This window comes from Pocillopora damicornis, chromosome 3, assembly GCF_964200805.1.
Source record: "Pocillopora damicornis chromosome 3, jaPocDami1.2, whole genome shotgun sequence".
NCBI classification, from domain to species: Eukaryota; Metazoa; Cnidaria; class Anthozoa; order Scleractinia; family Pocilloporidae; genus Pocillopora; species Pocillopora damicornis.
The window spans coordinates 16,451,906-16,583,041 of NC_142672.1; the positions used below are offsets into that span (position 1 = coordinate 16,451,906).

General features: G+C 38.2%; 14 protein-coding genes and 2 pseudogenes across 17 annotated transcripts in view; 7 read left to right on the forward strand and 9 right to left on the reverse strand.

Annotated features, from left to right (window-relative positions):
• Positions 1 to 1,341: 1,341 nt before the first annotated feature.
• Positions 1,342 to 4,616, forward strand: LOC113664704 (riboflavin transporter 2). Of its 2 annotated transcripts, none has more exons than XM_089198801.1 (3): positions 1,342 to 1,601; positions 1,701 to 2,949; positions 3,831 to 4,616. In XM_089198801.1, exons 1-3 carry the CDS (start codon positions 1,534 to 1,536, stop codon positions 4,014 to 4,016), a joined length of 1,503 nt encoding a protein of 500 aa, XP_089054927.1. In that variant the 5' UTR covers positions 1,342 to 1,533; the 3' UTR covers positions 4,017 to 4,616. The 2 variants fall into 2 exon arrangements, with proteins under 2 accessions (XP_089054927.1, XP_027036133.2); XM_027180332.2 differs by having other exon boundaries at positions 1,353 to 1,478.
• LOC113664698 (solute carrier family 52, riboflavin transporter, member 3-B) lies at positions 3,809 to 9,675 on the reverse strand. Its single transcript, XM_027180323.2, has 2 exons — positions 8,254 to 9,675; positions 3,809 to 7,277 (listed from the first exon to the last, which is right to left on the reverse strand). The coding sequence occupies exons 1-2, from the start codon at positions 9,445 to 9,447 to the stop codon at positions 7,092 to 7,094; spliced, it is 1,380 nt and encodes a 459-aa protein (XP_027036124.2). The 5' UTR covers positions 9,448 to 9,675; the 3' UTR covers positions 3,809 to 7,091.
• Positions 9,676 to 10,638: 963 nt separating this feature from the next.
• On the reverse strand, positions 10,639 to 12,891 carry LOC113664696 (uncharacterized; annotated as a pseudogene).
• A 428-nt stretch (positions 12,892 to 13,319) lies between these two features.
• LOC113664701 (derlin-1) lies at positions 13,320 to 18,078 on the forward strand. Its single transcript, XM_027180328.2, has 8 exons — positions 13,320 to 13,648; positions 14,538 to 14,649; positions 15,620 to 15,684; positions 15,947 to 15,973; positions 16,536 to 16,631; positions 16,994 to 17,046; positions 17,125 to 17,235; positions 17,714 to 18,078. Exons 1-8 carry the CDS (start codon positions 13,490 to 13,492, stop codon positions 17,856 to 17,858), a joined length of 768 nt encoding a protein of 255 aa, XP_027036129.2. The 5' UTR covers positions 13,320 to 13,489; the 3' UTR covers positions 17,859 to 18,078.
• Positions 18,079 to 18,227: 149 nt separating this feature from the next.
• On the forward strand, positions 18,228 to 21,703 carry LOC113664702 (uncharacterized). The gene is made up of 4 exons (XM_027180329.2): positions 18,228 to 19,024; positions 19,663 to 19,872; positions 20,540 to 20,710; positions 21,162 to 21,703. Exons 1-4 carry the CDS (start codon positions 18,968 to 18,970, stop codon positions 21,237 to 21,239), a joined length of 516 nt encoding a protein of 171 aa, XP_027036130.1. The 5' UTR covers positions 18,228 to 18,967; the 3' UTR covers positions 21,240 to 21,703.
• A 1,432-nt stretch (positions 21,704 to 23,135) lies between these two features.
• Positions 23,136 to 29,982, forward strand: LOC113664705 (NLR family CARD domain-containing protein 4). The gene is made up of 4 exons (XM_027180333.2): positions 23,136 to 23,666; positions 24,873 to 27,647; positions 28,334 to 28,475; positions 29,351 to 29,982. The coding sequence occupies exons 1-4, from the start codon at positions 23,417 to 23,419 to the stop codon at positions 29,436 to 29,438; spliced, it is 3,255 nt and encodes a 1,084-aa protein (XP_027036134.2). The 5' UTR covers positions 23,136 to 23,416; the 3' UTR covers positions 29,439 to 29,982.
• Positions 29,983 to 31,848: 1,866 nt separating this feature from the next.
• On the reverse strand, positions 31,849 to 39,063 carry LOC113664707 (uncharacterized). The gene is made up of 7 exons (XM_027180336.2): positions 38,880 to 39,063; positions 37,054 to 37,449; positions 36,451 to 36,578; positions 35,472 to 35,616; positions 35,054 to 35,164; positions 34,374 to 34,494; positions 31,849 to 33,968 (listed from the first exon to the last, which is right to left on the reverse strand). Exons 1-7 carry the CDS (start codon positions 38,950 to 38,952, stop codon positions 33,728 to 33,730), a joined length of 1,215 nt encoding a protein of 404 aa, XP_027036137.2. The 5' UTR covers positions 38,953 to 39,063; the 3' UTR covers positions 31,849 to 33,727.
• A 2,461-nt stretch (positions 39,064 to 41,524) lies between these two features.
• Positions 41,525 to 56,458, reverse strand: LOC113664706 (bifunctional polynucleotide phosphatase/kinase). The gene is made up of 18 exons (XM_089198804.1): positions 56,190 to 56,458; positions 53,041 to 53,087; positions 51,889 to 52,296; positions 51,151 to 51,230; positions 50,639 to 50,696; positions 50,453 to 50,473; positions 49,828 to 49,914; positions 48,418 to 48,489; positions 47,533 to 47,581; positions 47,176 to 47,243; positions 46,419 to 46,511; positions 45,977 to 46,045; positions 45,553 to 45,580; positions 44,895 to 44,956; positions 44,416 to 44,525; positions 43,486 to 43,573; positions 43,209 to 43,276; positions 41,525 to 41,939 (listed from the first exon to the last, which is right to left on the reverse strand). Exons 1-18 carry the CDS (start codon positions 56,314 to 56,316, stop codon positions 41,822 to 41,824), a joined length of 1,653 nt encoding a protein of 550 aa, XP_089054930.1. The 5' UTR covers positions 56,317 to 56,458; the 3' UTR covers positions 41,525 to 41,821.
• A 5,373-nt stretch (positions 56,459 to 61,831) lies between these two features.
• On the reverse strand, positions 61,832 to 63,881 carry LOC149048527 (uncharacterized). The gene is made up of 2 exons (XM_089199483.1): positions 63,780 to 63,881; positions 61,832 to 62,350 (listed from the first exon to the last, which is right to left on the reverse strand). Exons 1-2 carry the CDS (start codon positions 63,879 to 63,881, stop codon positions 61,865 to 61,867), a joined length of 588 nt encoding a protein of 195 aa, XP_089055609.1. The 3' UTR covers positions 61,832 to 61,864.
• A 700-nt stretch (positions 63,882 to 64,581) lies between these two features.
• LOC113664703 (protein O-glucosyltransferase 2) lies at positions 64,582 to 70,797 on the reverse strand. Its single transcript, XM_027180330.2, has 10 exons — positions 70,482 to 70,797; positions 69,646 to 69,848; positions 69,033 to 69,238; positions 68,538 to 68,615; positions 68,022 to 68,188; positions 67,104 to 67,341; positions 66,549 to 66,758; positions 65,818 to 65,907; positions 65,334 to 65,441; positions 64,582 to 65,164 (listed from the first exon to the last, which is right to left on the reverse strand). Exons 1-10 carry the CDS (start codon positions 70,646 to 70,648, stop codon positions 65,147 to 65,149), a joined length of 1,485 nt encoding a protein of 494 aa, XP_027036131.2. The 5' UTR covers positions 70,649 to 70,797; the 3' UTR covers positions 64,582 to 65,146.
• An 18-nt stretch (positions 70,798 to 70,815) lies between these two features.
• Positions 70,816 to 85,615, forward strand: LOC113664700 (U3 small nucleolar RNA-associated protein 4 homolog). The gene is made up of 23 exons (XM_027180326.2): positions 70,816 to 71,049; positions 72,669 to 72,723; positions 73,183 to 73,302; positions 73,681 to 73,749; positions 74,031 to 74,115; positions 74,845 to 74,937; positions 75,064 to 75,139; positions 75,682 to 75,757; positions 76,061 to 76,108; positions 76,338 to 76,406; positions 76,790 to 76,895; positions 77,055 to 77,134; positions 77,261 to 77,348; positions 77,659 to 77,726; positions 77,912 to 78,007; positions 81,167 to 81,202; positions 81,387 to 81,485; positions 81,844 to 81,907; positions 82,370 to 82,473; positions 83,311 to 83,406; positions 83,970 to 84,155; positions 84,252 to 84,383; positions 85,000 to 85,615. Exons 1-23 carry the CDS (start codon positions 70,931 to 70,933, stop codon positions 85,114 to 85,116), a joined length of 2,082 nt encoding a protein of 693 aa, XP_027036127.2. The 5' UTR covers positions 70,816 to 70,930; the 3' UTR covers positions 85,117 to 85,615.
• Positions 85,616 to 86,385: 770 nt separating this feature from the next.
• Positions 86,386 to 90,012, forward strand: LOC113664695 (uncharacterized). Of its 2 annotated transcripts, none has more exons than XM_027180321.2 (2): positions 86,386 to 86,549; positions 87,439 to 90,012. In XM_027180321.2, exon 2 carries the CDS (start codon positions 87,473 to 87,475, stop codon positions 88,766 to 88,768), a length of 1,296 nt encoding a protein of 431 aa, XP_027036122.2. In that variant the 5' UTR covers positions 86,386 to 86,549; positions 87,439 to 87,472; the 3' UTR covers positions 88,769 to 90,012. The 2 variants fall into 2 exon arrangements, with proteins under 2 accessions (XP_027036122.2, XP_027036123.2); XM_027180322.2 differs by having other exon boundaries at positions 86,446 to 86,616; positions 87,439 to 89,080.
• A 577-nt stretch (positions 90,013 to 90,589) lies between these two features.
• Positions 90,590 to 106,729, reverse strand: LOC113664694 (E3 ubiquitin-protein ligase Su(dx)). The gene is made up of 27 exons (XM_027180320.2): positions 106,601 to 106,729; positions 106,054 to 106,152; positions 104,640 to 104,692; positions 104,118 to 104,143; positions 103,638 to 103,676; positions 103,122 to 103,230; positions 102,762 to 102,886; positions 101,686 to 101,905; positions 101,181 to 101,401; positions 100,610 to 100,676; positions 99,862 to 99,957; positions 99,215 to 99,392; positions 98,910 to 98,961; positions 98,737 to 98,821; positions 98,423 to 98,554; positions 97,844 to 97,922; positions 97,625 to 97,696; positions 97,070 to 97,158; positions 96,496 to 96,593; positions 95,803 to 95,864; positions 95,299 to 95,432; positions 94,632 to 94,772; positions 94,161 to 94,281; positions 93,897 to 94,001; positions 93,383 to 93,479; positions 92,828 to 92,900; positions 90,590 to 92,486 (listed from the first exon to the last, which is right to left on the reverse strand). Exons 3-27 carry the CDS (start codon positions 104,672 to 104,674, stop codon positions 92,387 to 92,389), a joined length of 2,556 nt encoding a protein of 851 aa, XP_027036121.2. The 5' UTR covers positions 104,675 to 104,692; positions 106,054 to 106,152; positions 106,601 to 106,729; the 3' UTR covers positions 90,590 to 92,386.
• Positions 106,730 to 115,274: 8,545 nt separating this feature from the next.
• Positions 115,275 to 121,489, reverse strand: LOC149048528 (uncharacterized). Of its 2 annotated transcripts, none has more exons than XR_016184659.1 (2): positions 119,055 to 121,489; positions 115,275 to 117,125 (listed from the first exon to the last, which is right to left on the reverse strand). XR_016184659.1 is itself a non-coding variant. In XM_089199161.1 (2 exons), the coding sequence occupies exons 1-2, from the start codon at positions 119,113 to 119,115 to the stop codon at positions 116,098 to 116,100; spliced, it is 426 nt and encodes a 141-aa protein (XP_089055287.1). In that variant the 5' UTR covers positions 119,116 to 121,489; the 3' UTR covers positions 115,275 to 116,097. The 2 variants fall into 2 exon arrangements, 1 of the variants encoding a protein (XP_089055287.1); XM_089199161.1 differs by having other exon boundaries at positions 115,275 to 116,462.
• Positions 121,490 to 126,807: 5,318 nt separating this feature from the next.
• On the reverse strand, positions 126,808 to 128,825 carry LOC149048529 (uncharacterized; annotated as a pseudogene).
• Positions 128,826 to 129,936: 1,111 nt separating this feature from the next.
• Positions 129,937 to 131,136, forward strand: part of LOC149048530 (uncharacterized) — a gene marked incomplete at its 5' end in the record, with an annotated part of 1,644 nt that continues 444 nt past the window's right edge. The window contains 1 exon segment of the mRNA XM_089199484.1: positions 129,937 to 131,136. This exon segment is cut by the window's right edge and continues 444 nt beyond it. Coding sequence (XP_089055610.1) covers positions 129,937 to 131,136 — 1,200 coding nt within the window.

A 131,136-nucleotide genomic window follows, 5' to 3' on the forward strand; every position in this document is an offset into this window, starting at 1 on the left:
AGACACTGAAGTATAAGTGTACATGTCTCATGTGTCATGCTATCTCATGACCTATGACGTAATAAATTGAAGGGAATTTCAAATTCACCGCGAGTAATGCTGTTTTTCAAGCCCGAGTCTTGCTTCCAAAATTTTCTTTTAAGCATCGGCGGATGTTAAATGGAAATTTCAAAACCTTGCTTGATAAATGTTTTTGACTGAATAATACCCAGTAATATACAACAAACTATCGCCTTATTTATTTCTGCTCCCGCTTCCCGCCTCCTGTTCTCCAGCTTCCCTCCCTCTCCCGCCCCTGTTCTCCCGGGCTCCCGCCCCCCTGTCCCCCTCCATTATTAACTGTTGAGGGATCTGAAATAACACCCTAACAATTACGAAGACCTCTAGACCTCTGTCTTCAGACAGGTCATCTCCAGCTGCCAGTTCGTATGCATTGGCGATACGCATGTTTTGAATTAAAAACATACTTCAGTACGCACTGAAACGCAAAGTAGTATCTATTTCTACGAGAACGTTAAGGATGATGTTTTCACTCAGTTCTGTCGGGGAGTCCATTAGATTTTATTAGGATATCTTTTAATGACTTTCGTTTGTGATGTGATAATAAGGGTTAGTTTTAAGGTATTATTTCCCTGTCTGAATGTTCTTGAGGTTTGGCAAAGCTGGATGAGATTGTGTTACAGAAGTTAATATTTTCATGTGTATTTTCTTGTTTTAAAGTATACTGTCTCTCCCCCAGAATGTTACTCCAGAGATACGTTTCTCAAAACCTTATTCTAGGTATCCTTTATTCTTTAAGCATATTTTAAACTCTGTACGTTTTTTTATTAACGTGGAGCGTGACGAATTTGGTCTTAAGAGGCGTAACGGCTTCTCCTTTCGCGAATCCCGTATTTACGCCTTTAAAGTGTATTACATGAGATATAGTTCGTGCATTAGAAGGTGGCTGTCTCTTTGTAATGCGTTTGCATGTCAAGGGTCGAATACCCGTTAAATAACTCGCGAATTTAAATTATTCACACGGCCATCGGCTAAGAGTGTAACTACTGCTAAATGAAGATTCTTAAGCAAGGCTGCAATTTCGATTATTTCTGAATCTCTCCAGTTGCCTCCTAACAACGAATTCGCCAAGGAGAAATAACAGGAGTCGTACAGGCCCGCAAACACTTTTTAACTCTCGAAGGAGCAGCAACAGACAGTGAATCTCCATTACATTCCATGTTTATTAATTCTGAACTTACTTCTCTTCACGACCATGATGCAACGCTACCGGTGGCGCTACGAACGGTATGTTTTTCGTGTTCACTATATGAAGAATCTTACTCTTCCAGCTAAGTCCGCAAAGAGATGCTGTAAACGCGCCTGCAGTTCAGAGTGTCCCATCCGAGAACAGATAGAGAGCAAACCATTATATCTAGAAAAAGACTATAAGTCTATTTTGGGACTTTCCCATCAGTTTTCCTATTTTAGTCGAAAAAGTAAGTCCGTTGAAGTTGAAGCGATGAATAGTAATCTACTACTTTTCTCTCTGGAATGCAACCTCTCTCCCTCCCCGACAGGGATCGCTTTCCTAACTTTCGCTGGCATTTGACATTAACCATGTGCGTTTCAGTCATATGTGAGTCACAGTGTCAACTGAAGTGATTGAATTTTTCATTTAAAAATCAATATTTGTATTGGTCGTGACACTTCTTTTACAGAAAATCAACACAGAAGGCACAGGGAATAGACAATCACATTTGTAACACCAAAATGGCCTTGGAAAACGTAATGAAGCGGATCAAGAGAGCTTTCACTAGCGTCTCTGTGATCACATACGTACTAGTGGTAATTTTTGGTACAGGCTCGTGGATAGCGGTGAACGGACTTTGGGTCGAGTTACCCATCATTGTCCAAGAAATTCCTGAAAGCTGGTCTCTCCCATCCTACCTGACTGTTATAATCCAAATGGCAAACATAGCTCCGTTAGCTTTTACCCTTGGAAACAAGTTCTTCCCTCGTGTGGTCCACGAGATTCCCGTCATTTATGTCAGCTTGGGAATTGGCGCGGCGTCCTGTGTTTTGTTGGCATTTTTTTGGAAGGAAACGTCCTACATCGCCGGAGCTGAACGAAGCACTACACTCTTAGCATTGTGTTTCTTTCTTTCCATGGTTGATTGTACCTCGTCTGTTACGTTCCTACCATACATGGCAATCTTTCGAGAGGTTTACATGAGCCCATATTTCGGAGGTGAAGGACTGAGTGGTCTTTTGCCGAGCCTAGTGGCATTAGGACAGGGCGTGGGAGGAGGCACCCATACCTCTTGTCCCACTGAGAGCCCTACACAGGCTCCTCTGAATGCCACTAATGGAACTTCAGCCAACAATACCGACCCTGGTGGCAGGGGACCTGGTCCAAACTTCCCTGCAGAGGGGTTTTTCTGGTTCCTGGCTGGGATGATGTTAGCTTCTGGGTTGGCCTTTCTAGGGTTGAATTACCTTCCTTTAGCAAAACGGCAGCAAGTGAAGAAGAACTATGATGAAAATGGCCAAGAGGCTCAGAGTAATGACCAAACCATCGAACTTGTTGCAGACGATGAGCAAAAGGACAGCAGGCAAAATTCCCATGACAATAAAGATCATACAGTGGAAAGTTTGTCAACAAGTGGCACTGTGTTCCTTTTTGTGATTTTAGCATTAGTCAGTGGCCTGAGTAATGGTGTGATACCTGCCATCCAGTCATATGCCTGTATTCCTTACAGCTACTACATCTATCATTTGACCCTCACCCTGTCCAACATTGCCAATCCAGTCACCTGTTTTGTGTTTCCATTTATCCGCACTACCTCAACAGTGATCATAGCAGTGCTGAGTTGTATCTATTTTGGAATGTGTACGTACATTCTCATCGTGGCATCACAGAGTCCAAATGTGCTACTACGATGTGGAGATTCTGGGGCAGCCTTGATAGTGAGTACATAATATATTGTTTCAGTGTTAAGTTAGATTTATTCACTACAATCAAACCTGCATTAAGCAGCACCATACTAAGTGGTCACCATATATTATGCAGTCAGTTTTCAAAGTTGCAAAATTTTTTCCCCATAAACACTGTAACTTTTACTTTTATTAAGCAGTCACCTCTATGGAATGGTCATGGTCACCCTTTCTGAGCCCCAACAGCCTGTTTGTATTTTCCTCTGTTTTCAACAGTCACTTAAAACTGAATCTCTCAAATAAAACTTAGAATAATCTCTGAAGTAAAATTTGAGCCATGTCTATCTCCCAGAGTAATGTATATTTGTTCATTAAGTGGTCAATTATGGCATAAAACTGTGGTTTAATTATTTTAATTATTTTTTTCTATGGTAGCAATCTTAGTGTGAAATTTGTGTTTCTGGGGCACATGTGGCATTTTAAAATCCATTCTGTTTTCAAATTATTTTTGATCGAATATTTGAGAAAAAGGACAGTGAATAAAAGATCCAAACCAACTTTTTGGCTTTGAAATTATGTTCCTGAACTGGCAAATATTCAGGCACAAAATGTCTGTATGTGTCTTGGTTGCCTAGTGACCTCTGAGTGCCTGGCTTTAATGTCTTTTCTTTTTATTAGTAATACCAATATCTCCTACTTAAATACTTTACACAATGGCAATTGGAGTTAAAATCTTATACACTATGATAAACTGTGCACCACACATTTAAATTTGATAGTGTAAAAGACTGAGCCTCAATTGTTTCTTACTATAGGGGAAATAGTATTTAATTAACACATTTAAAGGTTATTATGTCAAGGCTTACACTGATTTATTCATTTTATTTACACATTTTGTTCTTTTTCTTTGGAAGGTTTTCATCAGCGTTAGTGCTGTTGCTGTGGTAACATATGTCAAGGTTGCTATTGGAGGAATCATGCGTGAGAAAGGTCGTAAGCACCTCTTGTGGTATGGTGTTAGTGTTCAAGCTGGGTCTTGTGCTGGTGCTCTGGCAATCTTCGCTCCCGTAAATGTTTTCCATTTCTTTAAGCAAGCATGAGATGTACTGAACGAAAATAGATGCATGTTTTCTCCAAGAAATTAATATATCGGACATTAAAAGTAAAAGATTTCTTTTCACCTAAAGCAATCTTATGACAATTCTTCAAATTGTTCCTTGTGTTTCTGTACACTTCATCGATTTTTAGAGTTTAACAGGTTTTGGATGCTTCTTTTTGTGTTGTTGTTGTTGTTTTCTTTTCAATGCATTACAGCTATTCGCAGGCCTCAATGCCATAAAAATTTTGGTTGTGATGGGATACACAGAAAAAATTTAAAGTTTTGTGGTCTAAATTGCTCAGTACTCAGGTAACAAGTTGTAACATATTAATTTTTGAGTGTTAAAATGTCCAAAGAGAAGATGCCATAAAATTTTGTGTAACTTTGCTTAAAATTTTATTTCCTTTATTTTGTTTCTTGCTTCTTTTTTAAACAACTGAATGTTAATTCCAGTGACCAGTTTATGATTTTAGGTAGCCTGATGGTGACTGGAGCTTTGAGCCACAATTAATGTAGAGAAAACTAAGATAAATTTAAGTTATTAGGTTAAAACAAGAATCCACCTAATTCTTGTCATTAATAAACCAATTTCAAAATTGTATTCCTGTTATGTAGATGTTAAATTCTAACCTAATTATATTTATAAGAAAGTTGTAAGTTTTAAGGAGCTCTTTCACTGCTTATGGGGAAAGATAAGTTGTTTGTCAGGTGAATTGTTGCATTCTTATTGTTGTGATCCTACTAAGGGTGAGAAAAATTGAAGAGCAATTTAAACATTCCCAGTTTGGATGGATGTAGTCATATTTATGGCTGTTGTCAACGAGAATTCATAATTGTTTTATCATCCCCAAACCACCTTCAGAGATTTACAGTTATTGTACTTGGTATTTTTTCGAAAACCACAATTTCAAAGTTTTGCAGTAAGTGTACAGCCTGGCATCCTGTGTCCCCCACCTTTCCTTGACTAAAACATTGCTATATCCATGATGTTTTCTTGGGGAAAGCCCCTTTACTTGCAATGTGCCTTTGTCCACCCAAGAGTATATGATTGCTAGAGAAGCATGTTAACCAAGCAATGGATTGGCATTGTGTCAAATGTGGGGGGGGGGGGGGGGGGCATATTACTTGTCCCCCTAAGCAACTGGATCCTGGACAAGCTCTGATAGAGTGGGGCAGTTTGCTGCTAATCTGACCTTACCTTACCTCTCTGTATACATGACAGGGAGTTTCTAGGATTCCTCCCTGTATATGAGTGAACTAACTGTTTCTGAGAGGGTTCACTGGGAAAAATATTAGGTAGGGTTGTGTCCAAAAAGCCTGAGAATCCTGTTTAGAGCAAAATCAATTCATTTTGCTAACTTGTTCAAAACAAACAATTGTTACAGATTCTGTCCTGTTAATTCCCCCAACACCCCCCCCCCCCCCCCCCAGGCATGTCCAGCATAGTCTAATAGAATATTTTGAATTGGAATTGAACAACCAATAATAAACATATAAGTCGTGCATTACCGACGTTCTTACCATAGTACATGACGCCTTTGGCCCCCAAGGACATCCTGCTCAAGAAAGTCACAATAGTAAATATGTCTTCCATGCTTAGGACTCGAGACCTTGCAGGCCCATACTACATTTGGCGGCATTTAGGGAGCACCTCACCTCCTGTATTTGTCATGCCTATCAATCACTAACGAAGAAATTATTGGCATGACAGAAGTTATTTTATCACCAGAATTTCTTGGAAACAATTCTGGTAACTTTGACTATGGTACTCTATATAGGGAAATGTCCCTTTACCCAAACCTTCAAAAAAAGTCTCGTATTAATCCGGTTTGTATGCTTCTCGGAGAATCAACTCTTATTCAAAAACACGATTTCCAGGGTCCTCCTAGCGTGGTAATATATAAGACTTGGATTCATTTTTTAGCTTTGAATTTTAATAGAAACAAGATCAGTTCTACAGCTAATGCAGGCACACTTATAATTGAAACAATGTATTCACAGCAAAGAATACTATTTCAGATAAAGGTATTATTAACTTCTCTGGGGACTTGAAAGAGAGAAGTCTGGATACCCATGCTCACGTCATCCAATACAGCACAAGTCAGAAAATATTTCCAAATCCAAGAGCACTTCACTTGTTCGTTGCTGGATTAAGATGGTGGCTTGGCAAGCCTTTGTATGTAGACATTATCGCTCAAAAGAATGTAGTCTCCCAGGTTACAAATGAATTGTATTGCACTGAGTCTTCCTAAAACCTTTTTTATCTACTTTGAATTTGTTGATTGGCCAACACGTGATAGTTAGATTCATTTCTTTCTGTAATATATGAGTGAATAATTGCTTATAAACACACATTATAATTTGCTTTGAAATCCAAGCTGTCTTACCAATTTTAGAGGATCTCAGAATACTCCGGCTGCACTTAAAGCAAAAAAGCTATCCTATTAAAGAGTCTACTTAAGCTGAGTAGTCCAATAATCTAAAAAGTCTAAAAAAAATTGAAAAGTCTGTAAGACTTTACAATAGCTTCCCTTGAAATAAAACTCGCCAGTTTAAGTTTTTTCTTCTTAGAAGCTTTCACGTAAGATTTTTAACCTATCTATAGAACTTCGATTCACTTAACCAACGGAGAGTCTGAACCGTAAATCCTTTGGTAAGGAGCAAAGAGCTTCAATGACTTTACGTCACAGCCTTAAGAGTCTTCACCGACTCGTTCTCACCAGTTGATAAAGAAACCTGATTTGAAACCCCAACTTGACTTCTACCAGCCTGAGAGGAAGTGACCATTCTTATTCCTTTAATGAAATTAAAAAAAAAAAAAGAAAAAGGAAAAAGAAAAAGAAAACTTCTCTCACGTTGCCTTTGCAGAGTTTCTAAACAACGAAACGAATTCTCTTCCTACATAGCGGCGAGAATCTAATTTGTGACCTTTCGATGCTGTATGCCATGCTGGTTAAAAAACATGCGGTAACATCTATGCATAAAATTGTCCTTTAAATCTTTGGAGACCTCAGTGAAGCACAAGACAAAGCTCTCTTCACGTTCCAAGCTATACAGTGTTTTTACGGGAATACTTTCACTCTTGTTTAAAGTAATGGTAGATGTTTACGGGAGCAAACATGGCTAATGCTCCCACACATGAACCAATCTGTTCACTTACGCCATACCACAACAAATGCCTGCGTCCTTTCTCTCGCATTATTCCTCCAATAGCAACTTTGATGTAAGTTACCACAGAAACTGCACTGACACTGATGAAGACCTTAAAAAAAAAGGAGATACATATTCATAGATACATATTTCCATGTTGAGTAAGTGACGAGACGCCATGTTGAAAACTATGACTGAAATAGTTAAACACGAGCAACGCTGATCATCGTCGGCCATACTTGTTTTTGTTCTTGCAGGGAAATAAATTAGTTCTCGGTCCTTTTCGGAATAAAAATATGCCAGGCATTGAATGCAAATTTAGTAGTCTTAGCGCGAAAACTAAATTAAAGCAAATCAAAATTCTGACATCATGTCATCGCTCTGCCTCGAAAAATCCCAAAGATTTACTTGCAGGTCTTCTTTCCTTTTTCTTTTTATCAAATAGAAGATCTGCGGTGCTCAAATTGTACAAGTCATGGTACGAACCACTCTTCTTTGCAGATCGAGCCGTAATCGCCGGCATATTGACTCAATTCTATTCTATTGTTCCGGAGTGTAATACGATATACCGCTGATAATTGTTAGCGGGCTCGAAATGTCCTTTATTTCTGGCGATGTTTCTCTCCCTGGGGCTCCTCGAGGAAAACTCACGCAACGATGATTGCAGAGGCAAATAACGATCGATAGCAAAGGCAAATAAAAGAAGCTGCCGCAAAACTGGTCTTGTTAAATGTCATTCACTGCTTTCAACATGTCAAATGTAGGCCATTTAGCGAAAGCTTAACATTAAGCTCGTTCGTCCTACGTTTCGCACAGCTTAGCGAAAGTTCGAAACTCTGAGAAAGAATCGCTAAGAATCCTAGGCCTCAGGGCAATTATGCATACGAAACACCTACATGGTCCAAAGACGTTATCCAGGAGCCTACAAGATTTCTCAAAAAATTTTCGGGATCTTCAGTCAGTTTTCGGTGTTAGGTAATCAGGCAGTACTTAACCAGCTTGGTGCGATGATTATTTCATTGCATTTGCTCATATAAAAGTTAACCGAAAAGGAATTGGTTAATTACTTCATCGGAGGATATACTTACAATCAAAACAGCGCCAGAATCGTTACAGCGCAACAGCACATTTGGACTTTGTGATGCAACGATGAGAATGTAGGTACACATTCCAAAGTAGACACAACTCAGCACTGCTATGATCAGTGTTGAAGTAGAGCGGATGAATGGAAACACAAAACAGGTGACTGGATTGGCAATGTTGGACAGGGTGAGAGTCAAATGATAGATGTAGTAGCTGTAAGGAATACAGGCATATGACTGAATAGCTGGTATCACACCATTACTCAGGCCACTGACAACAGCTAAGATAGCCATAAGGAATATGGAATCTTTCGTGGTCGTCTTGTCAGGATCAATGGAACCTTGATTAGATAGTGGATTTGAGCCTGGTGAGCTGCCCTGCTCATAAGAGACAAGCTCTAAGGTGGAACGCTGGCCTCCGTCGGGAGAAACTTCGTAAATCGTCTTCACTTGCTGTCGTTTCGCCACAGAGAGATAATTCAATCCCAAAAAGGCCAACCCAGATGCCAACATCATCCCAGCCAGGAACCAGAAAAATCCTTCAGCGGGAAATTTTGGGCCGGGTCCCCAGCTGCTAGAGTCAGTGATGTTGGAGGTTCCATTTGTGGTGTTCACGGGAGCCCGTGTGGGGCTCTCACTGGGGCAAGGGGTATGAGACCCCCCGCCCACACCCTGCCCCAATGCCACCAGACTGGGTATCAGACCACTTAAACCTTCCCCTAGGAAATATGGGCTCATGTAAACTTCTCGAAAGATTGCCATGTATGGTAGGAACGTCACAGACGATGTACAATCAACTACAGAAAGGAAGAAACAGAGGACTAACAACGCTGTGCTTCTTTCAGCTCCGGCGATGAAGGACGTTTCTTTCCAAAAAAATACCAACAGAACACAGGAAACCGTGCCAATAAACAGGCTGATGTATATGACGGGAATCTCGTGGACCATGCGAGGATAAAACTTGTTCCCAAGTGTAAAAGCTAACGGAGCTATGTTTGCCAGTTGGATTATCACTGTCAAGTAGGATGGAAGAGACCAGCTTTCAGGAATTTCTTGGACAATGATAGGTAATTCGACCCAGAGCCCGTTGATGGCAATCCATGAAGCTGTGCCAAAAATGACAACCAATACGTATGTTATAATGGAGATATCAAGGAATGCTTCCTTGATGTGATTCTTGAAGCTTTCCAAGACTGGCATTTTGACAGAATGTTATGCAATCGCTCTCAGATTCCTGTTACTTTGCAGTTTTAAAGTATTCTCAAATAGCACAAACTTATGAAAAGTTGAATAAATCTTGGGTCGGGTTAAGTTGTAGTCGTATATTTAACTGCTGTTAGTCTGTTTACCCTCTTGTAAAGCAGAATTGATTTGATGATGGCGTGAGGCGTCTGTATTATGTTCCCCGTTACGCACTGATTGAATGCAGTGAGTAGCGTGGCTTATTTATGTAATAACATTCTGTTTTGAAAGGGGGAGGGTGGGGGGCGGTGGACACCTATCAAACTTGGCGCTATCGTGGTCTGACAAAAAGCTACCCCTCTTGTGTTTTAAATTCACATCTATCCCTCCTCAATTATACTTCACTTAATATTAGCTCTCGATATTTATACCTGATTGAGATTAAATTCTTTTCCTCACCTTCCCCACCCTTTATAAGCGGACGTTTATTTGAATAAGAGGACTATGAACTCTTGCAAGAACTTAAACGTATGAGACTTTGGACCCTTTGATCTCGTTTCCCAGACACCAAATCAATCTAAAACGAGTGAAATCTGTCTCCAGCTAGCAGTTACTGATTAAGTATTTTAAAATCAACGATAACTTTTGATCTTGGCCAGAGCTTGACGAATTCAAGTGCTGTAATATTATCAAACTCGTAAATTATTGTTTGCCAAAGAATACTTTGAGAAGATTGTGTTGTGTTTTCAATCTACTTATTCATTTGTCTTCTATTGTTCATCAGAAATTCGTCAAAGAGGCACGGTGTTTACAGTAAAAGAGTAAACTCGACGGATAAAATTCGTGTTTAACACCGTTCTTACTAAAAATAGACAAGCTGTTACTATTTTAATTTTGAACACTTAAACAAAAATCAAACGGCGTGTTATCTTTAGCCAAGTTATTTTACTTGCAAATAGTCTGCGGTAAACAGCCAGTATTGTTTTGGTATGTTATGTAAACAAATGAGGCACTAGCCTTCAGCGATGTTTTCGAGTAACCACAGTATTCTAAACAAGCTAAAATCCTTCATCAAGGTCTAAACTCGCTCTGAAATACAGGTAAAACGAAAAAGTTTCCATTTTGTTGTGTTATAACTTAAAATTTCAGAAACATTGTGTATATTATGCGAATATAATAACGTTCATCAAAAGAGCTGCTATCAAAATGCTAGTACTTTACTCGTACTTAAATTCGCCGGTACTTGGTTTCACTTTCTTTGTGATTATAAAAAAATCCCGAAATTAAAGCTCCGCGAACATAATGAAAATCCTCGCTAAAATGGAGCAAAACAGAGTGTCACTGTGGGAATGGGGTAAGTGTTGTTCATAAATTGACCATACCACCCGCTGTAGAGAGAAAATTAACCATGGACCCAAGCTTCTTCGGCGGCCGTATCCAGTCTTGAAAGTGAAAACATAGGCAATTAATTGACTTATTGGGAGGCTGGGACAGGGTTTTCAGGCAATACAGTACGTGTATTTCTGCATCCAATGCTCCCGTTTACATCAGAATTCCAAAGAATTCTAATGCAAGCAGCTCGATTTCAGGGTCCCGGGGCAAACAAAAAAACTTGACCGGTCCCCCGTTTACGTTACGCGTTCAGAAGGCAATTTGTACTGAAGGCTAAGCAGCAAAAATACTTGACCATGGTGGTCCTCGCTTTTCAACGCTACTTTGCTTACGTGGCCGCCATGTGTGTGCTCCTGTACCTACAAAATACCCACAAGCCAAAACGTCTAATCAGATATATAAGGCACTGGGCAGATTTTTTTGTTTGCTTTGCAAAAAATTCTGTCAACGCGTATTGTAGACGTGTGCGACCGGCGTGTTTCACCTGCACAAAATTTTGTCCTACTCTACTTAAGTTCAAAGAAGCCGCAACAAAAAATCGGCGAGCCCTCGGAGCTCGCCAATTTTTTGTCAGGCGATGATATCGCACGTTTGTGTTTAATGTCACAAAATTCATTCACACCTTCCATACTCCATTAACGCGCGTACATGTATCATGTTCATTTCAAAAGCGCGCCAAACTGAAGAGTTCTTGCATCAAGATCATCTAGCGTGAACAGAGAAAATTTCGCTCGCTTTCCTTGCTAAAGTTTTGATTATACTGAAAGATTTTTTAATACAAAGGATCTAATACGTTTTTAATTAATATCACTTTTGACTGTAATTTTTGACAATCGAGGAGTATCGCAGTGATTTAACACAATGTTGCTAGACATTCTGAAAATAATCTTTGAGAACTGTGAACATGAACTTTTAGCTATAGCTATATAATTATTATTAAAAGTTTCAAGGCCGAGAGATTTTAAACAGATCTTCGTAATAATGTAATTAAAACGCATTCTTTTAGATACCATATGAAATGGAACTCAAGTAGGCCTCAAGGATTTCTCTGATGTTGTCCCCATCTAAAGGAAATTCATCGTTATCTCTTTGATCATGATCATTGTTTTCATCCTCTTCCTCCCACTCATCTCCAAATAATATACAACAGCTATGTACAACTGCACACACCAAAATGATGTTCGAAATTAGCTAAGCTCTGCACTCTTCCATACAAATAAGGATTCTCCATCTACTTTTCAAAATTCCGAATGCACACTCGACTTGCACTCGCTCTGGTGCTAGCTCCTGGTTAAACCGAATCTCATCCGGATCTCTGGTACCTTCAGGAAGGGGTTTCTGAAGCCACGGAGAAAGAGGATAGGCGCTATCGCCCACTAAATAAGGTTGTATTTCGCTTCCATCGACTCTAGTAGTTGGTCCTGCATCAAGAATGTCTCCATGCTCTGCTTTCTCGTAAATTATGCTATTTCTAAGAGCTCAAGCATCATACATGCTCCCGGAAACCCAGCTGCAACATCCATGAAAGCCCTTTTTCCGTTGACAACTGCACGACAACATCATGTTGGTAACGGCTAAAATAATCGACTGCACTATCCTTTGGTACTTTGATTTTGATGTGGGTGCCGTCAATTGCACCAGCTATATTCGGAAGGTTGGGAAGGGGCGTGAACGTTGCTATAGATGCTGCTGTTGTTTCTGCCACTGTGGTGGGAAACTTGATGTAGTCGTTCCTTAGTTCACACAGCCCATCCACGACGTCCATGAATGCTTCAATTTCTTTTGTTTTTCCAACATTCATAGCAACACCGGCGCTTTCAAATGATTCTCCGTGCGATAGGCGATAAATTCCAATTGAAAGAACTTTCTGGTTTGATACAGTTTCTTTTTTGTATCTTCCCTTTGAAGAAAAGGACGTAAGATTACTAAGAGGCGATCGAATGTATTTCGTTCATTTCAATTGACGATAAAAAAAATGCTCTCTGATATAATTCTGAAGTTGAAATTAATTTTGAACCAAGATTCAGCTGGTCGGGGAAGCACCCAGTATGGACGAAATCGACGGCGACGTCATAATGCATTTCTATGATTCATCTGTAGCATTAAAAACACCTTCATTGTAAGAAGGTGAATTTTCCAGTAGCAAAGCAACGTTAGAATTAGCAGTTGTCCTTGAGCGATATTCAATTGCAACGCAAGGAAAACTGCAAACCATCAGAACATGTTTCTTGGAAGAACCATCTCTGTGTATTTTTTTTAATTTCTTTCTGCGCAAGATGCCCGATGTTATGACCTCGGATCTTTAATTTAACGCGCGTCGCTGAAATGAATATTTAAAGAGAGCAAACAATTTGATTGACGTTTTCAGCATAAAGTGCACAAAATTGTTAAAGCAAAATTCTTTCCGAAATTCGGCCGAGCTTACCACTTTTTGTCGCCTAGCTAGTTCGACCGGCCCTTTAGTTCCTTCTCGACCGCGTAAGCCTTGTCACTAGATGTCCCACAATGCACTAAAACGCTCCCGGTGCTGTAACTCTTCGCCACGTCTGTTTTGTTTGAAATTTGCTATATCAGGACTTTTGCGATAATTTTTGGACGATTTTCAATCCGCTTTTAGTGATTAACTTGCCATAGGCTAAAATTCAAGGATATTTTATTACGTGAAAGAATGGCAGAGAATGAACTTGGAACGTGGTTTCGAGGTATACCTATTGTGACAAGATGGTGGTTCTCTCTGTCCATCGTATTTCCCCTTCTTGGAAGGTTAGGACTCATAAATGGCTTTCACATGATGCTGGACTATGCAAGCGTAGTACACCGTTTCCAGGTAAGCCAGTGTGTTATATGAAAGCAGTCATACGAACCTTAGACAATGGTATTGAAGAGAAATTAAAAAATATTAGTTGCGAAGATTTATTTAGCATACAGGTGTAGATACAGTACTCAGTTGTAATGACATTTAAAGGGGCGATATGAAAAATCGAAGAAAATCTAATTAACTGCTCCGTAAATTTCTCAATTGATTCGTATTGTATGAAGAATGAACCATTCGCACTCAACCTATTTTTTGATGGTTGTTGTCATAGTAATCAATTTTTGGCAACTTAGTTTTTTCTCTCTTTCTATATATGATCAATAGTTATTAGCCGGAAGTTGAAGACAAAAGCGTTTAGAATAAGACATAAATGGCGGATGGGCTTAATTTTTCTGCAAAGTGTAGCTTCACTTGGGTAGGAAGTCTACTTATCACTGTGACGATCAGTTGATTTTGATACAGCTACAAGATTCAGCATACTCCAGAGATAGTGTTGGGAAATTATGTTACTTTAATTTGTTAGTGCAATTTGCCTAGTTTTCCCATGGATATCTGTTGGAGGGAAACATTTTTTTTAATCCCTACCATGTGTTGCAGCTGGTGTGAGTTCATGTAATATTTAGTGGGTTTAAATGGTACAATTTGTCAAAGATTGAATAGAGTCTACTTGTTGACTGCCCTTGCAACATATGTCATATGAAGGGTGCACTAGCACTGTTGTAAGACCATCAGTAACACACCTGGCTGTGCTTCCTTTGCCTTTTTTTGTTGATTACATATTTTGACGTCATATGTGATTTATTACTGAACAGAGGGACAGCAACATGTAATCTACTTTTTGAATGGAGCATTTCAAAGGGAGACACTAATTCTTACAGATCCCTTCTAATTTTCATTCCAGATATGGAGATTGGTCACATCATTTGTATACTACCCTATTTCACCTCAGACTGGATTTCATTATTTGATTAATATATACTTCCTGTATTCATACTCTACAAGACTTGAAACAGGTGAATTATTTTTTTTCACTCTATCAAGTAAATAATGAAAAAGCTGGTTTATGCAGAATCTTGAATTCCTAAAAAATTTAATTGAACTTTGTTGACTCACATTCAGTTTTGGTTGAAATGTGAGAAATATAATTCATAAGTCTTAAGATTATGGAAAGTCTTAAACAAGTATGAAATAGCCAGGTAAAATCTGCTTAAGGTAGGGAAATTAACTTAAACTACTTGGCCAAAGAAATAACAGGGGTGACCAGAGAGTGTTTGATTTACAGTGGAGACTGTGGATAACTGCTAGTTTACTTAGGGTATTTGGTTTAACCTAGCATATCTAGTATGAAAATTTAAAATAATCTGCAATATTAGTTTAGATTATTGCTTAAAATATATATGTTCTAACCCATTTTTCTTTCTTATCACTTTTCCTTTATCAAATAATCATGATTTATTACATTGCTCAAGAATGAGAAAGTATGGGAATGTGAATAAATAACACTCTCAACTGAGCTCCCTTGTTCAGAACCCTTACACTTCCTCTGCCTTGTGTCAAACTGTCACTGATGTAGGAGAGTTTGCATTTGTTACAGAATATTCTGTAATAAATCTTAGTCCTGCATATAGATTTTCATTTTAGGAAATGCATACTGTGTATGATGCTAATGATATCTGAGCGACAATGATATTAAGCACATAAAAACTAGTCAAATTTTGTCTCCTTATGAATTTTAACTACCTAAACCTCCTTTTCTAAGAAGCCTATACATCAAAGCCCAGAAGCTTTTTAACCCCCTCATCCCTTCTTCAGACACATTTGAGCATTAACCATATTGTGGTGTATCTTGCATCAATGATAAACTTGTACAGAACTGTGTTTTAACTTCTCATGATCTTACTGCCTCACATTGAAGTTGTAGATCAGTGCTTGATGTGAATCTAATGTTATTACTTCTTAAGCATTTTTTCTTTTTCCTTGCAGGCCTGTTTGATGGTCGGCCAGCTGATTACTTGTTTATGATGCTCTTCAATGGGATCATTTTAATTGTATCTTTGTTAAGAAATGACATGGAAGAAAAACAACAAAGAAGAAAATACAAATTCCTAAGAATTTAATATAGAAAATTAAGTTGAAACAAAGGTTTATTTGTGATGTAATCAGTACTTTGACCTTAGCTAGAGTTCTTCCTATTCTCTCTTGCATGGTTGATATTTAGAAATTGGGTATAAAAAGCTATTTGTGTTAATATCGTAATGTTTGTTTACTGGGTTGAAGTGTTCCTTGACTTGTCTTCATAACTAACAAAAGATCATAGGATTTCTTATGCCTTTGAGGGTAAGTTATACACTTGTTTAACCTGAAAACAGTTTAAACTAAAAGATGTATCCATGGTTACAATCATTGAATACCCTGTAAGGAACATCAATATTAAGTCCTGTTCAAATGTTTGCAATATTTTTAAACTTTTCCTCAATCCTTATAAATCAAAAAAAAAATATTCATAGTGTGAAAAACCTCTATGAACAACACACAATACTCATTTATTATGATCATTTGTAGTGTTCTTCAGCGGTTTGTAACATTTAGATAAACAGGGTTTTCATTGAGAAATGTTTTGGTTGGAGGATAGTGGATAGGAGCAAATTTTTTGCACATCTAAAATAACCTGCTTATTGGGCAATTTTGTGACCACTCTTTTTCACAGCTCCACTACTTTATACTTCAAAGCACACACACAACCTACAGGTTACACCTTTTTTAAAAACACATGATTTCATTGAAATGTAGAAAGTGATTTGTGGGTAGAAGCACAAGTATTCTTCTTTTTCCAATGCCTGTATTTGTCATATTGTATTGTTTGTTGTCCCAAAGCATAATGTCTGTTTTTGCTTTTTAGCTTCTCATGGACCCACTTGTTTTAAGTGTCCTTTATGTATGGTGTCAAGTGAATAAAGATATGATTGTACAGTTCTGGTTTGGCATGCAGTTTAAGGTATAGATTTCTATTTTCTTTTGTAACAGAATCCTTCAGACTTATTACCCATCTTTAATTTTGACAAAGAATGAAAAAGATAATCATAATGGTGGTTTAAAGTTATGATCTCCAAGGCATTTATTTCTTTTTTTTTTCTCAAATTGTAAAAAAATAGACCTCAAATATACTAGTACATGAAAAACTTGCCATTTAGGTTTTCAAACAGCAACCCTGAAACTTCTCCAACATACCCTGATCGTGTATGTTTTTCCTTTTTCAACAAATTTCAAATGTTCAAAAAGATTTGGAAAGAGCCAGACACCCTCAGCATAAAGTTGACTTGTATGGGGCACTGTTGAATTTAATTTATTTTGTTTCAGGCAATGTACCTTCCATGGGTGTTAGCTGTGTTTAACATGGTCATTCAGGGAGGGTATGTATCAGAACTCACTCTGCCTTTGTGCAAACTTCATTTCAAATCCTAAACAAGTTTTATCTGTTTTGATTGCAGTGGTATTATGGAGCTAATTGGTATCTTTGTGGGACACCTTTACTTCTTCCTCATGTTCAAATACCCACAAGACTTTGGAGGACAGCGATTTCTCTCTACACCATCCATACTGTATGTAGTCTGGTTGATTTTACAATGTACATTTTCAATTGTACATTTTCCATTGTACATTTTCCATTGTACATTTTCCATTGTACATTTTCTATTGCTTTGTTGGCTTATTTTTTTACCTTGAATGATCACATGGAGGCTCTTTTACTTGATAGATACTTTTATACAAAATACTTCACTTTTTCATCAGATTCTGTAGTTTCCTAAGGTTTGATCTCATATCAGGGGTACTTATGATACTATCACGACTTTTTATTTAATTAACTTGGTTAGATTGAAATATATTGTAGCATAGATGATTTACTATCTCATTGCTCTCGATTCGTATGCTTTCCAGCGATAGTTCCTTTATATAAGTAAGTAATATTCTTGCCAGAGGAGTGAGGTTATTGATTAAACCAGTGCTATGATTCATAGATGTGATTGAATAGAATTTGTTTCAAATAATTTTGTTTGTCATTTCTGTTCCTTTTTATAGGTACAAGCTTCTTCCAAACCGCCAGGGAGGTGTAAGTGGATTTGGTGTTCCCCCTGCAAGCCGTAGGCCACGCAACCAAGACAACGGTGGAGGCGGTGGTGGTTGGGGAGGTTGGGGCCAAGGACATCGCCTTGGCAACGAATAAATCTTTAGGCTACTATGTAGATGGCTTTTGATGTTGCAACCTCATTAAGTACATTTTCGAAAGATCAACACCTGAAATTAATTTAAACGTTTGTTTGTGTAGAGCATATGCTTCAATATGTGAGAGCATACCCGAAACATCAAGGAACAGAGAGATTTGCTTCAAGATCCCAGACTTGCTGTGTATATTACACTACGTAAATAAAGTTTTTAGAAGTGTGCTTGCCGTTTTCCCTGATGTAGTTGCAGCTAAGATATGGTCAAGTTGTCGATATTATATCAAGCTAAGTGATGTGGGGGGAAGTCAATTATTCGAACATACTCCGCCCACCTTATATTAACATCAGTAAGTGTTAACTGTAGGAATAGCATTGACTATATTCGTTACTTTGAACTTTGAGTAAGAAAAAATGTGAGGGGTTATCAGTATTAATATCTAAGAACATTAAATGCGGGGGACACTTCATTTATTGGTTTTATGTGAATGAAAAGCTCGTTAGGTCCTATGACATTAGCAGAATTAATTTCATATGTGATCTGGTTCTCTGTGGGAATGATAGTAATAGCTGGAAAAATAGTCTGACGGTGGAGAGACGCATTGAATTAAGTCGTTATCTTAGTAAACGTGTCCAGTTTCAGAAAGATGTAAGTAGATATTTTTTAAAAAAATTAGCTAAATCAAGCTTGCTTTTTGTTCAATCATCTCGGGAAAAACGAGTTCACGTGTGAGAGGTATGCGAAACAAAATAACTTAACTTTAAGGTAAGATCACTCATTTACTCAGAGGCGAGAAGATCTTGGTGCTTACCAACACGTACCATTTGCTGTGGTTCCTCGTATTTCATAAGTAACAACTTGTTCCGTAGTACTCTTCTTTCACTCGTATTGCTCTCTCATAGCTAACTCTTACCTTTCATTTTTTTCTGAGATAGAATGTTTGATGATAAATAATATTAGTGCAACTGTTCTGTTTAGATTTGATTAGGACAGCATTTCTTCTACTAAAAAAGTATTAGATACTACGTCAATTTGATTTCAGGCAGATTTTTCCAGAGATCCTCATTCAAGAACTCCGTTGCGTCTAAGGTTAAAAAAATAATCCTAAGCGAAATGTCAGCTTCAGAATATTTGAGATCCCCTGCTGGAGTTTCTAAGATTGCAGAATTTGTAAGTCATTAAGAATAATTGTCTGGAGAATGACTCTCTTTCTCACATGATTTACATAAAATTATGTCATCGCTAAATGGAAACATATCTATATTTTACTCCTTGGGGTATAAATTGGAAAAGATGCGACGGAGGGGGGAATGGTGGGGGCAATTAAAAACCACATTTTGTGCGCGATGTTCCCTCGACGAGATCCAAGCCCTTTCGCTTCTCTACAGCATCTATAACAGAGAAAGCATACTTCTCATAAGTATTCCCTCGCTAATACCGCTTTAATATTCTACAGTAAAATACCAGTATCTCGAAATCATCTTATAATAATAATTAGACCCTGGAATTTTTACATCGGGGTCTGATGGAAAATACCTCCTTTAGGCTGTGTTGAGTTCTGAGTTTCGACCATTGACTTATTTCAATCATTTTTTCTCAGCTTTTAAAATCTCTTCCCTTTTGTGTAATTGCAGCCTGAAAGAAAATTTAAAATTAAGATGGTACTCCACTCCGGTCGTTGCGTTTTTTTGCCCCCTCAGAGAAGTCATATTTCTGTTTGAATTAAATTAATTTAGAGTATGAAACTATTTAGCTATCATAGTTGAAAGAATTTGACCAGCTTACTTGCACGCACGACTCTTTTACAGATCCTGCTGCTATCAGCGTTTGTAATAATATCTCTTTACAATAACTTCTTTAAATCAAGAGATGATATGGAGATTTCCCGGCCTGATCACATGGAGAGACTTTCGTTCTTCATGACCTCCACCATCATTCTTTGGTTGCTCGTCACACTGATTTTTGTATTTTCTTTGTTGTCGCTCAGCGACAGAATCGGGAGAAAATGGAATATTCTGGTGAGTAGATGCTAACCAATTCTTCTGTAGACTCGAATTTCTTTTAGGCTGCACTGACCCTTAACAGAATCTTTTTTTGTTGGGGTGTAGCTAAGGTGGGTCTAGAGGAGCGCTTGATCCCACCCCGCCCCCTTTGATGACAGGTTCTTTTGTTCTTGTTTTTTTGTTTTGTTTTATTTTGTTTTTTGTTTGTTTGTTTGTTTTTTAACTAAACAATACGCAAACCTACCAAAAATTCAGAAGGTAAGAATGCACAACACTGAATAGTCTATACGACGTTCAAGCAAAAGCCAGCGTGAATGTCGACACTGAGACAGCGAGGTAAGTACCCTTGGTGTGACTTGGAGAGCCTCAAAAAACCAGCTACAATCCTGTTTTCTCAGATTTGCCACAGTTTACAGGCACCTACTTCCAGGTTGATTTGCATGGCGCTCCGCTTTGTAACGTACGGTTCGCACATGCAACTTCTGTTTCTTCCACTGCCTGTTGATCATACAATAAATCGCATTATCACAAGTTGAATGGTTTTAGGCCATGTAAATTTCGTGTTTGTGATATTTCGTGTCATTGTCGTAATTATTTTTCGGCTAAATAATTCGACAATCGATAGCTAAACACGTACTTTTCTGACCTAACAGATACTTAAAATTGTTTTTCTTCTTTTCAGAATATGGGGATCAGTATTTTTAGCGCCGTTTTATTGCTCGTTTCAAGCTCTTTACTGTTGAATGAAGTTACTCACCTTTCTAATTACCCCACGCCGCTTGGGGAAATGAACCTTTGTCAAGCTCAGAGGCATATTGGGAGGCAAACATGTGGGCACCTACAGGTGTCAGCGGTTAGTCCCTTGAATAGGTTATTTTCTTTCTTCTTCCATTGTGGTCTTTGCGAAGTTAAATTTAACTGAGGTGATATCTCTCAAACAAACGGGTAAACCAAAGTAAATGAGAGGGAAAACAGAACTATTTCTGACATTATATCACCGTCAAGTATTTCAGTGATAGGCCAATGAACTTACTTTGCCTGAAAATACCAGGACGGCCCCTCAGCCCCTCCTTCTCACCCGCCTTCCTCACCCCGCCCCTCAGCCCCTCCTTCTCACTCACCACGCCGCTGATCATCAGATCACTTTCGCTGAAGTCTGGTATTAATACGTTAACCTTACCTCAGGTTAGCAGGACCATGATATATATCTGATCTCTCGCTAAAATATTCTCGAAATGTTACACGCAGCTGCTTATAAACAAGAAAACATAAAGACTAACAGGCTTTGTTTATTTTCGTTTTAGGTCTGTGGACTTTCAGCGATGCTTCTCTTTATTGGAGATTTTATTTTTTACTACTTTAAAATGAGTAATCAACAATGAGGAAAAAATGTCGCAGCATCGGAAAGTTACTCTCGAGGGGGGGTCGAGGAGGGGTTAAGGTGGGGGGGGGAAGGGGGAGTATGCATGCCATCATTGTTTCGTTTATCAAATAGGCATTGCCTCTTGTTGACAGATTTACTCAATCACAAGAATTGTGATTGACATTAATTCCATAGATTGATTTAAAAGCGTTAGATTATTATGTTTCAAGTCAGTTTTTCACCGGAATCGAGGTGAGAAAGAAGTTATTTTGTTATCAATTTTTCTGTTTCTAAATCCGCTTACCTAGAGAATCTGCTAACCTGTAAAGTGAGACTGTTGTAACGACTCGCCACCGAAGTAAGTTTACATTGAAGTTTCATAATTTAGCTACGAGATTAGGACTTGATTTGCGTTTGTTCTGATTGCGAATTATAAATTTGTTTCTTTTAGATCAAATAACTATTAAAGCTTGGCTTGATATTATACGGTTTGTGGTGGTCATTTGATCTAACCAGTTCCGAGTAAGGAAACAAATATTATATGGTTTGTGGTGGTCATTTGATCTAACCAGTTCCGAGTAAGAAACAATCATTAAGATTAGAAGTCAAGACATCTCATATTTAAGTCGGAATTCAGACTTTCAAAGTGACATGAAGTAGATCGAAATCACTAAGACTTCGTGATTCGTATTCAGTACAATGTAAGTCGTATTTCGCCTCGCATTTGCTAGTCAGTGTAACTTTTTTTGCTTCAGCCCTAAATCGACTGCGTTCAAAGTTTCTAAGGTCTCCTGACTTCCTGAATTGGTTGAGAATTTTTATTTCAATTTCAATTTAAAGATCCATAAAATTTTCCAAATGGGACGAGATTTCAAGTAAACAAACTTAAAACTCCATGGCCTGTCAGTTTAATATCACATCGTCAATATGTCTTTGCAGCGCTGAAAAACTTTGATCAAAATAAATATAAAAACATAAAGGGACAGTTATTTACACGAATTCTAACCCAAACCGTGGTTTAACGCAAGCAGTGGGCCTTACATATTCTCTATAAGGGTGTTGTTTTCATTAAATTAATGTCCAACCACTGCGAGCTTTCGGCACGGCTTGACATTGTTCACTAAAACAAGTGTTTAGATGAAAGATTCAGCTAAATTTAAGATAGTGTAGAACGCGGTTTTGTTAAACAACGGCTAAACTTTGTTTGAATAATCGACCCAGTGAGTGTTACATTCTGAAACATCGAAAAACGAGCTTTTCCCAAAAAATGGTTGAGCGCGCGATTATGGAATACACCTTGTTCCGTAGTTTGAAACGAGATGTAGATTTAAAAAATCCAACAGAACCAATGAAATGATGGTTTATTTAAATTACAACTACATTTCAAGCCTACTTATCATCGATCGGTTGTTATTTGTGCGATGTATTTGGCTCTTCGAAATCCGCCTTAGAAGGACATTTATCTTGAAGGTAAATTTTTGTGAGGGGACGGTTTCCCCTGCCCACTGAAAGTGTACATTACCAGAAGCCAATCCTGACATTACACGAGGGCCTGCAATCTGGAACTGTGAGCCATAAATGCAGGTTTAAAGGGGAAAGACACGCAGAGCTCGAGATTATGAGTGGAAATCTGTATCGTCTTGAAGCTCAGATTATTCATCGCGTCAGGAACATGGGATTACGCGCACTGAAAGTGTACATTACCAGAAGCCAATCCTGACATTACACGAGGGCCTGCAATCTGGGACTGTGAGCCATAAATGCAGGTTTAAAGGGGAAAGACACGCAGAGCTCGAGATTATGAGTGGAAATCTGTATCGTATTGAAGCTCAGATTATTCATCGCGTCAGGAACATGGGATTACGCAAGTCCTCCCTGACGGTGTCTACGTGCGAGAGACCGCAACTAGGCCAGCGGACTTCCTCTAGAGTGACCTCCAATGAAATGAAACAGGTTGGGAATTGTTGGGGCGGTTTCTTGGAGGCTTGACACTACTTTATTTCTGGAGTGATCCTTAAAAATACATCTCGAAACAGAGAGCTATGCATCTAGAAATCATTTTCAACAGGCAATTTTTCTGCAAAGTAAAGTGTCTTCGAAGATGATAGAAAGACGATGTAACTTTGGCTTGTATTAAAATTGTGAACTTCTACGAGTACAGTAAACGCTGGGATTTCTACTTCTGGCAGAATAGTGATGGATCAGTTTCGAGCCAGGCTTCTCTCTGTCTCAAATGGAATAACAAACGACGAACTGGGTCAGTTAAAGTTTGTTTGTAAACAGCATATTCCTGTCGGTGTTTTGGAGAAGATTGCCCGCCCGCTTGAATTGTTCGATGAGCTAGAAAACAGGAACCTATTGAGTGAAGGAAATACGGAGCTTTTGGCAGAACTGTTATCCGAGATAAATCGCTTTGATCTCAAAGATGAATTACTCGGTGTTAAAGGTTAGTAAGCTAGATTTCACCTTTCTAATTGTAGTCTTTTTGTTGAACAGTCATCAAATTTGTGGGAAGTACAGCTGCCATTTGTAATTACGTTGAAAATTACAAAGTAACGATTTACGGAAATTTCGTGTATTAGTACACTGCGCCTTCATGTAGTTGGATTCTCGCAGCCCAATTTGCTAACCACGTTTAGTATGATTATAATTCGCTATTAAGCCTCTTGATCCATACTTTAAGAGGGCAAAAATCACGATATTCTTTTCACTTTGCTGACCTGTTGTTAGATTGAATAAATGGAGAAACAGGTTGAGTATTCGGCCGAGAAGAAAAGTTGTACGGTATCTATCATGATTGGTTTTCCAGACTGAGACAAGAAAGAGGCTATGGTACAAATGCATGTTGTTTTTTTTCATTTTATGAGTACAATGGGTACTGAATAAAAAATGCATAAACTAAAATAAACTTATCGAAACATTCAAACATCTCTGATTTGTGCATACATAAGAAACTCAAATTGAGTAAAATGGGGTTTAAATTTTGACTTTTTTGTTTAATATGCAAAGCACAGTTATATATCATAAACACTAACTGACTAGCAAGGTTTCAAACGTTTTCGCTTCATTTATTGTCTATCAGCCCTGAATAACTCATCTAAATGGATAACTATGATGTCTCAGTTAATAATAGTAATAGGACCGAGTGGAGTCCAATTTGGTCTGTAATCATACAAGTGATTAACAAAATCAGACGAAGCAGGAGGCTGAATTATCAATCACGAGTATGATTAAAGACAGAATTGGATGACATAAAGTCCTTTAACCAATTAATCATGACTGTTACAATTTCCAACAACAACAAATACATTTAGAACAAATGCATATAGTAGAGACAATGTCTAAAAATTCCTCAACTTTGGAAATTCCACAACTTTTTTAGGATAAGTGGTTGTTGCTATGGTTATTGTGATCAATTCTGTGATTGGTGGATTTGACTGAAAGAACTAAGTATGATTGGCTGCTTCAACTGTCCAATTACAGTCAACTGTCTAATTACACAGTCTGATTACAACTCTACAAAATGATTAATGAAAAATAAAGCAGCTAGTCTGCACCATTCACCTTTGAGGAAATTGTAATGGTAATGATTATATTCAGATTTGTTCTTTTAATTAGTTATGTTTTGTAATTTTTTTATTTTTTTTTTTAGTGAAGAACAGATCAGGTGATGCAGTTTTACATCATATGCAAGAATCCCTATGGGATCATTATCAAAAAAACATCGGTTGGATTCAGCCAATCTCCTGGAATGACTCATTCCAGATTCACATAGACCACATTTACACCAATTTGGAAATCATATCATTGGTGTCACAGGGTAGAAGGTGTATTCAAAATCCCTTGGATTCTTACCCCATGATGTTTTGTGGTCGCCCTGGATGTTCTAAACCAAGACGAATACTGGTGGAAGGTGAAGCAGGTGTGGGAAAGAGCACATTTCTGTGTAAGATTGCTCATGATTGGTCTAGGTGTGATGGCAAGGTACTGCCGTTCACAGTTGTGATTCTCATCGAGCTGAAGCAAATAAAGGGAAGTTTCAAGGACGCTATCATCCAGCAGTTGTTTCCTTCTGATTTTCCCATTCCAGTGTCTCAATTGCTTAGTTACCTTGCTTCCCATCAGAGAGAAGTCCTTTTTCTTCTAGATGGTTTTGATGAAGCAAACTTGTCGTGCCTGACTCACCTCCAAGACATTCTGAGTGGAAGAATTTTTCGAAATTCCTGTGTTGTTCTCACATCAAGGCCAGGTAAAACCACACATATCCAACGAATGATGGACACACGACTGGTTATTACAGGATTCACCACTGAAAACATTAGAAGCTATGTGCTAAAATATTTTCAAGATGATGCTAGTACTGCTGAGCTGTTGTTGTCTGAACTGGAAACACACCCAGTCATTGAGGACATTGCAAAGGTTCCCTTGACAGCCATGCTGATATGTGCTCTGTGGGAGGATGCCCCAGACACTGCCTTTGAAGCTCTGTCTACACTTACAACTCTTTTTACAGAGCTAATTTTACTCATGGTAAAGCGATACTTTGCCAAGAATGCTGCAGGTGGTGAGGCTAAAGATGGGGTGTTCACTGACTTGGAAGATATCCCCAAGGATCTTTATAATGACCTGCTAGTTCTAGGGGAGATTTCTTTGAATGCTTTACTTGAAGACAATCTCCTGTTTGATGTGCAAGCATTGGAGAAGAAGTTATCTAACAAAACTGTCTTTGAACTTGGTTTGTTGTCACAGGAGACAAGCACTTCCAGACTGAAGCCAGTGCAGAAGTGCTGCTTTGTTCACAAGTCTTTCCAAGAGTATATGGCAGGATTGTGGCTAAGTCGTGAAATTAATTGCACTGCAAATGATCCATTAAGATTGAAGAAAGTCCTTTCTCTAACCTTGAAATGTGTTACAAAAGTCTCTGACTCTCTTCTACTAAATTTTGTTTCTGGGCTTGTTGGGGACAACTTTGAGATTGTGTTTGTACCCTTGCTTGAAAATCTCAAAGAAACCATCAACACTTCTGACTCTTGTGAAGCAAATGACTTCCTTGAAATGTTTGTTCTTGCTCTGTTTGAGTCCCACCAGGGCCACCTTGCCAGTAAATTGGGGGCAACTCTTCTTGATGGAATCTTGAAGTTATCTGGTCGTGATATCAGTCCTTATGGTGTGCGAGCTATGACATATTTCATGCAAAACAACCCTGACCTCAAGTCATTTGTTCTAGAACACAGTCAGCTAGAAAAGCAGACTGCTGCCTTTTTTGCAAATTCTCTTTCACAAATGCCTTCTCTGAGAGAATTGTGCTTCAATCAGAACATTGTAGGGGATGGTGTGGTAGAAGCCTTCAGCAGGAATTTGTCCCCCAACCTTCCTTTGGAGAGGTTTGTGTTCAGTGGAAATGCATCTAGGCGAGATATTGGCGATGACTTTGCATTAATTTTGAAGTCCTGTCCAAACCTGCGCCATCTTGATTTGAGCTACAGTGGACTTGGAGATGAAGACATGAAAGATGTCATTGATGCCCTGAAGTTTGTCCCTAATTTGAAATCTCTGGATCTGAGTGGCTGTAAGTTAACCCAGATCAGTGCGGCATACTTGTCAAAGAAGTTGTCTTGTACTGCCACCCTGACCAGTTTAAGCCTTGAAAACAACATCGACCTTGAAGCTGAGGGTGTAAAGGCACTGACAGGTGGACTGCTCAAGGTCCCTCATCTGGAAAATCTATCCCTTCATGATGTAAATCGGAAGACAGATGTTGCTAGTGAGACTTCTAGAATCATTTTTACAGTCCTTGGTGAAGCCTTTGCACACTGCCCAAAATTGACAAGGTTGGATCTTTCTGCAAACTTGCTACATCAAGGAAAGTTTGTTGGAGACTGTGTTAGAAAGACCCCAAGGCTTGTCCATTTAGACTTATCTGGCAATGCCTTTCAAGATGAAGGTGCTGAAAGTTTGGCAAGTGCCCTTCCCTGTGTACCTGGCCTCTCAGAACTGCTTCTAGACAAAAATCAGATCACATGCAAGGGACTTGTGACTCTTAGTGAGGGCTTCAATTGTACACCTTATCTATGCAAACTATCATTGAAGTCTAATTGCATTTCGGATGTTGGTGTTGCAGCATTAGCAACTGTTGCTCCCTACATTTGCCAAATGAAAGAACTGTGTCTGGGATACAACAACATCACTGAAGCAGGTTTAAATGCACTTTTTACCTCATTTAAATCTTTCTCGTCATTGAAGTGCCTTGATTTTAAGGGCAACCTGCTCAGTGAAGAAGGAATTTCTGAACTTGGCACAAAGTTATGTGAATTGCCAAAACTGAGGCATCTGTACCTTTGGAGTCCTGTGGCACAGCATCCTTCAGATCAACCTACAGAAACTGCCAGGTCTTTGGAGTTCAGTCCTGCGACCAAATTATTTCCAGGTAACAAATTTTCATGTAGCAACTTTACTCCTTAATTCCCATGAGTGATCAAGACAGAATTTCTCCTTTCAATTTCAGTACAATATCAAACAGACAAGTAATGAGAATAAAAAAAAAATTTAACGAGGGGATATGTTAAATAAAACAGGACTGGTGGTTGCTAAAATTTTTTGGGTTTGTTAGTGATTATTGCATGAATATTATCTACAGTTGAATCCAAGCTTATAAAATTCACTGATGCTAACATTGATCTAGTGATATTGATTTCTCATTTTAACTAAGGTCTACTGCACTGAGTATATCCCCTAGGCATCAAGATGAGTTCCCTGGTCCATTATTGTATAAATTTACTTGTCAGTGTGCTCAGATGATTCACATGTATCAAGATTGCATTTTTTAACTGATTGGTTGAGTGAATGTTCTTGTTCATTCTCAAAAACTTTTGGCTGAAAGAGGAAGTTACACAGTGGTCTTGTAAAGAGCTACCAAGTAACTCAGGCCTAGCAAAATAAATCGTAGCTTGTTGCACACTGTGATAGCCTACTGAGTTTGATACAGAGTGTTATAATTATTTCCATCATGTTTCACCAAACAAACTGACTTGTACCATCTGTTTTTTGCACAACTATTTATCAATACTTCATAGGGTTAATATAATTTATTTTGTTTCTTTTGTGGATTATCAGGTCTCAAATACCTGGAAAAATGGAGACAGTCAGTTACATTTGCTGATGACAAATACCTCAAATGTTATGTAGCCCTTAAGGAAGAAACATTTAAGCTGCTTATGACAAGTGCACATTCACATGCTTCACTGGAGGGAATTTAGTAAGTACAGTCAAACCTGCATTACTAGTGAGGGGTATTGTATTAAGCAGTCACTCTGTATTAAGTGGTAGGTCTTCAAAGTCCTAAAGTTGTTGTAATTTTTACCTCTATTATGCAGCCATGGTTACCCTTTACTGAGTCCCAAGGGCCTGTTTGCATTGTTTTCCACCTGTATTGAATAGTCACTTTTAGGGGAACCACTAAAATTGATCAAAGAAGAATCTTTCAAGTTAAATTTAATCCATATTTCTTTCCTGAAATCAATGTTTGAAGTACTTTTAAGCAAGGGTTTGTACATTAACCCTTTAATTCCCATGAGTGACCAAGAGATAATTTCTCCTTACATTATCAATGCAGTATCAAGCATACAAGTGATGAGAATAAAGAGGAAAACTCAATTAGGGAACTACATGTTGATCCAATACCAAATTCTCCAAATCAACATCATAAGTACATGTATTTTATGGCAGACAGTAAGGAGAATTGCTAATGAGATCTTGGGAGTCAAAGGGTTGAGTGGAGTTTTCTATCAGAGAACTGGAACCTGTATTGAGCAGTCATCCCACCATTCTCCATGGGTGACTGCTTGATACAGGTTTGACTGCACTTCCATTTTTGATATCCAAACAAAGATTCAGGTTTCAAATAAGATTTTAATTTTCATTTCTTTTCCATTCCACCTCTTTCTATTGCTAAATGTTTTCAGGGAAGTTTGATAAGTGTGTTAAGCTGCAAAAATGCAGAAAGCCTTTCACTGCAAGTATTTTTGAGGGGCAAGTTTGCAAGTGTATAGATTTTAATTGAGTGCAATATTGATTTATTTTTATTGTCAAAGAATATGGTCTAATTTATTTTCTTTCTGCACCCTATTTCAGTCTCAGTCAGACAGCCATTCCTAAGGGAACTGATCCACAGATTTATCCCCGTCTTCGTCTGGTTGGACAGTACAGGAAGGAGTTATGATTGACATGCATCTCTATAAACACTTATATTCACAAATGTAAATAATTTCTTGGAACAAATTGAATTATCTGTCAAAGAGGAAATTTTGCCATTTTGGTTCCCCCTTTAACGGTAAAGCCAGTTTCAACTGTATGGTCCTTCAACCTAAAGTCTCTTTTAGTAACAAAATAGTTCAAGATCTACTGATTAATGAAAGGTGTAACTTTCATAATTGCTCAGGAAAAAGAAAAAAGAAAAAATCTTGGTCTCTTTAACTTTCACTGATAGAATTTTGTGAGCAAATTTTTTTAGAAAAGTTTATTAGCATGATCAAAGAAAGGTACTTTAGATACAACGAGCTTTGAAGAGGCATCTTTGGATAACTCTACAACAGAATTCTACACTTCAAAACTAGGAATAATGTATATTAAAGAGTGTACATTGTGACGAAGGAAGATAATTTCATTCTTAAATTATTGTATGCACTTGGAATGAGCAAACGTGATTTTAGATGCACTGTGATTAAAGTGGAGCTCAGCCTCATGATCATATGTTTTCATTTAAACGGCCAGTCCATTCATTTCACTATTTGATAACCTCATTAATCTGTTTACTTTAATGTTAATTCTTAGACTAAGGTTTTTTGGGAAAAGGATCAATTTCTTATTCATGGTTAGTGTTAATTAACGACTGAGTCCAGGCTACCCAGTTCAGGATTCAATGAACTGATGGGGGTGACCTACCTAGGAGATTACACTTTCAAATGTTGACAAATTAGCGTTCCGGTGAAGAGCATTTAGAAATCCAGTGATACAAGAATGTATTATTTCAAGATTGTGGTGGACTCTGTCGGCCATTTCCGAGGTTTTCAAAGGCGCGAAACCCTGCAGATCCTCTGATAAGAAAGTGATTTTTTCATCCTCGTCACCGTTGAAATAATACGCATTTTCACCGAAAGGGTTCTGCACATTACTTTAGTTTGAAAGTGAGAGTTTGTGAGCTCAGAATTTGCACATGGATGGACCGAAAATAATTCAGGCAAAAAAGAGTCGTTTGGCAAAAGACGAATGGAAGTTTAGTTCAAAGCGGGCCCCCCAAAGGTGGGGTGGGTTTTTCGATGTGTGAAGCGTCGTCTGAGAAAGGTGTTGGGTGATGCAAGGCTACCTCGACGTTTTGTCTACCATGTTGATCGAAGTGGAAGAGACCTTGAACTCCCGTCCACTTACGAGTTCGACGAAGTAGGCAAAGAAGTTCTGACTCCATCGCACTTGATCTTCAGGAGAAGAATCAAGACAATTCTAGACGAAATTGTTGAAGGCGAAGAAGATGAGAGTAGATACACTCTAAGATTTACATATTTGAGCGTTAGATTAACACATTTTTGGAATCGGTGGAGCCGTGAGTACATGGCTAACTTACGCAAGTAAGGCAGGTAAAAATGCAAAGAGCGCAGAGAGTGGAGATGTAGTCACAGTTTTCGACGAGAATAAGAAGCGTTTAGAGTGGAGAACGGCAGTTATAGAGAGTCTCGTCAAAGGTAAAGATGACGTAGTTAAGGGTGCAAACATTCGAGTCATTGCTAAAGAGAAGTCCTTACGCATGTCCAAACTCCTTAAAAAACTCTACCCCGTTGAAGTGCGAAGCGAGACCCCATCCAAAGTATCACGGGAAAGTGCTCAAGAGGGTCGAGAAGGTCCTAGGAGTAGCCCTAGACCCGCTGCAGCAGCAGATGCGCGATGAAACACAAACTTAAAATACTTCACTCGTAGACGAGTCAAAGGGGGAAGAATGCCTTGAAGCGTTTCTACGCTCAAAACTGATTTCCTTTATTTATTATATTTTAATTGTGTATCTAGTAAGTTATAATTTCGTTACCGTTTAGTAAAATTTTTGTACCATTTAAGTAAATTATTAACGTCACCTTTAAAGTAGGAAGAGGTAAAGGAAGTAAGTTCTGCGAACAGTGATATATCTAATTAAGTATTTCCAGGGCGTTAAGCAACTTAAGCGCGTAGGAACACAACCCATGTTTAATAGGAAATTAGTGCCCACGAACCGTTGTAGAACGTGAGCAAGCCTTGAATCCCACACAGAATTAAGTAGCTGAGGATTTCCTTAGCTAACAGATGAAGCACTTTTTGCAACCTTGAGTTAAATTGGAATACAATAGGTGGATCGTACAACGGAACGTGTAATGCTGAATTAGCAACAATGAAGCCTGAATCAAGTGAAAATACACAGTCCAAGATTACTAAACTAACGTGTGCGAAATTCTCAGAACTCTGCGAAAGAATGATAAAAACGCTTTTTTTTTTTTTTAACTTGCTGATCAGAATACTTCTGGAACGGATTCCGGGAGATGAACATGTTTTATTTGAGTGGTTCCGCTTTTAAGACACTTTTAAATCAAAGGGATTAAGCAAAAGCAATATAACTTTGATTGTTTATTAAAAAGGTAAATATAATATGAAAAAAAAAACGTGGTAAGGAACCAATGAATGATTAAACCACCAAAACAGATATCATAAAATGAGAACCAAATTATACTGAGACCCAAATAATAACAGTCAAGTCATGAGGGACCCATTACACATACCAAGCATTCTTTATGAACATTTCGCAAGTGTGAGCACCAAACCAGCAAGTAAACTACCCACGAAAAGTAATCATATGGATTATCTCAATTATTAAAATCACCTGATTCTTTCTTTTTTTTAAACCGGCCCATTGCCCCAGATGACGTCCTGAGGCAATGGGACGTTTTATTACTACCAAACAACAAATCATATTGTTTGTACTCTTTTCCTGCCCAATGTCTTAATTGCTCATGCGACATTTTATCTCCTGTCCAGTCGAAAATTTTTGAAACTTCTCTTACGTTTGGTGTCCACCCTTCAAATTTAAGATCTCAAAAATTACACTTACCTTAAAAAGTGAGGAACAGACTGATGCTTCTAATTACCGACCGATTTCTCTCTTTTCAAATTGCAAGTCAATCTTTGAAAAGCTACTGTATTAAAGAATGAAGGAATTTATTGGCATAAACATGACAAAACATTCCTCATGATATGGCTTCCGTGAGACACACTCCTTAAATCATGTGATCCTTGATACTGTTAAAACTATGCAGAACAATACAGGTAAGCATTACATGTGGTATTACCATTGATTTAAAAAAGGCTTTTGGCACTGTCAATCACAAAATACTACTTGATATACAAAATTTTTTTATGGTTTATGGGGAATTATTACCGAGTAGTTCCAGTCGTATTATCTAAATGACATTTACTTATGTTCAAATAAAATTAAATTTTCCTTATTTGCGAATGACACTTATATTCTTTATGTTGACAAGGACCTCAAGTCTTCAGAACAGACGATCAATGCTGGACTGAACAATTTACATGACTGACTAACAACAACAGATAAATTGACTTTGAAAACAAAAACATGAAATGTTGTAATTTGTCGCCCTCAACCAAAGAAGAACTATTATCTTACCATAAGTAAGTATATTTGATGGTGAAAGAAATAAAAAAGTCAGTTTAGAACGTAAGAACTATATCAAATATTTAGAAACTCTAAACTCTTTTCTCTGACGAACTCTTCACGGTGGCCAGCGGTGGCCAACTTACATCATGAACTCATTTGTTAAACACATTATCTTATTACACTCCCACACCGACGCAGCACCACAGTTTCCCCAGAAATTTACCCCCCCTTTTTTAAGACTGTTTTCCTTTCTTAAAAAAATAATAATGAAAGAAACTTCCCTAAAAGAAGGTAATGATTGCTCGTAGCATGTTCTTTTTGTATTTAGGTCATCCTTGATCTGAAAAGGATAGTGGTAACAACTGATGACTACTTTTTACCGTCGTCGCCTACACCAAATTGCACTCGAAATCACCTTACTACTTGTTAATAATGTACATGAAAAGACATCGCAGAAGGTCAAGACAGATGAAATTTTGGAAGCGTGCGCGCGCTATTTGTAATTTGCACTCGTGTTTCAACTTTGCACTCGTGTTGCATGACAATGCACTCGTTTTCAGCTGATAAGAAGCACGTATTTTTTTCATGTACATTATTAAGAACAGTATGTAAAGCGTAAAGAGAAGAACTCTCACCAAAGAGGACATAACTTGAACTACTGTTATAGATAAGTCAAGACCATTGGAAGAGCTTTTAGCTGGGCTCATGCGGTACATGTAATGCATTCAGTAACATTCAGGAGTATATAATCTATTTTGTACATCACAGTACATTATTTACATTAAAGCTGGCGCTGATTGTAAATTTTGCGCCCCCTGCTATTTCTGGAGAAGAAACATTAACGCTAAAGTTCTTATAAGCGCCTTATATGGCAAAGAAGATATTGAACCTGCTGACACAGGAGTTCTCTTCTCATAGTAGTCATAGTCACAAGCGATAAGGACTCTCTCTGTCGCGTCCACTCCTCGCATTTTGCATATTCCAAGACCATGTCGACGAAGAGATGTAACGAATGTTCCATTATTTTCATATCCCAGTCCATATTCAAACGATTTACAGCTGATTGAACACAAGAAAGGTACATCTCGTGAGAAAGAAAATTACAGAGGAGTTTCTGATCTTCACGCAAGTAGTTGGAATGGTATAGTTTTTTGAAACGGAAACTTTTCTTTATTCCAGATACTTTCTGGACTCGATTAGTTAAAACTATTTAATCAAACTTCAGGTCGCCTTTGGGTTTGATGAGTTTCAACTCTCCTTCTTTAAAATTCATACACTAAAGCTATTTGGGATAAGTGAAACAACTTACGTACAATATGTTCGGTGGTACACAAACACATAGGTGTTTTTCATTGCCAGCGTTATACGTTCTCAAAAGCAAATGTTCTTAGGCTACCTTCAGAGGACTCCCTTTAATAGGTGTTTGTGTGGGTGTGTGTGGGTGTATTTGCACATTCCCCTTACCTTAAATTCTCTTTACACTTTCCGGAGCAAAACTCCAAGGAAACATTTGTTTGAAAAGGAAGCTTGTTTCCTCCTCCTGTGTCGATACAGAGGTTTTTCTGCGTAGCAAAACTTTCAGGAACTGCAAAAAAATATATACATATCATGAATAATACGTAAAATGTGAATAAATGCAAACCAAAAACTTTGAGCTCAAAAGTCAAGGATACAAGAGACCTGTCACTGAAATGGTCTTCAAAATACCGAACATTAATCACATTTGAAATAAGACAACAATTTTTGAGAACAGGAAACAAATAAAGACTGCAGTTTTAATAATAACACAGGTGTAGACCTAACAGACTTTTGGTAGAATTAAGTAAGCCTTTTTGTGTCCCCTTATTTTTTACCTGCCGGGGCTCCATCGCTTTGTCAATATTAACGAATTCTTGGTTAAGTTTAAGTCAAAGAGGCATTTTTTGTCTCTCACCTGCAGTAAAACGACGTCAGTTTGATGGGGTTTATAACACCTTTATAACACCTTTGATATGGGTAAGGGTGGAAAAATTACACTGAAAAGCAGATTTTAGTCAAGTTCTCTTTTGAACTGAGGTAGGTGCTGGGAGTTGAAGACTGAGTCACCTTTATGTCAAAAATCACCACTTGCAACTGATCATAAAATCTAAGTACTTTTCACTTACTTTCACAGTTTGCTCCTTCCCAGGCTCTTAAACAATTACACAAATAGGACATGCCATCCACGTGACATTTTCCATGATGCTGACAAGGATTAGACACACATTCGTCTTCATCTAAAGGAAAATAGGTGCAAGAAAAAAACAACACTATCCACTCCTCGTCCATAACAACGCCTTGATATTACATAAAGGTAAACTAGTCTTGCGTTGTTCGTAATCTATTAAAAAACTAATCACAGCAACAATTCAAAATTTTCTTAAGACGGCACGCCATCAGCTTAAGCGAATGAGCTTACACGAAAGTCGTGAACAGACGTTCCGTCAGACATTTTTGGGTTTCCTGTCCAAGCTTCACGGAAAGGGATTTCAGACTCAGATGAACTAATATATAAACAGGTGGAAGATTTCAGTATTTTCTTACATGTTTGAACAGTGATGATATTGGATTTTGCGCCTTCTTTCCTGGCCGTAGAGGCTGTCATCCAAACACTGTAAGTCGTTTTTGCATTCAAGCCCGTGATAATTGCTCTTGATACACGTCTGAATTCTTCGCCCATTTTCATACCCTATACCAAAATATGTAACATCCACCTCTTCATTTGAAACTGAATTAACTTAAACTTTAAAAACACATATGACCTGAATGGGAGACAACAAAAAATATTTGCTTTATTTAATGATTATATCGAACTCTGGAGAAATTTGCTAATTTCGTCATTTGTGCCATCTGCGCCACTGCATGCACGCCTGAGCATGTCTCTTACAGAAATAAATAAAAGGTAGTGCTCCAAAATTACAGTAGCTATCCTCATGCTACCATTTCAGATAATGTGAATCAAAAGTTGCACTCGGCTAGCAGCAGCTTGGTCTCCCTGTTAATTTTGGCTTGAGGCTGTTACTAAGCTATTCGGCTATACGATGTCCCCCCAACTTGCATTAAAAAAGTGACGTTGTCAAGTACTCAACTGGAAAGTTTCGTGAAAACACTAGCTTACAAGAAGCAACATTAGTTTCGGTGATTCGAGCGTGCACAGTAGGGGAGAAAATACTGTAAACGGACCTAGAGCAGAGCAAAAGAAGTCAGTTTTGAATGATTAACGCACGCTGGGACAAAACTGCAGGAAAATTTAATATCAACTGTCCCTGTACTGAATGTCTTCCTTTGCTCCCACCGGCTACATACAATTGTTAAGAACGAAAGGGAACCTGTATCTCAATATACGTTAGTCAAAGTGATGCCTGTAATGTGGAGACAGTAAAGGGAATCCTTTCAAGTGTTTATACGCCTTACACATGTAAGGGAAGTTTATGCTTTTCTCAAAATTTTTGATAAAATGCCTGCTTTTTGCGATCTTATTTTTCACTGAATAAGCTAGTGAAAAAAACAGAGTTCAACTTACGTAATCAGTTTTGTACAATATAGTGTACATTACAATGGTTCCTCTTGTTTGATTAGGGGGAGACCACGTGACTTCGACCGTTTTGGATGATAATGGCCTTGCGTGTACATCCCTCACTGCACCAGGTGCTTAGGGGAATAAAAGGTGTTTAGTCAGTCTGACAAGGAAGGTCAAGAAAAGGAAGAAGAATTAAGGTTTCCTATGTTGCGTTGGCCTACATCATCATCGTCGTCGTCCTCATATAGAGCGAATGTAAATGCATGTTAACTCGAAATTAAGAAGAAACAGTTCGTTTAACATTTCATTATTTCAATTGAGGGTTAGTTTTGTTGTGTTTGAGGGGTGCCAGTAAGCTCGGATTGCCAAACCTCTCTTCATCATATCAAAACAGATTATGATAACGATACCCTTAAAACTGCGTAGAACGGCTCGGAGGAATTTCAAATAGAATTTCTTATCTTAAAAACTGAAGTTAACAATAATGTGATGATTTATGGTGAAGATGAGGTAGCTATTTAACCTTTTTAAGTGATATTCGTACGACAGTTTGCAGGTAAAACTAGAGATGTCGTAAAGGTGACAGATCAAATTTAACCCAATTACCTCCAGCTGGAATTGTATAATTGATCCACTCATTATGACTCTGGCATGAGTCAGGGTATACATCAGTACAAGCTTCAACTTTTATGCTCACGGGCTCCTCGTATTCCAGTTTGCTCTCAAGCAAAGGTGCCCCATAATTTTTGTTAAATTTGTTACACGAGACATCCCTGTCACTGTTTGACACACAATAACTACATGTAGTGTTATCCGCTAAACAGTAGACTTGCATTGGACCGACCTCGTGTGGTGGACTGTTTGAGTTTCCCTGCATTGAATTAAATCCTTTGAAGAAGATTCTGTAATACTTAGCGCTTTCTTGATATTTCCATGATATTATGACAAAATCCGAACCCTGTACTGCTTCAACAATGATACCTGATGGTGACTGAGAGGTACCTAGGGAAACAATTTAGCTCAAAGTAAATAAGAAACGAAAGTGTTTGCAAATCATTCCTTTTCACTTATTTTCGTTATGATCCGCTCATTCTGTTGCCTGTCACGGAGCATTCAATGAAATGCCATCAATCCCGTAGAGAGGGGAATTACCTTGTTAATCAAAGCAGCTATCGTGACATATAAACCTGCACAAGCAACACTGAAATATATTCTATTGTTTAATTCGACACAGTTACACCTGTTGGTTTGCGGGTCCGAGCCAGCGATGATAATAGTCAGAAAGACCTGTTGCAAGATGTATTAAGTTCTTTCAATCACGCAAACCACGCACCAAGATGGATAAAAAGAATGTAAGAGACACATCAGTTAAATGTTGGGTTTTACACCAATCAAGGTATCCAACAAAATAAGACTAGATCAGGCGAGAAAATGATTTCAGATGTGTGAGAACACAGAATGGCAAAAGCAATTTGATGGAATTTTGCATCAATACTAAACAAGAGAAATCCTGATATTCTATCGGAGACTGCCCAAATAAATGTTTTCCATTACATTCTACCTCACGCTTCAAGCAACCTTTGCTTGAAATTTAAATTTCCCGGTTAAGTTCGAGTTCCCCTAAGGTCCCATATAAATAGACACAAACCAGATATGTTACAAGAGAAAGTTCTTTTAAAGTGTGACGTCTGAAAAAGGCGAGAAGAAATAGCTTTTAATCGCACCGATCGGCTAAATCACACGACGAGTTAAACAGTCAGTATAATACAATTATCAAAAGACCCAAATCTTAATAGGGAACAGTATTCTTCAGTTGGAGCGATTGAGGCAAATTGCGACACTTCAAACACTTCACAGATTTTCACTTCATCCTAGTTCATACCAAGAAAGTAATATCTCGAGGAACCTAATTTATTCTTAGCAAATAGTGCTATCGTTTATTTACTACTGTGGTCGTCCAAGTAAACACAATTCAGTTAGGCGCAAAGAGGATACCATTTAACCCAAATACAGAATTCATTTTTAATCTATGAAAAATAAACTCCTTGGGAAATTGCGTGCTCTACCATCTTCATATCAGTTTAAAAAAAAAAAAGGAAAATAGGGCAAGTTAAAACGTGTTCGCGACCAAAAAAAAAAGATCAAGTGATGATAAAACGTCGAACACATGTAAATAGCGTGGATTTTAACCTTCGTAAAAACAGATTTAATAATATAGTATAGTTATAATTATCATGGAAAAAACCAATTTTAAACCTTGTCCTTTTCTTATTCCCTCTCCTCTTGCAGCAAGGACTTTCCTAACTTCACGGTGGAAACAATTACGAAGGTTTATCCATGCGACCGTGAATAAGAAAAGACCTAATTGGAATGTTACGACTTAACAATGATATGCGGTGTGCTTCGTCATTCAAATTAATGAACATTCTTACCTGAGATCTTTGAGCTAATTACTATAACTCCAACCAAAAGTATAGCAGAATGGTAAAGATTCAATACTATCATGGTCAGTTTATGATCATTTGCGTACAAATTATGGTGAAAGTAGTAATATGCAAATTTTAGCTAACAATGAAGACTGTCAATATTTTCAAGAGTGTCTAATGTCTCACGTGGTTGTAAAAGGACCGCGAGACAACCAGTGGAGACGAATTAAGACACTGTATAAATTATTTGTTTTGGTGTTATGGTGACGCGTGGAGCTCGCTTTCATCTCAACAATTTAGCATTATCGATCCTGATCAAAAGAGAAAAAACGAGGAAATGTATCGTTATAACTTCTGACTAGTCGAAACAGCTCAACGATAACATTGCCCGTTGCGACCTATCAGGCGCCAAGACTCTTTCAGACCTTTCGCAGTCAGAGGTTGACACGGTGGATCGGAACCACTAAGTGTATCGTTGTTAATTTGCGAGATTTATGTAAGTTTGGGTTAATGTTCTAACAATAAATGTATATCTTCCAAGGCCACTCAGTTAGCATGCCCACCCATCCCCACCGATAGCAAATATATAAGCATGTACTTTAGAACTTTCTTAGTAGATAGGATTCAATTGTAGAGGTGAGTTAGTCAATGAGAACTCTTCTGTGAGAATGAAAGTGTGGTGTCTAAGATATTAACCAGAGTTACATAGAATGAAGTAAAACTAGATGTAAGCAGAATTAATCAGTTGTGTATAACAGAACCGAGAGATTACAGAAATACAGTTTAGGACAGTTTGAGAGTCCTTGGAGCCTTTCACTGAGCGTGGTGCGGTCCGCAGCTAGTTCCCCCGACTTTGTGACCCAAATGTACTTGGTGAAGTACGTCAAAACATATTTGTTGCTAATATGTTTACCATGAAAAGAAAAATGGGTGATTTCAGCTAAACTGATCGTACACATGGAAGAACGTGGCGAATTCAAAAATTGTGGATTTCTCGTTTGGTATGAGGAGTGCGATCAGGATTACGACTTCTGGAATTATTTGATTTTGAGTCTCACTACGAAGCAAATATCGACAGCACACTTCTCACATTAGTTTCCACAGTTTCCGATAAGATGTAAATGAATCGGAACTAAGAAAAGAAGAGCCCATAGCCTTGAGCACTAATTTCATTATTACCTGCGTAATGCCCGGTTCAAAAGTCGAACTTGACACGTTTACAGACAAATAAATAAAGAACGAATAAATAAAAACGAGAAATATATAAAAGACGATAAATACACAACGTTTCTCTCGTTTCGAATTTTGAAATGCTGAAATATCGAGCTTCAAAACAGCCTGTTACCAGTCTGATTTTTAACTGAAATTTCCCCGTACCAATGTACATTATTTGCCTGTAAATTGGTATAAACTACGAAAATTAGAGGTACTTGGGAACTACGAAATTAGGAATGTTCTGGCTAAGTGTTTGGAAATTGTTTAGGCCTGTTAAATTATCTTTAAATCCTTATGCGGGTCTTGTGAGCCTTGGTTTGTTCTGTGCTGCAAGACCACACATTTATTTTTACCTTTTGAGTGATCTGTCATTGACCTTACTTCGAGTCCTTCACAGGAAGTTTTGCTAAGCTTTTAGTTCTCGAGGATTAAGAGTTTTTTAAGTACTTTGTATATTTCGAATTCCTTATGTTATTGTGGGTTAAAAATATATTTACTCTGCCAACGTCATGTCCCGTGAGCACAGGCATGCCTACCGATGGGATATTTAGGAGGGTGCACTCAGGGCTGTCATATTCGACGCCAACTACAAACTGCAAGCGCAAAAGAAAAATCCCTTAGGAAATGTCACGTGAATCGGAAACGAAACGGTAGCCATAAGGCTAAAGTAGAGACACGGAGATTTAGTCCTTCCGATGAAGAGCCATTAAGAGTCTTTAGGCAGAGTTAATAAAAGTTGCTGATCGGACTCCTCGTGCCTCCCGTTTGCGCTAATTACTCAAGCTAATTAAACCCAACAATCCAACAAGATCGTCCTCACCTTATCAGCCAAAATTTGTATCGTAATTGCCTTTCCCATCTGACTTGCCAAAGATAGTTTCTACACGTTAAACCGTCCTGCACTACATGTGATTGATTTGATTTTCTTCCTAAATTTCCTAATGGAAGATTTCTCAAAGAAACTTAAAAACCAGAAAGTTCTTCTCCACTAGTATGGGCAATAGATACGATTGGATCCTTTACACGATCCACGAATATCAAATTTAAGCCTCTTTCAGCGGCTGATCTTCGCTATCTTAGACCTAACTGTTAAAATTGAATCGGACCGTGTTGTCGTTATTAACTGAATTAGCAAGAAGAGCAAGCACCCTTGTCCCTAACGCAAAGGGTGTTTACTAGGCTCGTTAGCACATCACGAAAGTTGACAGGTATACGAAAAGAAAAACGACAGCAACAGCCTGAAAACTGTTAGCCATAGATGAACTGGGGATGCGAACCCATCGTAGCTTCATTTCAGATCAGCTGGTCGGCTATGTTTGTGTCAATATTTTCTCTCTGTAATATTTTTCTTCGCAGACGCTAACGCATCTTTCATTATTTCGACAATTTAGAAACTTGTTACGAATCACTAGAACGATCATTAACGATTATAAGCTGTTTTGATAAAGTAACCTTTACTTCCCTTTTTCGCCTGGTGATTTTTACCAAAAGGAAAAACAGTGAAAATCCAGGGAAATCAGCCGAAAGTCGTTAGAAATACGCCATGAACTACCACCAAGAGATCAGTTTGTAATCTCTTGCAACCACTGAAAGGTCCACGTGTTGACAGAAAAGTCATAGGTAAAAGTGCGCTGCTGAGATGATTCGCTAGGTATGCGTACTCAACCCTACATGCTAGCCACGCACTCAGTTTTTGAATTATGTGACTCTCCCTGGTCACTTTGACTTGAAACTCAGTTATGAAACTGCATGTACAATTCTTTCACGCGATCGTCTTTAAACCTTGGTACAAAGTTTACTTTAACAATCTCTTCAAAGCCTTCTTCGCAACGTGGTTCTTCGTACGAAGACCTGTAAATAGAAGGACGCAAATTTCATCGTGAAACATAGGTGTAGGAAGATATAGGAACAGACTTTTAGTCCTAGCACGTTTAAAACTCTTATCAAACGAACGATGCTATTCATTAGTAATGAGGGAGATGCAAGAAAAATCTACGCCACAGGAGGAAGTGAGCCCCACAAGTTCAAATTTAGTAGTCCGCGAAAGTCACGTACAAATTATCAAGGTCAAAAATTTAAAGAAAATGTTCCGAAACGAAAACAGGTTCGATTTCGAGGAAGAAAATAAATACCCCAAGTACGAAGATTGGAGAGCGAAGACCCCACAACGGGGTTCCTCAATGTTGGCCTTTGTAAAATTTTGCACGCGTTTGAAAGTTATGATCGGTTTTGACGCGATTTTGCTTTAAAAAAAAGAACATCAAACATGCGGAAGTTGTAATAACCTCTCATGAAGTATATTGCACACCAGTGTTATTTGACCTCAAAATAGAAACATTTCAGATGCTAATCACTTTCCACAGGTAATCAGCGGTATGGGTAATCAACGCAGGTAAACGAACTTCCGTTAACAGTATTGTAGATTCACTTTCCTTTGAATTCACTAAAAAATTCGCCTTCTAGAAAGTGATGGGTTGCATCGCAACAAGAGAAAATAATGGTTATTATTACTCTTTCGGACAGTGAAAGCTTGTGGCGGTTTTCGTTTACATGTATTACCATTTTCGAGCCATGGTGAGCCGCCAATTACGTCTTTCACTGTCGAAAAATTTATTGGAAATGTAAAGCCGCCCCCTGCCAATCAGCAGACATTCATCGCGGAAGAATAAAACTCATGCAACATTTTCCACATCTGTGTTTCACAAGCAGGAAAACACAGCGCTGTCAAAACATGTTTCAATAATTGACTCGCTCGACAGTTTTTGGAGCATCCATTTTGCTGTTGTTGAACCGTGGTTTTCGTGTTTTGGGGTCTTCGCGTTCGTGTTCTAGTGTTTTCGTGTTCGTGTTTTGGGGTCTTCGTGTTCGTGTTTTGAGATCTTCGTGTTCGTGTTCTGGGGATTTCGTGTTCGTGTTTTGGGTCTTCGTTTCCTTTTTTAAGGACTTCAGTGTTTTATTTTTGTTTTCAGGGGTCCGAGATGTTGAATTGAAGTCGTATTGAAGAGAAAGATGATAGACACAAGTTGGTATGATACTATGTACACTTTCTAGTTTCAAAATGAGTCTGTTCACCCCTCTAATGAAGCGTCAAAGGTGTTTTCAACAGTTTAAAGGACTCACTTGTATTTCACAAAAGCCAAGTGTCCAACGTGCTTGTATGTGCTGTCTTTGTTCGTCATTTCACGGATCTAAAACAAATTTAAAAAAAAGTAAAAATACATTATGTAGGTTTCCATGCCAAGCAATTTAGTTTATTAGAGGTACTAATATTGAGCGAAGGAATAAACACATCTTTTGTACAACCGTTGTTTGTTTTGTACTTTACATCGTAAGGAGAGAAAAATGCGTGTAAAGTTGGTTGGCCTCCGTCAGAAGATTAATGGCAGACTCTACTTGCCATATTGTTATGTTGAGCGTGTTCAAAGGTCACGTCAAATAAGAAACACCGAGCACTTATCCTGGCTTGTTTTGCACAGTCAAGGTATCTGAAATTAATGAAAAGCAACACAAGATATGATCGGACTCTTGATAACCCATCGGCAGACTTGAGGAAAGACATGATAAATAGCTATGGGTCTCGTACAACTTCATCATTTATTATGCAAATGTGTATTAGGTACAAACAATACGGGAGCAGAACATAAATATTCAAAGCATTTCATGGTTATTTTTAATAGCCAACGGATTAGCTTCCTTCAAGTTTACGAGTTATTTCATTGCAAAAAAGGTTAAATGCCGCACTTTGTCGAAATAATTTTAATAGTTTGCTTTGAAAAGAGATTTCCTTAAACGCTACACTGTTAATTTTATGTCACTTTCTTTCAATTTGTTGACATGTAAAATGAAACGTTTTAAAAACTTTTTAACATAGATTTTTGTAGAAGTAACCAAATCTCAAAGGCTGCTTAAAGTCGAACAGTTACCCACTAGAGTGCAATTACTGAACTCGTATTCAATAGGACACTTATCACAACAACGCCATTTGGTGACGAAACAAAATTTTGTCATCGCATTTAAACCAAGGTACACTGTTCATGCCAACACTATCCATCACGTGCACAAGTGAAGAAATACACATTTTAAGGGCTTAAAAAAAAGCAAGTCTTGTTACCTCAAAGTAATTATAATAAAAGTAATAATCATAATAACAATTTTATCGGTTCCGTCTACTGACGATCTTTCACAAACCATTACAACGAGATGTAAGTAGTTCTGCATATAGTAAAGTTTTCTTCATAAAAATTATAATTTTAGAAAATATTTTAAGAGGCAAAGTTGTAGACTGCAGGGCACACACGTCGGAGTGATTAAAAGCGGTGACCAGTACCTCTTTCTTGCTTCCCTTGTTGGACTTGTGTTGTCCACTACTACTCTTTTACCCGATAACAATGCATCCTTGCAAGCAGAAACACACTTCTGCCATGTACCAAGGATATCCTATAGAACAAAGATAATCACGTTACCTACTATCATATTGTGATGTATTACCTTGGCTAAAGTAAACTAACAAGGTCTTGAATTACATATACCAGTAAGAGGCTAGGAGTTGCTCTTTCCATCTCTTCGTGGAAAGGATGCTGGTGGATCTGATCCATTGCTTTCTATCACCTCAAAGGAAAGGCGAGAATTTTGCCCTTTCACTTTTCTTTCCATACCTGTTAATCATCAAATGTCTGGCACACATTCAAGGAATGACGAAAGAGCTTTCAATGACAATCTCTTAGCATGCCAAAGAAACCGCGAAATAGCAGCGCTTTATATCGAACCATTTTAGTGAAAGACATGAAGCTAGCGCTAATGTCTTACCCTGTTTATTTGGACGTAACCCAGCGGTAGAAGATAATCTTGAACAAAGGTGGTTTTCCCAGCTGAATGAAGAATAGAACAGAAAACGTTGTTTTGTATTTGTTACTAGTTTCTAAACAGAAAATTAGGGTAGAGATTGATTTAACGCTCACATTTCACCTAGTTATGACGAATTTAACGAACCACAGAGCATTCTCGTGGTGAAACTGGGAAATCAGAATTCGTAATAAATTATGAACCTGTTCGCAAAACAAACATCAAGTCCGACTTGGTTATGACTACTCCGTGGGAAAAAGCAATTGCAAGCTATTGTCAATGGTATCAAATGAGTAACAGAAACAAGATCATATTTTGCCCAACAAAAATTATTAGAAACATAGTAACAGTCACATACTATCTACACTGAAGAGGCACCTCTTTTCAAAAGAGACTTTTCCTAATGCCAAGAGTGTACATTGAACGGAAAGTTCCATTGTGTTACATTTAAAACAGAAAGGAATGCAGATGAGCAAAATTAAATGGAGAGAAGTGTGTACTTTTAGTCGCTTGTCTTGGAAATAGTTACGAGCAACTCTACAAGTAAAGAAGTCCGTTAGGCTCTACAAATGGTTATGTTTAAAGACAAGTCTGACCTTCCTGTTCACCTCAATTTACTTACATGCGGGATATCCGACCATAACAATTAGCTGTAACAAGACAAATGCAAGTCAGTTATTTCTGATGGGTTCTTTGATAAAGTCTTAAAAATACTGTCTTTTGCGTGGTTTCAATTTGCAGTTGATCAATTATGGGGATTAACTCGAATATGTAAAATATTAGCCAATTGTGACACATTTGCCACACAAAAGGAGAAAATTGTAAGGAGGAAAAGTTGCTACTATAAGCTATGTATCTGTTGAATATAACGTTGCCAAAGGATGTTAAGTAACTCTTATAAAGCTACGTTGACGTAAATCAGAATAGTTATTTATCAGAAGGGTGGGCTAAAAATGATTTAACAAGTCATAATGAGGCTACATATTTATAAGAGTGAACAATACTGCCCACCTCTAGAAGAGTCAATTTTCTACATTTTTCAGTACCTCTTGACCTTCTGACTTCAACTTTGCATTTGATGGATTTAATAAAGATCCATTAGCATCTAGATTTTTCTGAAGATAACATACAATATGATGTGTGTTATGGAGGTAGGGTCATACCATCACAGGTGTTTAATTCTAAACTCATTCCCAAGCAAAGTTTGCAAATGAAAAACTATTAAATACAATCAAATGGGAAGCTGGGTCTGAAATTCAGTGTTTTTTTTTATGGGAGGGTACAATGTCTGTGTCCTTAACAAATTAGGTTTGGTATGGTCCGACCTACCAAAACTTAAAATCTTGTTGCCAACACTCAATTTCCAGTTGTATTGGAAACCAGTTGGTTGCAATTTCAGACCCTGCAGTTTATGCATGTGCCCTCATCTCCTCTATATATTACATTCTTTAAAATACCTTTGAACATAAAGCCCTCTAGAATACATACCGGTAGAAATTTTGGCCATTCAAATGGTGATGGCTTATACTTTAGGAAGAATTCTTCTGGAGTGTGGAACTCTGTTCCAATGTTTTCTGCAAACTTAATTTTTAAAAATTTTATTAAAAAGTCAATGAAAAATGTTGCAGAAGTCATTTGTAGGAAAACAGCTATTATCTGTCACCTGAGTAGACATGCACTCTCTTCAGGTATTAAGAAAATTATTGTAAAACAAGTGTAGGCAATCAATATCACCATTATTAAGGATCAAATGATGAAATTTAATCATTTGTCTCTTTCCTTGATTGTTTATTTCCTCCTCTAAGTTTTGCTTAATGCCACATTCTCTCTATTGAGCCCTTTCCTAAAATTGATTAAAATTTATTGGTGCCCCCAAACCAAAAACCTCCCAACCTAAGGACAGACACCCAAATACCACAAAGTTATTAAGGATGATGAAGTTTGAAATAGATTGCCAGGAGAATTGCACATAAGAAATACAGAGCTTTGGCACATGTAATCAGAAGGTCTGGGTTCACTTCCTCATAGTGGACTTAGATTTTTTTTGTCCCACCCCTATGACAAAATGAATAACCTCTTTCTTTAATATCACCTGTAGCTAACTAAAAATATAATAATGTTTCACAAACTAAATTTTTGCTGTTTATTTCATCCAGTGTTAAAGAAGTCCCCTTGTGTACATCTGTGACAAAATAAATACAGTTTTACAGAGCTAACTGATATAAAAAAAAATAAAGCCAGTCACCAATCTATCATTGCAAGAGAAATCCTTCTTCTTTCCTGGCTCCCAGCCAGCTGGTCGCCCAGCTGCATCTAAGATACAAGAAATGTGATTTCAAGTTGGTCTCCCTAGCTTTGGTTGTATAACTTAAAGGTTTTTCCTTTTACTGGTATAATCAAATAAGGGACTCTAGGATGAAAAGAAAGAGGGATATGTTCTGATGGGTCATTGGGTACTGAAGTCAGTCTGTCATGTCATATTGCAACTAATTTCTTCAGATAAGTATCTTGTGCATGGTATACTATATTACTTGATGTTAAAGGAAAACACATTGAATTCATAAATGTCCAAATCTGTTTATGACATCAGTAGATCTCTTACCACCAACAAAGAAACTGTCCTTTTCATCTACAGTAACATCATCATTGGCCTAGTACAAAGATAAATGTCTGTTTTTCTTAGTTAAGTACCCTTAATGATTCATGGAGAGACAAGCGAACCAAACATTGAAATTGAAAAAGCCTCAAGTACCTCCCCACATAAGAGAATACACCTAGTAAGAGATAAACTACCACTGGATGTGATAATATGGTGAGTGAGTAGGTGAAAACATTGTAGTGAGGTTTTTATTGGGAGGAAAAATAGTAAATTAATAATATCCAATAGATATTTCTATTGATGTAATTCTTAGGGTGTTCCTTTGTTACACATTTTTGGTATACAACATGAAACTAATAAACAAAGGAATAACTCAAGCTTGTTTGGGGATTTCTTGTGTAATACATAGGCCATTTTGCAAGATCATAATAACTAGTGTGCAAAGCTGGCGTTTATGTTAAAAAGTGCTTGGGCCAGTTGCGAAGCTGCAAGGGAAATGAAAAACAAAGACTCTTGCTCCAGGAGAGAAAAAGCTCACAAGGTGATTGCATGATAGAAAGAAGGGTCAATTACATCAAATGAAATTTGTAATGATGTTGGGGACTGGGAGGCAAACCTAATAAGGGAGGCTCGTGACTCTCACTTCCAGTTTCCCATTTCTTCACCAGTGGAATGGTTGGGAAGACAATGTAGATTTGATAACTAAAAGAAACACTTACACCAAAAATGGTCATGCTTAAGGAAATGTAGTGAATTTTGTGATTACTTACTACAATAATTAAACAAAATTTAGTAAATTTGGATGAATTGCATGCATGGGCCTTGCTTAATGCATGCAAATATCAATATTTTTGGGAAAATATTGACAATGTTTACCACAAGTAATACCTGTGTGATTAAGTGCTTCCACATTCCAGTGAGCGGCTTGCGGTAGACACTATTTCCTGTTGCAATTAAAACCTACATGTATAAAGATCAAAAATCAAATGCAAGTGAAGTTGAGTTCCAGGTGCTCTTTCAGGGAAGTACATGTCCTGTCTCAAGAAAAGGAAGACTATATGACAAGTGCCATCTAATTTCCATACATGTCCAATACACCCAAAGTGCTATGATTCATCTACAGTCGTTGACAAATCGATACAGTGAAAGTTGAATTGTACATTAACATACCGAAAGTGGAGGGTGGCAAGCAATGTGTGAAAATGAGTAGCATGGTATACCAGAAGTCGAATAGTGCATAAACATACTGGAAGTCGGGGGTCTAAGCAATGTGTGAAAATGGGTAGCATGAAAAGAGAATATGACTACATGAACCTTCCATGTTCTTAAAGGGTGAAATGGCTGGAAGTTCATTATCAGAATATTATAAATATAAAAATGAACCTTCTTCCCTCCTAGAGCATTAAACAGGGGCATAATAAATGTTGATGAATCCACACAATTTGTATGGGTCAACACAACTCATCATTAGTTAAGTCGATCCATCTAACCATGAGTCGATTTGCACATGAAGACAATTCATACCTAAGTGTTAAATTGGGGTATTCAGTGTTGACGAATCAACATGATTTACATGGGTCGACTTGACTTGTCATTAGTAAAGTTGATGCATCTAATCGGATGTCAATCCACAAAAGAAGACAATACATACTTTAGCGTTAAATTGGGGTATTCAATGTTGACGAATCACAAGGACCGACTCAACTCATCATTAGTAAAGTTGATCCATCACCAGAAGTTGATTCACAGAAGTAAGCATTAAATTGGGGTATTCAATGTTTATGAATTGACACAACTCACATAGGTAGACTCAACTTGTCATTAGCAAAGTTGATCCATGTCACCGGAAGTCAATTTATTACAAATCAACTTCCAGTATGTCAGGTCAACATCAATTGTGATGAGTCATTCAATCCGAGTCAAATCAAGTTGATTCGTCAACATCTCCAACCCCCTCCCTAGTTACTCGCAGAATATTTTCTAATTAAGTGCCTTACAAATCGACTTCTGGTATGACAGGTCAACATCAACTGTGACAAGTCATTCAATTTTTGTCAAATCAAGTCAATTTTGACAATATCTCCTTTCATGGCCACTTGTGATATATTTTGAAGTGTCTTGCAAATCGACCTCCTTAAGCAGTATTGTTTAAGCTTGAATAAACTAGAAGCCAGTCCCCACTCTCTTTAAATGCTCACACTGTAGTCTAGATTTATATTAATAACCAGTTATCAATACCCACCATAAAATATAAGTAGTAATCAGAAAGATCAAGGGCATGAGTATAATTTATCTCACCTGCACAGGTACTTTGAGGTAATTAATGATCTGCTCAATCTTAGACTTAAAGTCTGCTACCTTTAACTGCTTTTTGGAAATGCCAAGCTGGTAGAAAAACAGAGGACTTAGTGTTGTAAAACCCCAGAATGAAACAACCCATATGAGAGAATCTAAAAAAGAGAGAGAATTATCAAAACAAGCTATTTGACCAGCAGTACAATCTGTTTGCTGCTGATCATTAAATGTGACTTTCTAACTGCCATGATCAACAATGGAACAAACATAATCCACCTCTCTTAACTCAGGAAAATCTTTGGCATTTAAAATGACATAAATCATGAAGTTATTGATTCATTACAACAAACTGATATAAACCTTTTCTTAAAAACTGATTACTTTCAACAAAAACTATTCCATAGGTCAATCAATTAACTAGCTTTTCACGTAAATTAACAATGAAAAAGATCCTTTGTCAGAGTAAACCATAATTCTGCTCTTACTGTTGTTACATGGAATGGAAGAGACAATGTCATGAAAAGCATTGGTAAACTTATGCACAAGACATATGACATAATAGCTTACATCTCCACTGATTAGACAATTTTGAACACTGAGGGGAAAAAATACAAGTTTTCAACTATACCTGGTTTGTAAAAATGACAACCTGTTAAGGAAATGGAATAAATTGGAGAAATTAAATTACAAACAAATAACAAAAATAAATTTTGCAAAGGTTCCAGCATGATACATGAAAAACATACTGTCAAATGGCCAAACCTGTTTAAGTTGTTAACCAATTTAGTTGAAAGGAAAAAATGATAATACAAGCCTTGTATCCATTATGCCAAAGATCTTTCAGTTTTGGAACAACTTCTGGACATAGTATTCTAGACAGAACAGAGTAAATAAATAACTAAAGAAGGGTTTCTAAACAATAAAACAGCTTTTATTAACCAGTTATTAAGGCTTAACCAAAAATCATCTTGTGACCTTAATGTGTGATTGGGGGGGTTATTTATTTTTAGATGCTAGTTGCTCTTAAGAGTCAAATGGATAATAAATTGACTTGTGTCTGACCAACAATAAGTAGAAAATTCCCTACTTGACTGCAAGCTTTTTTTGATAGTATTTAGATGGCTAAGCTGAAAGGCAGATTTTGAAGTCATTTTGACCATGTGCAGATTCAATATATTTCTGGTAAATGTAATTATGTTGAATATTTGAAATGTGGGAAATAGTTTACACAAAGATACAGTTAATGCAATACATTTAGGCACTTATTATGAATATAGAAAGACACTAATGTGGGCTAGGTTCTAATTTATCTCCAATTGAACTCACTGCCAATCTGTTATTGAGGTAGGAAACACCTTCCCAGACTGAGTGGTGATAAGTGTTCCATCCAAGTCAAAACCAGCAATCTGCAAAAGAAGCTGTCTTTATTAAGTATCAGGAAATTCATTTTTTGTAGACATTAAAAATATGCTTGAAAGATTTGATGAGCCAAGGCAGACTGAAGGAGGGGAGGGGTGAATATCTGTGATTTTTTGGCACAGGCATCATCACTCTTAAAGACCAAGCATTAAAACCCTTTTTTTGCAATTACCACCCTTTCCCTTCCCTAGCCAACCAAGAGTGTAAGGGAAATGCTCAGCATCCTGCTCTACCCTAGAGGAAAATAACAATTCACAAAGGAACAGAACTACAATTATAAGGTTGCAAATAGTTTTCAGCTTAATCAATTTGCAGCTGCTTTTTTTTTTTTAAACCTCACTGGGAGCTTTGTTGAAGGTTAAAAACAGCCTAACAGACAAGAACTTATTATTTTAAAACACATTAAACTATTAGCCTGCTAATACCTTGTAGCTTAAAAAGTATTTTAGTCTAGTCATAAAGACTGGAACAGACTGGCAAGTGCATAATCTGGCCAAACTTTTAAAAATTAAATTTAAAGGTGCTAACTGCAGCCAAGGAATACTCAGTGTTTGTCTAAGCACACTGAAGTTGCAGGTAACATCATCACAACAAATCATTGCAAAACATAAGCAATGAAGGTTCCTAATTTAACAATTATAATACCTTAGAACTTGCTTCCATCCCTCTACAGGTAAAAACAATTAGCTCCCCTCCAATATCCTTCCATGACTCCCTCAAATTACAAGAATCTAGATCCCCTTTTGAAAGATCAACTTTTTTGTTGTTTTGTGGTCGTATCTTTTCCACCATCTCTTGGCCAAATTCACGACGTATGTCCTCTAGGTCTTCAGATGTGAGATTATCATCTGAATCACTTAAAGTATCAAAACAAGCTTTCTTGGCTTTAGGTTCATCATCATTTTTATCTCTTTCAGATGGTTGAAGTTGACTGAAATAGATGAAGTGAGAGTACTTGTCTCCAAGAAGACAGAAAGTTCCTCCAGGACCAAGAGATGTTGAGTCTCCTTTGTTAAGACTCACTCCTCCAACAGAACTTGAATTGTTACCCAGCTGATTTGCAAAAAGTTTTATTAATCTTGAAATTAAAACTTCATAGATTAATGAATACATAAATGCATTCAATGATAAACAGAAAAAACAATAGGAAGACACAAAATAAATAAACTAAGATATTACACCAAACATGACCAACCAAATATATTCTACTTCAACTCAGATGTCACTTCAAAGACTTCCAAATCCTGATAAAAAGCTTTCAATAAATATATATAGTACTTGATGCATTTTAATCTCTGTTGTCTTACACACCAGCAATTAAATTTTGTGACATACAACATGTTATTGGTGAAAAGGACATCTGAGAACCTTAACAGACCACCAATTGAGGTGAACAGAAGAAAGAATTTTTCAGGTAACAAACTGCAGGCATGGTAATTAAATGCATTAAAAAAATTTTGAAAAAAATTTCAACAACAAATCTACAGCAGATATGTGTGTCACTATAATAAACCAAATTAACCCTTAAACTTCCAAGATCTGCTTGTTAATTCTCCCCTCCAGCTTTAACACAATTCTTTGTAAAGAAGTTAGGAGAATTTGGTATTAGATCAAGATAACAACTTCTAGCTGGTGAGTTTGGGTATTCTTGTTTGCTGTTTGCTGGATAATGTATGGATATTATAGGTAGAAGTTTGATCACTTCTAGGAGTTAAGGGTTAACACAGGAAAACCTGAATAGGACTTCACTTCTCAATTAAACCCAAATGTCAGTATAAAAAAATTGAATCTAATTACCTGAGTAACAAGCACTTCCTTTTTTACATAATTTGCTGTGAGCTGAACTGCAAATTCAAACAAACTTGATCACTCAATTTTGGCACCATAGAGGTACCATGCATATGGCATTGCAAAGGCCATAATAATGTCCCATTCTAGATAGCATTTTAAAAATCCCTAGTGGTTCATAAGAAATTGGGGAATTAATAATCAGGTTATCAAAGAGACCTCACAAACAAAACTTCCACACATTTTCAATCCTGAGGGACTGGTCTTTGAAACCATGTTGGGATTTTTCGACATTCCTACGGTTAGTTTGCAATTTTCCTGTCAAATTTGTTTTCAAAAATTTTAGCCATTTGTGGTACATCAGAAGCCATCCTGAGAGCTCAATTACGAAAAATGGAAATGATTTCTTTGGTTGGTATTGTGGGAGTCTTCAAGCCAAATTGCAAAGAAATCTGTTAAGTTTTTGTACTTCGTTAATTCACTATAAGAAGGCACACTCAAGTAAAATTGAAGTACTGTAGGTCTCCCTCATAAAGGTTTGAAAATATTCTGAGCCTTTGGGCAATCACATGTCAAATTATGTCAATACTCTGGTAACTTAGTATTATCAACAGAGTTGACAACATAAATAGGCCAACATACAGAGTTTAAAAGCTGACATTTTGAGTGTTAGCCCTTCTTTCTGACAAGGGCCAAATGCTCAAAATGTCAGCTTTGAAAATTGGTGGCCAATTTACATTATCAACTCAGTTGATAATACTAAAGTACCCTGTTATACTCTCCCACCAACACAGCACCACAGTTTCTTTACAAACTTACCCCCCTTTATGTCAATAGTCTGATTACTTGTCCACAAGTTGTGTCTATCAAGTCATTTTAGAATCAGCTCATGCTCTCAGCTATGCATATATCAAGGTATGGATGTACATGAAAAGTTTGGTTTAAAAATTAACAGGGGCAGGGGGCATCCAGTCATGTTTGTAACAATAGACATTTGTACTCAGTCAGTTCATACCCAAAATTGAACGATTTGCTGGTTGATTCATATCCATCTCATTCAGTGACAATCGAAACCCAGAGGATTGCTCAGAAAACCTCAAATCAATCCACATCAAATCAAATCCTTCACTTTAAAACAATAAATATCAAAGCTGTAAAGCTTGTGGGACTTTTTATCTGGGTGTTGTGTAGATAAAATCTTTGAATCTAAAATTCCTAAAACTATCTAACAATCTCAGTTTCAGCCGAAGGCTCCCATAACAGATGAAGCTGACTAATTCACAATGTTTGCTTGTCAAGCAGTTCTAGAGTAGTGCACCTTTGGGTGCTAGGGAGTCTTTCATGCAGCACAGTCAAAGCACATGATGGATAATGAATGAATCTTGCACTAGTGACATATGTCACACAGTCTGTCTGGATATGATGTGATCAGTTATAGTCTGTAGTCTTTTGGTAGGTTTTATGGATACCTATAAAAACTGCAGATTGCAGTAAAAATACAGGTTCCACCATTTTCCTTGTTTTAGTACTTGATGAGCTCCAAATTACAGGGAAGCTTAAAAATAAGTCTAGCAGCTTTGCAGTGGATCCCTGATAGAGGCTGAAGTATTTCACTGCTACAGAAGCATCCCCACAAGACGAGACCATACAACAATGAGGGCAGAGTCACTTAACAATTGAGATGGAGGCAAACGCTAGTCAGAAGAAATTTGATTTATGGAGAAAGTTTAACTTATTAGCAAATATTTTCTTGAGCTCCAGTAAGTGTGGAAGCCAGGTTGGCTTGTCATCTACTGTCTTTCTCAGCAGTCTCAATTTGGTTATCCAACTAATTACCACACTTCCTAAAGTGATGGGTGGAAGAGGATCTTGGGGATTTCCTTGACAGAGTAACATGGCCTCACTTTTGCCTGGATGGATCGTGAGTCTGTTGTTTAGGCACCACTATTGCAATTTGTCTAGAGCTCTGTTCAGCAGTGCTATATTGCTTTAACCACTCTCCCATCACATGAGATGGCAGGTCATTTGTAAACAGGAAGAGAAAGGTTGGTCCTAAGAACAATCCTTACGGGGGAGGGGGGGATAATGGTATTGGACTAGTAGTGTGTCAGACTTAGTGCAATTTACAATTATGAATTGGCTCCTCCCTTAAGACAGCTTTTGATCCAGTGGAGTAGTGGACCTGCTACATCAAAGTCTTAATCCTCCAGTCACGTTAAAAGGATGGAATGAGAAACATTGTCTAAGGCCTTTTTGAACTTTACAAAGGCTTAACTGAGTTGAGTGCTTTCATCCATGTTTCTGTGAGGTTGTGTTAGTAATAGTTCTGTCAATGTCCTGTAGTTCTGTTAAAGGTGACATGGGATTGTGTCATTTACCACAGATTCTGGGATCTTGCTTAGAATGCTTGACAACAAAACCGGCCTGTAGTTGCCACAAACTTCACATGCAAGAGGATGAACAGATGTCAATAGTTGCATATGTCAAGTCAAAAAAGAATCCAACAAGTAAAGATATAAGAAGAGTTTTTCTTGTGCATACTCACGAACTTCTTAAAAACAACAACTTGATTTTTGCCAAGTGCAAGGTAACTTTGACGTCTGTGATTGATTCACAATAGAAAGCAAAAGCATTCATTTCATTTAAACATTAAGAAAAAATTAAGAAAAAAAGAACAAGATTGGTTTAGCTTTGAAAATTAAATTATTTGGTTGTGAAGTAAGTTCACTCATGATGGTATATAAATAACCAAAGTTTACCTGGTGGGGCTTACGTTCGGTGGTCGTGCATAAAAACGCGCGCAACATGCAGAAAAAAAAACTTGTTTAACACTGATATTACATTTCTATTTTATAAAGAAACCGAACTTACTTTAAACCTACTTACCATGGAAACATAATTTATAAGTATTGGTAAGAAACAACGAAACTGTGGATGGTCCTAGGCGGCTACGAGACGGCTGAGTATGAAACGTCCGTGAGTAACCGGGCCGGGAAGGGAAGAATGTTATGTGCTAGAGCTATACGCGAGAGGAAATCATTATTTGTCATTATTAAGGCGTTTATTGCTTTATAGGATATATTTTTTGACATTTGGTAATCAATTAACCAATCCATCGGTGATTTCGGTAGATGAAACTGGATAAGGAGTAAACTAACCTTGATTTCTGGAGCATTTCTTGTCTGTAATTTGGGTCAGAGGGCCTCTGCCAAGTAATACACTCTCTCCATCTGGAAGGGGTATTGGATCATGGCTCTTTTGGCAGCAGATTACTAAGTACTCCATCGTACAGTATTTCTTGATTTCCAACCGCTAATGTAAGACAGTTTTCCTTCTAAAAATAAATATATTTATACATATATATCTATAAATGAATGAGTACTACTATCACTTCGCCACCATATTCCCGGCGCAGCGGGTACTTCAGAAAGAGAAGTATTCGGACTGGACTGCTGGATTGGACAAAAAAAACAAAACAAAACAAAAAAAACAAAAAAAAACTTCAGAATGTTGTCAAGAGATTTGTTCTATAAATTTCAAAGTTTCCCAAAATTACCCTCATGTTATAAGTTTAAAATCATTTTAAGATTATCCGCAACAAAAATTTGCCAAATTTTTAATTGTTTCGTCTGTGTCTAATTTGTTAAAAAGTATGAAATTCTCCATGAATTACTTTTATCCTGCATAGGAAATAAAAAAATCAACGTTCATCATAATTTAAAAAATCAAAACGCAGCGTTTGTGCATAATACTTTTTGACTAGAGTATAACATGTACATCATACATCCGTATATTATTCCCCAGCCGGGAGGTCCGTTTATTGGGGAAAACTGGGCCATGGTACTGGTATTAAAGACAGAGGGCATAGTTTTTTCCAATACGGACACTCTTCGGCTGGTAAAGAACATTTTCATTTTTTTCTAAAACTTAACGAAATACTTCCCAAAAGAGCCCGAATGATTAAGGGCTGTAACTACGGTAAGATCCTTCATGAATTGAAAAACTTTTCATCGAGTAGATGGTAGAGAAAAACAGAGGCTTCACTGATCAGATTGAAACTAGTCAAAGAGACGATCACATGGATTGTGCCAGTGACCGTGACAGAGATGGAGTTAGTTATAAGGAAAGTGACAGTGACTGACAGAGACAGTGACGGTGACATAGTAGGACATGATTATAGTGAAAGAGATAGTGATAGTAACAGGGAAAGGGACAGGGAGAGTGACAGTGACAGTGACAGGGGCAGTGACGATGATATCGAGTGTAACAGAGACAGTAACACTTACGGTGACAGAGACGGTGATGGTGACGGAGACAGTGCCAGTGTCAGTGCTGTAACGATAAGTTTGGGTTAAAAAGCCCATTTATTACGTCAGCATAAACCGACCAGTTACATGTTCAAAAGACCGCAAAAATAACTGACTGTACCCGAATGCGCATATTATTATATGATAATTAGTGGCGCACTCATTGTGATAAGTTCAGTTGCACGTGCCTATGTTCACCGCTTCTATATAGCCAAGTAATTTATGCAGGCATACTTCTAGCAGTATTTCGTCACAAGTACCAGTTTCAGTATCGATGCCAGTACCAGAGACAGAGACAGAGACAGCAATGTATGGTTCACTGAAAAAAAGAAGCCGGCAATCCTTCCATTGACCTTCGCAGATCGTTGATACTTTCATTAATCTTGTATCTATCTCAGGCGATTTTTATAGTTTTATATCGTTACATGCTCATACATGAACCGTTTTCCATTTAGATAGTTTTAGGAGGCTTCCTCAACCGAATTTTTGATTGTGTATCACTTCACATTCCAGCTGGATGTTAGTCAACTCATAATCCAACTGTGTTTGTCAGATCCTTTGACTACATTACTTGCAGGTTCAAATATTAGTTCGTCTGCCAGAGATTTTTGGTGAAACACACCGTGATCATTTAGGATTTCATTGTTTATTTTGGTTCTGTACTCCTTTCCATGAACAGAGTTTAGCTTCTTCTCCTTGTCTACACCTGAATCTTTGTTGTCTGCCTCATTTGATGTTTGCAAAGGTCATCTGATCGTATTCCTCCGAGTAATTTGTTATCCCCTTATTTTTCATGAAAAAATTCTCGTAGATGTTTGAATAGATCAAAAACCATCAGTATCCTGTAAGATTTCACCAAGAGAAAAGATAAGCGAGAAAATAAACTTCATTGACGTACTTGAAAATGAGCGATAGGCACTCGAAGAGAGAATTTAACTTCGAGAAAAGTTAAAACCTATTCAAGCGATATGGTTTTACGGTGACGGCTGTTTGATTAGCTGTTGAAAGAACTGTCAGAGTTTTCGTCAGTTCTCTGAAAAGTGGTCTCTGATCAGGCGTCAGGGGTTTTGGAAACGGATTAAAAACTCTTGGTTAAAAGGTTGCCAATATGCTCTCTCGTAAGACTTGCAGGTAAAATAACAAGCCGAGAACTGCTAGGGAAGTGATAACTTTCCTTAGTATAAATGCCTGGCTTTTTCCCAGGAGTTACTGCATTCTTGAATCAAAAGATTCGAGAAAAGGCATAAGCAACTGCAATTCCTGCTTGTATTAGTCCTGCCTTCAACATTTCGTGATTATTTTTTCTCTCTCTCTTTTATTTTACTCCTCGATTTGATAGATATGAAGTTTGTCTATTAATGGTTGACGGCCTTCCACTTTCAAGTCTAGGAACAATTTTCTTTGTTTTCAAGTTTATTGATTGATTCCTGTTTCTGTGATCTTCAGCTGATTGATATAGCCAACTGTGCTTCCGCTGTTCAATTAAAGGTAAGGGCGCATAGGCCAGGTTCCTGGTGAGATTGCTCGATCGAGTCTTACTTTCGAGTCATCTACTGTAAGTTGGGATATCTGAACACTTTTGGAAATGTAATAGTGTAGTTTGATCGTCCGGGTGAGTGTAGTCCTGAGAAGGACTGTTGTCGGTAATAGTGACTGACGTTTCGACAACCTGAGCGGAAGTCATCATCAGAGTCAAGTGAAAGGTTGTTGTCAGTCGAATGTACTTAGTCCGGTTTGTATAAACTGATTGGTCAGTTTTGCCGTGATGTTATTGGCTGTAAGACTCAAGTGGCGTAGGTCAGTCGTGATTGGTCGGTTTGGATCCGTTAGTGAAGTTAGGTCGTTCTGTTCGGTCCGTTTGTAGTGTTAATGTCGTGAATGAGTCGTTTGTATGGTGCCGGTAGTGGTTGACACCTGTTGAGGGGATTCTGTTCCAAGTTAGTAAACCAGCTTTCTAGGGTCAGTCGTTGAAAATAGTTGGTGCTGTAGGTTAGGCATTGCGCAGAGTCCCAGTCAATAATGTGGTTCGTAAGTCGGTTATGTTCAACAATGTGATTGTTGACATCGCCTTTCGTCGTCGCTCGTTTGTGTTCAGTCAGTCTAGTCGTGAGGTTTCTGCCAGTCTCACCGATGTAGGAGGCGTGGCAGTCGGAGCAATTGATCTTAAATACTGCTTCTTGTCTGTTCCTCGGTTCGTCTTTGTCTTTGACGTTAGTCAGTAACTGACGTAGTGTGGTAATAGATTTGTGAGCGACGCGGATATTGAATGGTCGTAAGATGCGCGAGATGTTCTCAGATATGCCCTTTATGTATGCTATAGTTGCTGTGGTCGTAAGAGTTGCGCTGTCGTTAGCTTCGGTAGTAGTAGTAGGTCTGTGAGTGTTACGTTGGATGAAGTCTTCATCGTTGTTCGTTGAAAAAAACTACTACTACTACTACTACTACTAGTACTACTACCGACGCTAACGACAACGCAACTCCTTTTTGTTGGCAACCGTCTGTCTCGGAAGACAATGGAAATCTGCACCTAAGAAGTAAAATCACATCAAGCGGCACCGCCGGCTGTGGCTGTGGAGCCCAATACGGGAGCCGCAGACCCGCTGGCATTTTGCGCAGGTAAAGTCATTTGTGGGGGTTGGTGGAATGGGGGCAGACTGGAGCCTCTGTCGCCTGCGAGTCCTCTTCACCTCCCACTGGCTCTCCCTCTTCAACTCGGCTTGTTTGACGCCGGCCTTGACAGTCGATCGCCAGAGTGTACGGTCGGCTGTTGCTGACTCAAGGTTTCCAGGGCTGATGCTGCAGGTCTTCAAGTCACGCTTGCAGACATCCTTATAGCGTAGAGTTGGTCGTCCTGTTGGCCGCGTCCCTGTGGCGAGCTCACCGTACATGATGTCCTTTGGGATGCGTCCATCATCCATTCTGCATACATGGCCGAGCCAGCGCAGTCGCCTCTGGGTCAGCATGGCATAAATGCTGGGTAGACCTGCCCGTGATAGGACCTCTGCATTTGTGATGCGGTCTTGCCAGGTGATGCCAAGGAGTCGTCTAAGGCAGCGCATGTGAAAGGCATTCAACCTGCGTTCTTGGCGGGAGTAGAGGGTCCATGTCTCACTACCGTAGAGAAGGGTGCTCAGTACGCAGGCTTGGTACACCTTCATCTTTGTGTTGATGGTCAACAGGGAATTGTCCCAAACTCTCTTTTCGAGGCGAGCCATTGCCGTTGCTGCTTTTCCTATCCGAACATTGAGCTCAGAGTCCAGGGATAGGTTGCTGGAGATACAGGAGCCAAGGTAGGTGAAGTTGTCGACTACCTCTAAGGCGTGCTCGCCAATGGTGATGTGTGGGGTGACGCTGACACCTTGGCCCATGATGTTAGTCTTTTTCAGGCTGATGGTTAGGCCAAAGTCATTACAGGCTTCTGCAAAGCGTGTGATGAGCCGCTGCAGTGCCTCCTCGGTGTGAGCGGTGAGGGCAGCATCATCCGCAAACAACATTTCCCTGATGAGAACTCTGCGCACCTTGGTCTTAGCACGGAGGCGGGCCAAGTTGAAGAGGTTCCCGTCGCTCCTGGTGTGGAGGAAGATGCCATCTTCAGACTCACGGAAGGCATAGCACAAGAGAAGGGAGAAGAACACACCGAAAAGTGTCGGGGCCGGGACACACCCTTGCTTCACGCAGTTCTTGATTGGAAAGGGGTCTGAGGATGATCCGTCAAACTGGACTGTACCTTACATGTCATCGTGGAAGGATGTGATCATCTTCAGGAGCTTTGGCGGGCACCCAATTCTTTCCAAAAGGGCAAAGAGACCGTTTCTGCTCACCAGGTCGAAGGCCTTGGTCAGGTCAATGAAGGCAAGGTAAAGTGGGCGTCTCTGTTCGCGGCACTTCTCTTGAAGCTGTCTGAGGGAGAATACCATGTCGATTGTCGATCTCTCTGCACGGAACCCGCATTGCGACTCTGGGTAAACGCGGTCAGCCAGCAACTGCAGTTTGCTAAGCGCGACGCGAGCAAAGGCCTTTCCTACGATGCTGAGAAGGGATATCCCACGATAATTGTTGCAATCGCTGCGCTCGCCCTTGTTCTTGTAGAGCGTGACAATCTTAGCGTCCCGCATGTCCTGGGGTATCGTGCCCTCCTCCCAGCATTGGAGCAGGATATTGTGCAGGTGGCCGAGAAGAGAACTCTCACTTGCTAGCTTGACAATCTCGGGGGGAAGGCCGTCACTGCCTGGTGCTTTGCCGCTGGCAAGGGACTTGATGGCTTTCCTCAGCTCGTCGACTGTGGGTGGTGTGTCAAGCTCTTCCATGGTGGGTAGGGTGGTGTTCTCGATGGCGGTGTTGGTGACAGTGGTCTCCCTAGAGTACAGCTCCTGGTAATGCTCCGCCCATCTCTCCATCTGTTTGGCGCGGTCGGTAATGATCTCGCCTGTGGTGGACTTGAGTGGAGCAATCTTGATGGCGCTAGGGCCAAAGGCTTTCTTAATGCGCTCATACATGGCGCGGATGTTGCCACAGTCCGAGGCGATTTAGATGCTGTGACACAGGTCGAGCCAGTAGTCATTTGCACACTTGCGAGCAATCCTCTTGACGTTGTTGCGAGCAGCTTTGTAGGCAGCCAGTGTTTCCTTGGAGGGCTGTTTCTTGTGCTCGAGGAGTGCAGTGCTCTTGGCAGTGATGGCGGGCTCCATCTCCTTGATCCCCGCCTCGAACCAGTCTTCACTTTTTCTCTCCCGCATTCCGAAGGCGTCTGAGGCCGCCTCATACATGGTGTCTCGGATGTAGTTCCATCGCGCTGTGGCACTGTCAGTTGGGCAATCCTCTAAGGCTTTCTCCATGGTCTCGGCAAAGCGTTCACGCGGTCCTGGGAGTGAAACTCTGGCTGTGCCAATACGGGGGCGTCCTTGCTGTTTGGAGCGATGAATGCGCTTGGACTGGAGACGCACCTTGCTGCAGACCAGGGAGTGGTCCGTGTCGCAGTCGGCACTGTGGTAGGTGCGAGTGATGAGCACGTCCTACGACCACAGCAACTATACCATACATAAAAGGCATATCTGAGAACATCTCGCGCATCCTACAACCATTCAATCTCCGCGTCGCTCACAAACCTATTACCACACTACGTCAGTCACTGACCAACGTCAAAGACAAAGACGAACTGAAGAACAGACAAGGAGCAGTTTATAAGATCAATTGCTCCGACTGCCACGCCTCCTACATCGGTGAGACTGGCAGAAACCTCAAAACTAGACTGACTGAACACAAACGAGCGACAACGAAAGGCGATGTTAACAATCACATTGCTGAAAATCACCGACTTACGAACCACATTATTGACTAGGTCTCTGCGCAATGCCTAATCTACAGCACTTACTATTTTCAACGACTAACCCTGGAAAGCTGGTTTACTAACTTGGGACAGACTCCAATACATACAAACGACTCATTCACTACATTAACATTACAAACGAACCGAACAGAACGACCTAACTTCACTAACGGATCCAAACCGACCAATCACGACTAACTTACGCCACTTGAGTCTTACAGCCAATAACATCGCAGCAAAACTGACCAATCAGTTTATACAAACCGGACTAAGCACATTCGACTTTTTCACCTGACTCTGATGATAACTTCCGCTCAGGTTGTCGAAACGTCAGTCACCATTACCGACAACAGTCCTTCTCAGAACTACACTCACCCGGACGATCAAACCACACTATTACATGAAGATTTAGATATATGAAAATTCACATATTTGCACTGCGGTGGAAAGATGAAATTAGAAGATCCTCGCAGCTAAGAACACTACTGAAACTAGTAGTTGTACGTAGGACCTGAAAAAAATTTCAGGCCCGTACGGGATTTGAACCCATGACCTCTGCGATACCGGTGCAGCGCTCTACCAATTGAGCTAACAAGCCAACTAGGAGCTGGTCAATGAATTGGATACAAATAAACATCCGAGTGAATGAAGATTTAGATATATGAAAATTCACATATTTGCACTGCGGTGGAAAGATGAAATTAGAAGATCCTCGCAGCTAAGAACACTACTGAAACTAGTAGTTGTAAGTAGGACCTGAAAAAAAATTTCAGGCCCGTACGGGATTTGAACCCATGACCTCTGCGATACCGGTGCAGCGCTCTACCAATTGAGCTAACAAGCCAACTAGGAGCTGGTCAATGAATTGGGTACAAATAAACATCCGAGTGAATGAAGATTTAGATATATGAAAATTCACATATTTGCACTGCGGTGGAAAGATGAAATTAGAAGATCCTGCGCTGCACCGGTATCGCAGAGGTCATGGGTTCAAATCCCGTACGGGCCTGAAATTTTTTTCAGGTCCTACTTACAACTACTAGTTTCAGTAGTGTTCTTAGCTGCGAGGATCTTCTAATTTCATACACTATTACATGTTACCCCCAGGTACAAACCATTCGCTGTACTTTTGGAAATGTCTTGCTGTCTTGTCGCCCTTTCATCAGTGTCAGAAGCTCACGTTGTACCTCTTTGCCACTTCCAGAACCTCCTAGCATGCTTGAACGAACATTTACTTGCGACTCTACAATGCTTCTATTGATTACATGTAATTTAATCTTGCCATGCCAGCTTGTGGTTAATGATACAAAGTAATTATACTGTTTATCGGCACCTTCGTCATATCTAGTGAGGCAGATAAGGCCTTCCTTTGATTGATTCACTTCCCACCAAAATCAAGGTAATTTATTGCAGTTAACATAAGTCCTAAGCCAGCAGCATAAATAAGAAGCATTCTTACGACGTAATTTTCCCCAGATACGGAAACTGTGATAATTAATTCCAAATTCAGCACAGATCCTTTTGTAAGTTGTCATAATTATTGCTGAATTGAGTGAAAGGAAGGTCTCCAATTAGCGCAGCTTCGCTTTGAATTCCACCCATATTGAATAGAATTCTTCTCGTTGTAAAATATATGTGAAACTCGAGAGATCTAATCTGTTCGAGAACATGTTCGCATTGTTTTTCCGCACCATATTGCAAAATTAAGCACAAAATCAAGCAGCCGGTGTGTGCAGTAGCAATAGTAGGCACCGACCCTAACTGTAGTGAAAATAAATAAGGGCTTGTGCGGGAGTTGAATCCATAAGCTCTGTGATACCAGTGCAGTGCTCTACCATCTGAGCTAAAAAGCTAACCGGGAGCTGGTCATTATGTCGGTTCATAATAAGCCCGTGAGTGATGAATAAAAGACATGAATACCTTGATATCATACATTTAAATTGCTGATCAATAAATGGAGATGAGAGTGATCGTTGCAGTTATGAACAATGCTTATGCAGTGGTGAAAATAAAGCCTGAAAAAAGAAAAAAAAAAAGGGAAAGAGAGAGCCGGAGAAAAGATAGAAGTTATAAGTCGGTATAAAGAAACCCCTTTGAGTAAAGCTTTCTCTCACTGAATTGAATATTCAAGTTATTTTTTTCAAAAGTAAATTTTCAAAAGTAAAATTCAAAATTTTTCTTTCCAGGTCATTTCTGACAAATATTATATTAACTTTTCTGATCTTCATAAAATCCTCCGTAAATAATTATTTTCAAAATCTGCTCGTCACAAAACAGCTTTAGTACTCAGCTTTTGTACAAAACTCTCATCATAACAAAGACCATAAAAAACTCGTTGTAAAACAAGTTCGTGAAGCGAAACTGTGAAAGCAGATATTTTCAAAAGGGGCGTGTCCCAACCATTACACCAAACAGCGTGTGCGTGTGCCGGCCGGCTGTCAAACGGAACTTGAAAAGCGTTTGTTTTACAGCAGAGCAAGGTTTAGAGTTCGTCACGGAGCTGAAAACAAAAGGAAAACATCAGTTACTGGATAAGACAAATATTGCCCTAAAGAATTTTGTTCAGATTTACAGGAACTGAAATTTAAGCTCAGATATCTGATATTAAGCGCGCAAAATGGTTATGCAGGTGAAGTGACTTGCATGTGATGATTACTAAAATGACTTACCTCCCTGTTTTTCATACAGTTACATTCCGAATCTCTATCACTTGGTTGCTTTATGTGTTCCATATTTGAATGTTTCGTAGGCTTGGTTGTCTGGCGCTTAGCATACTCCTAAATAATGATAAAAATTACCTCGTTTGGTTTTTCTTTTGTTTTGTCACTTTTACACCACACAATTAAGAAGGTGAAGAAAACTACAGATTGATTAAATGACCGCAATGAACTTCTTATAACAGTTACAGATTAAGTTAGTTGGACTCTGAATGGAATCCGGGTGGGTGGCTACAGCCGAGAAGACCTGACATTTTGTCTTTTTTATGAAGAAAATCGATTGAAAGCAGGATAGTTGGGGCATCTTTGGAGCTACAGCTGACATTCCAAATCACACGACTATTAGCTGGTATGGTGTGAAATTTCACTGATCTGAGTAAACAAATGGATGATATGTGGATGGCAGCGCCATAGAGGAAGACGAGATCAAACTGACCTGGAAAAGAATATAGTGATAACAGAAGATCTGATCAGCAAGCAGGTTATCTCTCGTGTATGACTGAGCGTTCTTTATTATCTCCTTGACCTAGTGATAGAAATGGATTGTACACATCAGTTTGTTTCCACAGGTGCTGAAATAACCACTCAAAACACTTAGTATATCTTTCAATAGTAGATGTATATACTAAACACTGTATTGCGTCGAAGGCGCGCCTGGACCTGCTATTCAAATTCCGACTATCCCTTGCCATTCACCTCCAAGCAACTCGCGCGCCTGAAAACATCGTAATTGTTGCAGTAATCATCTTTTGGCTAAAACAAAGAATAAAGGGCCACTTAAACCGTTTTAAGTTTGCGGCTCGGTAAATATCCACCGCTAGCCACCGATACTTCGGTGAATAGTTGTTAACTACCGTGAAGCTCGCTCTAACCTTTGGATGTTCCTTCATCAAATAATGGCTGCTTTAAGACTAAGGTAATTCATTGGGACAGCTACACCTGATCATTAGTAAACCTGATTTACCCTTTCCTTGCCGCGATCTATTTCGTAATTCTTCCTTCTCCCTTCATCACTTGTGGGAGTTAAAAACAGGTCTACATATTTGTTCAGAATTTCTCATACAAGATGATACAAGGCTTCATTCAATCCAATCACTGTTTGCAAATTTTCCTCCCTTTTTCCTTTCTGCTGGTTACTTTGTTACTCAGCCCCTGAGCTTTAGATACCTTTTCATCATTGTCCATAGCCCACTTTAACTTTTCTTCCAAGTCACTCAGATCTCTTTTAAAAGGCACATAATGTATCCAAGGTCGAAGATCGCCATAGAAGTGCTCGTAATACGGTGACTGTTGTTTTAATACCAAAGAATCTCCAGCTAAGAGGTATGGCAAGCGATATGCCGCCACAGTTCCATCAATGTTAATTTGGTACTTCCACTAGAAATAAAATGGACAGAGCATAAGGGTGAAGGGTGAAGCATGAACACATACTTACAAAAAGATACAGTGCCAGCCCTCATTACAGCCTCCAACCCACCCCACCCCTGTACCTCTTGCTAATCTATTAAACCTCACAGACTTGGCAAGGAATTCAGTCAATCTGTAAGACAACTGTAAAAGTAAGAATGGAGCAATAATGAAAGCTATCATGGAGGAGATTTTTAACAATAACTCTAAGTGGCAGTTAGAAAGAAAGATTAAATTAACAAGGCTTGATTTTTGGGTGAGGAATCACCAGAGTCTACTTTTGTGGAGTAACTCAGCTGCTATAGGGGTGCTTACCTTAAAGAAATCAAAGAATGAAATGTGTTTTGCTTTAGGACCATATTTTTTCTCATCATATTCAAAGAAAAAGAAGTTTGTAAGTGCAGCATCATATAGCTCAGGCTTCTTCCTTGCCATGATAACCAAGTTGAGTCTTTCTTCTCTACTATCACGGCCACGCCAAAGTGCTTTGTTTATCTTGTCTGGCCATTTTGGACTTTCAGTGGATTGCACAGACAACATATCCAGGGAAACTCTGAAATTCAAACAAAGCTATTCTCAAGGCAGGTGCACAGTTTAGTCTGGGTTAACCATAAGGAAACAATGACGAAAAAGGTGCCAAAAGCTTAAAATCTATCAACTGATTAGGGAGATCTCCTTAGAAAGTCAGAGATGAGCTTGCTGGGGTCATTATGCAACTAGTGTAGTAAACTGTAAGAAACTGGCAATTGATTTAAACTTTAATGAAGTATGAGTTGAGATGTTGTGGGTGCCAGTTACCTTCTGAATGTTAAGTCAAGATTCAAGCATTTAATGGAACCATTACTGAACATCATGCTCCTGGGTAAGACAATATATTTCCACAGTGCTTCCTTCCATGTGGGAATATCAGAGTGTCTCATAGGTCACTGAAGATCAGAGAATTCTCTAGGTACTCTTTGAGAAGTCTCCACATAAATTTTGAAGGCCTGTCCTATTTTTCATTCACACATCATTACTCTACACAATTTATATTTCAATCCATTTCTTAACTTGAAAACCTTGGAGTGTAGATGAGTGTTAATAAAATAAGAGAAAAATTTGGTCAAATACTGGTCTGGTAATTGGTGAATCCTCACCACTCAAAGGAGCTATTAAGGCCACTGGACAAATCAGACTTCAAGATAAGGATATCTTGCCATTACAGCATCCAACATTATAATTTAGAGACCATACCTTCCCATAGTCTCCAGTGTGGACTCTGTTAGATCATATGTTGGCATGATGATGTCCAGTGTTTCATCTGAACCACACCAGGATAGTATAGGGATAGGTTTTGTGTTATGCTCCACAAGGGGCCAGTCACCAAGATTGACAAAAAACTCCATGTCAGGCAGAAGCACCTATCAACAAAGGAAAAATAAATTAAAGAAAATCGTGACTTTAAATAATGCAGAACTAAACTAAAGTGGTGATCTTCCAAACATTTCAGTAAAAGCCAGTAACTGGCAGAGAGTGCAGAATTAGTTTTTGGGTTATTTCAGAGACAGATAATTCACAAATACATGTCTGATGCAAATGTGAAAATTATTGTAAGAAAAATCTTTCTCTTTATTTTCAACTATATTCTATTAATCACTCTATTATAATAAATAGTGACTTAAGACTGCAAAGCAAAATGCTCTCTTGATATACAATAATCTTTGATATGCCTGAAACAAAGTTATTGTAACTTGTTCAAATATTTTTTACCTTTCTGGCAAGAGACAAGAGTATGTTATCCATAAACATTGAAAATCCCACATGTTGTCCATAAGTTTTCCGATAAACCTACAACAAAAAAGTAATTTAACTAAAAGCTTTCCATCACACATCTATCACCCAGGTTGACTATAGAGAAGATTGCTACTTCACAGTAAAATTAAAAACCGCTTTTTAATTTTTTGAAATCAAATGTAAGGGTCCTAATTCTGTCAATTGATTATGATTCCCAGTAAGAGTGTAAGGTGAAACATATTTTTCGTTCTTGTTATTCTATGCAGGAAGGGGAAATGACATAAAATAAACTGCCACCTATACGCCCCTGGTTTATGATAAGCAACAGTTTACAATATTAACATAACATCATTCTTACACCTGTGCTTGCAAAGGAAGATTTTGTCCTTCAATGTCAAATCATGAGTTTTACTTCAGTACACTAATAACAAATTTAACTTAACTTATCTGCTTCCATCTGTTTTGAATTACCTGATTGTTGATGACAGAATAATGGCACAATGAATGATGTTTTCCAAACCGTTGAACAGCTTCCTTGGACAATTCTTTTAAGTCTACTTTGTCAAATGGCATCAGATCCTTTTGGATTTGTGGGTACATCTGTGAACAATTCATGGCTTCCAACCAGGCTTCCTCACTTGATTCTGGGCAGTAACAAGTCTCATGGTATACTCCCCCTGTGGATTGTTAATCAATAAATGAACTGATAAGAATCATTATCATGATGACAAGTTCCACAGTTAAAGGACAAACATATCTCAAATCTTTAATTCCCATAGGTGACCATGAGAGAATTTTTCCTTACAAAATCAATACAATTTCAAGCAGACAAGTGATGAGAATAATGAAAAATATTGATTAGGGGATTATTATTTGATCCAATACCAAATTCTCCAAACTAACATCACAAGAACCATATGGAGATTACTAATAAGATATTGGGAGTTAAGGGTTAAGTGTGCAATTTTTATATCTGATTTTTGGGATAAGGCTGTTATCTTACTAGAGACATATTGTTGTGACTTTTTTTGTCTTGTTTCTACTCTTTTCAACTGGCAAATCAGAAGAGATTACATTCCCTTACCCTCTAATTTATAAGGCGAGTTAGCAACATTCTTGCCCTTGTGTGTTATTTCAATAGTAAGGTCTGGATAAGATGCAAACATTCTATAGCGAACAATGAATGACCCATCTTTCCTGTCCAACTTTTGAACCCAAGCCCTTACTCGTCCAGATGAGCTTGTGATTTTCACATCATAGGTAGCTTGGCCTGGAGAATCTGTAAGACTGACAAAAAAGAATGATAATCACACATTTAAAAAGTAGAATTGAGAGAATTTTCAATAAAGGTATGTGAGACAGAAGACTTTGAAAAACCTATAAAACAACCAACAGCTATCGTATCTTTTTTTGTAAAAGAGGGAGAAGGTGATTCTACTTTTATTCAGAGACAAATTGGGTTTTTTTTTAAGTATAACATGGGTGTATTTTTGTCGGTTATTTCTCTTTTTTCTGGCACAATAAATACCTCCATTTCAACAGTGTCAGTTTGCGATTTTATCAAAGAACACGACACAATGATCCAGTCACAACAAATGAATGGATCTCTTGTTTCCAAATTTAATTCATCAGCTGTCACCCATGTCTACAGCCACAAAACTGAAGTACGTTTGGTGTTATTTTTCTTGAACCACAGTTTTTAAAAAATCTCTCTGGGTCTAGCACCACTTCCCCCTAGGGGGAGGGGAAAATTTGGAACTCCCATCATACTTAATTACTTTGAGCGCGTAGTAACAAACGGTTATTTTGATAGTCACCATAGTGGTGATGAGAAATTTCTTAATTATCCCCTCTTTTTCCTTCATTTAATGATGAGGTTCATAACTTCTAATTTACGCTAAATAAATGCTAAGATCTCACTTGTTGCCTCCTTTGTCTACACTCTGAATGAAAAAATATCTCGCCGGCAGAGTTGCTCTACTGTCAAGTCCTGGACCCCAAACAAGGGAATTCTTCACGCTAACATCTACTGCTCTGTTGAAACAAACGCTTAAAGATAAGATTATGCAGAAGAAGTAAGATTTCATGATTATATGAGATCTGTGAACAGGTGATGAAGAAACCAAACGGATGAATCACTCAGGAAACAGCTGCACTCAGTAGTTTCTAAAGACAGCGACCAGACAGCTGAACTAATCTTGAGCCTTGGTTGATCCGGCTTCTTAGCCAGCGGTTTGGTCGCTGAGGACACAAAACATATGTAATAATCTATAACTTACTTCTTTGTTTTTTACAGCTGGCCAAAAAGATCGCGATTCATACTAATTGATCAAATCTATAACGTTTGCTCTCAATCGATGAAGTTTTAAATGGCCTTTAAGGTGAAGTTTAACGTACATAGAGTTCGATTTGTGGAGTATGTACCTCAGGCAATTCACTGCATGGCATTTGAAGACACTGATAAGCCATGTAGACTTGCTTTATCAAGGTAAATATCAAGGTTGTTACTCCACGTGGTTTGTGAACATGTCACATAGTTTTAATGCAGCCAATCGTGGCTTCTGTTGGCGGTGCGTAAAGTATTTTTACGATTTACTCTTGCTTTGTTATGGATAGTATAGAGGTGTAGTAAGGATTTTCATGCGTCAATTTACTAACTTTTGTTAAAATCCTGAAAATGTAGAGATAACAGGGAAAATCCCTGGGATAATCGAGGCCCATTTAACAGGGGCTTGTGCGTTTTGGTTGATTTTTTACCATATGTGTTGTTTAATAAACAGTATGAACCTTGTTGTTGTGGGTCTGTTCACTAACAGATCACAGATGATGTCAAAGGAGGAGCAGCTGAGTGTTCCACTTGTGTTCTTACCACAATTTGTGATTTATTGCTGAAAAGATACACAACAACTTGGAACTTATGTTTCATATAATAGGAAGGAAAATGTTGTTAATAATAAGGTTATCTATCTACCTGAATCCTCCAATGGAAGAACCAGTCAAAATACTTATAAAATTCAGCTTATTGGAAAATTATGGTGTCAGAAGATATTATGTACCCTTATCACAGAGGGAATTTCAGAGAAAACCTCTATGTCCCACTACCTTAAAGTTTTCATTTCCTCAAATACGTTGTAAAACATAACCCTCCAAGAACATTTTGCATCCCCTTTCTGTATCTAAATGCTCCAAAAATTAGGTTCCTATCTCATATGACTGAGATGGGTCAGTCACAGTAAATATGATATGTACTGTTGAAGAAAAACTACAAAACTCGTATTGAACATCAACCCTTTATAACCAGGAGGGTTCAAGACACACTTTATACTCACAAGATCAAGCTGTCAAGTCAAAAAGATAAAGAAAAAAAACAACTAGGGGATTATTATTCAATGATAGAAATAAAAAACTTTAAATTATATGGACTGTATGGCAGACAAAGAGGAGAATTACTGATAAGGTCTTGGGATTTAAGGGTTGAGCTGAGCAAATGTCCATAGCAAATATCCATAGTCCATCATGGGCAAACCTCAAAAATTGTGCAGAGGTCACATCTTCATTCAACACCTACATTATCATCCAGTCAGAGGACTAGAAAAAAGGAAAGGTTTTACTCACTCCTCAACCCTCTCCTAATTTATCCATGTGCTATATCCATCTATTCACTTTGATGTGAATCCTGTGGTTATTTTTTAATTCTAAATAATGTGGATACCATTCAAAGTAGATGTTATTCAACATCTGTATTTGCTGTATTATGGCCAATACAGCAAAATTAAAAAAAATAAACAAACTGTCACCTTCTTGTCCAAGTAATATTTGAACTTTAAGACCTTTAGGTGTTCAAACTTAATTTCAGAAACAGTGGCAAGGAAGGATTTAAGTTTTGATTAGGTTCAGTTCTCTGAAACAAATTGATTAAGTTATCTGCAAGCAATGAGGAGTCTACTATAACAAATTCGGGGTAGAGTAAATTTCAAACAAAGTACTTGTTGTGTATGTGGTACTTTGGTTTGCATAAGGCAGCTAAATGTATGTACTTATCCATTTAATTACTTGAGTGGAAACTAAAAAAGTTGGAGACTTTATTTTTTCTCTTTGTTCTACCAGGGCAGATAGCAGCATAGAAATATGGAATTTCAAAGACAATTGGTACCAAGAAACGGTGTGTTGAAATGTTTTGTCCATTTTATGAAGTTACCATATAAAGTAGCTATTGTGGAAAATAGCTGTGATAATAAGCACAGGTTTATGGTTTCAAGATGTTTTGCGGAGTAAAATTTAAACAATGATATGATCTTTGTGTGGGAAGATACATGTAGTCTTAGAAAAATTCTGATTGGATTTGCCACAGTCGTGGAACAGTAAAATAGTATGTGAGGAAGATTCAAACCAGTAGTTACCAGCTAGGGCTAATGTGAACTTGTTAAAAGGAATGCCTATATATGGTTCTTTGGGTTCATACAGTGTTAGTATACAATATCTTTTCTTTAGTACCTAACTTTATAATTAATGAAAGAGCCTTTGGTGCTGTATATGTACTTTGGACTTCATAAAATTAGGCACTCTAGACCTATGAAACAATATTTGATCTACTTGCTGTCATTTCATTTATAATCTTCAGGTTATTCCAGGATGTAAAGATACCTCAGTGGAAACACTTGATTGGTGTAAAGGGAGACTGTTCACTGGAGGTCTGCATGCAGAAATCACTGAATGGGATCTCACCAGCCTGCTTCCAAAGGTATTGACTTATGTATGGTTTTTGGCATTTTAAAACACCAAAATTATAAGGAGAAGGCTTGTGCACGAGAAAAGGAGAGACTGATAAAAGGAAATTGAATGGTATCTATCTTGGTTGGTTCTTCATGTCACCCTCAAATTAGATGTAAGAATTGTTAAGTGCAAGATTTTGTTTTCATCCTTTTTGTCTTGAACAGTTTGATGGAGAATATTTAATCTGTAGATATGATTTTCTCTAAACAGCTATTGTAGCTTGAATTTTGGAGTGATTCAGAGAAAAAAAATCCTTGTTGATTAATACTAAAAGTTAAATATATGTAAGTTTGTGTTTGTGGTTAAGTTCTCTTGTGATTGAATTTATGAATGATATGTCTTCCAGATAACAGTTGATTCCTTTGGAGGAGCAGTGTGGTGTTTGTCTGTGAATCATGCAAAAACACATATGGCAGTAAGTTTAGTATTAATACTGCAGTCAAATTTGTAATGTCCAATAAAAAACCATCGTCCACTCCATGTTATTTCTTATCCTGATTGCTCATAATTAGGTTAGAGAAACATGTGATCTTGAGAATTGAGTGAAAAATGTTCTCCCTTGAGATTGGATCTTTATTGTAATAAGAAAATGTTACATTGGAGGATTTGTTTTAATTTTATGTATGCAGTCTTGCTGATGGACTTTAGTTGACACAAAATTATTAATAAAAGAAATTTGTCATTGTCAACTGACAGGTTGGCTGTGAAGATGGTCGAGTGAGACTGTTTGAAATCACTGCTGATGGTTTGAATTACAGCAAATCCCTGGATCAACAAGATGGTAAAATGCTTATTTAGGATAAAAACATAACCTGGAATGATTTGTAACTAGAATCTAGTTTGTAAGAAGACTATTCCTGGCCTTTGTTAGTAATCAACACTTCACTCTTGGTTTATTGTGATGTTGTTTACTACAGGTGTGACTCTTTCCAGGAGCTTGCTAGTTATTTTATTCATTTGCTATATAATTATTATCTTTCAAATTATTTGTGATATAGTATTCTATACCTGAATGGTTTGATCCATAACCCCTGCTATCAGTCAATTCAAAATATCAAAATAACATTGTATTATTGTGCAAGGAGTTTTCATTATACTTGTTAGTAAGAAAAGTTAGTCCTCAAACTTTCATGCATTCCATATCATACAGTGTAGCTATGAAAACTCACTGCATGTACAGCCATCTCCTGAAAATGAACAATTATTAGACTGATTTTCACATGTTAGTGAAAACTGTCAAGATTTGAGTCAGTTGTCTACCAAAGGTGAAGGCTAAAATAGATTAGGCAAACCAAGACCCTAATAATTTTCATTATTACACTAAAATCAAATTCAATGGTTGTTGAATTATAATGCTTGAAATCTATTAGTTGTGGGTATAATGGAAATGAAAAAAAAAAAAAGCAGTGCATGCCAGAAATGTAATACTGTATGAGTCAGAGTTAGCCACTGCATTCATGTTTGATGTATTTGTTTCATGACAAAGGACATCTTTTTCTTCATGTTTTAGGCAGGGTGCTGTGTCTTAGTTGGCATCTGAGTGATAATACCCTTGTTACAGGAGCTTCTGATAGTACAGTAAGATTGTACAATGTAACATCAGGTATGCATCTGCTTATGTTACCAATTACCAAGTTATTTATTTGAGGTACTTCTTCAGAAGATTGTAGTGACAACATGGACAGGTTTGATGGATGTCTCATCTCTCTCTCGGTCCCTAATTTTGTAGGTCACTGCACTTTGAGGATAACAGTAGATGAATTTCAATCCAGAAGCACTCTCATATGGGCCATACATATGACAAGGTATAGTTTGCACCATTGTACAAATCAGCAACCAACTAAGAGGAATGACACCTTAGAATCATATTTTATCATGGATTTGCCATTGGGTTGGACAGGTTGTGAATAACAATCCTTAGGCATTACATTTGGTTCATTATTGTCCAAAGGCTGCTTAATGAGACTGTATCATTGTAGATGTATTCAAGATCCATCATTAAAGAAAATTAAATTGTCAAGATTTGTATTGTATAAAAAGGTCACATTTTGATTACAATTAATTCATTTGGGAATAATTTTGGAAATAGGACCTCTTACCATAGCTTGAATGACTGAGAGTGCATCTATTTTGGAAATGTTTGCCAAATGACATCATTAGTGAAAAGATATCTGTCAGCCCTTGATTTTGGCAGTCTTACTGGGTACCACTGGCTTCCATCAATAACCTACTGAGTGCCTAATTTAAGGAAGTGGAAATAGCATTACTGACCACATTGTGTTTTAGGACTCACTTTTTTAAGTAAGTGGTTTTTAATGTGACATAACTGTGTCTGCTTTCCTTTCAGAAATTTTGTGATAATTACAGGAGACTCTCTGGGAAATACTCAATTTTGGGATGGCCAGAGAGGAACACTAATTCAGGTACATATTGTGCAAACCAGATTTTTACAGGACCAATAAAGTTATTCAGATATTAAGTGCTCACCCTGAATTAAGTGGTGATTTTCAAAGTCCATTTAGTGGTCAATTGTGGCACAAAATGGTGTTTTTATCATTACTTTGTAACACCCCTATGTTGGAAACTGTAGTAATTGATCAACCTGTATTAAACAATCACCTTGCTGTTCCCCTTGGGTGATGGCTAAATTCAGGTTCAACTGTAGGTTGTATTATTAAAGTGATAAAAATGTTTATATTAAGTGCTTCTCAACATTTTCTTTGCAGAGTTTCAAAGCTCATCTGGCTGATGTACTCACTGTTTGTGTAAATAAGGTTCGTAGATACAACAAAGCCGGCCAGTATACTATTATTGTTATTATTACCATAATCATTATTATTATTATTATGGTTATCATTATTTTTGGAAGTTTTTTTTGTTGATAGAAGATTCCTACCCATTTTGAATTTACCAAAAACAATTTCTTTCTATCCAGTTTTCCTGTGATGCATTTTTGTGTACTTTCTCTGTGCATATAACCAATAAAAGGCGTACATTTTTCAGGAGGAGAACATGGTTTTTAGTGGAGGTATTGACAGTAAGATTGTTCAGTTTCAACAAATTACAAACAAGGTACAGTGTCTATTTGTTATTGATGTGTCTTACAATAGTCAAGTCCAGTCAAATATATCTATTGATAAGTGTATTACTTAAAAATTGTATTTGTGATTTGTTCTTGAGATCAATTTGAAATCTGTATTCCAGCATGCAGAACAATTGAGGGATATGTCAAATTTTGTTAAAACAAGGTTGTTTCCTGGCATTTGGGGTGCCCTTCTCTAGATCAAAGTCTGAAATACACTGTAGATTATGTTCCCAATACATAAATTTCATAAATATGCAAGGCCATGTGACCCTCAATCAGCCAATATTAATGAAGCTAGAACATAGAAAACTGTAGATATGCAAAAAATATTTGTAATAAATGAGGTTTGTTTTTCACTTAAAACTGACAGGATGGTGTTTTAAACTGGGTGAAAGCTGCTTCTCAGCGTATGTTTTCGCAGGACGTCCGTTGCCTTGTTACACTGGGTGGAATTCATGACCTGTTGGTGTCTGGAGGTGTGCATCTAACTATTAATAGTATGATATACAACATTTAGTTTGCCTTCAGAAATCAAATATTTTTAATGAACAATGAGATGAGATTTACTGTAGAATACAAATTGATATACAATGTGGTTAATAGTGGTTGATTTAGGTATCTTCTTTTATATTTAGGATTGGACCCAAGCTTTTTTCTTTATTCCACCAAAGAGTTTGGCAGATCAAGCTATGGCAAAGTTGCACCGTTCCCACATGTAAGTATGAGTGGGTGATCAAGCAATCCTCCTTTGAGACAATCTTTAAAATGACTCATTCAGGCCAATTAGATTTGTAGACATTGATGTTGCGGTTTCTTTTTTGACATTGTGGTTACCCTATAGAGGCCTGTGGTTTACTTGGCATCAGAAGCAAATATTCTGATGTATCAAACAGCAAGTACTCTACAGTTCTGGAGACTTCAAGAATTGGGTAAAATACCGTGATTATTATTGATAGTCTAATGATTGTGTGATCCCTTGATAAATTGTATTTTATTTTATTACTACAATCATTAACATTTTGAAAATGTCCATGTTTCTGTTTCTGTGTCATAACATTAGTCTCACATGCTTTGAAACACGTAAGTCTCCTTCAGGAGCAGTAACTTTTGGTGCATATAGTGTATGTTATCTCCCCATCCACTTATGTCAATGTTATTTGTATCTGTAGCACTTGGCTATTTAGATAAGAGTAAGAAGCAAAGAGGTTGCGGACCACATTTTTGTTGTTTGTGTTTCAGATACAGTAGGTCAAACAACCATTGCACTTCAGAAGACTCCTGCACAGTTGCTAGAAATAAGGAAGAAAGTAAGCAGTAAATAAATCAACAAATAAATAAATATGATTAATTTTACATTTAAGTGGGACATCAGAGCAAGAGGGAGGATGTGAAACTTTTCATTAAAGCTTATTTGGAAAATTAATAATGATGAAAGGTTTGGTGTAGCATGCTGTATATGTTATTGACATGTCATGTTATTGGTACATATCAGGGTGATCATCATATTGTGTGCAGTGCTGTGTCCACGTGTGCCTCTTGGGCAGCATTTTCTGATGTTTACCATATCACTTTGTTCAAGCTGAATTTGGTGAGTAAAATTTTTGTTTTAGTATTAGTTTGTTTTTCCACAGTTGGCTGTATGAACTGTGCATGGCACGTGGTGTTTGTCAGTGTATGTTCATCTGTTACTTAGTGCTCATGAGAAGTACAAGAGAAGTGGTGTGTGTTTGTTGGGGGGGGAGGGGGCAATTGGCTGTGTTGAGTACTATTAAAAACTTACGTTTAGCAGGGAACCCCCCTAACCACTCGTAACACATCAGTGAAAATCCGCAGAACTAAAGCCAGAACATGAATAACTTTCCATGAGTTATTTACTCTAAGATTCCCTGGATGAAAGACACAAGCTCAGTTTTGCTTTTTAATTTAGTTCTGGTTCACTTGAACCTCCAGAGCCACTCTGGTAAGTGTTCTGGCCACAAAAATTAACATGTTTGGCCTTACCATCATGTTCTCAGAACGGATGCTAGTGAGTTTTCATGGCATTTTTCCAAAGAAGATTTTGTTTTCTAAATATCCTCTTAATTAATGTTGTGCAAAACAAAGCTGTTACAGTTTTCGTGAGCAAAAATATATCTTTATCCAGCAATTATGTGAATAGACATTGTCTGAAACAGTCTGAATATCAAACGAAGGCGGAAGTGATTCGATAAGACTGTGACACAATGCAGGCGAAAGTGATTGGATATGACCGTTACACAATGCAGGCGAAAGTGATTGGATATGACTGTGACACAATGCAGGCGAAAGTGATTTGATATGAATGTGACACAATACAGGCGAAAGTGATTGGATATGACTGTAACACAACGTAGGCGGAAGTGTTTTGATATGACGGTGACATAATGGAGGTGAAAGTGGTTGGATATGACCGTGACACAATCTTCTCCTCATGTATTCTTGCAAGGTTATTCGCCTGTCGTTCCCAACTTTACAGCTTTCTTTCTTTCTTTTCGAGTGAGTCGATAACACCGATCCTTGAACAACCAAACACACCTCAGTAGTGAGCCTTCGCTGTGATTGTATTTTGCAAAGGAAGTAAATCGGAATCTCTCTGATCGTCCTCACCTGACATTACGTCACATCATTAAGGGGTCTATACGCTCACTCTATCTCGTAACCCCCCTCTAAACAATTATTTAACTGTGAACTATACCTCCGAAAAAATAGAAGCTTCCCTTGATATCCACGATTTCAGGTCCTTAATTTTGAGATTGGAACTAAGTAACACAATGAGTGGCTTCTTTTCTTCCGGCTCCGAATCAAAACCTCCATCTCATGGCAAAACTGAAGTCAAATTGGAGGTTACTCCAGTTAATTTTGGTCCCCTCAATGCAATTGAAGGAGAGCACCACAAAAACTTTCTTGGAGGACACTACTGGGTGACAACGCCGAAAGGTGAGTGCTTAGTTCTTCACCGAACATATGGTGGCCCTGCTAGAAGATTCGGACAGTATTGGACGGTAGATGAACGCAGTGGAGGAATTTGGGACAGAGTTGATCTGGCTGTTCCCTATTTCTGGAATACAATGGAGAATAATACGACCCTGATTGTTCCCAAAGGAGTGTTAATCTACGAAGGCTACTGTCAAGCTCAGGGTGGATTGGTGGGTGGAGGAGCCCAAGTTTTTATTCCGCACAGTGTCATAGAAGCGTTACAGTATTGGCAGACACAGAAGCGCGAGTCCGTCGTCAAGGGAATTAAAGGACTGATTGAGGCAGAGATGAAATGGCGGAGGGCTCAAATGGAGATCATTAAGCAGTGGCATCTAAAACTGTTGGAAACAGTTGCTTCCAACATTAACGAAAATGCGACAAGAGGCAGCCTCTTTAGTTCGCTTTCGGCCCCAATTCAGAGGTTCTTTCGGAGCACGAAGAATGGCAGTCAATCGACAAGCACAGATGAAATTCAGCAAGGAACATACAAGATGCATGAGCAGCAATTAGATTTGTGCAACGGCCGCCGTCTTACGGCAACTTTATCTGTGAGGATAGAGTTCGTGAAATCAACCACACGCACCTATAAGGCTGGAAACACCACTGTCGTGGAAACGACTCGCTATTACAACAAAATTTACACCTGGAGTTAGAATGCAAAGTGAAAGAGACGCACGGTTTTTATGCGAACTGCTTCTTTACTCAAGTAGTACGTGAATCATTTACTTACATTTTGAGCATGGTTAAAAGAACTTGAACATCAGGGGATGATGTTTACTGAAATAGAGGATGTGGTACAATTTGAATTTGTTACAATTAGGTGACCACGTACTCTTATATGTGCCCTGTTTTGAGTAGACAGCCTCTTAATATTATAAGGAGAGTGCTTGCATTCTGTATTTCCGATTTGTGCCAAAATCGTAAAAATACATTGCAGTGTGTTATCAAGAGAGGAAGGTTAACAGCAATACTGTAGTAGATCAAGAAATGTAGTAATTTAGGAATTAGATAATAAAAGTAGAAGAACATCAGTAAAGAGGTAAAGATTCGGCGTTGACTAATGTGCTTCTGTTTCTGACAAAGCGTTTTAACACCGCAACTAGTGAAATCGATTATCGTCCGTTTTCTTTGAAAGCTTAAATATGTCGAAAAATACCTTTGGTAACTTATCTCTCTACGTCAGTGATTCATAATGGTTTAGTTTTTAATGTAATAAGCCTTTAAAGTAATCAGAGAACATGTTATCAATGGTAAACATTCTTCTAATTCAGCACGAATCAATTCCGCCCGTTAGTCCGCCGCTCTTAGCAGCTACTTAGAGTATATTTTCGTAGATGTGTTTAATTTATGAGATTTTCTGTAAAAGTCTATCACAAAAATAAAGAAAACAGAAAGTATACCTGTTAAAAGAGGCTGCCCCACTTACTCTGATTTTAACCAAACTGCACTTTACCGAAAAGTCTCTAACAGAGTGAGAATACATATTCTACGTATGTCGCCCTTAGTTTGAAAGTGGCTTTACAACCTTTTGACTTCTCCTACCATATCAAGTAAAGTACGCCCTCTGCTACCACCTATTAAAACTACCCAATTTGCATTTGTAAATTGATGATTATGAGTCAAAGCAGCCTATTTTCCCATCATAAGTCTTTTTGGCAGTAAACGCTAAACCCGCTAAGTACTTCTAGAGTCGGTACATTATTAAATAACCAAGGGAAGTTTAAAAAGCTTTATTAATTTGTTCTACTTTTAGAGTAAAGAAGGAAAATCTCAAGTGACTGTGACAAAAGTAAGCTCAAGTTCGGTCAAGATTTGTTTGTTTGTTTGTTGTTATTTTTTTTTGTTGTCGAAATCCAAACTTTGATATGATGTAATAGTCCCATAACAAAATTAAGAAATAATAATAATAATGACAAAAGCAACGATATTACTAACTCTTTTCATTCATAAAACTTTCTTCGTGTCAATTGCAGGTTTTGCCGTTGCCTGTTCATTTGTTACCAGCTCGTGGATTAGTATTTTCTCCTGAAAGTTCAAAGTTGATATCTGCAACAAGTCAAGGTTCAGTTCAGGTGAATTTAAATGTGGACAAAGGAACTCGGGGAGGTTGTCATATTCTGAGCATTTTTTTTTTTGTCAGTTTTTCCTTTATAGCTTGGGTTTATTAAAGAGGCGTTACGTGCATTTGCATTTGCATGGTGCTCTTTGTTAGAGCTCCCAATATTGTTGCACTTTTAAATCCGTTAAGGTCATTGTTTCAAACACGGGTATCTCAACAAGATTCCAAAACTTGCCTCTGATCCTTTTAATATGTATATATATATATATATATATATATATTTTTTTTTTTTCTTTTTCCTATTGAAATATATCAAGATACGGTAGCATAATCTCATTTTTTATTTAACTTTCTTGTTACTCCGCTCCCAGATTTTGGACCTGAGTGAAGAACCCTGCCTAAGTAACACATTAAGCATTGCTCAGCATGGCAGAGGTAATTGTACACTTAAGCTATCTGTTCTTGCTTTTTAATTAATGAACATTCCGGAACGTACATTGGGCATGAAAGAAATTCGTACAGATCCTTAGCCCGTATATTTTCAGGTGAACATTCTCTTTTGAGCTGCTTGTTATATATGTTACGTCATTTTAGTTATTGTCTGCCTCTCAAAATGTTCCTTTAATTAGATGAGAACTGATGTTGTGCTTCGAAATATGTTTTCTCGTTACGGATTTTTCTCCTGGGGTTTTCTCTTGTATAGTTCTTAATTCCTGTTTTGGTGGTAAATCTTAATTCGAATTTACGATTGATTATATTTAATTTTAACCTCCGTGTTCCAACATGAAGTCCATCAACAGAACCAAACTGCCTGTCTTACAACTCCAGTGAATCACAAATCTACTAAGGCGGCATTAGAAGTAAACTTTATGTAAACCGTGACTTTTTGATATGCAGGTTTAGCAGCCGTTAATCTTGTGGCTGTCAGCAATGACTTGCTCTGGTTAGCATGTGCTGATTATAACAATACTTTAACAGTGTTCAACTTGACGAAAATGAAGGTATGGAATCTTACATTGCGAATATTCATTTGAAACTTCTTATTTGTCTTTTATTTTCCTCAGCAGTATTAATACTTGAAGACAACATGGATGTAAAGTTAACTGGAATAACTTTTAATTTCTTAAAGATTTTCACACTCACAAGTCCTCCGTATAAAGATTTCGTCAAAACTGAACAAGGCGTTTGCTTTTCTTGATGCATCAAACAAATCTCTTCTTTTTTGTGCAGTGGGAAGAAGTAATTTCTCTCGCCTTACCATCGCATTCTCTCCTGTCAATTAGCTCGATTATTGCTGCCTGAAAATTTTGTTTTACATACAAGGTGTAGACATAAAGAATACTATGTATAACATTTGCTTCTATTAGGGTGTTATCATTTGTCTCGTGTTGGGGTCATATCTGATATAAATCTTAATGTTGTATTTAAATTCTCGTGGGTATGATAAATAGTGACAAATTGAAGTGAATGCACCTTCTTGATTCACATCACGCATGGCTACAGGCTTGTTTGTCTTCTCTTATCAACTTCCACTTCATTCCGAATCAACTGAGTGTTTTCTATTAAGTCGTATGTACTTTACTATAACGAACACTTACAATAAAAATAATAGTATGGTTGGTATTTTACTTGTACAGATGGTGTTAACCTAATGTAAAAAAAAGTGAAACAGCGACAATTTTTGAAATAAGATAAGCAGGAGTATTCGTGGTTGGCACTTTGGTCTTTTGTTAAGTGGGCATCTTTACGGAATATGCAGTGCTTTGTTAATGAGAGATAACTGTAAGCATCATAGGTGGCAACTCTTTTAAGACATTTTTACATTTTATTTTTAACAGTTAAAATGTACTTTACCCCACTTGGAATCTCGTGTGACTTCATTAGCGTTCCAACCCCAAACAAACTATCTTTCTGTGGTCTGCTGCAATAACCAGGTGAGTATTTGTTGGCCCTTGTACGTGTTTTTCCTTCATTTGCCCGTTTTAGACAAAAGATTGACGTACTAAGTGACTAACAAATCGTCCTACACATAGACAGACTATCGGAGAGACCTAGCAACTGACCAGCAGATAGACAGACTATCGGAGAGACCTAGCAACTGACCAGCAGATAGACAGACCGACAGAAAGACTATCAAAAAGACCTGCACTCCTAGACACATTTGTTGGAACACCATATGCCTCCCTTGTTCCATTAATGTTGGTCTGTAAAGTGCCATAGGAACATTGGCGATTAACAACATTGGAAGGGAGAGAGGAGTGAAAGAACCTCACAGACGTTGTCTGGGAGAAGTGTGCCAACTAATTATGTCTGGGAGTGTACCAACTGACCAGCCGCTAGACAGACAACTTTTTATTAAATTATTGCATCAGTCATGAAGTCATCACCCAACATTAATTGCAGAGCAAGCAGAATTTGTGTACTATTTTTATGTTTTAAACATCATCTGTTCTCCTGAAATGTTCTGAAGCTTATAGAATTTTTATTTTTCTCGAAGGTGTATCTTTTCAAACCATCCAGTGGAAAGTTAACCAAATGGTCGAGACAAGCGCTAGAACATGGGCTGCCTAGACAATGGACAAGTCGACGATCTCAAGTGATAAACATTCAATTTAATCCTTCATGTCATGAAGTTGTGCTGTTACAAGATCACAATATGTTTACTCTTCTCGACCTTAGAGAGGTATTTCCTCACTTTATTCTTATTTTGTATTTGCTGACCATGGAAAATTTTTCTGTTGCCATGTGTTTCAAGTTCCTTTTAATGTTTCATTTGTAGCCGTTACCGGATACAGGAGTCTGTTTATACGAGACCAAGTTAGTGCAACAGAAAAGAAAGCAGTCAACATTTAGAGATGACGCTGAACAAGATACGAAACAGGCCGCCTTCAAAGTCTGTAGGAAATATTCGGTAAGTCGTCAATTGTACATTACTCTAAGGTCTTTTCACATTTATAGGAAATTATTTCTTCTCAGAAACGTGTTCGGGCTTTCTAGGACAGCGGATGTGGTCATTTTGGACTTGTTGTACATATCACTGTCCAAAAAATTGCACTTCTATTTCAAGTAAAAAACGGTATCTTGACCTATATGTGTAGGAAATTGCTCGATTGCATTAATGTATCGTGATGGTCAGGCACCAGTTTTTTAAATTTTTACATATTTGCAATTTAAACACTTTTTAAACACAAAACATCACTAGTGGTCATAAACCACCAAATTGAGCAGCATTCTATGTGACTTTTTGTCACTAGATTCTCCTTCTAACGCCACACAGTACATCCTCTGTGCACATTTCTCTAAACACTAATTACCAACGCTCTGGAAAATCGGATCTTGAGTTTCCTTTGATCGCTTTATACAATAATTGTTACAGTAAAAAAGAAAAAAATTCGGAAGGAACTTATCAAGGGATTTCATTATAGCACGCATTTAAATGATTTTTACATTTATGGCTCACCAGTCAGGGACGAGATATATTTTTGAGTGCTTTATTCATGCATTAGAACTGTTTCCGTGTTTTTCAGCCTCTGCTCTTCGCAGGTTTCACAAAGGACAGTTCTTTAGTAGTTGTGGAAAGACCATGGCAAGCCATGGTGGAGATGTTACCTCCCCCACTGTATCGCAAGAAATATGGAACGTAATCAATGCTAAATTGTCGTCACATTGCTGTGGACTCAGTGCTCTTCCAAGTGCAGTACCAGGTCAAGTATTAGCAGCACATGGAGTCTCCAAGACAACGAGAAACCACAGTGCTTGAAACAACACCAAGAAAATCAAAACAGAAGAGAATTATATGAGACCCACATAACACTTGACTACATAAGATTATCGTGACTCTTAGAGACTATTAAATTAAGACTTGCAGGAAATAAATGAAAATGAACGTGAGAATAAAAGAGCAATGAACAGTCCATAGTCGACCACATAATTTCAGTAATCCACGAAATACAACTGCTCTCTACCAATAAAAATCGTAATTTGTCATTAACATCTTTGAATCTGTCCAAGATACCGTGATGGCGTACAGCACTAACGCTTTGTCTTCCCGTGATGCTCTCTGTACTTTGACTGAAAAGTTCGTCGACCCTTTTATTTGAAACACTCAGTTAAAATGAAAAGAAAAATAAAGTGTAAAGAAAGTTTAACGAACAGAGCATTAAAATGTAAAAAAAAGACACAACTAACACAACATAATCACAAGGTACATCGTTACAAGGTACATCGTCTTCAGTATATTTTTAGGCAGAATAAACGACGACTACACGTGCACGAGAATATTTTACAAACAAATGCGGTGTAAATTATTGCGCATTTAACTAGCTCGGGCGGCAGTTCTTTACCAAAACACAAATTAATGTAAATTGGTAACGTGAGAAGTAGTTGTTTTAATGTGGGTACATATCATTGATTTGTCTTCAGGTACGAAAACCGATATTTGAAGTATGACAACGCACGTCCGACAACAGACAAGAATGAATTTTGCAATGAAAATGTGAATTACAAATCATCATTCAGTATTGATTGCGGCATATAAAGTTAAGAATTGAATTGCCTTCTCGATTTGCAAACAAAAGCTATTACGAACTGCACTCGCAAATGTGGGCTTGATCTGAAATGAATCAACGAATCGATTTCACGCGATTGGATATATTGAGGAAATGGCGTTATCCATAAATTCCACCAAATAACTCACTCGATTTTCCCTCCCAAAGTCAAGCACGTCTCAACTCGTCCAACTTGCACAGCTGCTACGTATTGCATATTTGATATTTACAACAGCGAAAGACTGGGGAGAGAAATAAATTTGTACCAAGGGGCTGAGTGAAGGTGAAAAAGAAGACTATTCCCTCCCCGCACGGTGAATTCTCATTGAATGAACTATTGCAAGACATGACACCTTATGTCTGTTACACAACCAGAGTAGTACTATCCATCCACGTTTACGTAATGGTCTATAAACGAAATTTGGTGGGTTCAGTCAAATCACTAGGTTTGCTACATCAGCAAAATTGAAAGTAGATGCAGCCTGTGGAATATGACGACTCTTTCACAAATTGACGACCCTTAAGAGCTGGTAAGATTGAGAAAATGTTCATCATAAAGACAGGAGAAATGTGGCAGGAGGAATTTCGTAGTTGAATGTAAATATGTTGTAAAAAGATTCTCATTCATCATGCTCTCCTTTTGCTACCTCTCGTTTCCTTGGCGTACATAAGAACATTATAAGTTTTTTTTCAAACTTGAATCTTAAGAATAATATATTCTTGGTTTCAATTTCACGTGTTGGTATCTGTAACCATTGTCAGTCGATGGAATTAAGTTTCGTCCATGTAAAATTAAACCAAGCGAGTTTTGCTTAATTTGCAAATCATAATCAAGTTTTTCACTCTTTTGCCTGACTTACCATCCCCTCTCTGTTTGAAACTTAAACACCACCTCGTATCTAAAGATCTACAGGTCTTTCAAAGTAAGTCTGTCACTGTCCAGTACCCCTCGGTGATTAGTGGTAAAAAAAAATTGTCAAGCAATAATTTATCCATTCATTACACCCATTTTGAAATCACTGGTGATCCTTTTCATCTGATTGTCTCTCATTGGTGCGATTTATTCACGAATGGCACAATTTTTTTTCTCTAAATCACATCTTTTTTCTGGGCAATTAGGGAGCTTTACAACAACCAATTGCTTGTTAACAAACAAGTGCTGGGCACTTGTTTGATGTTGAAATCATGCATCTGATTTCAGACCAAATTGCAATCTACTCAGTTTGATTCCCTTTCTAAATTGCACTCCACACAGTTCAGTTACCATCATTTATCATCCTTTTTTGTTTTGTTTTCAAGCTTCTCAAATTGCTTTTCATTTCTTTTTGAAGAATATATTTCATTGAATTACTAATACTTTTCTTCAATCTCTGAAATTGCAGATTTAAAATTACGTTTGTCACTTGTTTTATTTTGCAGAAGGGAAAACCTTTCTTCCAGTGAAAGACAAAGAATGGGAGATGAAAGTCCAACCCTTTTGAGGCCTGAAGCCTTAGAATGGCATTGTTCAAACACTGATTGGCAGCTTGACACACACACAAAAGTCATGCCAAGTTCACCATCACCTTTTGTTACCCTTGAAGAAATTGCACCAAGTAATGATATTATATCAGATGGAAAACAAACCCAAGACTCTGAAATGTTTATGTTGAGACCTTGGATTAAAGAGTCAAGAACAACTTCAGGATTTTTATCAGTTGGGAAAAATGTGAGACGATACTACAAGCAAATGGAAGAGACAAAAATTACTTTTGATCAGATCAAAGAAAATAACTCTGACGCATCATTCAATAGCAGCTCTGAAGAAGATAAACAGTCTGAGAAAGTGTCAACTGCAGTGAAATTGAGTTTGTTCCTTAACACTGCCCTAATAATTGCTAAAGCTGTTGCTTCATATCTTTCTGGTTCTATGTCCATCCTTTCTAGCCTGGTAGACAGCATTGTAGATTTGGTGTCAGGTGTTGTTGTGTGGTATACAAGTCGTGCTGTTAAGGGCACTGATTACTACAAATACCCTGTGGGAAAAACTCGCTTGGAGCCAATCAGCATCATAGTCTTATCAGTCATAATGGCTGTGGCTTCAATACAAGTGATAATCACATCTATCACAAAGATGATTGAACACACAGTTGATCCTGATATTTCAACTCCCACAATTGTAATTATTGGTGCAACTGTCTTCATTAAAGGGGCTATGTTTCTTTACTGTCATCAAATAAAGAAACCCTCAACAGATGTTTTAGCTCAAGATCATAGGAATGACATAGTTTCAAACTCTTTTGCCTTAGGATTTGGTTACATTGGTTACAAAGTATGGCCTAATGCTGATGCATTGGGTGCTATCATGATAAGTCTTTATATAGTTATAGGGTGGTATAGAACTGGTAAGGAGCAGATACGTGGCCTGACAGGCCATACTGCTCAACCAGCCATGTTACAAAAGCTTCTGTGGGTTTGTTTGAATCATGACACAAGAATTCAGTTTATCGACACATTAAGAGCATATCATTTTGGCTTCCATTTTCTTGTAGAGGCCCATATTGTCTTACCACCCAAGATGACACTTGAAGAAGCTCATGACATTGGGGAATCACTTCAAAGGAAGTTAGAAAGTTACTCAGATGTAGAACGAGCATTTGTTCATATTGACTATGATTATGAACATCATCCAAGTGTTGAACATAAAATAGGACATGGGCACAGTGCTGATACTACTCCTGAACAAAAACAGGTGGATGACACTCTTTGAATCAAGAAAAGTATTATTTTGACTGGTAAACCTGTCATAAAGATATAATTTTACAGAAGGACATGACAAATCTCATAACATATAGTGATCATGGTGATTAAGAAGGTTGAGTGCTGCACTATGTGCTTCTATTTTTCCCTGGGTGTGTTGCAATACTTAGACTTGGAATACAAGTTGACTGCTTAGTTAATGTAGGTTTTGCAGAATAAGGGTATAAGGAAAAAAAAGCTCCATTTTGAATTGTGGATGGTTATCTGGCCTAGTAATGTGTCTCTATGAATTGTACAAAGAAATGAACAATGACCAAAGTACCGTATTTACCCGCAGATAGGCCGCACCCGCGTATTGGCCGCACCCCAAACTTTCAATGGTTTTCATGGGAAAAAAAAATTGTTGAGGTCGAGTACCAGGATAAATAAAGCAAAGTTTGAAATCAACAACAGCTGATGTGTATCAAGTCAAGTTTATTTTTGCAATAATTCCTACACGAACGTGAAAATGTTCAAACTAGAAACTGAAACGCCTATTCGCTAACATTTTATAAACAAAATAATCTTAATTAAAGATAATTTTTTCGAACAAGTTTCTGTCCTTATATGTACAAACACGAGTAAAGTGAAGCATAACCCTTGTAAACACGTTCGCCAAAATCATAAACAAGTTGTAATCTGTTAACAACTATTAAGATATTTACATGAAACTAATATACATTCCGTGATGAACTTTTCAATCGATAAAAGCTACACAACAAAGTTTCATTGTTGTCCGATCAAAATTAAAATCCATTGAAATCACCTTCATCAATGTCACTTTCACCAAAAATGTCACGTTATTCTTGTTCGTTCAAAATCGGCGATTTCTTATTGCCTGATCGAGAAGTGTCAAACGAAGACGACAAGTTTGCAGTGGCTGTTTATGAAGAACTTGGCATCGATGGGAAGAAAATTGTTGGACATTTACCAATGGAATTCAGCAGAATTGCATCCTATTTTATAGAGAACGGTGGTGAAATTTCCTGCAAAGTGACTGGAAAAAGGAAGCACTCGAAAGGCCCACGAGGAGGAATGGCTATTCCGTGCAAGCTGTTTTGGACATCTTCAAACAAGAGACACGTTAAAAAACTTGATGCACTCATTGCTGCAGAGAAAATCAAGATTCTTCGAAGATATGGACTTCGCGTTTAGTTGTATGTGTTGTAAGTTAGGAACAATTTAAAGCGAACATTAAAACGCCAATTTACTGTACTACCGTGAGTTCTCGTGCATATTAATGAGGTGTCAAAACGCTTGTGCCCGCGTATAAGCCACAACCCCAATTTCGGTCCCATTTTTCCGGGAAAAAAGTGCGGCCTATCCGCGGGTAAATACGGTACAAAGAAAGTACAGATTTCAGACATTGTTTTTGATTCCATATTTTGGCAGTCAACCATTCTCTAAATGGCCAATATTCTCACTTCAAGAACCCTGAAATCAGATGTGTGGAAAGCTCTCTTCAGATTAAGAAGTTTTTTTAAAGGGCTAGGGTTCACACAATCAATTGAAGCAAAAATTTCATCCAACAGTTGCTTCACATAGAAGCTCACTCTAATCCACTGCCTTAGGACGCAGAAAGGATGGTTGACAATTCTTGATGCAGGCAGGTGCATGTTAATTCACATTCATGTTCTTGTTTGCCTTTGCTGTTATAAATTACTAGCAATTGCAGAATTAATATGTTATCCAAAACTGTGTCTAAATGTTGTTGATGGGCAAGTGTGTGATGGGGAAACCCTCTTTAAAAAGAAAGCAGCAGAAGACATTGAAGTAGAGATTTTAAAACAAATTTAGGAAATTTACCTTTAATATAAGTAGCTGATTTAATCATCTTACAAGTCTTTGTTGCATTTGGAAAGTACATCGGGACAAAGTAATGGAACATAGATCAGAGGGACCCTCATGACAGATCAAGATGAGCTTTATTTGTGAAACCCTTTCAACTTGAAGGTTTCCTTTGTGTGATACAAACATCAACACAACAGCCACATGCTGTGAAACAAATCAAAGCTTAAATCTTCATTTGGAAGGATTTCATAAATTAAGCCTTTCCCCCTAAACCATACATACATATTCTAAACCACTTAAGGCAGGTCACCTGTGATTTACCAGTAATACATTGAATAGCAACATATCCATCTTCACATGAAGCAAATCTCAATAACGCTCAGCATTTCAATACTACTAATTAATTATTACAGCAATTGATGCTAGTACTTTACAAAATATTGTTGTGGAGAGTTGATGGAGCTAAATTTAGTCAAAACTTACAATTGTTTTTAACTCAATCACTTGAAGTCCGTGTAATTCAATCTCAAATAAATGATACAATACTCATCCCTCACAACACTTTACTTAATTTTTATCTCTTTTATTCACACAAGTGGCACCACCATTTCAGCCATATCCAGCATTCAGTTGTTAAAAATATGGCCAGTATAGTATTTATATTAAAAGCCTTTAAGTCCAGTTAAAAATGGCAGTCCAGGTTATCACACTCTACAAATAATGTGTAATTTGACCAGAAAAATGCACCACACAACACATGGTGGCTTGTAAGAAAGGTGATATTCCACTTTGTCCCACTTAAGCTTACCCTTCACAGGCAGCCCAAGCTTCAGCTGTAATATCATCACCTTGTGAAATAAGAGTCATGGCAAAATTGTAAGAGTTTGTATGGGAATATCTATGACCCCTCTTAGGAATAAAAAAAATACAGTCAAATTCTCAATAAAGATACCTCATCTTACCTTCATAGTGCATTGCTTGTTGTCTGAGCACTTATTATGTTGAAAAGAACCCGTTTAAGCAAGTTATCCATTTCTAGGTTTACTACATAAGAGAAACCCTAGAAATGGATAACTTGCTAAAATGGGTTCTTTTCAACAAAGTAAGCAGTCAGATAACAAGCACTGCATCATGAAATTAAGGTGAGGTATTTTTATTGAGAATTTGACTGTATTTTTTTTTAATTTGAGTGGTCATGAATATTCCCATGTACAAACTCTTTTAATTTTGCCATGACTCTTATTTTGCAAGATGATCATCTCACAACTGGAGCTTGGGCTACCTGTGATCCATTCTATTATGACAACCTATCAGATAATCCTTATTGTGTCAAAAACAAAATGCTTAATTCAAACAGATTCTAAACCAGCAATAAGCTATCTAAGTAAAGAGAGTCTTCAAAAACTGTGAGGGTGATTGAAACTTTCAGCCTGTCAGGCACATCCGAAAAAGCAACAATAACCAATTTCTGACCTTTGCTTACCTTTTTATTTTGCTGATGTGAGGCACAGTAGGTGAGGTGACTCACATCTTTAATTAACCACAAAGAGCTGCTTGAATCAGAGTCAAGTATTTTGTTGTTGAAAAAGATACTCCCTGAATAATTCATCACTCTATCTTACCACTAATGTTAACACCACGGAGATATAATTGTTAAACCTAAATGAATTTCAGAAAAGTTCAACTTCTTCCTGTCATGTCATTTTAAACTGAACCAGACTTGCATGTTATAATGAATGAGTGACAAAATAATCCAATAGAATACAAAATGATTGTTGTACAAAGCTTTTAATTAGCATTACTCTTGAGCAAATCCTTCAGTTTCCTCGATTGCAAAAGTCAACTTTTCAACTAATTGTTCATAGCTCTTGTATGGTGGCAGATCCAAGCGGTTAAAGCTAAAAAAAAGACAAAAAAAGAGAAACAAATTATGACATTACCATAACATATGAAGGAATGGTTGAAAATTATCACAAAAACAAGTTTCAGAAAATAGACCATGTAACTTGTGCTTTGGACTTAAAAAATTAATTATCTGTGACTGAATCAGAAAATCCATTTATTTTCTAATAATAAGAGGAAAATCCATTTGTTTTAATATTTGGCAAAGTCTAACACAACAGAACAAAAAGAGAGCAGAAGCTTCGGATGATGGGCAAGCATACATACAGATATAATTCATTTTGTTCAAAGTGATGAAACTCAGGTGTCAATAATTCAATTATTAAAGAAAACTCACCAAGTATGACTTCTTGGAAGCCACGTGTCTTTGCCAACTTTCTCTATACAAAATTTCTGTGGTCCATTGCTCCCTGTATCAGCCACAGCACAAAAAAAATAAATCACCAAAACCACAGAATTACAACAAAGTTCACTCCAGTTGCACTACTGCACAAAAGGACTTGAGGTGTATCTGTGATTTTCACAGATACATCAAAGCCTTCAGCAAAACTACATGTTAGAAATAGCTCAACCTTGCTATTTACCTTATTTTCAGAAAAATAAGTACCATTTAAAAGTTTACATGAACTCTGTCCAGCAAAACTATTATCCAATGTTTATTACTTTATAATGTATTTCATTAAATTATGAAATCATAAATGAATGTTTCACTTGATAGATATGTACATCAAGGTTATTGGGGAGTAATCCCTACAAAAAATTATGTGTATTTGAAAGCCACTTTCTATAGAATATTCTTGTCCAAGTGAGGAGGACTTTTGCTGAGGAAAACAGCCAAGGTATTGTAAAAATAAAAAAATGGTTGAAAATGGAAATAAGAAACTATACAAACCCATGAGCTCAGCAAAACCTCCTACAGGGAGACGACATGTGCCTGTGACAAACTGTAACAATCTGGTTCTTTGTTCATTGTCAAAGGAACGTACAGCCTGAAAAATGAAACGTGCCATGTGACATCATCATACTGTAATTTGCTTTTAACTAGGACTTCTAACTGAATATCATATTATGAAGACCCAACAGCACAGAACAGTCACTCAACAAAAGCACTTTCAATTGATAGTTATTTCCTTAACAGTGAAACATGATCTGTAATATTCCAGGTGGCTGTTCTCATGAATTTATTTGATTTATACGGATACTATTCATGTCTCTTTCTTGGTCTAGGAAAACTATGTTTCTGTAGCAAGTAGTCAGTGAAATCAAGTGCTTTCATATGAATGAGCAAGAGCAAAACACAGATCCTGCTGGAGATTCAAGGAATGTTCTCACACATTGTCATATATATCATGTCACATTCTGCCTTGTTTTCAAGTTGAGAGCCCAGTTAAATATAAGCCACACACCTGCCAGAACCAGGTCACTTGTTTGCTGTTCCTGGTGTAATGACGATACACAGAGTTTGCCTGCCAGTCATCAACATCAATCTCTTGCATTCCACAAAGCATCAACTGAAAAAAGATCACATTCAAAGATGAATTGACATACTACTAACTTTTTGAAACAAATGTATGCATTCCTTGTTCATGATTAGCCAGTAATAAAAGCAGAACAGACTGTTCCTTTAGCTATTATACTTCTTCTCTACTGTTATCAGGTCATATAAATACCTCCATTTCTTTTTCATCAAAGTACTGCAACCAGTAAAGAGGAACAACTTCATTAAATCCATCTAAGAAAGCCTTAGTTTGCTCCTCAATTCCACGATTGAAGCGCCACTGAGTCATAAGCCTTAAGAAAGAGAAACAAGGGATCATGAATAAAACATTTTGAATGATGCCTATTATTAAGTATACAATGCATGTGGCAGCATTTAGCTCAGCTTTGTCTACAGAGTGGCGTGCACTGAAAGCATGTGGGCAGCTTGGAAAGGTGAATCAATCTCTGGCTCAACTACTTCTTCCGAACAAGGGGCTATCAGAAAGATAAGCATGTAGCTTTAGCAGCTACATTAATTTGTGGTATTAGGTAATCATAGAACAGAAATCACATTCAGCCACTTCAAGAAGTAAAGATGATTTAAGGATGAAAAAATTTCAACTTACAAAGTCTGAATAAATGTGAAAAAAGATCACACTTACGACAAGTATTCCTCTTTGTTTTCCTCAGTGACTTTTATATTAGAGCCATTAGGTTTCAAGTCATGTGAAGTAATTTTGCCCAGAAGCTCCATGTCTACTGCAAATTCCATGTCCAGACCACATTCTTCAATATTATTATCCCTGTAAGACAAAAGAGCAAAATGGCATGATGTTTGAATGATGAAATGAAGTTTTCAAAATGTTGATGAAGACATCTGTTTTGTGCCATACAATAGGTGGGAAACCCTGCAATGCAGATGGCCACCTTTATTCCATCAGAAGTAATTTTGGTGCACAAATCATAAGTTTTCATCGCAACTTAAATAGTTTTTCATACATCTGCCAATGAATGAATGAAATCAAAATGTGTTGCAAATTGATTTCCAGGTTCTGTCAATCCATTTTGTGCCTCTTCATGCTGCTTCTACCCCCAAAGGTTCGATTTAGGTTATGACAATTTCTACCTACATCTCACAATGAACAAAACAGACAAGTTTTACACTTCTCTGACATTTTTATTTTCAAATTTTCTCTGCAGCATCCAGGTCACCTCAGCCTGCATGGGCCAGTGTATGAAAAAGGCAACCAAAAATACCAAAGGGGCTTGGCTTTGTTGTGTGTGTTTCCATGTAAATAACAAAAAAGTAACAGTTCTTGAAAAACATACTTGATCCATAATAGGGAGTTGTAAAACTCAGGATCGATAGACTCCAAGTCTTTCATGGTTTGCTTTTTATTTAACATTCTTTTGTAGAAAGGAAGAGTAAATCCTCGGTCAATGAATTTCCCATGATAAAGAGCCTGCAAAAAAACAAAACAAAACAAAAAAAAAACACATTCATTTGAGCATCTCACTGTTTTGACTTTACTGAAATATGCTTCCAGTCAATACCTCATATCCCATTTGTATGGGTCATTTTCAAACACATCCAAAGGAACTAAATTCCCTTGTAGTAGAGTTTCATAACAAGGTTATCACATTTCTCAAAATTGTTTCTTTGGATGTAGTTTTTATCATTTTAAGCATTTGTGACAAGTTTTTTTGTCACAGGCTCCTATTAACTGGCTGTTGCATCACCTTACATGTCCAGTGCCCTGTATGTCATTACCCAGCATGAAGCATTCACAGAGAAAAGTCTGGCAAAAAACACAATACTCCCATCTAACTTACCATTGCTATTAAACGGCCAATAAACCTAAAGTACTGCAAGTGATCAGGATTCACATATGATGCTGGAAAAAAAAAAAGTATTACTTATTTACTACAAAAATGAATGATACAATATTAATTATACCTGACTGAAATAATCAAGACCTATAGCCTTGAAAATACATCACTGCTTTTTGTTGGTTTCACAAATTAATGGCTGTTCAAATCCTGTCCAAGCTTGTATTTTCTCCTTTGCAATGTGATTATAGATGTATCTCAGATTATAGATGTATCTCAGATTCTAGATGTATCTCAGATTATAGATGTATCTCAGATTATAGATGTATCTCAGATTATAGATGTATCTCAGATTATAGATGTATCTCAAAAGTTTTCTGACAGTGCCAGCATGACACTATTCTATTTTGCATTAAAAACACAGTCAACACCCACACATACAAATGCAAGAACCCAGATTCCATAAAGTCAGGCTAAACAGGCTCTTTTCATTTTGGGTTCCTTGTCAACAGTTACAAGTCAGGCTAGCTATAATGTTGTTAAGTAGCTCCTAAACTTCCTCTGGGGAGACATAGCTGTTGCCAAACAACAAAAAAAGTAAACTACAATCTCACATGTGGCCCTTACAATCCTACTCAACTAAAGGCTGTTTTTATACAGGTGTTTACTGTACTTGAATATGTCAACATAGCATACCTGGGTTGATCTGAAGACTGTAGTTGCTCTTGTTGGCATATTCGAACAAACAGTACATTGGGTTGAGCACTTCATGTGAAAGAAGGAAGAACCACTCCCTGTGGAATAAGAAAGCATCATTTACCATCAAACCCTGATACATTAAAAACTTAAAATAATAACTGACATTAACAACTGCATCACGAAGTGGAGGTTGAGTGTCTGAAACATCCAGGAGCTTCCACTACTGGCAACCAGCTCCTAGATGGAGACTTCTCCCATGGGTGGCAAATCCTAGCAACCCAGCCATGAGCCCCCACATAGGAAAGGGAAACAGGCACCTGTCACACTGAATAAACAGTGGAAAGAGAGAGGGGATGGGTGGGGAAAACTGCCTGGGTGATGAACTGGCACTCCTCACAATGCTGCAAGTTAACACTCAAAGCACACACAAGAATACCTCAAATGAATTCTGATGCATGTGCATAATTATTAAAAAAACCGCTGACTACTAGAGAACACTAATGCTCTTTGTTGTTAACTCCCTTAAATTGCATTTAGCTGCATACATTATACAACTGTACTATTTCCAAACCTTGCAACACCACCATAATCCAACCCTTCTTCTCCTTTAAATATGATATAAAGCCTGCGTCGCAAATCATGAGGTGGGTACCGCATCACCTGATATAAAAAAACAATTGAAATTAATATTGAAGCATTTCAAAATAATCAGCATGTCAGTAATAATCATTACATGAAGAGAAAATGAAGAGGTGAGTGGAGAAAAGCTTTGTGACTTCTGAAAGACTGCTCATCTCCTTCCAAATTGTCTTACAGTGTTATATTTTGTTGCATCGAAGGTCATTATTGCTTTATTCCACCATAGTTACATAGAGGTGAGTGGTGAGGAAAGCTGACAGATTTCTTAGTAGCAGGTTTCTGTAAGATTTTTTCATACTTGCATCATTCACAAGATTTTAAAGCCTGAGTAGTAATCATCTGAATGTATAAATAAATGTAAGTGACCACTGGAAACTTCCTATTCATTTATTCAGTCATTAAAACAATTTTTTTTGCATGGTTAGGAACTCCCAACAAAACATAACTTTTCAACACCTTACAAGTAGAATTTTCAAACATCACCAACCTGCTGAAATGAGTCTTCAAAGATGTTGGTTCTGTTTACTGTGATTTTAATGTGACTTGGAAGAGCATTTGACTACAAAAAGGGAAAAATTCAATCAATTAAAAGACAGACATTCATTACTTCACCCTAGTCTACTATCTAAGGACTGGAGTGGCAATTACCACACGGGAAATTAAACATTAATAACATAAAGACAACATCAACTACACAAAAGACAACCTGACAAAGGTGTCTGAACTGTCCAAGTTTCCATCTGAAGCTTCTTTCATAGGCTGGACCACCAGCTGCACCTTTTAGACTAGAAAAGAAATAACATACAGTAACAGAATAAACAACAATAACAATAACAAAAACAACAATAATAACAGTTATAATAATAATTATAATTATGATATACCACCATAACTGATGACACTCTATTACCAAAAACTTAAAGTGATAATAATAATATCAAGGATATGCAACATAAGTAAAGAGTGCTTTTCATGGGCTCCAATAGGTTAGCTTGCATGTGATTAGCAGTAGCAAAGCAGTCAAAGTTACAAAATGGCTTTTCATTTAAAGTTACTGGTACCTACATGTAAGTTTAAATTTAAATTCAATGTGCTTGTGGTGCAAAAAGAGAGAATAAAACTTGCAACAATGTAGGGTATGATAGCATTGACTGATAGTAAATAATTTTATCTTTTCAACAGTATATTATTATTTAAAAATCTATCTATGATATTTGCACAGGTACACCTGCATATGTTTCATAATTCTTCCTTTTGTGATAACCACCTTAAAGTGTTTACTCACTTGAGTGCAACACCTGTTCTAGGATCACTGAATGTTGTTGTACGTGTGTTGTGGTCCACAAAGTAAGGAATTCCTTCATTTGTGTATCTCATCTCCCAGCCACTGGGGAGTGGTGTGTCTGAACCAACCATCCTGATCAAGGAAAAAAAATAACAAACAATCAACATCTCTTCCTTAAAAGGTGTACACAAAAATGTTATTTACTGTTCTTGGTAAAGACTCCCATTCAAACCAACCTGAAGCTGAAGGCCAACCTGCATAAGTATTGCTAACAAATAAATAAATAAATATATACATAAAATTTGACTACTCACACTTGTGTGCGAGGATCTTCCCATTGAGTAGCTCTTGTGTTATGGTTTACAAAATAAACTCGTCCATTGGGTTCCACTCTCTTCTCTGTGATTGAAGACAAAATGTTTAGTTAAGAGCCATACATGTATATCGCTATCAAGCGCATGCTAAAGACACAACAAACTAAACTTACCCCAGCCAGCTGGGAGGGGTCCAAGAGGATCTGTTTCTGGTACACAGGTCGTCTATAAGATACAAGTGAAAGTGATTTTGCACAAAAGCAAATGTTTATGAGTTCTGTACAAAGAAATACGCATTATAAAACAGTAAAAAACTTTTACAATTTAGGCAAATGAACAGTTGTAAGTTACAACAGGTAACTTATTTCCCCTTTGGAAATCAGAAAAAAAAGCCCACTTGGGACAGAGGTTTCATGCAATAAAGATAAATTGATTTATTGGGCATTCCACATGTATAGATTTATTATGATACACATACTGGAAGAAGAAATCTCTGTTGGAAATTCTGCCTCTCTGTGTTCAGTAAAGCTCTATTCTGCATCTGCCAATTTTCAAAGTTTCTGACAGTTTCTGCAGTTGGTCGTTGCCATGTGGTTGTTCTTGTGTTGTGATCAACATAATAGGTTCTTCCACGTGAGTCTGTTCGTCGCTCCCAGCTGGAAGAAATTGCATGATGTTCTGTTAGGAAACTTAAGAGTTCTTCACTAGCAGACTACATTGGGAAGCAGACAATGGCTATACAAATGAATTATTGTGGGGAAATGATCTTGTTAATGATTGATGCTACTATGTCAAGTGCTGGTAAGCCCTGCTACAATTTTTGACATTATAACTTTCAAGAACTATTCAGAAACATACACTTCTAACCACTTATCTTTCCTTATGAATGAGGGGGCCATGAAAGAGCTCATATTTCGTGATCTGTGATTGGATAATGCACTGCTACTGTTACATCTTCTCTTGAGCTTCTGGCCAGTCATAAACCAATTGATTTTTGTATTCCTCAATATTAAGTTTAATATCACTTGGCCCATGAAATTCTTGCAGAAAAACTGTTACTTCCTGCAAGATAGCGATCAGAGACCTTTATGTAATCTCATATTGAAGTGTTAAGGGGGCACATACCCTGAGGGCAGAGGCTGAGGTCTCTCCCAAGCAGTTGTCCTTGTATTGTGATCTACGTAGTATATTCTGCTGTGGGGATCAACACGCTGCTCCCACCTGAAACACAGAATGGTAAAGATTGTCAAAGATACCTCTATGTTCTTAACCTGTTACATGTTTCATAAAGCATAACATACACTGTAAGAGGACACAGCACCCCTTACAGATGACCAACCAAAAATATCCATTAACTGTCCTTAAAATTTTTCTTTGGGTTAAATATTTTCAAACCAGTTTCATTTTTGTACTCCTTCATGTCCATGTATGCTTGAGCTCCATGGGTGTGAGTTTTTGTGTCTAAAATCATGAACTTACAACTACTTGTAACTTCCCCTTTTCATTCTTAAAAAGTTTTTTTTCCAGTGGTATTATCTTTGAGAAAATAGAAAAGGGACAAGGACATTGGGTGAGGAAAGGGGGTGACAAGGGAAACAGGTTTGCTGACCTCAATGCAATTATTTTTTTTGTTCCATTTTTGATGTATTAAGACTCCTTAGGGTAAACCTTAAGCAGGACCAGAAAGAATTATTTGCCTCTACAGTTTTTGTCTGCAATTTACATGTAACATAATCACTAAGTCACCCAAAACCACTGAAAGTTGATTTTTGTTACACAAAGAAGTGTTAAAGACCACACTTTTTCCTCTAGAAAATACGAAAGGTACAGAAGCTCAGGGAAATTTAGAGAAGGATGATCTGCCTCAACTTACCCAGGAGGCAATGGATCCTCATTTCCTTGCCTCTGTCTTGACTGTACAGCATTTGAATTACTTCCAGCTAAAATAAGAACAAAATACTCTTTAGTCAAGTTGACAGATAGTAAGACACCCTCAGAAGGATCACAAGAGAGGAATGAACTTCAAGATGCTCTTGAATTACTTGCATTCACATTGTATTGAAAGGTCTTGTGTTCTCCTCTAGTTGCTGTAAATAAGCAGATGTGAAAGTCCCTCTAACTTGTCAAAAGTCAATCTCTCATTGATTAATGAGAGTTTTTTAAAAAATGATTCACCAAAGTTCATCGTGCAAGACTGTAAATGTGCATGACAAATGTTAACCCTTGAGGATTCATCATTCACTACCACACATAAAACACTGTGGAGAGGTAAGGCTCAGTTTGGGTCTTTTTTCACTTTTCCAATGTTATTGTAATCCAGATACTTAGGACCCTTCTACCCTGAACTTTTATTTTTCCCTGATTCTAAGAGGCTGAAAAACAACACAATTCCTGGGTAATTACATGACATATCTCCTGTGCACTTCCACATGATGTAGCCTTACCTTGTGGTGGTGGTGGTGGTGGTGGTGATGGTCCATGATGAAGTTGGTGTGGAACTGAAGGAGTTGATGTGGAAACACCATTTCTGCTGCTCACTGCAGGGGCTGAATTCTGAGGAGTGCTTGTGGCTGTAGTAGCTGCTAATGCTCCTGTACTAACAGGTCTCTGACGTCCTGATGGTTGTCTACTATGTCTTCTCTGGACATCTCCATCAGCAGGCTTCCTGTAACACAAAACCTTACACTCTCAAAAAATGTTGGATGAGAAATAATATCCTCTGATATCACAAATTCTGTTGTCAATCCTAATTTTCCACAAATTTACATGTAAATCAAAAGTTATATCTTACTTTATTTAGCAAAGAACTACTGAAAAAAAGCACATGAATTTAAAGTTTGTTTTAGTCATAAGGTACTTCCTAAGACACAATGGACTTTACAAACTTATTGCACAAAAATAACCACTGGTAACATCATTATATGAACAAAGAAGAAGGTTGATTCTTACGGATGTGACTGTCTGGATGGAGTGGTACTATTTTGTGATCCAGTCCTTGGAGCAGTTGCTGGCCCATTGGCTACAGGTGTTGGTGTTTGTGCAGGTACCCGTCGGGGAAAATGTCTCATGTTCACACTCATACCATCAAGTATGACTTCCAGGACACCAGTTTGACAAGGAGTACCATTCTTGTCCAAGATAATATTCACTTTTAAATTATGATTGTTCACTATAACCACAAAGTCAAGAAAACAATGGAGATATTTAGGATGATACAATTGATACCAGCGGCAAATGGAAATTTTGCCCCTGTCCTTTAGCTGTCTGTGCAATAAATCAACACAGTAACATCTGCTATAAATACCAATCATGTTTACTAAACCCCTTCACTTCCTTATTCTCATTAGTAATTCTCCTCACTGTCTGCTGTACAATTTTTGCAATGTTAGTTCTGAGAACTTAATATTGGATCTACAAAAATCATCCACTTGCTGATATTTTTTTGTTATTCTTGTCACTGGTCTGCTTGATATTGTATTGGTATTGTAAGGAGAAATTATTTCCTGATCACTTAGGGAGTTAAAGGGGTTAGGGAAGAAATGTAAGGATCATAACACAATAAAGAATAGAATTCAAAGAATAGATCACCTATTTCACTCTGTTCAGTTACTTAAAAAAAAATGTTTAAACTCTTGTAGGTGTCAGGCAACATAATGAATAATGAACACTGACAGTAAATTCTTTAGCTCTACTATAACATCTAAAGTCAAATTGAATAGTCAAAAATTCTGTAGTTTAAACAATTCTGCATGATTCCTGTCTCCCAAACTATCCATAGTTCTATAGAGAAAACCGCAATAATGAGCAGAGTGATATTTATTGATTCTTAAGACTCAAGAGTTTTATAGACATGACAATTCTGGTTACATGACAGGTCGATGAGTTATTTTCTCAATATTCAACCACTTTGTCAGTAGCAAATTGTTCTCTCCACAACTTGTCTTAACAAGTAATTCTGGATTTCTGAAAAAATCAAAGTGCTCTCTGTTGTATGCAAAATAATGATAAAAGAAAGAGAGACTCACATTTGCCATTATTTGAATGTAGAACATCATTCAATAGGATCTTTGCTGATCCTAGAGGTACATCACTCTTCAGTGCAAATTTGTTATTGACTTCCAATTCCAAAAGACTGTATGGTGTAACAAGGCTAAAGGTGATAATAAAATTTTTTTACACAAATCATTCACAGTGTTCAGTTCAACTATATCATTCCGACCTCTGGGTGCTATTTATCATGATAAAATAGACACTTAAATGTAGTGAAGTAGCTAAAATGTATTTCATTCAGGTTTAATGCAAAATTTACTGTTCTCTGCATTTTGATGTTTCAACTGTAACTAGTCTTAAACTAAAACAGTTTATTGATATGTATTATTACTCACACTGTAAACTCATCATCCCACTTGGGTTCCCATGTTTTGCGAACAGCTTCTGTTTTCTTTGAGGGTTGTTTGCCATCAACAGTAAGTTTCACATAAGGATCTCCTTTGCCTATCAAAACAACATATCAAACAGGTTTCAGTTTTGAAACAGTCTCATTTTTAACATTTGATTCAGTCAACATAACTTCATTGAGACATGAAGCACAAAGAAGTCTCACAAAGATCCTTCAAGCTACTAAACACAAATCTGAAAGCAACAATAACTTTTTGAGTGCTCTCTTAACTTCCCATATGCTTCATATCTCCATGAACTTAAAGATGGCATATAAACAAGTTTTTTTTCACTTTCACAATTTAACCTTGTATAACAAGATATTGCCTCTGCTACACTTGGTACACAAAATTGAGTTACCAACATACATAATAAGAGTATGAAGCATGCTCAAACAACTGAATCTGTATACACAAATTCACTGCCTATGTTATAAAGTTTAATGACAGTATTTATTAACTTACTGAACCATCCTGGCTGCTCCTTAAGTGTAGCCTTCAAGACTATATAGAAAGAATAACATCAAAACAACAATGGTAAGGGACCTACTGGTATGAAGGTTCTACAGCAAATAAAGGCATATGCTGGCTGTTAAAAGATTGACAAATTCAAACACTACACAAAGCATGCTGTATGAAAATTTTGTGTTCATTTTACATTTTTTAAGTCAGTGAGTGGGTTAGTTTGTTTATTGTGAAATCACATGTTAAAAGTCTTCAACACTTGGACTACCTAATTTCTTATTTGCTGTTCAAATAGCAACATGCTTGAAATTAAATACATGCAAGCTTTTAAATCAAACAGAAAATAACTAAAAAAAACAAGAACTGTTCACGGAGAGAGAAATGCTTTCAGTCTTGACTAGATCTACAGATCAAGCAAGATGTATACAGACCAACAAAATAATTAATAACAAAAAACATTTTTTCAAGTCTCAAACTTACTTGTGAACTTGAGTTGTGAAAGCTGACTGCAAACCAATGGGCAGAAAAAAAAAATATCAGTAAAAGTAGTTTTCATTCTGGCAATTAAATATAATTTAAATATGTTTGTGTTGTCTCTGTTTGTATTCTTTGCAAGATTTTAGTTGACTATCACACTTTCTGTAAGACTGACTGACTGACAATTATTACTTGCAGGTAAGAACTCTAAAAAATGCAGAACTGTTCACAAGAACAGTTTCCAAAACAATAATAGTTTCTCTCTTCTGCAAGATATTACCATGGTAATACACAAAATATTTATCATGTAAAATTAGGGGGGCTCTGAATCTCTAGTGGAGAGTCAATCCAAACTTTGACTAATCTTGATGAGCTGAGTGCATTGCAATGAAACCAAACTCACTTTAGAGTTACAAGCACAGGAAGAAATGCTATGATAAATTATTTTCTCCAAAAAGAAAATTAATGCAACTAGTTGAGAGCCAAACAGACACCACAAAACTTCCCCTACTTGAAATATCTTACCTTGCAGAATTTGGCTGTGTAGGACTGTCAACCATGACACTTCTGTCTGAACTCTACAGGAAGGTATCAAAACATCAATTGTCATAAAATGAACGATATTGAAACTAAACAGCAAAAAGTGTTGCAAATTCCTCATACCAGAGCCATATTGAAGTAATTTGACATGTCTTAAATGTACAGTTGGATCAGTACTGTTACATTGCTACAAGATAGTGATTTTAGCGTTTTTCTAAGTAGTTTACTTATTACAAAGCACAATCCAACTGTAAAATATATTGCATAATACATTCTACAAGGATACCATTGAAAATGAAAATGACTAAAATTTCTCCTGTGCAACTGTATGTCTCTTAGTTTATTACACATTTCAAAAACTTTTTTGCCTTGTAAAAGCTTTTACTTTGACAACACAAACAAAAATAGTGTGACAAATTCTGAAAATAATTCTAATCTTGATCAGGAACATCTTGAGCACTGATTAGCATAATAGCAAGGGTCATTATAATTGTTACCAGTATAGAGAAATATGAAATGGTGTGAGCAGCCACTGCTAGACTGGTTATCCCATCCACATTAAATAATAAATCATAACAATAACAGCATGAAAACACAACAGTCAATGAATGACATTTCACCCAATATGCAAGCCACTTCATTAGGATATGTTTCCATAAGGAATATCATTCATCTTATCCAGACATATTTTTTATTTCCTTGTTGCAGAGAGATAAAAAATAAGATTACTGTATTTGTTTCACTGGTAACAATTGTGGACAAGATATATTTGCAAAAGATGACAGTTGCCTGAGATGAAATACTATCAGTTTACAGTAATATACTGTTAGAAAGTCTTTGAGGATGAACACCTACATGTACGTAACTAACAAATACTATGCGTTAACATGTACGCTTCAGTTGAACTAGGCTTCCACAAGGTTTATTTACATGTTACAACAACAAAACACTTCCCTTGTTTTTAATAGGTTAGTTAAAAATTCGCAGACAGCACTATTCAGGAAGTTCTGATGCACTCATAAGGAATAATAAATATTGGGGACTACCGTGTCTAACAAGGAAGTTCGGCCCAGACGTGTCTATCTAGGGCGATCTACTTAAAGTTAAGTGGAAGCAAAGTTTAACGTTTACGAGCATGAACGTGATCAGACTGAGATTTTAGATTTACTGAAATAGACAAGTGTAAACTCGAAATAGGATTTCTTATTTTCAACTGTGTTTATAGTGCGACAATGTGCAGGTCATTCGAAGATACCTTCGTAACTTACTATTATCGATCTGTTATGTGGTTTAATCATATACCATTCACGTAACGTCATATGCTAGTCTAGCGAGTCTATATAGATTCCGTTCTTTTCATGATTTAATTACTGCGAAAAAAGATAAAACTAAATCTTACCAAAGACAACACACGCAGGTAAAAACAAATTGAAAATCAGGATTCTCTGCTGCTGTCCATCGACTTCAACTCACATCTGGTTGATTGAAACATGAAAACCTGAAGGATATGCGAAAGTTATCACATTCATAGTTGACAAACGCCTTAATGAAATCAAAAGAAGCAGAAAATCGCGAGGTATCATCATCCATCCATGATGTATTACATGAGAATGACGAGAAACTATGCAAACTTCCTAGGAAATCCAAAAATTTAATTCTACAGCAGTCATACTTTTAGAATATTAGTCGGCGGCTGGGATACTTTTTAGTCGAGATTTAAATATCAAAAGGCTAAAAAACAAATGAGATCAGAACGTTTTCTTCTAATGGGTGTTATATGTTATCATCTGTTGTAAATCAAAAGGATAGTTTCTAAAAGTTGACGTGACCCTTGCAATCGTCCAACATGGCTACTCAATTTATACACTATACTCAACTTCGTAATTTAGAACGAATACCGCCAGATCACTGTAAAAACCTAACGAAGATGTTTTAAAAAATCTTACCTTCTGGTCAATAAGTCACAATCGGTAAATTCTCTCTCAAACAGAAAAAAACCTTCCCAAACAGAAAACAGCCAAGTCACCAACAATTCGAGGCAGTCTTCGATGTACACACCACGTGACCTTCAAGCCATGACGTCATTGGAATGTCACAGGACCCCAGTTCAGTGCAGTGATCACAGGTCAGGTATGGGAAAAGTCTAAATACAATCCAGCGTAGATCAACTTCAATTCACAAACAAAGTTAATTTTATTTTGTGTGTGTGCGCGCAGATAGATCTCGTTAACATCGCTTAGAATAAAATGTGATTAGGACTTTTTTCGCCGGCTAAAAAACATTATTTTCTTCTCCAGTACATTGACACCTACAATCTTTGTCAAAATGTTTAAAACACCCCTCCCCTTTTTCGAGGAAGTGGGAACATTTATATATTTGAAAAAGTGAATTCGGCTGCTAAGATTTGATCGAAATTTAGTCAAAGTGTCACTATGAGACAAGTGTTCCAAACATTTTTGTCAAAGTACTTCCTGTGAGTGCCTTTGAGTTTTCGTACGCTCATATGCACACGGTGTGCCCCAGCCTGAATAGCGAATTCTGATTTCAGCCAGCCTACTTGATGAGATCCATCTGCAGAGTTCGACTCACCTAAAGTGTGGCATATAAGGAAAACAAATATTTTCCGCCCTAAATCTTCCTGGATTATCACTTTTTGGGGCGGAAATCGCAAAAAGCTCCAAGACCGATAGTTCATAAATGTCGGATCAGGCCGGACAGGGAGGTTCACCGATTTGGCTAAAAATTTTGTATGTAAACTTGGTATGGGGTTGTTATCACGAAACGGATATTTCAAGGTTGAAATTCATTTTTTAAAAACGATTGGTGCTATGAAAAATTATCTGTTGAGCGCTGAAGCGATTTTTCGATATTTCGGAAAACCAAGGTGGTTTTTTGATTACTTCAGTTCTTTTAGACTAAAAAAAATCAAGGGTAAAGTTTGGAAGAAATCGATTTTCAAAGCGAAATACGCCGAACCACTCTTAAAGAGACTGCGTCTTAAATGTCCAGGAACCTTATCATATTCTTCTGGGCGGTTAGGAGCGCATTTAAATCAGCCAGCTCTGAATTTGTTGCCTTTTTTTATTTTTAGAAACTAACAAATTGTTCTTACTCAACATATCAACAGTGCTACAAGCCTCTGAACTTACGAAATTGAATGGCACATTTCAACCCCATCCTTTACATTTTCCACGAAATTTACCACTGAAAACACAGAGGGAGAGTTGCGGGTTTTTTTTAATTAAAACAGATACAAAAACGAAAAAGTAAAGGAAGCCAAGACATTGAAAAAAAATCTTGTTCAATCTTTAAATATCCAATGGAGAATAGAGAATGGAGAATGAAGAGTGGGAAATGGAGTGTGGGGAATGGAGAATGAAGAATGGAGAATAGAGAATGGGGTGTGGGAATGGAATTGACTCTGAAAAATGTAAGCACTTAAACAACCACAAAACGCTTTCTCGTCTTAAATTAAATTTTGAACGAAGACTTATCGTAGGGGACGTAAGGTTTGTAAATAAACTGGGGCACATTCTGTCACGTGATGCGTTTATACCAAAAGCGTGAGCAAAATATTTGATGGATTTAACAAAATTATACCCTTCTCTGAAAACTTAGATGGTGAAATAATTAAAGAAATCAGGATAACTTCTTCCTTATCATCAATTTATTCCGTTCTTTAAATTTTGACGTCTAAACGTTTTTGAAAGAGAGCGCGGATAACAATTATCAGCCCTGAAAATATGTGTTCCACATCATAAAGGGTAAATCTGAAAAAAAAAAAAAATTTATTTCCCATTCTCAATTTCTCACTTTATTTTCCCATTCCTCATCCCCATTCCCCATTCCCCATTCCCCATTCCCCATTCGTCATTCTCCATTCTCCATTCTCCATTCTCCATTCTCCATTCTCCATTCCTCATTCTCCATTCCCCATCCTCCATTCCTCATTCTCCATTCCATATTCTCCATTCCATATTCTCCATTCCCCATTCCGAGAACCTGTTTTAGCCTACAACTTTAAAACAGGTTCTTATTGTGAGAAATTCAGTCACAGCAACAACGCAATTCCATGTTTTAATGTTGCGTTTTATTCTGTTTATCTTGGATGGCTTTGTTAACTTGGTAAATATATGCTTGGATTTTTAACATATTATGCATACAATACAAAAAATAGGCCACGCCCCCCAATGACAAACAAGTCATTTATTTTGAAAACTAGGCTGCGAGCAGTCTCTCTTTTGCTGTGAAATCCAACTGCCACGAACGCGAAAAAAAGCGGGCGCGATCGACGAGCGGTGAGCGGCCAAGCCGCGATCTCTTTTTGCTGCGACTGGCGCCCCGCTGCTGGCAGATCGCGGCTTCGCCGCTCACCGCTCGTCGATCACGTCCGCTTTACCCCGTTCGTTCCAGTCGGATTTCACAGCAAAAGAGACTGCTCGCAGTCTATTTGAAAAAAAGAACCTGAGTAGCCAAATTTTCCAGTTAAGCACCATCTTTTATAATAACCTTCTTAGCCTTGCTTGGAAAAAATTACTTTCCTATAAGCGGGTTTTTACTGTATGTGCTTCTGAGTCTAAAATTGAAAAAATACCAAATTGCACCAATATTGCACTAAGGTCACAGGAACTGTCCCGTTTCGGGGGAGGGGGGTACTCCCGTAAATTTTGAATTGGTGTGTGCCTCGAAGTGTCTTAGACCCTGACCCTCTTTAAGGATGAAGCAAACGAGAATTGTCCAAACACGAAGTATGACACCCTATTCAAAGAAAAACAACGACCAAACAACGGCTAACCGCGCGCGACAAAACACAAATCTCGATAAAATCGCTTTGTTGACAATTTTAGCGGAATTTGCTTTTTGTTTAGCTGGGCATTTACGCACTGCAATTTTAGCTGATACAATTTATATATTCCATCTAAAGATCACACCGGAAACACAATGCCAACAGAGGCAAAAATGATAGCGCCAAAACCATACCCTACCCCGCGGCACATACATGTAAGTACAAGCTGTAAATACGGTCAAGCGGGGTCATATTGTGTGTCAAAAAGCCCAAGAACCCATCTCTCTCCTCGAGGTCGACGTCCCCTTTGGATCGAACTGTGTTTAGGAAGAAACAAATTTCATTAAAACGTGTTGAATATATAAGACTCATCGATTGCTCAAACAGATGTGGCTTTTGCGGCGACTCGATTACGCGGTGCCAATGTCTAGATTCCAGTTTAATTCGTGGAGTCATGATAAGACGCTGTGTACCAATAAACGAAATGCGGGACCCGGTGATCTGGACGATTGGTAAAGCATAATGTTTATTCGCCAATTCAAGGTAAAACATTAAAAACAAATATTTTGAAGCAAGTCACCTTATGATGATGATAATTTAGCGTCAAGTTTATTTTAGATTAGGACAGACTAAAGAATATATGCATCGAAAATAGATTACAAACAAACAAACAAACTTGAAACAAAACTAATCAGTTACAAGGGATATCCGTTCAAACCGGCATTTGTGAGTTAACTAGCTTGTATCATTTGTTTACAGTGTAGAGGAAACCAGTAAAGCCGCCCGCGGGAAGGGACAGAAGACAAGTTCGACCAAAAAGTTCAAAGATATTAAAAGTGACCTCGAAGCTGCCCGAGAACGGATTCGGCGATCCGAGAACTGTACAAAAAGATGGAGGCCGAGTATCAAGCCACCATAGCGGCAAGGCAAAAACGAATCGAGGAGCTAGAAGGTACGAAAAAACAATTATCACAAATGTATGTTTCCATCGTTTTTTGCCAATTTTGTGGACCCGAACGGGAATCACCGCGATGGTAGGAGCGCCAAACGCACAGAAATTACCTATGTTCCTCAGGCTAATCTTAATTAAATTTATTCTCATGTCGAGAACATTGAGAGAAGAATGACGTGCATTAAAAATAATTCGCCCACTTATTTGCATCTCACTGAATAAGAATAGCGACTATTGATATATACCTCATTCTTTAAAACACACCGACACCTATAAATGACCGTGTATTCGAGAATTTTAGCGTACCCTACTACACGTGTTCATGAATTTAAAACCACACCTACCCAACCTTTATACCTGCACTGTATAATGAACAACACAGGGAGCTCTCGATGATTCTAGCACAATTTCCGATCATTCTCCTCCGTGTAAAAACTCCACCGTTCTTGTTACATTTTGCGGGGGATCGTTTGGAATCGTGTAGTAACTATTTACGATCGATATTTAGGAAATGATAAAGGTTGAGGATTATTTAAGGCGCGGCGTTGTATAAATCTATTGTTGTATGAAGCTTAAGTCAGTCCAGAGATACGATTGCAGTTAAATTAGTATATGTTTTGGCTTTGTAGGGGCGAGTTTTCAGGGCAAAGACGGAGACGGTGAGGACGAAGATGCCGACGAAGATGCCGAATTGTACGAAACCGAAGAGGGGGAACCAAAGCCTAAGGAGCCAAAAAAGACAAGGGCTCAAAGAATTACCGAGGTTTGTTAAAAATTTGACTGAATACACTGCATCCTTGACTACAAATTATCTGAAATTTTCAACGAGCTGTTGCCGGACGACTTTTCCCCCTCCAAAGAGATGTGAGTGCGCTTTCTTTTCTCTCTCCCCACCCTCTTTGTGACACAAATAGGCCGCTGCAGAGTGTATACAGCCATTTCAAGAAAGGTTGGCGTACAAGAGCATAAGACCGTACGCTACAATACCGACAGGTTGTATGGGCAACGGTTGTTTGCCTTTGTTTTATCGAAGCTCACAGTTTTAGCCGGAAGGAAGGAGAATCCATTAACATGCGTGCTCGTGCTGTCTCTCTCAACGAGAACTTCGACCAAGCAGTGGTAAATTACTTTTACCCATAAAGCCATTTGGTATTGTCGCATACACTTTTAAGCTTTTGAAGGACAAATATCTCGAAACAGTTGTATTCCTATGAAGTGGATTTACGAAGCTATGGAACCTAATACGGATCTATATTTTCAACCGTCACCGCCATTTAGTACACTAGCGTTGAAGACTACATCAACGGAAAATAAAATTGCCTCGCGGTCCAATGGGAACCAACAGGGTTAGAAGTGTTTTGACGTTTACTAAAAACACGCGCTTGATATAGAATGAAATAGAAATCAAAACTGTATGGGTGTGGTTTGAAGTATTGCGAGTTCACTCTACCGACATTCCCGTTTGCCGTTATATCTCAAACTCGAGGTTTTAGCCCTTTGAATAGTCAAATTGCGTGCTCTTTATCAACAGACGGTCACACTTTTTTAAAAGAACAATGATTGCAGCGGCGAAAAGAAACGGCTAAAATGAAATAAATATCCAATTAAATAAGCTTCCAAAGCACAGATAATAAAACCAAATATAACCTAACCTTTGAAAAGGGTGTAGTGAGTCTCCAACGCAATAAAATCGTGCGTTGTAGACCTCGTAATTTTGATCTATTGTAAGTGAACTCAGATCCTTAATTCTCACACCACATCTATCTCCGGAAAAGTAACAGGCAAAGTCAATAGGTTGAATATACTTGAAAAACTAGAGAGGGTAAAGGACCGTGCACTTAGGTATGACATGTATTTATATCAAAGACCCTTCCGTAAGAAAGATTGCTCGATTTGATTGGTTTACGTAACACATTGAAGGGTCGTCTCACCGAAGATATGTTTCTTACGATAGACAAATGTTTTCAAAAGAAGACATCCACCACTATAGCTAATTCATTTCAAGTAAAGAACACGAATCATCATTAAAGGGGCACAAATATGCTTTTATACCCAAAGTAAGATGTACAAAACATGGTCTAAGGTCTCTTCGTTACTTCGCTGTAAGGACTTAGAATTCGCTGCCGGAGACGACACGCGCCATGGCCGGCACAAGGGAAATTTAAAATTGGATTCCAGACACGCAGTTTACATCTAAATTATGAGGTAATCGTATTACTTATTAGAGTTTTATAGGTTTTATCGTGGAATAATCTCCCCCTGCCCCCGGGGGAATGAATTATCGGCCAAGTATCGGTGAAGTATCGGTGAAGCGTTGGTGAAGTATCGGTCAAGTGTCGTCAAGTATCGGTCATGTATCGGTCAAGTATCGGTCATGTATCGGTCAAGTATCGGTCATGTATCGGTGGAGTATCGATGGTCTAAGACTATATCGGTCGAGACATTTATCGGTCAACTGTCGGCCGATATATCGGCCGATGTATCGGCCGATATGTCGACTGAGGTCACCCACAGTACACATGATCCGTTTTTTTACCTTTTTCTGTTGCAGGACAAAAAACTCAGCCATGAAAATTAAGACCAAGGAATTTGAATGACGAGCTCTGATTTACTGTTAAGTTTGGTTATGTCGACAACCAAGCAATATTGTAGTATGCACAAGCTCGGAGAATTTGTCCACTAAAAAACCAAACAAATTTTTGGAATGGCTTGACATTCCTTAACAAATATTAAATATTCTTAAGAAGTTTGAAAGAATCTTCCGGCGGAAACTGTGTGAAAAGTTTTGACTGCCGGCATTTATTCTATTAGATACCGTGCAGAGCTGCCGGGCATTTAGTCACTGCGTTTAGCGAAATTCTTTCAAATTTGAGAGTGAAGGTTTGAAGTGTCAAGGAGAGTTAGTCTCAATCAAAAACTAATCAAAATTGTAGAATTGCAATAGTGTCCAGGTGGCGGACGAGTGTCGTCATGGAGTTAGTGGTGTCCAGGTGGCGGACGAGTGTCGTCATGGAGTTAGTGGTGTCAAGGTGGCGGACGAGTGTCGTCATGGAGTTAGTGGTGTCCAGGTGGCGGACGAGTGTCGTCATGGAGTTAGTGGTGTCCAGGTGGCGGACGAGTGTCGTCATGGAGTTAGTGGTGTCCAGGTGGCGGACGAGTGTCGTCATGGAGTTAGTGGTGTCCAGGTGGCGGACGAGTGTCGTCATGGAGTTAGTGGTGTCCAGGTGGCGGACGAGTGTCGTCATGGAGTTAGTGGTGTCCAGGTGGCGGACGAGTGTCGTCATGGAGTTAGTGGTGTCCAGGTGGCGGACGAGTGTCGTCATGGAGTTAGTGGTGTCCAGGTGGCGGACGAGTGTCGTCATGGAGTTAGTGGTGTCCAGGTGGCAGACGAGTGTCGTCATGGAGTTAGTGGTGTCAAGGTGGCGGACGAGTGTCGTCATGGAGTTAGTGGTGTCCAGGTGGCGGACGAGTGTCGTCATGGAGTTAGTAGTGTCCAGGTGGCGGACGAGTGTCGTCATGGAGTTAGTGGTGTCAAGGTGGCGGATGTGAGGAGTGGTGTGATTAATAGTGTCCAGTTGGCGGACGAGAGCTCGCGCCTTAAAGAAGTTTAGTCCCGATGGAACACAATGAAAGCCTACACGAGGTCCATGGAAATGGTCGCTGCTTTTGTCGAGAAGGGCCTTTTTTTCAAAACCAAGAGGGTGACAAAAAGAGACCGCAAAGCTATTGGCCAGTTTAAGCACCAGTTGTATGGCTATCGCAGGACGGTTCACTGCCGCACTGCCAGCCAAACAACAGCCAGACAGGTCAATGAGGCCTACACCTAGATTACACCGAAGGATATGAAGTCTTTCGAGACTTTGAAGCTGGCAAGGAGGGATTTGAAAATATTGAGGTTAGGCATGGAGGCCGAGAGTATTTCAAAAAGGGATTTCTCAAAGAGTTGAGACTTTCTGCTGACAACATGCCTTCTTCCAAACGCGTCAAGACCCAGGCCCTTGGAGAATGCGCTTGTGCAGCATTTTGACCAAGACGTGGACGTTGCTTGTAGTCCAACACAAGACAACGCACCACCAAGGTCCGGCGGAAATTGTCCCCCGGACGAGGCGCTGCACAGGTGGATGACCATCTTTGTGAAACACATCAGGCCTCAATTCGCCCACAAGGATGAAGGACCATTTGTTCGTCAAAGACAACGGTTTAGCCTTCACACCAGAAACCATAGGGAAGAGGGTGACTGCGATTTTCAAGACGGTAGGGATGCGTCCTAACAAGAGTATCACTGAGACCAGTATCCGCAGAGATGTACTCCTCTTCCACGTTTGACCTGCCAGTGGCGAAGAAGCGGCTTGTGCACCACCACATGGCAACAGCAAGGCAACAGTAGACAAAAACGACGTACTGCAGGTCAACGCGGAGAGAAGTGCCAGGGCGTACTCCCTGCTGAAAAACATCCGGAAGTAGCACGATGACGAAGAGGAGGAAAACTCGCAGGACGAGGCAATGCAGTACACATACCTTCGTCACTTGAAAGTGGAAATGGTGGTCACCCATAACCCAAGACGAGGAGGAGCTGGCTCCATGTTGGGAAAGCCCTACCAATATACTTTCCAACTATGACAAAGTTGTGGTGGCCCACATCTTTGAGTCACACATTTTCAATGGTCAGCTGCTGACGCGCTTTACGGTCAGAAACATCTGCAGGACAGATATCACCTTTGACGCTACATGTTAGACGTCAGCATGATAAAAAAAATCAGCGACTTTGCACGCCAAAAGATCAATAGTCTTAGGCCTCCCAATTTTTGATTAATTCTGACTTGCTCGACCGCAATTCCAGTGTGAGTTCGTCTACAGAGTCGTCATGAAAGAAAGACTCTTGTTTTATATATTTATCTATTTATTTGTTTGCCACTTACACACGCACACACATACAAAAATAAATTACAGTTGTTTACAACAATTTATAATAATAACTATATTAATATCATTACACAATAATGTATACTTAATCCAGATAAAATTACAATTTAGGGTCATTTATAAGTAGTGTGGCGAGGAAGCCCAGCAGATGATAGAAACTTATCAAACCTGGGTTCCCCACACGATGTAGGAGATAGATTTGCTAATTACAGACGGGCAAGTTTAATTTAGTTTTCTGTCAATGAGGAATTTTTAAGCAAAGTCTTATTATTAAAATCACAACTAGTTGCTGGATTACTTGCGCAATTTATATAATTTAAAATAATTTTAAAGGCATATATTACAAAAAATATAAATCGTATAATAATGGATTCTAAATATAAACAATTAAAATATAGTAAAAATACTTAGATTTACATTTGCTCTTTTGCTACATGGTGCATTATGAAGGAATTTTGAAACCTTTTGGTTTTAATACCAGGCATAACAGACATTCGCTTATTCCTTAGGTTGTACTGAGAGGCCTTATTGTGCGCAGGTGGCAGGTCAGCTAGTTTATACTGGCCATCACTCTCTTTAGTCAGACTGAATAGACTTACGCATAATTCCTCTCGCCTGTCAAAAAGTGTTTTCAGATTTGCATCTTCTGGCACTTTTCTAAACGATGCCTCTGGATAAATGATCCTTAAAACTGGCATCTGAATCCTCTCGATTTGATCAGACAAGTAGACTTGCAAGCTAGAATGGAAAGCTTGAGAGGCACATTCTAAGACAGAACGAATTCATGCGTAGTAGAAGTGAATTAGAGATAGGCAGTCAATCCCAGCGCCCTTAAGTTGCTTAAACAAATAGATTCGCTGAGACGCTTTCACAGTAATATTATCTACGCGATCATTCCATTTTAGGTCACCCCTTACGGTAACGCTTAGTACTTTTGCTGATTTAATGGTTTCAAAAGAATTGCCATTGGCCTCGATTACGGTGTCCTCGCTTGTTTTTCTTCGAAAGTCTATCCGGAGGTGCTTGCCCGTTAATGAGTTCAGCTTGAAGTTGTTGTCGTTTGACCACCAAAGGACATGAAGGCCGTAGGCGATCGCTAACGCCAGAGCCATGAAAGATCGCTTCGCTCTCAAAGCTTCGTCATGCCCTTGGAGAAAGAAATTCTTAAATCATTCCACCAGGATAGTGTGTTAAAATTAGGGAGAGGTCAGGTGCTACGAAAAAGTTAAAAACTTTTTTCTGAGGGAGGCAGACCTCTAAATAAACCCTGACCTTAGCAGCCCTCCGTGTACATATAATTGTACATATCAACTGCTCAATAACATATTATATTGATTGTAAATACTGCTGTAAATTGAATTGTAAATATTTTGAAACTGTAAATATTATGCTGTTGTATATATGTAAATATCCTAGCAATACCGAGTCGAGCTGTCTACTCGATGTTAACACCTCCAGGTCGAAGAGGTTTGTCAGGGATCTAGCACAAGCTGGGGTACTCAACCCCAAGGAGTGTCCCACAAATTCTCTCAAATCTCAGGATAATAATCGTCATTTGATACGGCGACCAGGGAAGCAAGGCTTCTCTTTTAAACCCCTTCAACTTTACATCGATCTACTCAAACTAAGCACCATTTACTTGGCTGTTTAGCCAATACATTGCTCATCACCACTTGCAACTTTCATGGTAAACAAAGCATGCACGATAGAGAAATTAAGAGCCAAAGCTAGACCAAAATTCCATAAAAAATGCAAACATATCTCTGTCAATTACGTTAGTGAAGGTATCTGTCTTCTCATTCTTTACAACCTGAATAAAAATTCAAAAAGAAACACATCACAAGAAACCCAAGAGCTTAACACTGCGCCAATATGATTTTGGTTAGTAATCGTCTTCGTTAATTAATAATAATAATAATAATAATAATAATAATATACAGTATTTATAGAGCGCTAATTCCCAATGGTCCAAAAGCGCTTTACATAATAAAAATAAGAACAAAATCCTAAACCTACAAAACTACAAAACTACATAGTCATCCTATAAAAACATCATCATTCTATACAACATCATAACCAATTTTAAAAAGCCACGTCTTGAGCTTAGATTTAAAAGAAGAAAGGGAATTACAAGATCTAAGTTCGAATGGAAGTGCATTCCAAACAGAAGGTGCGGCAATAGTAAAAGACCGGCCACCATAAGTTTTAAGATTAAATTTAGATGTAGAAAGTAAAAATTGATTGGAGGATCTAAGAAGTCTACCAGGTGTATAAGGCTTGATGAGATCAGTGATATAGCTAGGTGCAGCACCATGAAGCGCCTAAAATGTAATTACTGCAATTTTGAAAGTTATTCTTTGTTCAATTGGTAGCCAATGAAGTTGAATAAGCAACGGCGTAACATGCTCATATCTACTAGTAAGGTGAATAAGCCTAGCAGCACTATTTAGGACACTCTGTAAACGTTTCAAGATACATTTAGGCTGACCGTAGAGCAGTGAGTTACAATAGTCGATCCTTGCAGTAACAAAGGCATGAATTAGAGTTTTACATGTATCGTAAGAAAGAAACTTGCGAATCTTAAAAATATTGCTTAAATGAAAAAACGAAGACTTGCAAACAGCAGTAACGTGCGGCAACATCGATAGAGAAATTAAAAATAACTCCAATATTTTTAGCAGCAGTTGAACAGTCAACAGTGTCAGAGGCAATCACCAGGTTTGTTAACGCAGGACGTGGGCGATAGGAGGATGAAAAAACTATAATTTCAGTCTTCCCACTGTTCAGCTTCAGCTTGTTATTTAACATCCAAAGGTCAATATCTTTAACACAATCTTCAAGAGCAGATGTACATGTTGACATATCCTCAGGCGATGACGTTTCAAAAGATAAATATAGCTGTGTATCATCAGCATAAAAGTGATAAGATAGACCATGAGATCTTGCAATATCACCTAAAGGGGAAGTGTACAAAGAATACAGCAAGGGGCCCAAAACGGAACCCTGAGGTACACCATAAGGTAAGGCATGCACATCAGAAGAGACATCTTGTCTTAGATGAAATTAGATGAAAACTACGCTTAAACTGGTGACTTTGTTACATGGAGAAGTGCGATAAAAGTGCACAACCCAAAAAATAAGTTTTTTTAACCTCTTTAACTCTATAAAAATTAATTAAATTAACAGTAGCTTACATGGTTGTTTAGCCAACACATTGGTCAATATTAATGGAAACTTTCAAGGTAAACGGAGCATGCACGACATGCTTTTATATCTAGCCGCCTGAACTATTGCAACAGCCTTGTATTTAGAGCTCCTGAATGCCATCTACACAAATTACAGAGTCCAGAATGCAGCTGCACGCCTCATATTACAGGAGAGCAGATTTTGTCACGTGACACCTCCACTCAAGTCATAACAATGACTGCCCGTAAAACATTCCATAGCTTTTAAAATTATCTAACATTTTTTTAAAGCAATACACGGTCGTGCCCCAGCCTACATAACTGAGCTGATTTCAGTTAGAGACACCGGAAGATATGATTTATATTCCAATGACGGCTTACTTCTTGCTCCTTGTAAGGGGAATACACTCACTACGCTTTGCGATCGTTCTTTTCATGCAGCCGCTAAGGCACTTTTACGAGAAGATACAACACCAACGACGAGGTATGACCGTGAACGAGATAAGAGAACGCATCCGAAGGGAGCTGCTGCAAGGGAACTGTGATTGAATTACCTTCGTCATGAATGTTCCGTCTTCGAGTCATATGAGTGGAGTTTGGGAGCAGTAGATCCATTCTGTAAGATGCATCCTCTCCCCTCTTCTTCAAAGAAATGGCCTGCGACTGAACGACGAGTCAACTATGGACCCTCGTGTGCGTGATAAAGGCCATCGTCAATAGCCAGCCAATGTCTATTGATCTCTTGAAAGACCCACGCTCGCTAGCTCCATTAACACACGACCACTTGCTCACCATGAAAACGAAGATCTTTCTCTCACATTTGGTTGCCAATCGATCAACATGGCGTCTCGTGCGTTATCATGTGTGCTCTTGTAACATTATATGCGTCTTTTGTTCTTTCAAAATAGGCCTGAATACTTATCCGATCTAATGCCTGGTTACGAAGCTTCAAATGCCTTCAAATTATATTTTCATAATTCTTTGCGTAATAGAACACAAAAACTGCGTAGAATAAAGAAATACCTCTCAACAAATGGCAGAAAAAGATCAACCTAGCAGTCATAGTGTTTTTTAAGGATCGTAGTCAACCACACCTTCCTTTTTAGTGGTATTATTACTTAAGTGACCTTAAGTGGAAGTCATGTTGACTACATATATAAAAAGCTTGCAAGAAGCTCTACTCCCTACGTATTCTACGTCGAGCCGGCGTTGATCAAGGTAGCATGTTAAAGGTCTATACAAGCTCTGTTAGATCTGTTCTAGAGTACACCGTGCCTGTGTGGCAATCCATTCCAGGTTATCTGTCTGACAAAATTGAATCCATACAGGAAAGGACGCTTAAGATAATTTTCCCGTGTGCAGATAGCTACTCAGATGCCCTCGAGTTAGCACGGGTGGAGACACTTGCGTATAGAAGAGATATCTAAAGAGTGTATGTGCAAAATGAAGGACTTAAACCACCCTCTTCATCCTCTTTTACCAACAAGCCTAGACGATACCTGTCCTTACACCCTAAGGCACAAATCAGACCAGCTGTACTTTAACAGAAACGTTACTACCTGTAGAACGAAGTGCATCGAAGACTTTTTCATTTTTAAGTATTTTTAATAGATGTGATGCATGTTGTGCATAGCTAGGAATCACATTTCATTTGTAACCTCGTGTGTCGTATCGTTCGATTCGCTCGCTCCGTGAATTATTGTATTTTTTGTGTTTATTATGCCTGCTAAGCGCAAATCTCTTTGCTCTGGCTGCAAGACACCGAAACAAAACCATGTCTTTGCTGCCCCCGAGCAAGCACTGTGCCGGGCCGCCAGCTGAGAACAAGATTCTTGATTATGAATTATCAGAAGGCGGGGAGTCGTCGCCATGCCAGGACAAATCAGTTTCTTCGCCTTTGGCCACAAGTGGCCCGCAAAAGCAACTTGAATTGCACCAGCTTCTGGTCGCGATGCGGAATCTGTTACTGCAGTTGGAAGGCATCACAAAAGAGCAGACGACAATGAAAAAATGAATGCATGAAACCTCCGCCAGGAACGCCCCCAAAATACAGCTTGCCAACAGAAAGTTTCGATGGCTCTTCGTGTACTTGTTTGACGTACAAATGCGCGTCCATGCAGCCTCACGTAAGGATGCTCAAGTGAGCCTTGACGTCTTGGATATAACCTTGTATACAACCATCCTCGACGCTCCCGCCCTTCGCCTCTACCCAAAGCAATGTACCTTTGCAAGTCCATTGATCATCTAGTGCGGGATTGATCCTTTCTCGCGCAAGAAAAACCACAAGAGGCGGCGAGCACTCCATCAAGGCCTTTGGTTAACGGCACATTGGCGATCGACTCATGGAAATGACAGAAGTGCTTTACCGTCGCATGCCAGGAAGGCTGCAACCTTTATCAACGAAAGTGGTGAAACTTCGGAGAGGCCTGCAATCGAGCCCACTTGTGCAGAGCTTGTCGGGGGGACCACCTCCAGGTCGAGGGAGTTACTACATCACGGGCGACAAGCGGGGGAAGAAGAAAAGATTGAAATACGAGTGGTCAGCGGGAAATAAATTTAATACCTCATATAGAGACATATCAGTTATAGTTGCGGAAAACAATAGTGTTGTGAAGCCGAACTATCAACAGTATACTTCGCTAAATAAAATGTTAAGCAATTTTTCAACAGTGTTGATGGCACATATATCTTTTACTGCTGTAATAAATAATGGAGGCATCGGAAAAGGCATCGGTGGCATCCGGAAAGGCACCAAGAATTATATTCACGTTTTGTAACTTGCTGCGTGACGTGCGTGGCGAAAAAAGGAAACCAAACCGTGGTCCTCATATGAATTCTCCCACCTTGGCCCAAAAATGTTTCAAATTTTTCGCAACTTTATCTGTTCCTATTCGTAGGTCCGGCCAAGCCTTTATGGTCATTGGCCCCCGTATAGCCGCTCACTATGGCTTATAAATACAGGTGTTTAGTGTTAACTTGTAAAACTCCCCGCAGAAGTCAACGGCAGTTAGACGAAACGTGTCGGAGAATAAAGAAATTTTACAACTACTGTTCTCGGAGTGCTGCTCACTTTCAGTTCAGTTTTAAAGATTTTTTTAGAAAATTTGGTGCGATAGCTATGGTCAGTTTTCCATGCAGGTTGTCTGGATATACTTTTCACAGAGACATTGGGGCGACAGAGACACCAACACAACATTTCACCTGCCGTTAGGTTCGAGAGTTAAGTTTTCATCCCGAGTTCATTTCTTAAATTGAATTGGAAAAAAAGCACTTCGAACGGAAAACAGAATTATTTTAACGTCTGGATCTTTTGAAAAAAGGTTTCCTAAACGAGTGGCCCTGATTATCAATATTTGAGCATGGTAAACACATTAGCCTTAACTTGGCTGTTTCTCGAAGCTCAGTGTATTCCTACATGCCTTTTTCACGTGAAACGAGGCAATTGAATATATATAATAAACACTAAAAGAACTACAGCTGATGGAAATTTTAAATTTCTTATCTACAGGCTGTGGATACAAACTTATTAATGACTCTAAAAATATAAAAATCTAGAACGAAATTTTTTTAGAGTTGCTTAGCTTTTCATTTTTCCGGAATCGAAAGTCGAGATTACAAAATTCAACTGAAAAGCAAACCAACTGTGATTGACGCCTCAAACAAGTCAAGATACTTATTTTCAATAAAAGCTAAGGTTTTCGTTTGTCTCACGATGTAGTCACGTGTGATGTAGATCGCGACGTTTCGACTGCATACTGCTAGTCTTCTTCAGGCGATAAGGTCGACTGGTCATGCGTGATCTTATAGAGCATGATGCTCTGCTGTGATTAGTTGTTTTTCAACAGCTCTGATTGGTGCATTTGACCACTCGGTGATTTGCTCCCTCGGCGGTCTGCTGTCGCACGACTCTCCTGTTTTTGTGTTTTTTGATCGTGGGCATCCACGCTTCTGGAATTTCTATTCCACTATCCCTGTTGATGTTGTTAAGGTGAAGTCTTATGTGAATTGCCTCTTTGACCCTGTGCGTGTAGTAATAAGGGTCACGATCAATAAACTTTACTTCGTTCCAGAGTGGCTCGTGTCCGGTGTTGTGGGCATGCTCTGAAACGGCGGAGGTCTCGGTACGGGCGAGTCGAATGTCTCGATGTGCTCCTTAATTCTGTCTTGCATAGGTCTTCCAGTCTCTCCGATGTATACCTTGCCACATTCGAAGGGAATCCTGTAAACCACGCCATCTTGTTTAGCCGGGCCGACAGCGTCTTTTGGCGTTGTTTATCAAAAAACACAAAAACAGGAGAGCCGTGCGACAGCGGACCGCCAAGGGAGCAAATCACTGAGCGATCAGCAACGATCGAAATGCACCAATTAGAGCTGTTGAAAAACAACTAATCACAGCAGAGCATCATGCTTTATAAGATCACGCATGACCAGTCGACCTCATCACCTGAAGAAGACTAGCAGTATGCAGTCAAAACGTCGCGATCTACATCACACGTGACTACATCGTGAGACAGACGAAAAACTTACCTTTTATTGTTATTCACCACGATGAATAACCACAACCTTTTCTATACTTATTTTCGTTGTACAACAAGTCAATATCGTAAAAATCATTCTTCTTGATGCCTTTCCCGGTGTCACCGATGCTTTTCCCGGTCGATGCCTCCGTTGGTTAATATAGCAGTAAAAATATTATTCCAGTCAAAGCGTTTGGAAAATTGCTTAACTTTTTAAGTAGCGAAGGATAACCTGGCGACATTTTGGCTTTACAACACGATTGTTTTTTTGCAAGCTATAAAACGTAAATACATCAGATCTTGACAAGTCTACATAAGAAAATCGCATGGGGATGATTCCATTACCCATAAGTATTGCTATTACAAATTATGGGTGGATTCTTTTCCTGGAGTTTGATGCCGAGTCAAATACGTCCACATTATACAAGGCTCGATTGCACAGTCCTGTTTATGAATTAATCCCACCTTAAAAAGGCACAAGGGCAAGAGAAGTTCATCATGCGCATGGTATTGCATTCCTTGCCTGTAAAAGTGGCCTACTTAAGGCAGTAGAGCTTTTGCTCAGAAAAAGGAGAGGTGACCTCGAATAGATCGCTAATCAGTTGAAATTGAGCTCTGTGGGAACTGTGCAAGAGATTAAGAGTCGCATGGAAGGCCAACTCAACAACCCAAGAACGATAGTCAACAGCCATTTTTTGAATCACTGGTGTGCGTAGACAGCAATCTTTTCTATGCAAGTCAGAATTCTGCTGGTGATCAACGCAAAATTGTGCAGTTAATCCTGCAGAGTGATGGTGTTAGGCTCAAGTGTATTGAAGAGCATGCTACCGTGTCGTGTGTTGAAGACTGGGGAAAGGTAAACAGTATATGCATAAATAATATGCGCATCTTCTTGTCTAAACGACATGGTATAATTAGGATAGATTTGACAACAAGACCATTTCCTCATTCTTGATGCTTCAAACAATCTCTGCATTTCAACTAAATTTGGACCTGATATGCTCTTCACCAATCAGAAAAGTTCAGTTTGGACGTTGCGATGAACTAGAGAAGTAGATCTTCTGGTTAAGAAGAGGGCTCCTTGGATGGACCATCGACAACATGTTGTTTTAAGCAACTGATGAGAGTCGCCACCGAGTTTGAAAGTGTAGTGTGTGTGATGACCAAAATCAACCATTGCGCAAAATTTCTTATGGCAATTGGCCCAATCTACGAAGCTTTCTCTGTTCATAACAAGAGTGCTTTGTATGAGTCGAAGACTGCAGAAAAAGCGATCAGTTTGGCTTGCCATTGCAAAACTGTTCTAGAAGAACATGCATATCAAATACGTACTGAGAATAACACCACTGGCGCGCTGAATGGTCCCCAAGGCCATGTCTCTGCAAAAATAATGAACTCTGTTGAGTTTGTGGAATGGGGCCCAGGAAGACTAGCAGACATTCTGACAGAATACGACAACCAAGCATTTGATCTTTTAAGCTGTATGACATTAGACGGTGAAAATTGTCACGCAACTGTCCATTCCAAGAAAGTGAACACGTCTAAGCTTGAGTATGCTGAGTCATTTGATGCAACTATGAAGGAGAGCGTGAAACGTGCTGCAAGTTGGGCTGCATATTGTCACAGGAGTCGCAAGTCCTGGTACTCAAAGCCCAACACATCGCTGTCTATTGACAATGTACCATTGATGATCCTCTACCCGCGGTCAACCTCCCTTCAAATGACTGCGACATCTTACGAAACTGAGCCTCGACATATGGTGCAGCATTAAGACAAAGGACAGTGCCGCAAGAAACAACAGTGGCTAAGCAGGGATCAATGCCTGAGTTTCTTTATCAACGCCACGTCGAAGTTGGTGACAAGGGGAATTTGAACTTAGGAGTTAACGAAGATGAAGATCTGAACGAGCATGAAGTGAGGAAGCTAGTGTATCTGATGAAGGCCAGCAAGATTTTGACGAACGTAGTGGAGAAGAAGTGTAAGTCAGTACTGATGACCACAATTCTCTGGACCAGCAAGATGAATCAGCAACATCGACAAATTTTCTTTTGGGTGTAAGGTCGCGATATGGAAGGGCGGTGAAGTTCAATAATCGACTGTTATTTCATATATAAATATTACCAGAGTAAACATCACAACAAGTTCTTGCCAGCGTTTTAAAAAAGGAACAAATTTTAGACCAAGTTCCAGGCTACACGTGACTGATTGACTCAACATTCCAATAGAATCTCCAAACTTTCAGGTCTTAGTTCGCAAATGGAAATGTTAGATTAGGGATTTTCGATGGAACTTTCCAGAGCTATAGCTTTTTGCAACCGTAAAATTACAATCCTATAGGGGACGTTTGTGTGAATCTCCTTAATTTAACTGGGCTCTATTACCAGCTGCTGAGTCCGCAGAGACCACAGTCGAGGTCCTCAAGAGAGCAGCTGAAATAAAGTGGGGCATCTCACCCATAGAACTTCGCTCGCCGAACAGTTACAAAAAATGAAAGAAGAAACTTCAACAAGGAAATTTCGGATCAGTTTTTGTTTCTGGGCAACCAACCTCGGGAAAAAATCCCTCCCCGGGTGGCGTTTTTACTATCCGTAAACTGTCCTCGGTTGACGTCCACGTAGCGTCCACGGTATTTATCGAGCTTGGGAAACACGAACCGACTTCGGTTTTTAAACTGTACAGGGGTCCCGTTATCTGACCTCGGCTTGTTGTTATTACATAACGATGCTCGTTTTGTAGATAACGTGTACGTTAATAACCGACCTTAGAATACCGTTCATGGCCCTGCTCAGTCAAAGAATATATTTTTAAAACCCACCTCGATATATAGCCCAGTCCTGTTGGGTGGCTTCTAACTGCCCCCCCCCCCCCTCCTTCTCCCTGAAAAAAAAAACCTTCGACGCAGTGGCTTTCAGTGTTTTTCTAATAGTTTCAAATTTCTTCAATAGTTTTCACCCTAATCTTTCTTTTCTTTTTCACTCCGTCCACAAAAAGAGGGGATGCCGCTGATATGTTGGTCTTGTTTTATTATTCTGATGTAAGTAACGCGAATCTAGATTATGTTTTAAAATAACTTTATTTTTATGTCTTTACCTATTTCAAGTTATATCGTACCATTTATAGGTCCATAGAGCAAATTGGACTGTTAACTTACTGCACCTACATACCAGAGCAGAAACAAAAAACATCGCAACTAGTATAGTTTAAAAGATTTGAAGTTGTTCCTCTTAGGGTTGAAAAAATGTTAAGGTAAGTCAATAAATCAAGATCTTGGTACCTCTAATGGGTTATGTTCAATTTTCTTTTTTTTTTTCCTGCTATGCAGTTGGTATAAGTTTAAAGTACCAGAATTTCGGTTGGAAATTGTGGCGGTTATATGGCAAGGAAATTGCGCATAACCAATCGATAGCTGCTCCCTCTCTATTGCCGCCACATTCTCTCGTCCAGGCAGGATTGGAGATCTTCTCTGCGCAGCCCCTTTCTCCTTTTCTGCCCCAGTTTCAATTGACTCCAAACGGACTCCACCTTTTGTGTGTGCACGCCTGTTAGTGGATCCACAAAATTGTGCGCGTACACAACAATTCGGTGCCTGTCGACATTAGGCAAGTTGGAGTCTCCTGTATGCACTTCTGGTGCCTGGCAAGACGCATCTTTGAATGATGGGCAGAAGAGTTGCTGCATTCCCTCTGTCCACCACTTGGAAATAGCCTCTTGCGAGACTATTCGCACGAGAGACTATACCAAACACCCACAAGTCACGAGCAGCCCTCCTTCCCTTGTTGTACTGCAAAGATATAAAAAATGTTACTCAAGTATTTTTTTCTTATTAGGATAAAAGAGCGACGCAGGAACTGCATTTCGCTTTCGATTTCAAAAAAGGGAAGGGAAGGCGGGCAACGACTTCTAACCGATGTATCAGCAATCCTGCCTCAAAATTCCTGGAATATTTATGGGGCCAGAAGCTGGGCAACTCCGAGAGCAAGTTTGGGCAGAAGTAAATCCTATTTGGTTTCAAAATTTCCGTACACTGCTAACGACACAAGCACCCAACAGCTCAGCCGAATAGTTCTCGGAGGGGATATCCACAAAAACCCAGGTCCAACGGAAAAGAGAACCCCAAAATACCCTTGTAAGGAGTGTGGGAAAGGAGTTCGCTCGAATCAAGATGATTTGTTATGTACTGAGTGCAATGTCTGGTCACATGCTAAGTACATAAACCTGAGTTAAGCCGGCTTCAAGTACTATCTGGACTACCCAGATATTGAATGGACCTGCTCCCTATGCTCGCTTCCTTTTAGGTTTGAGCAAAGTTTGGTTGGAGTAGAAAGTCTAACTCAACATGGCGGCGAAGGTGAATATGCAAATAAGGATGTGGCTGGATATGCTAATGACTTGCCTGAGCCTACTGAGCCTACAAACTCTCAACTTCTACCTCTTTGTTGACACTAAAACCTCTCTCAACTGTTGCCGGTCCATGTGACAAAATTAGGATACGTTTTACATCACTGAAAAGACTCTTGTAGTTCTCGTTTGCCATACATTCAATAAAGAGAGTATACACTCTGTCTTCTGCTGATTGGAAGTTAGCAAATCTTTCTGACCCAAAAACTGGAATGCTGTCCAAAAACATAACAAACTGTTGCAGGAGAGTGTCACATTCTTCCTCTTTAACTCTTTTAGCATTAACTAGCAATCTCAGGACTTCCTTTAATTTTGCTGAACAAGCTTCCTTGTTTGAGGCCATCTTGACTAGATTTAGCCATGATTAATGCCGAACAAGGGAATAAAATGCTGGACACTTTTCCAACATCTTCAAGAGTTGAATGAGACAAGTTTTACTTTCTATCCTAAGCTCCATAACCTCCTCTCACCTGGTTTGCAATTACCAGTGACTTTCAATTTTTCACTAGCAAATCCACCATCAACTCTCTCATTATTCACACCAATCTTCTGGTCAGCATCTTTGATCTTCACTAGTTATTCATCACTAGTATCTTGAAGTACGTTACTTTTAATAAATCTCCTCACCAGAAACCTGATGATCATACAAAGCTCATCACTGAGAAATGATACTTTGCAAGAAATGGCTGCAGTTGATTTGCAGTGCACTTAAAGAAGTGTAACTTGGCTACAAAGCAAGGGTCTGTAAGGCACTCCTTGACAACTTAATATGATTTGCTTTTGGGCCTGTTAACCCTTCCATCTTCTGTAGCTTTAACATAATCAGCTACATTGTCCCAAAGCATCAGCATTCTTTGGCAAAGTGGTATATTCTCAAGCCATCTATGGCAGACAAATTTCAATGGCATCAAAGGGCTTCCAGATATGGTCACAAAGTCTTCTCTTCTGGCAGGAGCATCCTTAAAGATCCTACAAACTGGAAAGAAACAAAGATACTTGCCATCCAGTAGCATCCATGCCTCTTTTAAAAATGTTGCGCACTACATGCAGACCACAAGACTCAATGTTTATGAGAGTGGTACCATAGTCAGCGTTAACTTTCTTCCTTAATTCTCATAAAACTTCAATTTAACACTTGGGCCATCAATGCGGACCTGTATGATGTTCTTTGCTTGCAAACAAATTTCTAACACACGTTTGGTGCGATGATCTATCAAGTTGTCAGCAGTATCATGGCCTAAATTAGCAGTAGACGATAAAATTTGTCATCAGCTCCTTCATAAGCATTTTAAACATCAGCACAAAAGGTAAAAGAAGAACCAATATTTTACCTAGTCCATAATAAAAGACTCAACACTCACCAAGAAATTCATTGTTGAAACATCGTTGTGACTTGGTTGGTTTGATCATTCCAGAACCTCACATGGGCATCTATTTCCTTTTCCGACATTTTTGTGTTAAGATTTTCATCAAACAATACAACAAAAGGTCCACTGACACTGTCTTGGAGCAGCTTTTTTAAGAAGTTCAGCCAGACCAAATACACCTCAATACGCTGCTTTTTCCTCTCCACAAGCAAACTGTCTAACAATTTGACTGTCAGGGAACATTGCTGAAAACAGTTGAGAAGTGTCCTTCGACGAGTTAAATGAATAGTGACTTGTAATAAGTTTCAGTGTCCAGAGTGTTTCAGCTTTAAGCACATTATCCTTAGTCACATGTCCTTCCAAAGATGGTTGTGATCTTGGAGTTGCATTGTCTTGAGGCAGACGGATTGTCATTACATCTTGTTGTTGAGACTGCAATGCTCCTGCTTTTCCTGCTTCAGCTAAATTTCCATTTCCACATGATCCAAAACCAAATGAGGATACTATCACTAGTTGTTCACCTCCACTTCTGCTGTTGTTTTAATGCCCTTCACTTTCCATGTGCGATTTCTCTCCCATGCTTGAAATGTCAATCATTCGATCACAGAATTTGCATAAGACCTTTTTTTTTCCCCTTTGACCTTTTGAATTCCTTTAAGACACAATAAACAGGACCAGAGTTGAATAAATTTCACACTTTGAGCAACATTTCCCTCGTGGTTTCATTTGCTCAGAGGGGGCAACACAATACACCTGGGAAACCCCATTAACTGCGCGGTTACTTAGATGATTTGAATAAGAAACACTGAATTGTCCTGCTTTACAAAACTTTGCTGTTTTTGAGTCTCTAAATGTCCTCAAACCTGTCTTGAGCAAAGCCTTTTGTTCCCTGATGAGGAACGTGTCTTTGCTAAACAGTGCCTTAGAGGTAACTAGAGACTTACAACTATTCTGATCATTTGTTAATTCTCCCTTACCGGGGTAATTACTTTTCCACTCTACTCGCTGTCGTATTCAACTGAAGATATCCTTGTAATGAAGATGACATATGACGTTTACAACACTCATCTTCTCTCCTGCATCTTCATTATCCATATTGTAGATCCATGATGCACTTTTTTGGATTAGCCTTAGATCCAAAAATGGACCGATGAACCGATGCGGTATACACGAAGTATGAAAATGAAAAACAATTGATTGAAAAGAAGGAAAAGGAAGAATTGAACTGCCAGCATATAATTAAGCTTCGAGAAGAAGAATTTCAAAGAATACTACAACAGACCATTATAAAGAAGAAATCCGTGGAAGCAATCTTTGAGGCACTTATCGAACATGTTAAAAATGTGATTGAAACAAGAGCGGATGACAAAAATGCAGGAATGGCTTTGCGCAAAAATGAAGGTGATATCAAGCTTGCGCTAGCAGACTGTAGGAGCGCGCACACCAAACTACTAGAGATATCAAATGAGGCCACCGCAGAGAATGAAATTGAATGGATTCGAATAGTTCAAACATGTTACAATGAGACAATTGAAAAAATTCAAACTTGCACCGCCACAACAGAAAATAGAACCAACGCCAGACAAAATTTTACACTTCACATGGAAAAAGTTAAAATGCTATCGTTTAATATAACAATCAGAGAGTATCCACAATTCAAACAGGATTTTCAAAAACAAGTGATGCCAACGTTGGAAAAAGACAGTGCGTGCTTCATTCTACGCTCCCGCTTAGAAAGGGAACCAGTGAAAGGCATAGATCATGACATCAAAGAAATGTGGAAACGACTCAACAAAAAATATGGAGATCTAGCCTAATAAACCGACGCAATCATTAATACAGTTAAGGACATGAGACTCATTAAAGAGGGGGGAAATAAAAGATTCATAGAATTGGTTGATGCTGTAGAAGATGGATATAAAGATCTGAAAAGACTTGGATTGGAAAGAGAAATCACATCCACAAGTTCAATTAGCATAATTGAAAGAAAACTACCTGCTAGTATAAAAAGGGAGTGGGCTAAACTGGTTAGCACAGACAATAGCACAGTAGACAAAACCGACAAATTTCCAAGTCTTCTAAGCTTTCTTCTCACCCAGAAAAGAGCAATTGAATATGATACCAGAGAGCTACGACTTACTACTACCTCAACAATAAAGGGCTCAGCACATTATGCAAAAAAAATAAAAAACAAGGAGTCAGTAGAAAGACGAGAAGACAACACCCGCCCCCAAAATAACAAATGTTTGTTCCACAGAGAATCATATTATCGGACAAGCGAATGTAAATTCTACCTATCAAAACTAAATGAAGACAAAATGAAAATATTAAAGGAAAAGGGAGCCTACTGGTCA

Bases quoted from the DNA above. Each gene is read 5' to 3' on its own strand.
- LOC113664707 (XM_027180336.2), bottom strand. From the start codon at position 38,952: ATGATAGTATTGAATCTTTACCATTCTGCTATACTTTTGGTTGGAGTT. The intron at 37,450-38,879 runs GTAAGAATGTTC...TTGTTTCCCTAG, and splicing joins AATTAGCTCAAAGATCTCAG to GTACCTCTCAGTCACCATCA. The intron at 35,165-35,471 runs GTAAGAAAATAC...ATTTTCCTTTAG, and splicing joins TATCATCACTGTTCAAACAT to ATGAAGACGAATGTGTGTCT.
- LOC113664703 (XM_027180330.2), bottom strand. From the start codon at position 70,648: ATGAAATCTTACTTCTTCTGCATAATCTTATCTTTAAGCGTTTGTTTC. The intron at 69,849-70,481 runs GTGAGATCTTAG...CTTTTTTGTCAG, and splicing joins GTAGACAAAGGAGGCAACAA to TCTTACAGATTCTCCAGGCC. The intron at 65,908-66,548 runs GTATCTAAAGCT...TTCTATCACTAG, and splicing joins CTATGGACAATGATGAAAAG to GTCAAGGAGATAATAAAGAA.
- LOC113664705 (XM_027180333.2), top strand. From the start codon at position 23,417: ATGGATCAGTTTCGAGCCAGGCTTCTCTCTGTCTCAAATGGAATAACA. The intron at 27,648-28,333 runs GTAACAAATTTT...GTGGATTATCAG, and splicing joins TGCGACCAAATTATTTCCAG to GTCTCAAATACCTGGAAAAA. The intron at 28,476-29,350 runs GTAAGTACAGTC...ACCCTATTTCAG, and splicing joins GCTTCACTGGAGGGAATTTA to TCTCAGTCAGACAGCCATTC.
- LOC149048528 (XM_089199161.1), bottom strand. From the start codon at position 119,115: ATGGATCTACTGCTCCCAAACTCCACTCATATGACTCGAAGACGGAAC. The intron at 116,463-119,054 runs GTAATTCAATCA...TCTTTCTCCAAG, and splicing joins ACGGAACATTCATGACGAAG to GGCATGACGAAGCTTTGAGA.
- LOC149048527 (XM_089199483.1), bottom strand. From the start codon at position 63,881: ATGCTAGGAGGTTCTGGAAGTGGCAAAGAGGTACAACGTGAGCTTCTG. The intron at 62,351-63,779 runs GTTTGTACCTGG...CTGTGGTCGTAG, and splicing joins TTCCAAAAGTACAGCGAATG to GACGTGCTCATCACTCGCAC.
- LOC113664701 (XM_027180328.2), top strand. From the start codon at position 13,490: ATGGCAGAGAATGAACTTGGAACGTGGTTTCGAGGTATACCTATTGTG. The intron at 15,974-16,535 runs GTAAGTTATACA...TTTGCTTTTTAG, and splicing joins GATTTCTTATGCCTTTGAGG to CTTCTCATGGACCCACTTGT. The intron at 17,236-17,713 runs GTATGTAGTCTG...TCCTTTTTATAG, and splicing joins CTCTCTACACCATCCATACT to GTACAAGCTTCTTCCAAACC.
- LOC113664694 (XM_027180320.2), bottom strand. From the start codon at position 104,674: ATGGTTGACAGTCCTACACAGCCAAATTCTGCAAG. The intron at 97,697-97,843 runs GTTGTCTTTTGT...CCCTTTTTGTAG, and splicing joins AGTTCAGACACCTTTGTCAG to TCAAATGCTCTTCCAAGTCA. The intron at 95,433-95,802 runs GTAAGTTAGATG...GTTTTTTTGCAG, and splicing joins TTGGCCGTTTAATAGCAATG to GCTCTTTATCATGGGAAATT.
- LOC113664702 (XM_027180329.2), top strand. From the start codon at position 18,968: ATGTCAGCTTCAGAATATTTGAGATCCCCTGCTGGAGTTTCTAAGATT. The intron at 19,025-19,662 runs GTAAGTCATTAA...ACTCTTTTACAG, and splicing joins TTTCTAAGATTGCAGAATTT to ATCCTGCTGCTATCAGCGTT. The intron at 20,711-21,161 runs GTTAGTCCCTTG...TTTTCGTTTTAG, and splicing joins GGCACCTACAGGTGTCAGCG to GTCTGTGGACTTTCAGCGAT.
- LOC113664706 (XM_089198804.1), bottom strand. From the start codon at position 56,316: ATGGAGTACTTAGTAATCTGCTGCCAAAAGAGCCATGATCCAATACCC. The intron at 53,088-56,189 runs GTTAGTTTACTC...TTGAATTTGCAG, and splicing joins GAAATGCTCCAGAAATCAAG to TTCAGCTCACAGCAAATTAT. The intron at 49,915-50,452 runs GTATAGTTGAAA...TTTTTCTACCAG, and splicing joins TTGTCATTTTTACAAACCAG to CTTGGCATTTCCAAAAAGCA.
- LOC113664695 (XM_027180321.2), top strand. From the start codon at position 87,473: ATGGGAGATGAAAGTCCAACCCTTTTGAGGCCTGAAGCCTTAGAATGG.
- LOC113664704 (XM_089198801.1), top strand. From the start codon at position 1,534: ATGCAACCTCTCTCCCTCCCCGACAGGGATCGCTTTCCTAACTTTCGC. The intron at 1,602-1,700 runs GTGCGTTTCAGT...CTTCTTTTACAG, and splicing joins TGGCATTTGACATTAACCAT to AAAATCAACACAGAAGGCAC. The intron at 2,950-3,830 runs GTGAGTACATAA...TTTCTTTGGAAG, and splicing joins ATTCTGGGGCAGCCTTGATA to GTTTTCATCAGCGTTAGTGC.
- LOC113664698 (XM_027180323.2), bottom strand. From the start codon at position 9,447: ATGCCAGTCTTGGAAAGCTTCAAGAATCACATCAAGGAAGCATTCCTT. The intron at 7,278-8,253 runs GTAAGTATATCC...TTTTTTTTTAAG, and splicing joins ATTCTGGCGCTGTTTTGATT to GTCTTCATCAGTGTCAGTGC.
- LOC113664700 (XM_027180326.2), top strand. From the start codon at position 70,931: ATGGCCTTTAAGGTGAAGTTTAACGTACATAGAGTTCGATTTGTGGAG. The intron at 73,750-74,030 runs GTAAGTTTAGTA...GTCAACTGACAG, and splicing joins ATGCAAAAACACATATGGCA to GTTGGCTGTGAAGATGGTCG. The intron at 75,758-76,060 runs GTACATATTGTG...TTTTCTTTGCAG, and splicing joins AGAGAGGAACACTAATTCAG to AGTTTCAAAGCTCATCTGGC.